General features: G+C 46.3%; 2 protein-coding genes across 8 annotated transcripts; both read left to right on the top strand.

Moving 5' to 3' along the window:
- Positions 1-16,277: 16,277 nt before the first annotated feature.
- On the top strand, positions 16,278-89,597 carry LOC117414017 (transcription factor Gibbin). 5 transcript variants are annotated; one of them, XM_058999480.1, is made up of 6 exons: positions 16,278-16,751; positions 67,161-67,332; positions 72,451-72,488; positions 75,887-80,547; positions 85,052-85,425; positions 87,603-89,597. In XM_058999480.1, the coding sequence occupies exons 1-4, from the start codon at positions 16,610-16,612 to the stop codon at positions 80,491-80,493; spliced, it is 4,959 nt and encodes a 1,652-aa protein (XP_058855463.1). In that variant the 5' UTR covers positions 16,278-16,609; the 3' UTR covers positions 80,494-80,547; positions 85,052-85,425; positions 87,603-89,597. The 5 variants fall into 5 exon arrangements, with proteins under 5 accessions (XP_058855463.1, XP_034762208.2, XP_058855464.1 ...); XM_034906317.2 differs by having other exon boundaries at positions 75,887-85,425; XM_058999481.1 differs by having other exon boundaries at positions 75,887-85,425; positions 86,038-89,597.
- A 9,649-nt stretch (positions 89,598-99,246) lies between these two features.
- On the top strand, positions 99,247-111,606 carry LOC117414251 (probable methyltransferase-like protein 24). 3 transcript variants are annotated; one of them, XM_034024079.3, is made up of 5 exons: positions 99,247-99,795; positions 106,909-107,007; positions 107,942-108,072; positions 109,681-109,900; positions 110,646-111,606. In XM_034024079.3, the coding sequence occupies exons 1-5, from the start codon at positions 99,463-99,465 to the stop codon at positions 110,955-110,957; spliced, it is 1,095 nt and encodes a 364-aa protein (XP_033879970.3). In that variant the 5' UTR covers positions 99,247-99,462; the 3' UTR covers positions 110,958-111,606. The 3 variants fall into 3 exon arrangements, with proteins under 3 accessions (XP_033879970.3, XP_058856226.1, XP_033879969.3); XM_034024078.3 differs by having other exon boundaries at positions 99,249-99,795; positions 106,906-107,007; XM_059000243.1 differs by lacking the exon at positions 106,909-107,007.
- The last annotated feature ends 2,545 nt before the right edge of the window (positions 111,607-114,151 follow it).

Raw genomic sequence — 114,151 nt, 5'->3', positions numbered from 1 at the left:
TACATCGTTCAATCAATACACAGACAGCATTCGAGAAACAATTTTCAGTACTAGAATGAGAGCTAGAATGAGACCCAAACCCCCCTCCTTCCCTTGAGGACTAAAGAGTTCAATATATAGAGAGATATATTATAAATAGAAATTACTAAAAGGTGATAAACAATGCACACGTTCTTCTAGTCAAAATAAACTTAAATAGAACAGAAAAGTTTCCTTGAGGTACATCAACACCTAATATGTATACAGTGCACAATATTAACCAATTGACCTCCACCCCATACAGTTAAGCAGAAATGCTGATTTGGTTGCTGGTCCAATGCCAAATCACAGTTTCCCTGGTTAGCCTTTAACTGGCAGGTCACCGGTGGTGTGCTCGTCCCGCTGCTCTCCCACCCGGTCCTCTTCCAGCGCCGTCCCCCTCCTGCGCGCCGCTCTGCTCGTTTGCGGCTCCTAATTTTCATTAATTCCTTCATTCCAGAATCATGTGCGCTGTCGTTGTTAAATATCGAAGTTGTGTCATTAACAGTTTCAATTCAAACTCAGCATCACAGTGTGACTGTACACAGGGAACGTCCGAAATAATGCCAGACAATATTTCAACATCAGATTGTTCAGAAACTGATAGGGAGATGGAATTTGTGGCTGAATACGACTTTCCCACTCAACGGTGTGTAGATGATTGTGCATGTGTTGTGTCAGGAAATGCAAATGAAAACCAAATACAAAGGATGAAAAAATGCAATATTTATATTTTTAGATCGGATCATCCTCCAAAGATGATTTCCATTACATAAGAGTAGATGTTAAAACTTCATGCTGATTTGAACTCGGCTCTCGCCAAGATAAGCACCAACTAAGACGTAGCTTTACAGTAAACTAATGTGATCCATCTGTGTCTCCATCCATTTGTGTTTCCTTCCATATGATGATGTAGATATCCTTCTGTCTGGTGTTAATGGCTGAAGTGTAATGCTGGCTCCAGGGATCAGCTTATTTTGCCTCCCGAGCGCATCAGCACACACAACGGCTGCGATGCTGGCTCCGGGGGATCAACCACAGTGCGGCCTCCCCAGCGCATCAGCATGACAACCGTCTGGATTAAGTTAAGTAGGGTACATCTCTGGGGTCTTCAAGTGGGCACCTTCTATCCTCTGTGTTTTGTCGACTAGTGTTATAGAAATGTTACAGAAAATAGAACTGACTCGACATAATGTACTGGCATTTTGTTCTCCCATAACCTTGCATGCCTTGCTAAAGATAAGGAACCGCAAGATGCCTACACTGCAGCTGCGGCTGTGAGAAAAAAGGATGAGCCAGACGTGTCTTTTTGCACGTATACCCAAACCACCCATCCTTTTTATCTGCTTGCTTAGTTTTATGCCAAGTATGCATAGTTATAAGTTTTCTCTTATATGCTAATACCTGAATCATCATTGGCTAACCCTCTGCCTTGCTGACAATTTTAAGGTATATAAGAAACTGATCCAACTCTGTATGTTGGAACACTGCTCGATGATTATCTAGCACCCTGTGTGCTGAGAGTGTTCTCAGTTTGCAAACTTAAGAAATAAAGGCCTGTGTGTTTGGAACTCGCAGTCTCTCTTCCTTTATTAGAATTTCCACGACACTAGCCCACGACACCTCAAGAGGGCTCGATGGTGATTCTGGTGTCCCAGCATCACCCCCCTCCGTCACCCACTCAACTCAGCCCAGCTTATTTATCCGTACATCAGCTTTTCTTTCTTTCTATTGTGCTTGAGATCCCCAGCCAGAGTCTTTCCGTCTCAACCACAGCCAGTTGCTGCTCCTCTGCTGCTTCAGATAAATTCTTCAGTGTCTCTGAGAAACCGGGTTGTAGAGTGTGCCACAAATCCTTGACAACCCACCTCCACTGGGTAAACCCGGACTCTCCATCCTCGCTGTTCTGCTTCAGCAGTTAGTTGAGCATACCGCAGTTTTTTCCTCTCATACGCCTCATCTACAGCATCCTCCCATGGCACTGTTAACCACAAGACAATATCTGGTCGAAGGTTAGTGGTGGCAATCTCCGGTGGAAAAATAAGCCGTTGACCAACATCTGCCAGCATTTTCCAGTTGTCCTGGGCAAGGCTTGGTTTTAACATCTTTTCTTGGTGGTTGCTCTCCTGGATGGAGGAATATTGTCTTTTGTGTGTAATGCTTTGATGGAACTGGTGGCAACTTATTGGTCATGTTATGCTTGTCTTCCAATGCTAAGGCTGAACATCGCAGCAACTGGTCATGGTGCCAAGTAAACTGCCCTCATTCCGAAAGGAAATACATTGTTTCCGAATCTCATTTGCTAGGTCCCTTCATTAGTTGTTTTTTTTTTGTTTAGTTTGTTTTTATTGAATGCAACATTAATCATAATAATACATCAAAATACAAAAAATGTGTACAATGTGAAAAATGTCTACTACACAAAACTAAGCAAGTTTTTTCCTTATGGAAAATTAGACGGCCCATGTTTGTCACACAGACTAGTGTGTTTCCACGTGGAGGTAATATAGCTTACACAGCGCTTCACTGGGCATGCGCCGGTACATTTCAGAGCGCATGTGAGGAGAGGGGAATCTCTGCAGCCTGACCCTCCCGCCCTGCAGTCATGCGTGTGCAGGCTGTAATAGACGTCATTATTGTACGCGACAATAAAGTTTGTTTGTGTTTTAATAGTTTTTTTTTCCCACTTTGAATTCAGTTGTTTTATTTCCCTGTTTGTTCGTCTGCTAAATGTCTGTAATAATAATGTTTTAAACAATCTACTAAATAATGATGGGTTAATCAAATCAAGGCATAATATTAGTGTTTTTTTCTAATACATTTCAAGATCTGCTCCTGGGGAGTTCCTACACATTGATTTAAGTAATCCTCATCATTATTGAACCCAGTCACATAGAAATGTTCCTCATATGCTTCTTTTTTAAGCTACTGCAATTCATTATTATTGGGGAAATGTCATTCCGTGTGATATGGATAACTGTAATAATATGTAATAATGCACACCGTGATATGCATATAACCATATAATCTGACATTCCCATTGCAATCATGTACTACAGTCATCTGTATTTAAATAATTATCTTCATCAACACTGTTTCAAAATGGCCCTTGTATGAACAAGACAGGGTCTCCCCTAAACTGAATAAATCAATGAAAGATAAAAAGTAAAATATCTATTTATGCAGTCAATGTCTTCGGCAGTGTGGAACTCGCTGTCTCTGTCTGTTTTACTCTTATCCCGAATGTTGTCTCCATCATAAAATCAAACACGTTTCTGCGGTTTTCAGACAGGTGGAATAGGTGCAATTTACGGCTCATTTTAATGTAATTTTCTAAATGTATGTTCCGTTATTAATAATAAGAAGAATAATAATAATAAATAATAATAATAATAATAATGTATTAATTAAATGATATGAACCCGGTTGCGCTTTATGAAAATGAATAACACTTGAGTGTATAATAGGATATCATATAAACAACCGTGGCAAAGGACAGGGCTGTGAGTGATACTGGCAATGCAGGACCCCTCACGGTGCTTACCTAAATCCTCTTTCATTTCATCACATAAATACAATATCGTCGCTTTATCCATTCGATACCTCTGTAGCACATATTTATGTGAGCAAATATCAAAGCTGCGTTCAAGAATGAGAGACGGTCGTCTCCATGCAGTGCATAGATAGGAGTTTCCAGTGGCAGCTAGACTAAGATTTAAGGTGGCCCAGGGCTGCCTTTTCTCCTATGTGAACGCTCCAAAAAAGAAAAAGCAGCCCAGGGTCGGCCCAGATTTAGGCCTGCAATCTGGGACCAGGGCCGGCCTTCGTGGTTACGTAGCTCAACAACAAAACAAACAAACACTAAACACTCCCGGTTGTATCACAGTCCTGCAGCTGCAACCATAACAAAAGAGCAGATTGCTCGGCCACATCCCCTTTGTATCTTCACTCACACCCCCTTGGTTAGTGAGTGCAACAGTTTCTCCTCCAATCCGCAGTTGCCACATCGCCTCCCGTCTGGGGCGATGACTTGGTGTACTGTGGCTCCGCCCCCTTTCTAGATGGCCGACTTCCACCTTTCCTTGGAATGAATTGCAGACCATCCAGTCCGGGGCACACTGTTCCCTTTACACATTGCCCTCACAGGTCGGGAGGGAGATTTATAACCAAGATTCATTCTTTCTCTGTCAAACTCCTTTCTGAGTGCGGGCTATCGTTCCAGAAATATGTGAGCGCACAAAGGTACCTTCAAAACGCAAATGTGAACCGAGTATATACCGATATATATTTTTTTTTAACCAGAACTTAGAATTTTGTAGCATTGTACTACTTTAAAAATAGGCTATGTATTTTTTTCAATGCAAGCGATCCTGAAACACAAATTTAGTAGCAGAATGAGACGGGTGTCTAAGCTGGCAGTGCACAGAAACCTCATCAGCTGAGTTTATGAGCGGGTGTTTATGAGTTCTCACGAGGAAAGAGACTGGTACATGAATTTAACTGCTTATTTTTTTTACAATCAAAGTATTTACAATCAAAATTAAATAAAACTATTGGTGATTATTGGGTGCGTAAATAGAATTTTCTGGGGGCTCGGGTTGCCAAGTAGCAGAGGTCCCGAAAATATTAAATATAAAAGGCAACATGGCGTGAGTGTAAGAGTGTGAATCACATTCTCTACCGTGATGTGCCGACTGCGATGCACTGCCAGTAGTGCTAATCCAGTCAGCCTTCTCTGTGTGTCAGAGGCTCTCAACCTGTCAGTGTCAGAGCCTCTCAACCTGTCAGTGTCAGAGCCTGCTCTGTGTGTCAGAGGCTCTCAACCTGTCAGTGTCAGAGCCTGCTCTGTGTGTCAGAGGCTCTCAACCTGTCAGTGTCAGAGCCTGCTCTGTGTGTCAGGCTCTCAACCTGTCAGTGTCAGAGCCTGCTCTGTGTGTCAGGCTCTCAACCTGTCAGTGTCAGAGCCTGCTCTGTGTGTCAGAGGCTCTCAACCTGTCAGTGTCAGAGCCTGCTCTGTGTGTCAGGCTCTCAACCTGTCAGTGTCAGAGCCTGCTCTGTGTGTCAGAGGCTCTCAACCTGTCAGTGTCAGAGCCTGCTCTGTGTGTCAGGCTTTCAACCTGTCAGTGTCAGAGCCTGCTCTATGTGTCAGGCTCTCAACCTGTCAGTGTCAGAGCCTGCTCTGTGTGTCAGAGGCTCTCAACCTGTCAGTGTCAGAGCCTGCTCTGTGTGTCAGAGGCTCTCAACCTGTCAGTGTCAGACTGTCTAGGGGCACAGCGAGCATTCTAATAATACAGACATTATTGAAATAAAAAAAATCCAAATTAGTTTTACACTCAGAGATGTGAATCTCACCGTTGGGCTCTTTCCTGCTCTTTTTTCTGTTGAAACGGTATTGGCTACAGTAACAGATGCTTGACTTAATATATTCAAATCATAACAGTGATGTTTCATTGCATTGACATGGAAAAGCTGAGATCTCTGTGTAACTGGTGGGACTGTGGATAACTGCTGAACTCTGTGTATTCAGCCTATTTGATAGCCTATCTGTTTATGTTGTGCTGTTGAAAGCAAACAATACATAGTTTATTGAGTAGCTTTTCCATATGCCTGATTTGTAGCACAGCACATCAGTTTATTGAGTAGCGTTTCCATGTCTGATTTGTAGCACAGCACATCAGTTTATTGAGTAGCTTTTCCATATGCCTGATTTGTAGCACAGCACATCAGTTTATTGAGTAGCGTTTCCATGTCTGATTTGTAGCACAGCACATCAGTTTATTGAGTAGCGTTTCCATGTCTGATTTGTAGCACAGCACATCAGTTTATTGAGTAGCGTTTCCATATGTCTGATTTGTAGCACAGCACATCAGTTTATTGAGTAGCGTTTCCATGTCTGATTTGTAGCACAGCACATCAGTTTATTGAGTAGCGTTTCCATGTCTGATTTGTAGCACAGCACATCAGTTTATTGAGTAGCGTTTCCATATGCCTGATTTGTAGCACAGCACATCAGTTTGTTGAGTAGCGTTTCCACATGTCTGATTTGTAGCACAGCACATCAGTTTATTGAGTAGCGTTTCCACATGCCTGATTTGTAGCACAGCACATCAGTTTATTGAGTAGCTTTTCCATATGCCTGATTTGTAGCACAGCACATCAGTTTATTGAGTAGCGTTTCCATATGTCTGATTTGTAGCACAGCACATCAGTTTATTGAGTAGCGTTTCCATATGTCTGATTTGTAGCACAGCACATCAGTTTATTGAGTAGCGTTTCCATGTCTGATTTGTAGCACAGCACATCAGTTTGTTGAGTAGCGTTTCCACATGTCTGATTTGTAGCACAGCACATCAGTTTATTGAGTAGCGTTTCCACATGCCTGATTTGTAGCACAGCACATCAGTTTATTGAGTAGCTTTTCCATATGCCTGATTTGTAGCACAGCACATCAGTTTATTGAGTAGCGTTTCCACATGCCTGATTTGTAGCACAGCACATCAGTTTATTGAGTAGCGTTTCCACATGTCTGATTTGTAGCACAGCACATCAGTTTATTGAGTAGCGTTTCCACATGTCTGATTTGTAGCACAGCACATCAGTTTATTGAGTAGCGTTTCCATGTCTGATTTGTAGCACAGCACATCAGTTTATTGAGTAGCGTTTCCATATGTCTGATTTGTAGCACAGCACATCAGTTTATTGAGTAGCGTTTCCATGTCTGATTTGTAGCACAGCACATCAGTTTATTGAGTAGCGTTTCCATGTCTGATTTGTAGCACAGCACATCAGTTTATTGAGTAGCGTTTCCATATGTCTGATTTGTAGCACAGCACATCAGTTGCAGGTGTTGCGCTCTTCTGCTGTGAACACACCGAGAATGATGTCATGAACTAGAGAAACATTTACAGGACAGCTTTCAAAACTTTTTGCTGCAGTGCAAAATTTGCTCCACTTTTTCTAAGTGCAAATAACCTCCAGCTAATTTTCTAGCAGTGCTTAACTGGAAACAAATGTTCATTCTTTCTTCCACACCTACGCTGTCTTTTGCTAGATTTGCAGCATTAAACTTTTTTGTTACTTTCAGAAAATCAGGAGCAAATTACTGTATTAGCTAAATTAATTTCACAATTAACAGGTCTATCAACGTTTTAATCAGTCAGATTAAAGGAGTGGGTAAGAAACAAATAAATATGAAAAAGAGAGAGGGGAGCCCAAAAAATATCTCTGTAGGGCCCTGTGACAGAGATCGAATGACTCTTGGTGTTAGATCTCCCTCTCGACCTGTGAGGGCACAGTGCAAGAGGAACAGAGTGCCCTTAATTAAATGGCACGACAATTTATTCCGTAGGGTAGGTGGAAGTCATTTAGGAAGGGGGCAGAGCTACGGCACCCAAGCTCATTGACCCGGACGGTAAGCGGCGTGGCATCCAAGGACTGGAGGAGCGGATGCGCTCGTTAACCTCGGGGTCAGGGGCGAGGGTATAAATAGGGGGCATGGCTTGAGTGATCTGTTCCTTTGTAGATGGTTAAATTACATAGCCGAGAAGGAGCCTATATTGTGGAAACTAACCGTGAGTGTGTCTTGTCTGTGTCTTAACACTGTGTGTCTTTTGTGTTATTTTCTCACTAAAAGAATACTGAGCACGATCTGGAGCTGCAGCCGCAGGGCAGCGAAAACCCGGACCTCAGCACTCACTTTTCCACTGCAGGAACTGTCTTTGTTTGCACCACTAACACCAAAATCACACACTGTCTAAATTGTGTCTGTGTTTTGTGTTTTATGTGGGTGACGAAACGGGACTTTTGGGTTACGGGTCAAACCCGTTGGATTATAAAACGGAGTGATACACGCCGCTGTACCACTTCCTACAGTGTTATTATTTGCAGGTTTGCCTTAAGGCTCTGGACATTTTCTAAATAAAATAAACACCCTTGCACCTGTACCAAACGTTGTTTGTGTAATTACTCTGCACTGCACTCACCTGCACGTATTCACCACTCTGCCACAGGCCCTCAATCAGCTAGCATCGCTACTGGGAGTTTCTAATCTCCAACCAGACATCGGAAAACTGGCCAGTGAGAGGGAAGCACAGGGGTCACACTAACACCGGCCTGCCCTACCGACCCCCAAAGAAAGGTGAGTCCATTTTTAAATATGGCCCTCCATTCAAAAAGGGTGGGGACCCTGCTATAGACCATGCTTGGCAGTATCTGAAACATTTTGCGAGTATATTTTAGTTTGAAATGTAATGCCTGTAAACTGTAAACATACAAGTATGTCTGGCTCGAGTTTGTGTTCCAACTTTATTTACTGTGAAATACTGTTAATGCACCGAGCAGTCTACAAAGCTTTATATATAAAACATGTACCTAAAAGTGCCATTAAAAAGAATGCTAGTTATTTCACGTTTCTGCCATTTCAGATGGGGATTGTTATGAAATAAGAAAATGAAACGCTGTTTGTGTGGTTTATTTGACCATCATAATTAAGACACAAGAACTACATTTCTGTGGGTTTTTTCATGGTTTGGTCGCAATTGAGCTTAATTATTTTAAATATTAACTCAAGAACTGTGTTTCGATGGGAAACTAAAAATAGCACCGAGGAAGCTTCCGCCGTCTCTGCGTCACTGTGTGATAAAGAAGTGGACCTACACACGATTTGATACACACATGGAAAAAATCATTTCTGCAAATAAACCCACATGACAGCTCCATTAAAGATGAAACAACTTCAAATTCAAACATTGAGTACTTCGCATGATTTAACTACACTATTGGCCATAGTGTTTTGTTTCCAAGAATTAAAATTAGATACTCACCAGTCTATAATATGAATCTGTTGCCACTGTAAACATGGGGATAAAAGATAAACTGCAGAAAGTAAACACAAAAGCACTTCCATGTTCATTAATCTTTTCCTCTTTTAATATTTGTTTTAGTAACAAAGGGAAGGTCGGGTGTGTTTGCAGGGATGTGGCTGGCGCTGGATTGATTGCTTGAATATATCCAAGTGGTGTGAGTCTCCGGTGATGCGTGAGTGTGACCTGGACCCCGGCTCTCACAGCCGGAGCGATCCCACACTCAGACAGCGTAAAAAAGCAGGTGACGCGATTCACTGGTAAACACAAATAGCAGCGGCACCCTGCAGCCACAATGCACCGTGCACAGGGAGCATCCAGAGACCGCTTCAGACGGTTAGTCAGCAGCACTGAGCGTACAAGCCGCTGAAGTCTTCACAGCTTTACTGCATTGCTTTCCTGCAGCTCTGTTCACACTATGATCTGTTAAGGATGGATAAAAACTGATGGGCCGCCTTGCACATGCTTTTATATGATTTTTTTAAATAAGTCAATCAATTATTAGTAGTGTTATTATTGGATCATGGTGGAGCTCTTGAGCAGGTGGGACTCATTTTTAGTTTTCCAAGGAATCTATTACCTGTTTATCTCCTTCGTCGGTATTCCCGGTAAGTGCCCTTTTCCATTCCGGCTTCAGGCCCCTGGGCAGTGACCTCCCCTTGAGGGTGTTCTTGTTTACCTTTTCGTTCTCACTGCAAGTTTTCACTTCACACTGAAGTCCTGTGTTTGTTCTACTCTTCCTGGGTTCCTTCGTGCTCTTTGCAGGAAATTATTAACTGGAAAGCAGACCTGGTTGATGGTCTACTTTATTTACGTTCCCCAACGGTAGTTTAAGGTGATGGGGCACAAGATTGCCAGGCTTGTTCATTTCCATCAGCAGCGGATCGAGATTAAATCGATTTCAGCTCGGACTCTGCCTGTGTCTGCCTGTCTGCCTGCCTGCCTGCCTGCCTGCCCCCCTGTCAGTCTGCCTATCTGTCTGTCTCCCTGTCTGTCTCTCAACCCCAGTCAGGATTGCAGGCTGATAGAACTCGGATCTCTCCAACTCAAGCTGATGTTGAAAGTTCCTAATGAGTGTCCAATGAGAGGGCGTGGGAGGCGGGTTTTAAATCACTGACTACAGAAAAAAACTGAACATGAAGCCTGTGAAGAATCTGAATAGAAGAAGGAAGGCAGTTTAGTCCCAGTCACTTAGGACTCTCCAGACAAGCGCAAAGCAGCTCAAAGCCAGGTAAAGGCCGATTTAAAATGAACTCAATACTGGAGGAGCAGCAGAACCCAGAACCACTCAGAACACTTGCAAACACCATCAAATAGTAAGGGGGATTTAAAACGAAAGAAATGGAATGAATGATAATACAGTGTCTTATTCCTGTCTTTCAGCCAACCTGCTGACCATCTTCGTGCTGAGCTGTCGCCCGTGCGGCATGTCCAAGACCACGATCACCTACCTGCTGTCGCTGTCGGTGGTGGACACTCTCTTCATGATCCTGGGGGGCCTGGTAGACGTGACGCTGAGCTGGAGTCACTCCTATCCCCTCCAGAGCTGCAGCGATGCCCTGCTGTGTGGAATCATCACCTTCAACGAGTACTGGACCCTGTCCAGTTCGCAGTGGATCGTGGCAGCCTTCACGCTGGAGTGCTACTTGGTCCTGCGCAACGGGAGCCTGCGTCGCCGCTTCTCCCGGCCACGCGTGGCGCTGTCCGTCGTGCTGGCTGTAGTCCTGGTCTGCCAGATCATCAGCATCCCCAGCTTCTGGCTCTACCAGGCCCAGCCTGCGTCCAGAGGCCACAGCAACCACAGCCTGCTCCCGGTGAGCTACCGCTGCCTCCACCACAGCGCCCCCCTGTCCAGAGTGGTGGTCTGGATCCACACCCTGGCGGCGGCCTGCCTCCCGATGGCTGTCAACATCTCCTTCAGCGTCCTGATCGCACTGCACTTCCAGAGCACGGCCAGGGTGTTCAGAGACAGCCAGAGCCGGGTGATCAGCAACACCAGGGCACGGCTCAGGCGATCCAGTCGGCTCCAGGCTTTGGTCACAGTCACCTCGGTGGTCTTGACTTTGCCGTGCTACGTCATCTACTGCCTCCTGGGCACCGACACGGCGATATCGGAGCAGGAGAGAGAGGACCCCCAGGACAGTCTTAACGTCGCCGCTCAGGTGGGCTTCATGCTGCAGTGGCTCAAGCTGGTCATTAATTTCTGCATGTACTGCTTTGTGTCGTCTGCGTTCCGTGCCGAGAGCATGGCCGTGCTGAGGTGCAGGGGCTGGCGTGGTCAGAGCAGAGGGAAGGGAAGGAGGCAGGGGCCTGCAGGGCATGGGCCAGGCAACAGGGTAGGTGTCTGGCATGTCACGGAGGCCAGCTGAACAACCTCCACTCAAACAAACAGTGAATGAGACTGGCTTTCAAATGTAGCCCCTCTAATCTGGCGCATGGAATTGTAGATCTAATTTCCAGAAAATAGGCATATAGATAAGGGCAGCAGTGTGGAGTAGTGGTTAGGGCTCTGGACTCTTGACCGGAGGGTCGTGGGTTCAATCCCAGGTGGGGGACACTGCTGCTGTACCCTTGAGCAAGGTACTTTACCTAGATTGTATGTAAAAATAATGTGTAAAAAATAATGTAATTGTATGTAAAAATAATGTGATATCTTGTAACAATTGTAAGTCACCCTGGATAAGGGCATCTGCTAAGAAATAAATAATAATAGATGAGAGAAGGGAGCCAGTATGTTTCTTTCATAAAAAAAGAGAGGATCTCTTTCATCTGCTTAAGAACCACTTAAAATATAAATACCTTGAATTATAGGAATATCTTCAAATCAATATAGAGCCTATAATTTGCCTTTTATATTTTTACATAAGGTAGGGAGAAGAAAACAGTTTGTGAAGATTTGGTGGTGGTGTGTTGCTTGCGCTCTGTTTCATTTAATAACAGTTGTTATGATTATCCCTCACAATGACAATTGAACTGTACAGTTTTCCTGTTTAATCGAATGCACCTCATTGCAGTTCCTCCACGCACTTTCAGTGATCCTGTAATATTGTTTCAGCCCCTTGATCCATACAGCTGGGGGCTCTCCTTACTGGTTTTCTTAGCTGGGGGGGGGGGGGGCTGGGGGGAGAGACCCCACAGTAACTGACAAAGGTTTCAAGGCTCTAGTTGTATTATTTCAGGAGATACAGTGCTCCATAAACAGCATGACATTAAGGATGGGGATAGCCCAACCACTCGCATTGCTGTTCAAACACAGCCCTGCTTCTCATTGTACCTGTCTTTAACAGTGTTCAAACACAGCCCTGCTTCTCATTGTACCTGTCTTTAACAGTGTTCAAACACAGCCCTGCTTCTCATTGTACCTGTCTTTAACAGCTGCGCATTTTAAACATTTTCCAGATGTTATCGTTTTTAATAAAGTTTTCAAATCTGTGTCCCGGTGTGAGGTGTCCCTTTAGATAGAATTTGTATAGTACTGTATAGCTTCCTGGATCTCTGCACATACTGCACTGTTGAGATGTGCTTGCGCAGGATAACTAATAAATGCATCAAAGTAAAACAGTTAAATAAATAAATTAAGAAAGGTGAGCTGGAGGTCTTGGCCGGTGTCTCTCCCAGTCTGCCATCGTTACCTTCTCAGTGGAGGCAGGTGCTGGTGTTTACAGACTGCTGGAATGAAATGAGCGAGTGATGTTCTGCTGTGCATGCTGGGAGAGCTGGTATAAGGTATTGCAGTGATCTGAATATAGTGTGTGTGGGAGGTCAGGTAATGAAGCGCTAATCACACAGCGCAGCGAGTGTACAGGAAATTCAATAAAAACATAAATACATATCAAAATAACAACAGACACATGAATGATCCCTTGTACTGGACAGAGCGATCGTTGATGCAGCTGGTGTCTCGTTAAAAACATTTTAAAGAAATCGTGCTGCTCTACTTCTTACCGGAAGCAAACTAAACCGTCTGCCAGGTTCCTAATGCAGTGTAACAGGTAGTGCGTCAATAAGGCAAACGATTGCTGTGTTTATTTGAAGTGATACAAATATGTGTATTTACAGTGCCTTGCATAAGTATTCACCCCCCCCCCCCCCCACCCCTTGGACTTTTACACATTTTGCAGTGTTACAACCTGGAATTAAAATTGATTTAATTAGGATTTTTTGGCACTGATCTACACAAAATAGTCCCTAATGTTGAAGTGGGGATAAAAATCTACATATTTTTCAAAATTATTTACAAATAAAAAACTGAAAAGTCTTGATTGCATAAGTATTCACCCTCTTTGCTGTGACATGCCTAAATAAGCTCTGGTGCAACCAATTGCCTTCTGAAGTCACATAATTAGTTGAATGGAGTCCATCTGTGTGCAATTAAAGTGTTACATGATCTCAGATTAAATACACCTGTTTCTGGAAGGCCCCAGAGTTTGTTAGAGAGCATATCTAAACAAACAGCATCATGAAGACCAAGGAGCTATCAAAACAAGTCTGGGATATAGTTCTGGAGAAGCACCAATTAAGGTTGGTAAAAAAATATCCCAAACTTTGAACATCCCCCGGAGCACCATTAAATCTATTATTAAAAAATGGAAAGAATATGGCACAACCGCAACTCTGCCTAGAGAAGGCCGTCCACCAAAACTCAGTGACCAGGTAAGGAGGGCATTAGTCAGAGAAGCAACCAAGAGGACAATGGTAACTCTGAAGGAGCTGGAGAGATCCACAGCTGAGATGGGAGAAACCGTCCATGGGACAACTATAACCCGGACGCTCCACAAAGCTGGGCTTTATGGAAGAGTGGCGAGAAGAAATCCATTGCTGAAAAAAACCCATATCAAATCCCATTTGGATTTTGCCAAAAGGCATGTGGGAGACACACCAAACATGTGGAAAAAGGTTCTCTGGTCTGATGAGACCAAAATTGAACTTTTTGGCCTTAGCGCAAAACGCTGTGTGGCGCACAGCCAACACTGCTCATCACCCTGAGAACACCATCCCCAGGGTGAAGCATGGTGGTGGCAGCATCATGTTATGGGGATGCTTTTCATCGGCAGGGACTGGGAAACTGGTCAGGATTGAGGGCAAGATGGATGGAGCCAAATACAGGGAAGTTCTAGAGGAAAACCTGTTTCAGTCTGCAAGAGACCTGGGACTGGGGCGGAGGTTCACCTTCCAGCAGGACAATGACCCTAAACACACAGCCAAAGCTATACTGGAGTGGTTTAAAAACAAGAACCTGAATGTCTTAGAATGGCCCAGTCAAAGCCCAGAACTCAATCCGATTGAGAATCTTTGGCAAGAAGTGAAAATTGCTGTTCACCAACGGTCCCTATCCAACTTGACAGAGCTTGTAAAATTTTGAATGGGCAAAAATTGCAGGATCCAGATGTGCAAAGCTGGTAGAGACTTACCCAAAAAGACTCACAGCTGTAATTGCTGCCAAACGTGCTTCTACCAAGTATTGACTCAGGGGGGTGAATACTTATGCAACCAACAAATGTCTTTTTTTTTGTTTAATTAACTTTTGTGTCACAATAAAAAATATTTTGCACCTTCAAAGTGTTAAGTATGTTGTGTAAATCAGATGGTAAAAATCCCAATTAAATCCATTTTAATTCCAGGTGCTCGCATACTTATGCAAGGCACTGTACACTATGCTTTCAGGAATGGGAGTTTTCACAAGGAAGTGCAGATTACACGGCAATGGGAACATTTCACTGAACTTGTGAAATCTGTGAAGAAAATACAGTCTTAGTGAATGGCAAGGAGATTTCTCATATAATATACTATTATGACCATGCCCCCCCCCCCCCCCATACTTTTAAAAGAATATTATTTCAGCTTTGCACTTTTTAGAATTACAATAAACTGTGCTGAGACTAGAAATTAAGAATGGAACAAATGGTGAATTTTCACTTGATATAAACCTCGGATTTCTTTGTATATGTTCTCCTCAATATTCCCTATGCAAATGACGTAGATTATTTATAGAAGTTTGGATGATCTTTTTTGCATATTAAAATAAGCACACAAGTGTACTATCAGTAACCATTAACACGTCCGCAGAGTGCAATCAGTACGTCCGTTGTCCTGCTAATGTACCCCATTGTACAACAAATGCATTGTGCACAACAGCAGAGTCCACTTCCATGTGAAATGACAGATAATATTTGGTTAAGTCCTGTCCATGTTAAAAATGAATACAGCGAAAAAGGGTAGATAAACAAACTATATAAAGAGAGTGAATTATATTTGCACTATAGCGCACAGAAAACGTTTCTTCACATCCTCTAGATCCTGCTCTGTAGGCTAGTTCCCATGATCAGTCTAACTTGGTTCACTTGATCAGATCAGCTAAACTAATGAACTGGATCTTGTGATCAGTGCATTGCAATCGGGAGCATGCTACACTCGCATACAGTAAGTAAGAGCAGCGTGGATCCTTCAATTCATACAAAACCAATTTCAGATTTTACCCCCATGGTACATTACATTCTTACAGCTCATACTGATGAATGCAAATCAAGCAGAAAAATAAATAAATGCACACATTTTCAGTTTAGACGTTACATGATAAAGACCACAGTGGCACTGTCTGCCAAGGCCAGTTTAAATGTTTTTATTAGGGGTATTACCACTAGTTACCAGAAGAGGGAGCTACACTGTAAAACTAAAACTCCCATTCGAAGTCGTGCTTGACTTGGATATTATAAATGGGAAAACCAACTAAAACACAGATATGTGCTGGTTTGCACACAAATCTGGGGCTGGACAACAAAGATATGCAGCACACACTTTTGTGTAACTTAACTGTCCTTCACAATGAACTGCTTTGCACATGGATTCTGTATTGTATAAAAGCTGCATATCCCTTTTGTCAGTTCCAGCAAGACCTCAGGACTTCAACAGAGGGCTAACAGGCGGTGCTCGGTTGGCAGGTGCTTCTATGTCAAAGACTGGTGTTTCCGAGGAACAGCTTACAAAGTAATGCCTCTCTCTATGCTACTGGATAATGGATTTCACTGCAGATTTACACCGAATGAATCAGACGCAGGACACATGTACGCCAGCAACATTAGTGCAGCTACCCCCTTAAAGGTGTTTTAATCAGTCTCCTTACATCTTCTAATTAGGACTAACAACATTATCACTGTCCCATTGAAATTCATTTTCTTGCTATTTGGACGTAAGCTAATTTACCTGACATTTGCAGTCAGCTGTGTTTAATCTCAGCCGTGTTGTGCCAAGTATAGACGTGGATGTATTTTAATGTTTCTGCATGCATGGACTCCGGGTTCTGCGTGAGTCCTTCGCGCTGGACTCAAAAAAACTCCAACTCCCAGAATGCACCCCTCAAAAACTACGGACTCCCGGATGCTGTTGACAGGCAAGCCCGTCCAGTGGTAGGTAAGCAGCTAGCATAGGCAAAGCAGTTGCGGTGGGCAGATACCAAAAGACTAGGAGGGCAGTATTCACTGGTGAAAACGTATTCCACTGCATCTCGCCCTTCTCCTTTCTTTCTTCCTCTCAATTCGCTACGGATCTATAACCGATAATCGTGCACCTTGAAGAGCGATCGGCTTTGCGTGTCGCGTTTCTTTTTTCTTGGCGTTTTTTGTTTCTTGTGTGTTGAGCCAAGCTGCGGTTTGCTTGATTTTTTTTTATTGAGACACGGACAAGAGGAGAGAAGAGCGAGGAGAGAGCGCTATGCACTCGGGCTGACATGTAAAATGCTGTCTGTTAAGGTCGTTCGTGCAGCAGATGGTTCGATGAATCCGAGTGGAAGAGAGGAGATTCGGAATATCGCTCGGACCGAGCCTCAGCAAGAAGGGCAGGTCGGCAGCGACGACGCCGTTAATTCACCGCAGCCCGGTAAGCAATGTGTTTTCTGTGTATACACCGAATATTTGCATAGTTTTCAATTGGATCCAGCTGTGATGGCGTGCATTATTAATATGGGCTGTAGTATTTCGTAGCCTGTTAACCGTATCCATACCGTACACTGTGCAGGAAAGGTCTGCTTAGTGAATCATTCAGTGCGTGTTGTTGTCTTTCCCATTGATGTAACTTACTGACCTCTGCACTAATTATTATAAATACAGTGATCACTGCATGACCAATGCTAGTATTTAGAAGTGTGTGTTTTTTTCAAATGGTAATTGAATGAATTTAATAATGTATTTATTTATTTATTGGTATGCATTTTAAACGCGACTCAGGGTTATATGTCACAGCAGTCGGTATTGTATAGCTCTTATTAAAATATTTACACAAATGCGCGTGCTTTTGACAGTGTCAATAAACTATTTACATATTCAGTCATTTATTCTGTTTTGAATACTGTCCCGATAATAGCCAACGCAGAATGGGGGCTACATTCTTTCACAATGCATTATTCTTACAAAATAATGTATACATTATACACGGTAGGCTCTCGCTAGCCCATTGAAAAATGCGCATAGTTTTGTATTTAATTTATTGAACATTGTCGTGTTGTGAAATACAACGAGGTCTTAATGAAATTATGTTTGAACACGCAAACAAAGGATGCTGTAAATAAAGACATGGAAGATGGGTCCCCCCCCCCCCCCCCCATTCATTCCGGTTTGAATGACAGCTGTCGTGACGGCTTGGCACTGTCCACTAGTCGACGGGCTAATTACAGCCCGATATTTAAAAGGCTACCTGTTGTTTTTAATCGGCAGCGGATCTCCGGTAAATTGTGGTCCTTGCTGGCTCAGTGAGCGCGCGGAGGAGGGGGCGTGTTTGTGGTGTGACGGAGCCACGCAGTTTATCAGTAGGCCAGTTTGAAGAGGAGAACATCCAGAAACGGGTGTACCCATGCCACCCTATAGAAAGAGTCCGGGAGAGTACGGGTTAAAACGAGAGATTGTATTAGCCTTTCAATGAGCACACTTGCATCTTGTATTATTATTATTATTATTATTATTATTATTAACATCAGGACAATTATTTTCAGTTCTTATTGATTTATTTAATAATACATGCATACATATAAATGAAGCACTACCATTAACATTTTATTTCCATTTAATATATGATATTACCGGCATACTATTCCTAAGTAACTTTTAAATAATTGTTTCCAAGTATACTGCTGCTTTTCATGTTCAAATAGCTGTTCTGTAAACATAGGTGTTTTCTCTTTGAAAGCAGAGGCAGATCCTGCTCTGGTAATAAGTCAGACCCTTAGCTATGACACTAGGGCTAATTTACGTAGACTGCACAGGGCCTGGAAGGTGTCTTCAGGGATCCGTTCAGTCATTATCATGTCGTGCACTTGCTGTAGCAAGGTACATCGCCATGACCAATGTGTTGAGCAAGTTCATCCCACACATGCTCAGTTGGATTGAGATCTGGAGAGCATGGTTAGCATGTCTGAAGACTCTGTCATGGATGGGTGCTTTACCATCTTGTTAGCTGCCATTGCTAGCAGGGTACCCGTGCAGCATTGTTGGGTGCATCTGCAACAGTGCTAAAGTGAACTACAGCCTTCCTTCTGTCTTCCAGAGTAATCAAGGCAGCCAGGGTATACCAGGAGGACACCCTAGGGCAATCCATTTGGTCCTAATAAAGTGGCCAGGCAGTGAATAATTATTTATAGGCCATATATAGTATGTACTGTATATTCTTAGCAAACGGAGCCTCTTTTAGGACAGAGCGTGTGAGCGTTAGGGTTAAAGTTTAATTTAGGTTTAAACATTCTTTCCTTTCCACACATTCTACATTGTTATATAAACACAATGCTCCTGCACATCCACAGAGTGCTGTGTTTATTCCACTCAGTAGGATAGCTGCAAACAACCTGTAGGGGCTTGTGGGTTATTTGGCCATCCTCTTTGTGAAATAACCACAGTGCTCCATGAACGTGCACGGTGCATCCTCTCCTCTCCTCTCTGCATGGTGCATTCTCTATCTCCTCTCTGCACGGTGCATTCTCGATCTCCTCTCTGCACGGTGCATTCTCTCCTTTCCTCTCTGCACGGTGCATCCTCTCCTCTCCTCTCTGCATGGTGCATTCTCTATCTCCTCTCTGCATGGTGCATCCTCTCCTCTCCTCTCTGCATGGTGCATCCTCTCCTCTCCTCTCTGCACGGTGCATTCTCTATCTCCTCTCTTCATGGTGCATTCTCGATCTCCTCTCTGCACGGTGCATTCTCTCCTCTCCTCTGCATGGTGCATTCTCTATCTCCTCTCTGCATGGTGCATTCTCTCCTCTCCTCTCTGCACGGTGCATTCTCTACTCTCCTCTCTGCACGGTGCATTATCTCCTCCTCTCTGCATGGTGCATTCTCTATCTCCTCTCTGCATGGTGCATTCTCTCCTCTCCTCTCTGCATGGTGCATTCTCTACTCTCCTCTCTGCACAGTGCATTATCTCCTCCTCTCTGCATGGTGCATTCTCTATCTCCTCTCTGCATGGTGCATTCTCTCCTCTCCTCTCTGCATGGTGCATTCTCTCCTCTCCTCTCTGCACGGTGCATTCTCTCCTCTCCTCTCTGCACGGTGCATTCTCTACTCTCCTCTCTGCACGGTGCATTATCTCCTCCTCTCTGCATGGTGCATTCTCCATCTCCTCTCTGCATGGTGCATTCTCTCCTCTCCTCTTTGCACGGTGCATTCTCTCCTCTCCTCTCTGCACGGTGCATCCTCTCCTCTCCTCTCTGCACGGTGCATTCTCTCCTCTCCTCTCTGCATGGTGCATTCTCTCCTCTCCTCTCTGCACGGTCCATCCTCTCCTCTCTGCACGGTCCATCCTCTCCTCTCCTCTCTGCATGGTGCATTCTCTCCTCTCTGCATGGTGCATTCTCTCCTCTCCTCTCTGCACGGTGCATCCTCTCCTCTCCTCTCTGCATGGTGCATTCTCTCCTCTCCTCTCTGCATGGTGCATTCTCTCCTCTCCTCTCTGCATGGTGCATCCTCTCCTCTCCTCTCTGCATGGTGCATTCTCTCCTCTCTGCATGGTGCATTCTCTCCTCTCCTCTCTGCACAGTGCATCCTCTCCTCTCCTCTCTGCATGGTGCATTCTCTCCTCTCCTCTCTGCATGGTGCATTCTCTCCTCTCCTCTCTGCATGGTGCATTCTCTCCTCTCCTCTCTGCATGGTGCATTCTCTCCTCTCCTCTCTGTCACCTCCTGCTTTCTTCTATCTCCTCTCTCACTTGTGGGCTGGGCAGGGTAACCTATGCGCTCTCACTCAGTGTATTAGAGACCAAAACAAGCAAAAAATGAAAAGCATTCTATGTATTTTAGTGTTTAAAGTTTGTATTCTCCGCTGGAGCCATGATGTAGTTTAGGAACATCACACCTCCAATCTGCTGTCTGTGAACAAGCCGGTATCCCCTTGTGATGAAACTTTCGGTACCACAGTTAACACTCTAGCTGAAAAGTCTGATGTTACTACGTACCGGTGACCCTGTCTCTTATGGTACAATAGTGTCTTCTTGTGAGCATTTTGATTGGGGAGGAGGACTGCAAAGTAAAACTGTGTGTTTCTGTCACCCACAGTGCTCACAAGACTATGAGAGGCAGGGTCACCTGTACGTACAAACTTATTATGAATCAGGTTTTAATTTAAAGGACTTGGTACATAATGAATGCCCTTATCCTTGTCTTTAGAGATGTTGTCAGCTGGCAGTTTGCCGTGCACAAGACAACACTTACAGCAAAATAGGTTGGAATTCTTTTTTTGATTGGATGCGGCTTCATAATATTGCAAGTTGTATTCATTAGGACTCGTATGTTGCTGTCATACTTGCCTTTCTCACCAAATCTAAAGATTATTGTTCTCCATTTTGTTGTTGTCTAGTTAGAAGTAAATGAATAGAGTCACTGACCTGGCTGAGAGTGTGGAGCTGGGAATGACAGAGTCACTGACCTGGCTGAGAGTCTGGAGCTGGGAATGACAGAGTCACTGACCTGGCTGAGAGTGTGGAGCTGGGAATGACAGAGTCACTGACCTGGCTGAGAGTCTGGAGCAGGGAATGACAGAGTCACTGACCTGGCTGAGAGTCTGGAGCTGGGAATGACAGAGTCACTGACCTGGCTGAGAGTCTGGAGCAGGGAATGACAGAGTCACTGACCTGGCTGAGAGTGTGGAGCTGGGAATGACAGAGTCACTGACCTGGCTGAGAGTGTGGAGCAGGGAATGACAGAGTCACTGACCTGGCTGAGAGTCTGGAGCAGGGAATGACAGAGTCACTGACCTGGCTGAGAGTCTGGAGCTGGGAATGACAGAGTTACTGACCTGGCTGAGAGTCTGGAGCTGGGAATGACAGAGTTACTGACTTGGCTGAGAGTGTGGAGCTGGGAATGACTGAGGCACTTTCCCTGGCTGAGAGTCTGGAGCTGGGAATGATAGTCACTGACCTGGCTGAGAGTCTGGAGCTGGGAATGACAGAGTCACTGACCTGGCTGAGAGTCTGGAGCTGGGAATGACAGTCACTGACCTGGCTGAGAGTCTGGAGCTGGGAATGATAGTCACTGACCTGGCTGAGAGTGTGGAGCTGGGAATGATAGTCACTGACCTGGCTGAGAGTGTGGAGCTGGGAATGATAGTTACTGACCTGGCTGAGAGTGTGGAGCTGGGAATGACAGAGTCACTGACCTGGCTGAGAGTGTGGAGCTGGGAATGACAGAGTCACTGACCTGGCTGAGAGTCTGGAGCTGGGAATGATAGTCACTGACCTGGCTGAGAGTGTGGAGCTGGGAATGATAGTCACTGACCTGGCTGAGAGTCTGGAGCTGGGAATGATAGTCACTGACCTGGCTGAGAGTCTGGAGCTGGGAATGATAGTCACTGACCTGGCTGAGAGTCTGGAGCTGGGAATGATAGTCACTGACCTGGCTGAGAGTGTGGAGCTGGGAATGATAGTCACTGACCTGGCTGAGAGTCTGGAGCTGGGAATGATAGTCACTGACCTGGCTGAGAGTCTGGAGCTGGGAATGATAGTCACTGACCTGGCTGAGAGTCTGGAGCTGGGAATGATAGTCACTGACCTGGCTGAGAGTGTGGAGCTGGGAATGATAGTCACTGACCTGGCTGAGAGTCTGGAGCTGGGAATGATAGTCACTGACCTGGCTGAGATGACAGGCACAGGACAGCAGCAGCCTCCTCAGGGGCCAGCAGGAATGCCTAGTGGGGGGGGAAAATGAAAATCTTTAAAAAAAAAAAAAAAAAAAAAATTAAGAGGCTGTAAATGTGCACCTGCTGTCTCTGTCTGCAGTACAGCCGCTTGATTCATATCTCCTCTTCTATAAGTTTACCATAGAAAATGAAGTAAGTCTTTCAATGACATACATCCTTTCAATTCAAAATTAGAGCAGCTGTATGAAGAGAACATTGATGTGTTCGACCAGCTTCGCTGTATCCACTGCCACCTGGGACTACATCCACTGTGGGCATAATAAAGCAAAGTGAAAGCATGGTAAAGCATAGGGAAGCATTGTATAGCACAGTGAGGTACGGTCAAGCATATTAAAAACATGGCAAACCATGATAAGCTATGGTAAATGGAAAAAGCATGCTGCTGTGATCCTGCAAACAGAGGTCCACGTTATTATAAGCGGGTTTACAGTGATTCGAGGAGCTGCGCAGCCTCTTGGGGCAGTGTGGTACGGGTGCATTCGCTCGGGAGTCGCTTGATATTCAGGGGGAGTGATGCGCTCACCACTGCGCATCCAAAAAAGATTGAAATGAAATATTTAAAGACAGCAGCAAACATGCAGTTGAAAAGCTGCCCTTGCAGAGGACTCAGCAGTCGGAACACCTCTTCACTTCTCTGCAGGCTTCCCACGGGCTGGCAGTTAGGATTTTGCAGTTGTTCCAGGTTCGCTTTGCACTTCCTCAGTGTGCTTGTGTGCTTTTTGATATTGTTCCATGTTTAAATAGTGTGAAACTGCTTTGAGTTCAGGAGCTGCTCTGTGTTCTAGTTGCCTGGGTTACATACCCAGGTTACATCAGCCAGTGATTTTATTGAAGTAAGCCAGTGTCATGGAGTGCACAGCTGTGTGTTATCAGCAAATGAAACTTGAACGTTTCAGAACACATTACTCTGGTCCTGAAGCGTTTGCATTGGCTTCCTATCCAGTCCTGTGTTTCCTTTAAAATATTGCTGTTGACCTACAAGGCTTTGCACGGTCAGGGTCCTAGTTATATAACGGACCTTCTTAGCCCTTAAATCCCTGGGAGGCAGCTGAGATCCTCTCACTCTGGATTGTTAAAATGCATGCTTCCAAAATGTGTTGTGCTGAGAGGGTGTCGTTTTAGCTGTGTTGCTCCTTTTCTTTGGAACTCACTACCAACTTTCATTAGAGAATCCACAACAGTAGCCACATTTACAATCACCCTTAAGACGCACTTATTCTCCGCTGTATTTTTTAACTCTTTGACCCTATTTTATTTATTTATGTATCTATAGAATTTTTGAACTGATTAATTGTTATTCATTATGTTTTGTTATGCTGATTTGTGTTTTTGTTTTGTACTGCAGATGTGAAAGGCGCTATAATAAATTAGTTGTTATTATTATTATTATTATTATTATTATTATTATTATTATTATTATTTTTATTTTCTCCTGACAAATTGATTGTCACGAGAATGTCAGCCTGTATTATTTCCATAGTGGAATATGATTGGCTGTAGGTGGGACTATATTGCATTCTGATTGGTTGCCACCATGCGGCAGAAGCCTCAGATTGGCTGAAGAAGCTAGACTGTGGGTTGAGTAGATTTTATCTGGGGGGATAGCCCTGATCCCTTAAAGGGTTAATCACTCCTCAGTCCTCCCTTGGTACAGGAGTTTCACTGTCGAAGCAGGCTGCAGAGGGGGCTTGACAGTGCCCTTAGTGTCGGACCGTGCATTGATTAGCGAAGCTTCATTGCTGCTAATAGCAGCAGCCTGCTGTCCGCACAGCCATGGCAGGGGGATGTCTTGTGTCACTGTGACATTCTATTTCCAGTCCCTTTAAAAGGAAGCAGTAGTCTGGCACTCTGGCACTTTGTTAATCATTAAGTTCCGGGAGGAAATCTGTAGGAGGCTGAGAGGGCTGAGCAGCAAGACGGCTTCTTCTTTTTTCATTCTTGTCCAGATGGGCAGTAGCCTGCAGTTTAAATGAATGACGAGGTTTAGCCCGGGGGATTGGGGGAGAACAGTGCACTGGATTATGTTGCCAGAATGTGAGGCTTTTGCGTTTTGTACTTTCTGTATTCTGTGTGTGTTTGTGAGAGAGAGAGAGAGAGAGAGAGAGAGAGAGAGAGAGAGGAGAGAGCGTGAGTGTGTGTGTGTGTGTGTGACTGTGTGTGACTGTGTGTGTGTGTGTAAATTCCTTGCTAACACATTTACTCATCTCTTCTGTATTGTGATGAATGAGGGAAGCCTTGTGAGGAATGAGTGTTTTGATTTCAATTTAAGTGAAAGCTTGTGTCTGAGTGCAGGGTGAGCCAGTCAAGCCTGAGTCTGATCCCACTCACACCAAGTGGGCGTTTAGGCTCCTGCAGGGTTAGGGAGGAAAACTGTCTGGGCAAGTTTGCCTTGCCACTGAGAGCAACTCACCTGTAAACCATGAAGCTCGGACTGAGAGCCACTTCCCTGTAATCCATGAAGCTCGGACTGAGAGCCACTCACCTGTAATCCATGAAGCTCGGACTGAGAGCCACTCCCCTGTAATCCATGAAGCTCAGACTGACAGCAACTCACCTGTAATCCATGAAGCTCGGACTGAGAGCAACTCACCTGTAATCCATGCTTTTAGAATGAAGCTTGGACTGAGAGCCTCTCACCTGTAATCCATGAAGCTCGGACTGAGAGCCACTCACCTGTAATCCATGAAGCTCGGACTGAGAGCCACTCCCCTGTAATCCATGAAGCTCGGACTGACAGCAACTCACCTGTAATCCATGAAGCTCGGACTGAGAGCAACTCACCTGTAATCCATGCTGTTAGAATGAAGCTTGGACTGAGAGCCTCTCACCTGTAATCCATGAAGCTCGGACTGAGAGCAACTCACCTGTAATCCATGCTGTTAGAATGAAGCTCGGACTGAGAGCCACTCCCCTGTAATCCATGAAGCTCGGACTGAGAGCAACTCACCTGTAATCCATGAAGCTCGGACTGAGAGCCACTCACCTGTAATCCATGAAGCTCGGACCGAGAGCCACTCACCTGTAATCCATGCTGTTAGAATGAAGCTCGGACTGAGAGCAACTGCAGTTCCGTCAGTATCACACAGCTACGTGGAAAACATTTGCACTCTGTGTATTTACATAGGTACTGACCTTTGATAAAATGAAAGTATCAGAAACAAAGACTGGACATTTTTAGCATGGTAAAGATGACAATCAGCACTAGGAACAGATCACTAAATTGAACAGGGTGAGGGAGGGCTAGCCAGAGCCAGCAACATCTGAACATACCATTCCTAACTATTAAACACTGAGTAGTGCAACATTTAGAAATACTACAAGAACCTCGGCAAATTAAATGGCAAGCGTTTCCACTAGAAGTCTTTCTCAAAGTCGTCAGTGTTAGAAAATTGATTCTAAGATGGATTTAATGACACCGAGCCTGTGTTTGTATGGTAAGCACCTGGGCTCATCTATTCAAAGCAGAATTTTACCCCTTCTGGATTTCTGCTGTTCTCAGATAAAGGGATCAGTGTTTGCCTGTGGCTTGAATTCAGCGCCCCCTAGCTTGCTCAGCTGCTGATGACCAGGGTGTAAAACTGCCGAGCAAGCAAGGTCACCTCTCTCCATGTGAAGTGATCCGTGTGCTGGCTGGCTCTCCCGGGGCTGGCTGTATTGTCGGGAACAAATCATTTGTATGCAGTGGGAGTCAGGGAGCCCAGTTCTGAACTGCGGGTGAAGCAGGGGAGAGATGAGCGAGCTGCCAGGGTGTGTGATGCTGGGCTGCAGATGGAGGCCGGAGTAGCCTCTGACCTCAGTTTGTCTTGCTGCAGCAGCGCAGGGCTCCAGGACGGGAGGGGTGGGCTCATTAGCGCAGGCAGAGGGAAGGCTGCAGGTGCTGGGTACGTGTCTAGCGACAGGAGCTTAACGAGCACACTGGCTTCCGGCTCTCTGCTTTTCTTCTGTTTGTTTAAATGTTTTTTTTTCTTTCTGTTTTCATCGGCTGCTGTGAGCTGCTTGTTGATTCTCATTGCTGGCTCCCGGTTTCTGATCTCTGAGCGAAATCATGAAACGACTTGGTTTTCCAAACCGCACTGCTAATTTAATGGCAAAAGAGCAAACTATGAAGTGACTGCACCTCACAGAACAATCCCATTCATCTTACCCATTAGCTACAGACATCTCAGATGTGCAGTTTTGAAAGAAACACATATTTTCATGTGATTTCACCTCAGCACTGTCTGGTTAAAAGCATGCCAGTCACTAGAGGAAGCAGCTGGCTGGTTAATGACAGGAAAGAAGCGGTCGACAGAGTGGGAACAATCTCACTCTCCAGATGACCTGGGATGTGCAGCACTATCTGAAAGCATGGCTTGCCAGCAGCGTTCTTTTTAAGCGGAGCAGCGTGTGGTTCTTTCAAAAGTGAGGAGCTGTAAACAAATGGACGTGCAAAACATGAATGGAATTGTTCTGTTTGCTATGATGATCTGCAATTGAGTACACAAGCAGACCTGGGCTCAAAGGGAAGTGAGATTGGGGTCTCAGAATTGCTTAGCCCTGCAGTGTAATCTGTTTCACCAGACAGTTCATTTCAAGCTTGTAGAGCTGTGAGGATGTGGTTTGCTGCTTAATGCTTTTCCTTTTTATAATGGTTGCTGTGGTAATGTTTCTGACTGTGGGCTTAGCGTGCAGGGCCACATGTAGATCTACACACTCACAGTACGGTCACACAGCATGATCATAGTGCTTCTTCTCAAGATCTGTGACAGCAATTTCAAATAGACCTTCTGCCTTCCACACTGCAGCCCAATGCTTTATTTCTCTGCTCTGAGCTCCTCGGGCAGTGTCATGAGCGATTCTGCAGTGAATGATCACAAACAGCAAAACCAGTAGGGGCTGTTTAGTGCTCCAGTGCCGGCTGGTGGCCAAAAATGGGGAGGCAGAAAAAAAGTCAGATGACTCGGGGTTCCCTTGAGCCCCCAGCAGCAGAAATATCTTCTTATTGTATTGTACACTTTTCATATCTTAACGCTGTACCCCAATTCGGCTGTTCAATGCATGTTCTCCACTAGCCAAAAGAGAAAAGAAAACAGAAGCCCATGGTAGTTTATTCTAATAAACATAACTGTTACACACTTCCAGCACATGTTTATTATTTGTTTATTTAGAGGCTGTGTGGTCCAGTGGTTAAAGAAACAGGCTTGTAACCAGGAGGTCCCCGGGTTCAAATCCCACCTCAGCCACTGACTCATTGTGTGACCCTGAGCAAGTCACTTAACCTCTTTGTGCTCCGTCTTTCGGGTGAGATGTAATTGTAAGTGACTCTGCAGCTGACGCATAGTTCACACATTTTACTCTCTGTAAGTCGCCTTGGATAAAGGCGTCTGCTAAATAAACAAATAATAATAATAAAGTGAATCCATCTCTAGCCATTCGCTACGTCCTTCTAAACAGAGCTTCGTTCTTTTCACTCTCGTCAATATCGGCATGCGAGGTCATCAGTGTGGAAGGGCACACGTCCGGTGATTGGCTAAAACAGACAAAAGGGGAGGGGGGGCATGCCACCCTTCAGTGTTCCATGACAGCTGAAGAAATGGAAGAATATGATTGGCTAAGAGACGTGCTTATCATGACTACAGCGCAGACAAGAGTGCGTCTGCCTCCTCTGAATGTACAGCGTGACTGAGTGGAGAGTTTGGATCGGACTGCTGTCTCTGCATTAAAGCTGTGTATTTATTGTTATATTACTTATGCATAAATGAATAAAATAGCTTGTATTTTTCAACATTTTTGAGTAGGCAGAGCCTCCTGTGACGAGCTGTAACTGAGTACAACTTTACTTGGCTGCTTTGTTTCAGTGCAGAGGAAGATCGAGGAAGCAAACCAGCAGAACAAATGAGTTCTTTCCATTTGGAAACAAACCACATGTCCGCCCGTATGTCCCACTTGCATTTTTTCATAGATCTGGAGAATTGCTTCTAGGTTTGCTCGTTGGTGTCCTGTAGTATTCTTACATGCTGTACATTGTGAGTTGACAGTCATGGCAACGGGGCTGGATGTCACTGACAGGCTGAACCCTGAGAGCAGCTAACCCATCTCCACATCCACACACACCTCCCCAGCAGCGCTGGCCAACATCTCAAATGGATCCGAGTTTAAATGTTAAAGGCTAATGCAGTCGAGCCCCCTCATGAAGCGTTGAGAGAAAGGGAAGTCCGCACAGTGCCTTCCATCGACAGACGTTGGCACACTAATTTCTTTCTTGAGCAGTGGGAAATGATGACTGCTTGGTAACCCATCATTAGGGAAGGTGTGCAAAGGGTTAATCTCTGCTGTCTTCCACTGAGGCAGAAACTGATTTTTTTTTCTGCTGCTGGAAGTGTTCAAAGAAGAATTGGCAGGGGATCTGGGAGAGAGAGGGGGGGGAGAGAGAGAGGGGGGGAGAGAGAGAGGGAGGGGGAGGGAGAGGGGGGGAGGGAGGGAGGCTGTCTTGGAGAGAGCAGCCAGCAGACTGACAGCAGCATGCAGCTTCCTGCCCTCTCCTTTGCCCTGCCTGTCTGTGTAGGATTACAGGCTGAGTCAGCCTGCCAATGTATTGAAAAATCTCACTGCCCTTTCACAGTGTGGGTTCATGTTTTTAGAAGCACAGGGCTGTTCTCTGCTTACATCTTCTACTCATTTCCATGGTCAGGCAGGGTCACCAATTTTTGGACCCCAGCGCTGCCCTGACTGTATGACTCGCCCTGCACACCACACGGCCGTGCCTTCACCAGAGGAGACCCTCGGGGGACCCCAGCGCTGCCCTGACTGTATGACTCGCCCTGCACACCACACGGCCGTGCCTTCACCAGGGGAGACCCTTGGGGGACCCCAGCGCTGCCCTGACTGTATGACTCGCACTGCACACCACGCGGCCGTGCCTTCACCAGGGGAGACCCTCGGGGGACCCCAGCGCTGCCCTGACTGTATGACTCGCCCTGCACACCACACGGCCGTGCCTTCACCAGGGGAGACCCTTGGGGGACCCCAGCGCTGCCCTGACTGTATGACTCACCCTGCACACCACGCGGCCGTGCCTTCACCAGGGGAGACCCTCGGGGGACCCCAGCGCTGCCCTGACTGTATGACTCGCCCTGCACACCACGCGGCTGTGCCATCACCAGGGGAGACCCTTGGGGGAATGAATCGATGGCTATTTGTGTAGTAGTCTTCAGTGAATTCTCAAGTGTGAATATTGAGAATCCATTTGATGGCAACTTGAATGTTTTTGCAAATTCCTAGTTTTTACAAAAACAATAAAGCAACTGTCCCCCTAAATTGATCTAAATCGGGTATGTGAAGATACGGGTTTATACCTGAAAGATCCGTGACTTTACATTCGGTGGATTAAATAATAAATGAGTTTCATTTCAATGCAAGTCTGTCAAGGGGCTGTTTTAGTCAGGATTGAGGTACGCTCTCTCTCTCCCTCTCTCTCCTCTCTCTTTCTCTCTTCCCCTCCCCCTCTCTCTCTCGCTCTTCTCCCCTCTCTCCCTCTGAGAGCTGTGAGTGGAAGATCTCATGTTGCTTCCTTGCCTGCACCAGTGTCATTGTCCCTCATCTTTCTTGAACAGCAGATAAATAAAAGGACAGTGCCTGAGCACTCCCAGGTGCTGCTCGCTCTGTACAGCGTTGGCATCTTGAAAGGGATTGAGCAGTACAGGTTAGGGCTCTCTGTCGCTGGCTGGCTCGCGATGGCTGCCTGTGTGCAGGTACCGAGGCACTCTCCCCCGCAGCAGGCTTGGAGACACTCCAACCACAGAGAGGGAAGAAGCCACAGAGAGGGAGGGAGGGAGCTTGGACACACTCCAGCCACAGAGAGGGAGGGAGGGGGGGGGGGCTTTCCACAGCAGCCTGGTCTAGTCAAGGGACTAGGAGGGAGCTTGGACACACTCCAACCACAGAGAGGGAGGGAGGGAGGGAGGGAGGGAGGTTTTCACAGCTGCCTGGTCTAGTCAAGGGGCTGAGAGTGAGGGAGGCAGTGTGACATGGTTAGAGTAGAGGAACTGGGAGGGAGGGAGGCAGTGTGACGTGGTTAGAGCTGAGGAACTGGGAGGGAGGGAGGCAGTGTGACGTGGTTAGAGCTGAGAGACTGGGAGGGAGGGAGGCAGCATGGCATATTGGTTAGAGTTGAGAGCCTTTGCAGTCCTGGCAGTCTTATCGGCACTGCTAAGGCATGTGTTTCTGTTGTTTTGCTCCAGATCAGAGGTGACAGTGAGTGCTGGATCTCAGGGGTCCACACTGCTCCAGATCAGAGGTGACAGTGAGTGCTGGATCTCAGGGGTCCACATTGCTCCAGATCAGAGGTGACGGTGAGTGCTGGATCTCAGGGGTCCACACTGCTCCAGATCAGAGGTGACAGTGAGTGCTGGATCTCAGGGGTCCACACTGCTCCAGATCAGAGGTGACAGTGAGTGCTGGATCTCAGGGGTCCACACTGCTCCAGATCAGAGGTGACAGTGAGTGCTGGATCTCAGGGGTCCACACTGCTCCAGATCAGAGGTGACAGTGAGTGCTGGATCTCAGGGGTCCACACTGCTCCAGATCAGAGGTGACAGTGAGTGCTGGATCTCAGGGGTCCACACTGCTCCAGATCAGAGGTGACCAGTGAGTGCTGGATCTCAGGGGTCCACACTGCTCCAGATCAGAGGTGACAGTGAGTGCTGGATCTAGGGGTCCACACTGCTCCAGATCAGAGGTGACAGTGAGTGCTGGATCTCAGGGGTCCACACTGCTCCAGATCAGAGGTGACAGTGAGTGCTGGATCTCAGGGGTCCACACTGCTCCAGATCAAAGGTGACAGTGAGTGCTGGATCTCAGGTTTTTTTTTATTTAACAGAATCCCCAGTATGTTAAAGTTGTTTAAACACTTAGGAAATGAAACAGAATCTGACCCCCCCCCCAGCTCGGGCCAGTATTTCTTGCATTAAAACGCAGATCTGCAGGGGCAGTTAGCCCTGCTTTGCATTTATCAGTGCAATGAACATGAAACCAGGATCGGATCCCATCCCATTTGGATAACATTTGAATGACCTGGGAGCTTCAGAGAGGACGGCCTCCCTTCAGAGGGACAGGGGGCAGGATGTCATCATTCTTAACCTTGAAGCACCATTCATTTCAGACTGCCATATTCTCTGCAATTCACTTTCATTGAGATTCCAAATCCTGTTGTTGTTGTTATTATTATTATTATTATTATTATTATTATTATTATTATTATTATTATTTATTTCTTAGCAGACGCCCTTATCCAGGGCGACTTACAATTGTTACAAGATATCACATTATACATTATTTCACATTATTTTTACATACTATTACCCATTTAAACAGTTTTTACTGGAGCAATCTAGGTAAAGTACCTTGCTCAAGGGTACAACAGCAGTGTCCCTCACTAGGGATTGAACCCACGACCCTCTGGTTAGGAGTCCAGAGCCCTAACCACTACTCCACACTGCTGCCATCTTGCAATAGCAAGACACAGTACAGTTTGGATAAACACACGTCACACAGGCTCCCATTGACAGCACAGCAACGGGTGACTGATTTTGTTGTATTCAGACTCTGGGTGGAAACAGCGCTTTACTGACCTTAAAACAAGGAAAGAGCACATGACAGCTATAACTAGAGGACACACTTGGACGGCAGTGTCCCTCACTAGTGTAACTAGAGGACACACTCGGACGGCAGTGTCCCTCGCTAGTGTAACTAGAGGACACACTCGGACGGCAGTGTCCCTCGCTAGTGTAACTAGAGGACACACTCGGACGGCAGTGTCCCTCGCTAGTGTAACTAGAGGACACACTCGGACGGCAGTGTCCCTCGCTAGTGTAACTAGAGGACACACTCGGACGGCAGTGTCCCTCGCTAGTGTAACTAGAGGACACACTCGGACGGCAGTGTCCCTCGCTAGTATAACTCCCTTGACATGTCTCACACTTGGTACACTCGAAGACTGTTCCCACTGGCCGTTATCAGTCCTGTAGTTTGCTTTGCTGTCTCCCTCTGTTCCCTGGTTCTATTAGGGCTGTGCAGGTATCAATTCAAACAGAAGCAGACCTGTTAAAAGCATGTGAATTGCACAAGAGCTGTGGAATCTGCACATCAGAGAGCCCCAGTCAATGGCAGTATGGCAGCGTCTTGTGACAGCCCTAATGTAATGTAATCCAGTCGTGAAACCACTGGGATTTTATCTGTGATGTGACTCCCCCTTCCTTCGTCTGTTTGATATAAAAATAATACAACTAGGCCCCGCCTCCTCTAATGGTACAGTAATACAACTAGGCTCCGCCTCCTTTAATGGTAGAGTAATACAACTAGGCTCCGCCTCCTCTAATGGAGCAGTAATACTAGGCCCCGCCCCGCTCGTCCCGAGGTCAAAATCTAAATTTTGACCTCGGATGCAGATATTTTAATAGAGTAATTTCAAAAAGACTTTACAAAACCCCTGTCTGAAGAATGCACCTCTTTACCCCCAGCCCAACTATTCATTTATTATAAATTCAGTCTCTGAAACATATAGTGAGAATCGTGCGGTGTGTGTTTATTCCTGCCAGCTCTCACTCTATGAATACATGTTCCAGTAGTTTTTATGTGGAAGTGGGGATCTGCTAAATAAGTTGTAATGTTATTTCTCGGTTCTGTACTGTAGCAAAGCTTGGACCCTGGAAAGGAGGGTGAGCGCTGTGGATTATTTTATATTTGGACATTATTTGGGTTGAATTGAACCTTTTGAAAATACAAACATACTCATGTTGACTGTGACCACTGCTGCAGAACCTTCAGATAGGTCAACATAATCCAGTGTAATTTCGCAGAAAACACACTGCAGGACGATATGCAATTGTAAAAAAAGAAATATATATTGCAATCTGTCATGATTTAACAGGGAGGAGGGGGCCCCACATACCAATCCTTCCCTATGGAGTCTCCAAGTGGCCCTGCCCATTGGAAGTACAGAGGCCTTTCAATACATCTAGTAGCACTGTTATTTATATCGAAATATTGTGCACGTTTGCTATATGAACTTGTCATTCTAATAAAGACCATTGGAACTGGAATTTGTGAGGGCTTGTTGCCGGTCTCTCTCTCTCTCTCTCTGTCTTTATTGGCATGAACCCCAGTTTCTCCTCATCCCCATTCACAATGAAGCTCCTTCTCTTCCTGACAGCCTGGGAGGGTGTTTGCCTCTGATGTCTCTGTGTTTTGTACAGTGGAGGATGCAATGTGTCTCTGATTCAATCTCTCCACTGTCACACTGCTTACAGAGTCAGGCCTCTCTGGGGCTCCAGTTCAATGTCATTTGTGTCTGCTGGTTTCAAGCTGCAGTTTGTGGTCACTGAGTCTGTATCTCCACCCTCCATGTCCTAGGGACTGGGTGTTGCAGGGGGACAGGCTAACACGCACTCGGTGTACCCTGATGTGATCGATGCTAGCAGTCTTAGCTGTCAGAGTCGAGATCTGTTCTGAGCTGACTGGAGATTTGACAGGATTTCTCCAACCTGCAATGAGCCTCATCTGTGTTTGTTGTATTACTAATTTGAGGCAGATAAAAATCCAGGTAACTATGGCCAGGCTTTACTAGGAGTTTGATTACTACTGTGTACAGGTAACAAGCTCAAGTGTGTCTTATTAAACTCCTAGTAAAACCAGGAATGGATCAAACTGCTGTTCAATGGGAGTCTTCTTTCCATCCCAGGGCAGGGTTTCCATACACCACGGCTGTGCCAGCAATCGGATCATTTCAGTAACACTGCTAGATAAGAGAGTTCTTCTAGAAGATGATGTCTTGTGTGTCGGGTGTCTTGCATGGTGTGTGTTTGGTGCAGTTTTGCACACAGCTTGATGAAGGTGTACTTGCACATGCTGTGGTTATACAGCATGTCCTGGTCTTCTTGTCACTCAATCCCTCCTGTGTCGTAATGTTTCACTTGTCCTTTCTGCTCCACAGTGTTTTTTGTGGAAGTGATGTAAATATATTTGCCTACATGTTAATTCTGGATAGCAAAGAATACCAGTCGCTTTGCATTTCAGTGGTCTACAGTAAGGTCAGACCCGATCACTGCCACCTTCTGCTATACTTCAGTAGGAGTTACTACAACGTGTATAAGGTGTGGGTGTTTTTAAAATGTCTATAGTAAGAGATGCCCTATAAGGAAATAAGAAAGTCTCCAAATGAGAGGAGGCCATTCAGCCCGTCTTGCTGCTTTGGTTGTTAGTAGCTTATTGATCCCAGAATCTCATCAAGCAGCTTCGTGAAGGGTCCCAGGGTGTCAGCTTCAACAACATTACTGGTTGCTGGTTCCAGACCCTCATAATTCTCTGTGTAAAAAAGTGCCTCCTATTTTCTGTTCTGAATGCCCCTTTATCTAATCTCCATTTGTGACCCCTGGTCCTTGTTTCTTTTTTCAAGTCGAAAAAGTCCCTTGGGTCGACATTGTCAATATAGAGAGACCCCCCATATTACTATCATTCACAAAAGCCCATGTTTACTCAGACCCCTTACTTACTAAATACTTAGGTATCCCAGAATACGTAATGTCTCCTCTTTAAAACTGTACAAAATATTTTAATGAGCCGTCTGTCACACAAGTGCATCGATATCCTAATAATGATCCACTTACTACCCATGCAGAATGGCTGGGTATGGCATTTTCTCTTATTTAAGTCTCTGTCTGACTGCCAAGGGCAACACTGCATTGACTGTTGTACTAGCCTTGGCAGTCCCTGCTCAGGAAACTCATTTTTTAGGTGAAATAGAGAACAGAAGCTGCACACAGTCATTCAGCATTGGTTGTAAGTGGATCCTATCTGCACTTGTGAGACGGATTGCTCATTCAGATCTTAAAGAGGAGGCGATGATCTTTTCAGGGATCCCAGGATATTTAATGGGTGAAGTCGGGGTACCAGGTTATCAGACAACAAACTGCTCATCCCCAGTTGTACTGCTTTCCTAGAAAAAGGAGAAAGTTTTGCAGTGCTAGTTAGGCTTGCTCACTAAAATCTTTTGCATATTTTTAGCACTAGAACCGCCAGCGGTAGTCATTTTGACGGACCAACAGCTTCGATATGAAAATGACACACAAACTCTCAGATAAACTTAAAACTTTTATTTACATCTTATCTAACATTTGCATAGCAGAAACACTGTATTTAAATGAAAAAATAAACATAAAAGGCTTTATTTTCAAAATTAGCACATATAATGCATGACATAAAAAAATGAAAAACTAATAAAATAAACATTTCAGAAGAAGATATTGTGTAAACAGGTGTAAACTACTAGATGTATATACGACATTGCAAAAACGAAGTAATTATTTACAAAAATGTTCACATTAGCCTACTGCATAGCACGACTTCAAAAAATGAAAAACTATAATAAAATAAACATTTCAAAAGAAAGTATTGTGTAACCAGGTGTAAACTGGCTATATGTAGGCCTACAACACAATTGTAAAATAATTATTTATAAAAAATAACATAAAAAAAGAAAATAACTCAGTTCCCACAGTGTAACGGGAATGCGCATTCAGGGAAACATACTTCAAAGTAGCCCCCATATTAGCACAATCCATACAGATGTAACGCTTATCAACTTGTCGTGTGCATTTACCACATACTGCTCTTTCAAACTGGGCACAGATATCAGAAGTTTTATTTTTATTGCATTTAGTTACCTGGCATTGTTTTCTCTTGCATGTGTCACTTGATGCGCACTGTATCCAGGTTGAGCTGCGTTTCCCTGCTGCTTTGCAGTTTTCTGATCGAAATGTTTCTGCCAAAGCTCCGTGATACTGATATTTTCCCCAGTGCATTCATTGTACAAAACTCAGGAATTGATGGCTGCCATGTCCAGCTCATTGTAAAATACAGCAACTGGACACCAGTGATTGCTTTCACTGAGTATTACGTTTTGTGCAGATGGTGGAAACTCTCTTCTTCTTTGTTTACTGTTCCAACCAGGCTGTTTTTTCTAATTACAGTGAAATACTAAATATATATTGGTAACATTCATGTCTTTTCTTAAGCACGGTTACATCAGCGTAACACATGGTCACCCAGTCTCTGACCAGCTGGGCCAGTTTCATCTTTGCACAGGAAGGGGTAGGGTCCGCTGCCAGCCAAAACTTAATCTTGAATTTGACAGGTTTGTTTGTCCAGCGACACCGTGCTTTTGTCTGAAACAGCTGCTTGTCCATGTAGTGTTTTATGTTTAGCTTGAAACAGGCAATGCTCTTTTCAATGAAGTAGTTCCAAATTTCTGATGCCAAGGCAAATATATCTGTAGTTGCTGTCAAATTGTGTTGGCTGTGTGGTCCAGTGGTTAAAGAAAAGGGCTTGTAACCAGGAGGTCCCCGGTTCAAATCCCACCTCAGCCACTGACTCATTGTGTGACCCTGAGCAAGTCACTTAACCTCCTTGTGCTCCGTCTTTCGGGTGAGATGTAATTGTAAGTGACTCTGCAGCTGATGCATAGTTCACACACCCGAGTCTCTGTAAGTCGCCTTGGATAAAGGCGTCTGCTAAATAAACAAATTCTGCTAAATAAACAAATTCAAATCAAAACACAAAAATATCAAGATTTCTCGAAAAATTCTTGTAATAGTAATATTATAAGACAGCAGACTATATATGCTCACGTAGACAGCCAGACAGCAGTTCTCCAAGGAATTGATAGGATTACAATAGATGTTTGGATAACACATATCTAGACGTCAAGAGCAATATTCTATTCAAATACACACTGCTGTAAACTCAGCGGAGGTACAGATAACAAACTGGCTTGTATACATATAAAATAAGCGTATTGTAGGTTATATTAACAATAAAAGCATGTATTGTAACAAGCCGTCAAAATGACTACTTTTGACGGTTCTAGGTAGAAGTGCTCATAACTTTTTTTTATTTTTGCGATTCTGACTTTCAAACGTCGTCAGTATATTTAATACATGTATTTAGGAAAAGTCAAGAACGGACAACCGCGGATCTTTAACACACGCAGAGTAATTTAAATTTTAAAAGTGAAAACCGTCAAAATGACTGCCGTGGTGGTTCTAGTGTTAAAGAGGTTCCATGGTCGTCGGCACTGTACCTGTATCAGTGTATCTTCTCGAGGATGGTAAGTCAGGCAGCTCTCTGGGACGGGACCTGAATCCTATTCAGTTTTGCATGGGGTTTGTTTCTTGAATCACTGAGCGTGTTGTCTATGCAAATTATGTTCACGACTGCCCTTTTGTTTGTGTTGTCATCCTACTCTGGGCACGTGCATGTGATTTTCATGGTCTGCTTTTATAAAAGTGGTTAGAAGATGCAAATACGTGTTAGCTGAGGGACTGCACATGGTTCTAACTTTGCATGTTGCAATCCAGGAGATCCAAACTGATATTAGACAGGAGCAGCTTTACTGAGCTCTTCAATCCAGGACATCCAAACTGATATTAGACAGGAGCAGCTTTACTGAGCTCTGCAATCCAGGACATCCAAACTGATATTAGACAGGAGCAGCTTTACTGAGCTCTGCTGCACTGCAAACATCCCAGCGCCTTGCTTTTCTTTTCAGTGAATCAATACATGGAATTGATCCTCCTATACCCTGATGAGCCACAGCTGGATTCTTAGAGCATTTTATAGCACATTGCAACCCCCGGATTGCATAAACCACCTACATTTAGGAGTGATTCTGGGATACAGTAACCACAGATAGATTGGTAGGAGTGATTCTGGGATACAGTAACCACAGATAGATTGGTGCAATCCAGTGTGATTCTGCAGTGCTGTAAAATGCTCCAGACTCTTTTTTTTCTTAATTCTGCCAGTGTAAGTCCTGATTAAGTGATAGGGGCTGCAAACTCTGAATGCATGCAACATGATGCAAGTCAATTGTACATTTTGAAAGATAATGAAATAAAGTTTTAGAAACTGAAACAGTAAAATCAGGACAGTTTACATAAAAGAAAATTAAAATTAATAATGGTTAAATAAAAATTCAATAAATTGGTTAAACTGAGACTGAGTGCGTGTGTTATCTGTGTGTTTAAACTGGACTGAGTGTGTGTGTGTTATCTGTGTGTTTAAACTGGACTGAGTGAGTGTGTGTGTTATCTGTGTGTTTAAACTGGAGCGGGTTTGTGTGTGTTATCTGTGTGTTTAAACTGGACTGAGTGTGTGTGTGTTATCTGTGTGTTTAAACTGGACTGGTGTGTGTGATCTGTGTGTTTAAACTGGACTGAGTGTGTGTGTGTTATCTGTGTGTTTAAACTGGACTGAGTGAGTGTGTGTGTGTTATCTGTGTGTTTAATAGTCTGCTCTTCATTCAGAATCAGTATGAGGTCCCAGTTATCAAGAGCAGTGAGAACGGCACACGAGCACAAAGTGAACATTTTTAGCACCAATCATTTTCACTGTTCTCTCGTAGATAACGCTGTGCAGGATCTCTTCAGGGCAGCCTCTCCCTCCTCTCTGCCTCCCTCCCTCCTCCCTGCCTCGCTTCTCTGCCTTGACCATCTCTGCCTCTTTCTCCTTCCTCTGCTTCTCCCTCATTCCTCCTCCCTCCCTCCCTCTCTCCCATATTCCTCCTCTACCTCTCTCTGTCTTTTCCCTCTCTCCCCTCTCGCATTCCCCCTCCCTTTCTCTCCCCTCTCTCGTATTTCCCCTCATTCCTCCTCTCACCCTCTTCCCCTCTCCTCTTCTCACTCCCCTCTCATTCCCTCTCACCCATTTCCCTCTCCCACTCTCATTCCTCATCTCACCCTCTTCCCCTCTCCTCTTCTCACTCCCCTCTCATTCCCTCTCACCCATTTCCCTCTCCCACTCTCATTCCTCATCTCACCCTCTTCCCCTCTCCTCTTCTCACTCCCCTCTCATTCCCTCTCACCCATTTCCCTCTCCCACTCTCATTCCTCATCTCACCCTCTTCCTCTCCTCTTCTCACTCCCCTCTCATTCCCTCTCGCCCATTTCCCTCTCCCACTCTCATTCCTCATCTCACCCTCTTCCCCTCTCCTCTTCTCACTCCCCTCTCATTCCCTCTCACCCATTTCCCTTTCCCCTTCTCATTCCTCCTCTCTCACCATCTTCCCCTCTCCTTACTCCCCTCTTATTCCCTCTCACCCATTTCCCTCTCCCACTCTCATTCATCCTCTCTTTAATCCTCTCTCATTCCTCCTCTCTCTTTAATCCTCTCTCATTCCTCCTCTCCCTCATTCCTCTCTCTCTCTCTCCTCTCTGCCTCACCTGGTTGTTCCTGGGAAGCTAAAAATAGCGTTCTCAGCTTCCAGCTGTCTGAGCTCATTTAAAAACAACCTCCAGGAGGAGAGCTGAGAAGCATCACCTCACAGCAGGGTCCAGAGCACCTCGGAGCTGTGTCAGGGAGCTCACAGCATCACCTCACAGCAGGGTCCAGAGCACCTCGGAGCTGTGTCATGGAGCTCACAGCAGGGTCCAGAGCACCTCGGAGCTGTGTCAGGGAGCTCACAGCATCACCTCACAGCAGGGTCCAGAGCACCTCGGAGCTGTTTCGGGGAGCTCACAGCAGGGTCCAGAGCACCTCAGAGCTGTGTCAGGGAGCTCACAGCAGGGTCCAGAGCACCTCGGAGCTGTGTCAGGGAGCTCACAGCATCACCTCACAGCAGGGTCCAGAGCACCTCGGAGCTGTGTCAGGGAGCTCACAGCAAGGTCCAGAGCATCTTGGAGCTGTGTCAGGGAGCTCACAGCAGGGTCCAGAGCACCTTGGAGCTGTGTCAGGGAGCTCACAGCAGGGTCCAGAGCACCTCGGAGCTGTGTCAGGGAGCTCACAGCAGGGTCCAGAGCACCTTGGAGCTGTGTCAGGGAGCTCACAGCATCACCTCACAGCAGGGTCCAGAGCACCTCGGAGCTGTGTCAGGTTGCTCACAGCATCACCTCACAGCAGGGTCCAGAGCACTTCAAAGCTGTGTCAGGGAGCTGTGTCAGGGAGCTCACAGCATCACCTCACAGCAGGGTCCAGAGCACCTCGGAGCTGTGTCAGGGAGCTCACAGCATCACCTCACAGCAGGGTCCAGAGCACCTTGGAGCTGTGTCAGGGAGCTCACAGCAGGGTCCGGAGCACCTCGGAGCTGTGTCAGGGAGCTCACAGCATCACCTCACAGCAGGGTCCAGAGCACCTCGGAGCTGTGTCAGGGAGCTCACAGCATCACCTCACAGCAGGGTCCAGAGCACTTCAAAGCTGTGTCAGGGAGCTCACAGCAGGGTCCGGAGCACCTCGGAGCTGTGTCAGGGAGCTCACAGCATCACCTCACAGCAGGGTCCAGAGCACCTTGGAGCTGTGTCAGGGAGCTCACAGCAGGGTCCAGAGCACCTCGGAGCTGTGTCAGGGAGCTCACAGCAGGGTCCGGAGCACCTCGGAGCTGTGTCAGGGAGCTCACAGCATCACCTCACAGCAGGGTCCAGAGCACCTCGGAGCTGTGTCAGGGAGCTCACAGCATCACCTCACAGCAGGGTCCAGAGCACTTCAAAGCTGTGTCAGGGAGCTCACAGCAGGGTCCGGAGCACCTCGGAGCTGTGTCAGGGAGCTCACAGCATCACCTCAAAGCAGGGTCCAGAGCACCTCGGAGCTGTGTCAGGGAGCTCACAGCAGGGTCCGGAGCACCTCGGAGCTGTGTCAGGGAGCTCACAGCATCACCTCACAGCAGGGTCCAGAGCACTTCAAAGCTGTGTCAGGGAGCTCACAGCAGGGTCCGGAGCACCTCGGAGCTGTGTCAGGGAGCTCACAGCATCACCTCACAGCAGGGTCCAGAGCACCTTGGAGCTGTGTCAGGGAGCTCACAGCAGGGTCCAGAGCACCTCGGAGCTGTGTCAGGGAGCTCACAGCAGGGTCCGGAGCACCTCGGAGCTGTGTCAGGGAGCTCACAGCATCACCTCACAGCAGGGTCCAGAGCACCTTGGAGCTGTGTCAGGGAGCTCACAGCAGGGTCCAGAGCACCTCGGAGCTGTGTCAGGGAGCTCACAGCAGGGTCCGGAGCACCTCGGAGCTGTGTCAGGGAGCTCACAGCATCACCTCACAGCAGGGTCCAGAGCACTTCAAAGCTGTGTCAGGGAGCTCACAGCAGGGTCCGGAGCACCTCGGAGCTGTGTCAGGGAGCTCACAGCATCACCTCACAGCAGGGTCCAGAGCACCTTGGAGCTGTGTCAGGGAGCTCACAGCAGGGTCCAGAGCACCTCGGAGCTGTGTCAGGGAGCTCACAGCAGGGTCCGGAGCACCTCGGAGCTGTGTCAGGGAGCTCACAGCATCACCTCACAGCAGGGTCCAGAGCACCTCGGAGCTGTGTCAGGGAGCTCACAGCATCACCTCACAGCAGGGTCCAGAGCACTTCAAAGCTGTGTCAGGGAGCTCACAGCAGGGTCCGGAGCACCTCGGAGCTGTGTCAGGGAGCTCACAGCATCACCTCAAAGCAGGGTCCAGAGCACCTCGGAGCTGTGTCAGGGAGCTCACAGCAGGGTCCGGAGCACCTCGGAGCTGTGTCAGGGAGCTCACAGCATCACCTCACAGCAGGGTCCAGAGCACTTCAAAGCTGTGTCAGGGAGCTCACAGCAGGGTCCGGAGCACCTCGGAGCTGTGTCAGGGAGCTCACAGCATCACCTCACAGCAGGGTCCAGAGCACCTTGGAGCTGTGTCAGGGAGCTCACAGCAGGGTCCAGAGCACCTCGGAGCTGTGTCAGGGAGCTCACAGCAGGGTCCGGAGCACCTCGGAGCTGTGTCAGGGAGCTCACAGCATCACCTCACAGCAGGGTCCAGAGCACCTCGGAGCTGTGTCAGGGAGCTCACAGCATCACCTCACAGCAGGGTCCAGAGCACTTCAAAGCTGTGTCAGGGAGCTCACAGCAGGGTCCGGAGCACCTCGGAGCTGTGTCAGGGAGCTCACAGCATCACCTCAAAGCAGGGTCCAGAGCACCTTGGAGCTGTGTCAGGGAGCTCACAGCAGGGTCCGGAGCACCTCGGAGCTGTGTCAGGGAGCTCACAGCATCACCTCACAGCAGGGTCCAGAGCACCTCGGAGCTGTGTCAGGGAGCTCACAGCATCACCTCACAGCAGGGTCCAGAGCACTTCAAAGCTGTGTCAGGGAGCTCACAGCAGGGTCCGGAGCACCTCGGAGCTGTGTCAGGGAGCTCACAGCATCACCTCACAGCAGGGTCCAGAGCACCTTGGAGCTGTGTCAGGGAGCTCACAGCAGGGTCCAGAGCACCTCGGAGCTGTGTCAGGGAGCTCACAGCAGGGTCCGGAGCACCTCGGAGCTGTGTCAGGGAGCTCACAGCATCACCTCAAAGCAGGGTCCAGAGCACCTCGGAGCTGTGTCAGGGAGCTCACAGCATCACCTCACAGCAGGGTCCAGAGCACTTCAAAGCTGTGTCAGGGAGCTCACAGCAGGGTCCGGAGCACCTCGGAGCTGTGTCAGGGAGCTCACAGCATCACCTCACAGCAGGGTCCAGAGCACCTCTGAGCTGTGTCAGGGAGCTCACAGCAGGGTCCGGAGCACCTCGGAGCTGTGTCAGGGAGCTCACAGCAGGGTCCAGAGCACCTCGGAGCTGTGTCAGGGAGCTCACAGCAGGGTCCGGAGCACCTTGGAGCTGTGTCAGGGAGCTCACAGCATCACCTCACAGCAGGGTCCAGAGCACCTCGGAGCTGTGTCAGGGAGCTCACAGCAGGGTCCAGAGCACCTCGGAGCTGTGTCAGGGAGCTCACAGCATCACCTCACAGCAGGGTCCAGAGCACCTCAGAGCTGTGTCAGGGAGCTCACAGCAGGGTCCAGAGCATCTCAGAGCTGTGTCAGGGAGCTCACAGCATCACCTCACAGCAGGGTCCAGAGCACCTCGGAGCTGTGTCGGGGAGCTCATAGCAGGGTCCGGAGCACCTCGGAGCTGTGTCAGGGAGCTCACAGCATCACCTCACAGCACAGGTCCGGCAGGCAGAGTCTGTGTGCCTGGTAGATTGAGCCCAGGCAGTGCTTGAAATGGAGTCGCAAAAATGACACTGTTCATATTCATTGAGATCAGAATTTAGAAATGACTATTACAAGGTTACCCATGATGTCTGAAATGCATAACACACCCTTATAAAACATGAACACAGTGATTCTGCACTGCACGTTTGTTCCATCCCTGTATCCAGCAATCAGCATCTCCCGTTCCCTGCACCCGGTCCTGGTTTTCAGAAGGCCCTGTGAATGTGCTCTGAGCTGAGTACACTGCCTGCAGGAGTCATACTACCGACCTGGTCAGCTGATTACTGCAAAGCAGTCCTCACGCAGACTCTGGGCAAGTGAAATCCATTGCTGGAGGAGTCACCCCGAACGCACGTCCACTCCACGTGAAAGACACGCTCTCAATAATGAACACCTCGTCCACTCCACGTGAAAGACACGCTCTCAATAATGAACACCTCGTCCACTCCACGTGAAAGACACGCTCTCAATAATGAACACCTCGTCCACACCACGTGAAAGACACGCTCTCAATAATGAACACCTCGTCCACACCATGTGAAAGACACGCTCTCAGTAATGAACACCTCGTCCACTCCACGTGAAAGACACGCTCTCAGTAATGAACACCTTGTCCACTCCACGTGAAAGACACGCTCTCAGTAATGAACACCTCGTCCACTCCGCGTGAAAGACACGCTCTCAATAATGAACACCTTGTCCACTCCACGTGAAAGACACGCTCTCAGTAATGAACACCTCGTCCACTCCGCGTGAAAGACACGCTCTCAATAATGAACACCTCGTCCACACCATGTGAAAGACACGCTCTCAGTAATGAACACCTCATCCACACCATGTGAAAGACACGCTCTCAGTAATGAACACCTCGTCCACTCCACGTGAGACACGCTCTCAATAATGAACACCTCGTCCACTCCGCGTGAAAGACACGCTCTCAGTAATGAACACCTCATCCACACCATGTGAAAGACACGCTCTCAGTAATGAACACCTTGTCCACACCATGTGAAAGACACGCTCTCAGTAATGAACACCTCGTCCACTCCACGTGAGACACGCTCTCAGTAATGAACACCTCGTCCACTCCACGTGAGACACGCTCTCAATAATGAACACCTCGTCCACTCCACGTGAAAGACACGCTCTCAGTAATGAACACCTTGTCCACTCCACGTGAAAGACACGCTCTCAGTAATGAACACCTCGTCCACTCCGCGTGAAAGACACGCTCTCAATAATGAACACCTCGTCCACACCATGTGAAAGACACGCTCTCAGTAATGAACACCTCATCCACACCATGTGAAAGACACGCTCTCAGTAATGAACACCTCATCCACACCATGTGAAAGACACGCTCTCAGTAATGAACACCTCGTCCACTCCACGTGAGACACGCTCTCAATAATGAACACCTCGTCCACTCCGCGTGAAAGACACGCTCTCAGTAATGAACACCTCGTCCACACCATGTGAAAGACACGCTCTCAGTAATGATGTTTGTTTGTTTGTTTGTTTGTTTGTTTGTTTGTTTTATTGCGTGTGTTGCAATCTCCGGTCTCAGCTGGCGGAGATGGTGCTGTAAAGGGTTGTGTCGCTGTCCGCAGCGCTGGCTGTACAAGTAGTCATCCTCCCCCTGGTGATCTGCTAACCATTTCACTGCTCTCGGGACGGATTGAAAGAGACTCCTCTTTGAATTCAGCAGCTCAGGGATTTTCTTTCCTCTTGATTGATTCCTGTATTGTACATTTAGAGATTGCTTTTGTGATTAATTAAGCCTTTAATTGTTGACTGCACAGTTTTACATACTGTAGCATCCCAAGAGCTTATAAATCCACTGCCACTGAAAACCCATTACAGATGATGACTTCACATTTTCATATAACTCCTCAGGCAGAACAATATTTGGTACCTTTGACCTGTGCCTGCCGTCTGTGAGTGTGTTCATATGCATCATTATAGTACAGAGCGGTGGTATTTAGATGATTAAAATACAGCAGACCCCAGCCTCTTAACCTTCGGAGCACAGCTTCTTTGGTTTCTCTCTCACCCTTAGTCAGCACCATTGTCCTGCCATAGTTCAGAAACCGTTATCTATACAAACCACATTGCTACGTTTCCACTTTACAGTGTGCACGCGTTTCTCTTCCACTGCACCCGGGAATGCTTTGCTTTTGTTCTACAAACCACCCCATTCTAAATGACTTTCTGTGTGACTTGAATATAGTTTTTAAACACCCAATCAGCCGCTCTTTCTTTGTTTGTCTGTTTCAAAGTGAGAGAGCAATAACTACATGAAAAGAACAACTGAGAATCTGTCGCAGTCTCCGTTGAGAGGGTCCCCTCCTTTTCAAAGTGCTTCCATTGAATTCCTTCCCTTCTTGTCTGCGATGTGATCAAAGCTTGTCGGGGTTCATGTGGGCCTTACTCAGGAGGCTTGGTGGTGTGCCAGGTGGTTTTTTGTTTCTTTTTAGGTGTAAGATGCTGCAAGCGTGATGAGAGTTCAGTGAACAGGCTTTTGTATGAAGTTTTAAAACAATATTTTGTAGCACTGACAAGCGGAGGCGGCTGTCCTAATGTACATACACGCATGTATGTCCCAATGTACATACAGAACGCATGGCACATACTAGAGTGTTACTCATGGACTTGAGAACCAGTTGTGCAACTGTGATGAAACTTGCGAAGGACATCCTTTTAGGGCGTCATTTTAGTGTTTTGCATATATCAAGGGAAGCACTTGTCTAAGTGTGATGAAACTATCTAAGGATCTTCTTTAGCACAAGTTATGTCATAATCTGGGTGTGTGTGGAGGCCTTCTTGTCTGCCTGTCTGTCTCTCTGCCACAGGAAGTTGTTATGTATATCTAGTGAAGCGCGTATTCAGGTAGGATGACACAGAGAAGCACACGCTGTTGAGAGTATCAGGATGGACGGGGTGCAGTAAATGGTGCAGCATTTTTACAGGTGCATACATTAGATTAAGGCCGTGGTGGGCTACAGTATAACAGAACTCTGTTAGAATGCCATAGATTTCATACTAAACTTCAATGACAAAACAGTTTTTTTCAGTGTATTGAATTAGTGCTTTCAGTACAGACAGAGAGAAGGAGATGTGATCCCTTTGGCTGCTTTCAGTAGGAAACAGTGAATCCCCATCTACAGCAGGTTTATTAGAGCACCCCATTGCTTCTGCACTATCAATGTGTTGTGCGTATGAAATCAAACCACTGGAACCGAAAAATTTGGGAAAACAGGCAAATTGATTACTTTAATTGATGACTTTAATATGCCACACATGCAATTCATTTAAAATAGTAAAAGAAAAGGAACACATATATATTTATATATATATATGTCAATTAATAAAGTTTCCCACAGTAAAAGCATAGCACAGTGTAATAAAGCACAGTGAAAGCATAGGGAAGCATTGTAAAGCCTAGAGATATGATAAAGCATATTACTAAACATGGTAAAAGCACAGTATATGTTCTGTGTGCAGTGGTAGTTTCACAGTGTTTCAGGAGCTAGTCGCTCTGGTGAGAGCACAGACTCCTTGTGTGCTCCCAGTAGACAGGACTGAGCGTCACATGATCTTTACAGCTGGGGGGGGGGGGGCACTGCTGACAAACCTATGGCCCTCAGCCAGGAAAACCACGAAAAAACACAGAACACAGACCTTGCAGAACCTTCCTAAAATAACTCAAACGAGCGTGTAGATTCCTGCAGAAATTACATTGCCAAGAAAACAGAGAGAGAGAGAGAGAGAACGAGACAGGGGGAGAGAGCAGGTGAGAGAGAGAAAGAGAGAGAGAGGAGCACTGTGAAGAGGTGGTACTTGGGATTTGATACGGTGCAGACAGGATGCGTTTGGGTTGTGATGAGTGGTTGTGTGAGTGTATCTGTGCGAGTGTGTGTGTTATGTTCTGTGTGTCTGTGCGAGTGTGTGTATTATGTTCTGTGTGTCTGTGCGAGTGTGTGTGTTATGTTCTGTGTGTCTGTGCGAGTGTGTGTATTATGTTCTGTGTGTCTGTGCGAGTGTGTGTGTTATGTTGTGTGTGTCTGTGCGAGTGTGTGTGTTGTTCTGTGTGTCTGTGCGAGTGTGTGTGTTATGTTGTGAGTGTATCTGTGCGAGTGTGTGTATTATGTTGTGTGTGTCTGTGCGAGTGTGTGTGTTATGTTGTGAGTGTATCTGTGCGAGTGTGTGTATTATGTTGTGTGTGTCTGTGCACCATCATTTTTGAAAACAGAATTTAAGACAACTGGTTCATTTAAGGACTCGGAAGGTATGACGAAATTGTTTGTTACCATTTGGAAGCATTAACAATTAGATTTTTCTTTCCCATGTGCTGCAAAGACTTGGATAAATCAGCTGAGTGTGTGTGAGAGAGAGAGAGAGAGAGAGAGAGAGAGAGAGAGAGAGAGAGTGTCACTGTATGTGTAGAGTGGGAGAGTGTGTGTGTGTGTGTGTGTAGGGTGGGAGAGCGCGTGTGTGCAAAGTGAAACAAGGAAATAGAGGACTGTTCGTGTGTGAGAGTGGCAGGGGTGCAGTGTGTGTGTGAGAGAGAGTGGCGGGGGGCTGTGTGTGTGAGAGAGAGAGAGTGGCAGGGGGGCTGTGTGTGTGTGTGTGAGTGAGAGAGTGGCGGGGGTGTGTGTCTGTGTCTGTGTGTGTCTGTGTGAGGGGGGGCGCAGAGGCAGTCTTGGCAGGGAAGCAGCTTTGAACAGAAAGCACATGATGAAGATCATTAGGAATTTCCTGCAGCTGGGGAGCAGAGCTATGCGGAGAGGAGAACTGAGAGCCAGAGGGAGAGAAGGGGGTGAGAAGGAGGAGGGGGGTGTTCTAGTCCAATGCAGCACCCCACCCCCAAGCCTGCCGACAGATTCTTCCTCCCTCCTGTCTCTAATTCAGAGATGTACCGGCTCACTGCCTGCCTGCCTGCCTGCCTGTCTCCTCATTCTGACCGTATGGATTCTGCCAGAAGAGACAGTAAAATGCAAACCCTTCCTCCATCTCCCAGTGCATGTCCATGCTGGTTAGCCCTTAACTACCAGTGTAGACACAGCCGCTTTCAGAGCAATCCAGGGGGATTCCACAGAGCTGTAAAATGCTCAAAAAACCAGCCATGGCTTATCCTGGCGAGGTAGAGAGCTAATGGAATTTTCTCATCCAGAGTAACGTACTGCCTCTGTCCAGGTTCGAGTGAAGGCTGGTGAAAGCTGCTGTGACTCCTCCCTGTACCGGACTGGACTGGACTCCAGAGCAGATCAAGGGTCTTGCCAGAACTGTTCTAGTTGTTGGAGTGAACTAAACTGGACTCTCCAACATCACAGATATTTGTACTGTTTCAGGCACTGTGCAGTTATTACAGGATTATGAGGATCCTCTATACCCTTATATAAAGTTTACTATGATATTTTACCTTTCTGTTCCCATGTTTATTAATATTCTTTACCGTACCTCACTGTTCTTTGCAATGCTTCCCTATGCTTTACCAGACCTCTCTGTGCTTTACAATGCTCCTCTATGCTTTACCAGACCTCTCTGTGCTTTACAATGCTTTCCTATGCTTTACCATATCTTTCTGTGCTTTACAATGTATCCCTATGCTTTACCAGACCTCTCTGTGCTTTACAATGCTTCCCTGTGCTTTACCACACCTCTCTGTGCTTTACAATGCTTCCCTATGCTTTACCATACCTTTCTGTGCTTTACAATGCTTCCCTATGCTTTACCATACCTCTCCTTGCTTTACAATGCTTCCCTATGCTTTACCATACCTCTCTGTGCTTTACAATGCCTCCTTATGCTTTATCATGCTTTCACTGTGCTTTACAATGCCTCCTTATGCTTTATCATGCTTTCACTGTGCTTTACAATGCCTCCTTATGCTTCATCATGCTTTCACTGTGCTTTACAATGCTTCTCTGTGCTTCACCATGCTTCCCCGTGCTTCATTACACTTTGCTATGGTTTTATTATGATACACTTTTATAAGGGCATGTGTGGGCTCTGGATAATGTTGGTTCAGAACAGCTCCCAAACGAGCTGCAGAGACTGGCCCCGATGTTCAAAGCAACGGACAATCTCCTCGCAAAATTTGTGTCTTGCAATAATGAGTGCGTTTGCACAAAAACTGATATTTTCCAACATGGCACAAAGCAGCTGCGCAAAGCTGGAAAATAGCAGTTTTTTGGTCAATTGGCAAATGTGCTTGTGCCTCGCAAAACCACCTGCGCATTCAATACCAATATAGCAGAAATGCACAAGAGCTACGCGTGAATGCGCAGAATTGGAATACTACACGACAACGGACTGTTAACAATACCCTGCCAAGCAGCTATCATAGGTGTACAGTACATACCAATATTCCTCACCCACCTGTCAGCCAGTGTTCTGAGCAGCTCCGACCCATGCTCCTTACACTATACATAAACATATTACAGAAGTGTGGACTGGAAAACAAACCCACAATGCTGAAAACACTACTCTATTCAGATGCCCCAAGACGGGAATCTCAGCATGGAGCCGGCCAGGAACGCTGCCTGTGGATGCAGTCTGCACATGTGAATCCCTTACTCATACTCCTGCTGAAAGCCCCTTCCAACTGCCCCCCCTCACCACGCACCCTGCTCCTACCACACCTGTATGGCATAGTCAATAGCATGGAATGCAGATCGTGGGTGTCACAGTATGCTTCTGATATCAATGAGAAATAAATAACAATACTTAAAAAAATAAATAAATAAAGTCAGCTGTGTCCTTATACCTGAGTGTGGAATTACCGGTTGAGTGGCATGAAAAGGAAAGGGGGCCTCTGGAGAATGCAACTACAGGGATATTTTACAGATTGAGCCCTTGGGCACTGCGCTCCTTTGCCAGTGTTGCTGAGGATAGGGCACTTAGCTCAATGCATGTAATGGAAACATTCTGCACATTGCAAGCCTGTCACGCTTGGTGCAAAACTTAGCCATTTTCATTCAAATTTGGCCATCAGAGCAATTCAAATAATTTTGTGCTTAAGCATATGAAATTTGCGCACATGCATACATTTGTATCTAATGTTTACCATTATCGCAGGCTTTAGCATGGCTAATAAGCTAAATATTTAAAGGGCCATCACAGATTCTACAGAATTCAAACAGATGGATCTATGCTGTGCTGTTTGCTGGGAAGTGAGTTTATAATTTTGACAGGTGTCACACAAATATGAGCACATGTTACCTTTTCTAATACATTTACATTTTTTTGAATTTCTTGTTTTCTATTACAGTGGCATCTGTTTTTTTTTATTTTTTCCTCTCTCAGTATTAGCTGTGATCCCGCTTATCAAACTGCTATTGCTCCGTGTCTGGACTGATCTGATTTTTGTAATGTGTTTTTTTGTAAGAGCTGTAAGTCACCCTGGATAAGAGCATCTGTTATAAGAAAATACACACATACATTAACAAAACCAAATAATAATATTAATAATCCAGCTGGAATCACCTGTTTTTTTGTAGCATAGATAGATAGATAGACAGATAACTTGCTTGACAAACCTGGGGGGCAATTAATTCAACTTAAATAAAACGGACAGTGGAATAAAGGAGCACCTTTCGTACATTAACTTTACATTCAGAACGCCGACAAAATTTACCAATACAGTAATCAGTAGGCTAGCCTACTACTGTGTAAGCAGTGTCTTTGATATTGAAATCCATGTGAATGCAAGGTAAGCAGGTGCAAACTGTTGCTTGATCGATCTAGGGTTGATATACTGCTGCATGTGTCTATTAAAGTAAAGCTTTCCTGCATTATACAGGTAGTTGTTTAGTATCTGCTGGCTCGGTCTATGTTACACACCGACGGTATGTACTGTGATACCGTGCTGTACTCTGGATTCTGTTTTGGGAGTTATTCTTTCAGGGAAAGTGATTCGTTTTCTTTGGGTCGGAAAGAACGATCATGATTGCAGCTTCCCTGTTTATTTTTTAAGCATGTATTAACACTAGGGCTGCTGCTCTCACAGTCGTTCCTTTGAATATAATCATTATATAGATGTGGATGGAACCTTGTGTGATCGCTGGGTGTTTCCATTGTTGTAGTACCTCAGAATGCGCCTGCATTTCACTTCAGTGATTGGGTGAGTGAGTGCTGGAGTGATGTGTGCAGAGTTAAGGCTTGCTTTGTAAAAGTGTTATTTTGTGACTCGCAGCACTGGTTTTGCGCTTGGCGCATGCTTTAGGAAATGGCAGGATGACGCATACATTGCACTTTGCATACATTATATTTGTGCACAGCACAGAACAGATTGCAGTGCGCAAAAAGACGTTTGGAATATGGTAAATTATGTGCATTCGAGCATAATGGTCATTTGAGATCACTCTGCGCAGTACACAAACCTTTTGAATATCGGGGCCATAGTCTTTATAAATGACCTGGTTCAGTTTGTCCAGTAATTTAACAGTATCTTTTCTGTGCTTATTATACAGTGCATACTGCTGCACATAGCCTTGCCCATGCTTTAGCATTCTTCTCTGTTCTATACCTAGCTTGCCAGTCCTTTGCTTTGCCATGCATTTGGGATCCTTCAAGAAGCTGCTTGATGAGATTCTGGGGTCAATAAGTTACTAACAACCAAACGAGCAAGATGGGCTGAATGGCCTCCTCTCGTTTGGAAACTTTCTTATGTTCTTTCTTATGTTCTTTCTTGTGTTCTTTCTTATGTTCTTTCTTGTGTTCTTATGTTCATAGCAAAGTGTAAAGCATAGGTAAGCATTGTAAAGCCCAGAGAGGTATGGTAAAGCATATGAGAACCATGGTAAAGTATGGTAAAGGCATTGTATAACCATAGGGAAAGCAAGGGGGAAAACTGCAAAATTACAGTGCAAATTTACTGCGGCAAACATTTATAATGGTGCTGTGTATTCCGCAATATACTAAAGGACTGTTTGAGCATGCTGCCCCCTGGAGTGTGGGAGGTGTCAGTGCGCCTCACTCAGCACTGCAGAGGCACACAGACTGGCAGCACAGGCTCAGCCATCATGATGTGTACTGAAGGGGAGGGAGGCTGGCTGCGTGTCACACTGTTCCTCTATAGGTTTGTTGACCCACTTCCATGTGCCTCACTCCCTCACTCTCGCTGCTGCTGCTCCTGTATCTTAGCAACTGCGCTTCCCACTGAACAGGCGTATTGCCTTCCATTAGAGAGCGCCTTGGCTCCTGTGTGAAGGGTAGTGCAGCTGGGAGATGGAGAGACACGGAGACATGGATAGATTTCACAATGCTTACAGTGACACACACACTCATACATGAATACAGACACGCACACACAAGCATACCTACACACACACCTAGAAACACACATTATTATTATGTATTTCTTAGCAGACGCCCTTATCCAGGGCGACTTACAGTCGTAAACAAAAATACATTTCAAGAATCACAGTACAAGTATTAATACAATTAAGAGCAAGATCAAATACAATGACTTCAGTTCTAGCAAGTACAAGTATATGACAAAATATGATTCAATAACGGAGCAGATAAGTGTCAGTGATAGTTACATCAGGATATAATTAAATACAAAATACTACAGATTAAATAACACTTATTATAACACAGGATTAAATGCAGTAAAATAGGGAGCAGATAAGAGCAAGTAAAGCGTATTAAGGAAGAGTGATAAGTGTCCAGAGGGAAAAGAGGAGTTCTGCAGGTGCTGTTTGAAGAGGTGAGTCTTGAGGAGGCACCGGAAGGTGGTCAGGGACTGGGCAGTCCTGACATCTGTAGGAAGGTCATTCCACCACTGTGGGGCGAGGGTGGAAAAGGAGCGGGCTCTGGAGGCAGGGGAGCATAGAGGAGGTACAGCCAGTCTTCTAGTGCAGGAGGAGCGGAGAGATGAGAGTCTGGAGGTAGCTGGGTGCAGTCTGGTCAAGGCATCTGTAGGCTAGTACAAGAGTCTTGAACTGGATGCAAGCGGTGATCGGGAGCCAGTGGAGTGAGCGGAGTAGTGGAGTTGCGTGGGAGAAGCGTGGCAGAGAGAACACCAGGCGAGCAGCGGCGTTCTGGATGAGCTGGAGAGGACGGGTGGCAGACGCAGGGAGGCCAGCCAGGAGGGAGTTGCAATAGTCTAGGCGGGAGAGTACCAGGGTCTGGACCAGGAGCTGGGTGCCGTAGTTGGTGAGGAAGGGTCGGATTCTTCGTATGTTGCTCAGGAAGAATCGGCAAGAGCGTGTGCTGGGAATAAGAGAGGGAGGGGTCCAGGGTGACTCTGAGGTTCTTAGGGGAGGAAGAGGGAGAGTGTGGCAGATTCCAGAGTAACAGAGATAGAGAGATAAGAGGGGGAGGAGGGAAAGAAAAGGAGGTCAGATTTAGAGACGTTGAGTTTGAGGTGATGCGAGTGCATCCAGGAGGAAATAACAGACAGGTAAATACAGGAGGGGATGGTGGAGTCAGAGGTGGGGAAGGAGAGGAAAATCTGAGCATCAGCAGCATAGAAATGGTATGAGAAACCATAGGATGCGATGAGGGGGCCCAGGGAGCGGGTGTAGAGAGAGAACAGGAGAGAACCCAAGACTGACCCTTGGGGGACTCCTGTTGAGAGAGGGCAAGGTGTGGAGGTTGCTCCAAGCCAGGTTACCTGGTAAGTGCGGTTGGAGAGGTAGGAGGAGAACCAGGCCAGAGCAGTGCCAGAGATTCCCAGGTCAGCGAGAGAGGATAGTAGAATAGAGTGATCAACAGTGTCAAAGGCAGCAGAGAGGTCGAGGAGAATTAGGACAGGAGAGAGAGGCAGCTCGGGCAGAGTTTAGTGAGTTAGTGACAGACAGGAGGGCGGTTTCAGTGGAGTGAGCAGAGCGGAAACCAGATTGGAGAGGGTCGAGCAGAGAGTGGTTGGACAGGAAAGCAGAGAGCTGGCGGTGTACAGCCCGCTCGAGGGTTTTGGAGAGGAAGGGTAGGAGGGAGACAGGACGGTAGCTCTGGAGGGAGGTGGGGTCGGTTTTTTGAGGAGGGGAGTGATAGAGGCTTGTTTGAAGGCAGAGGGAAAGATACTAGAAAGGAGAGAGGTGTTGAGAAGGGAGGAGATGAAAGGAAGTAGAGCAGGAGCAGCAGCTTGAAAGAGGTGAGTGGGGAAGGGGTCCAGGGCACACGTGGTGGGTTTGTGACCCTGGAGCAGGGAGTTAATGAACAGTGTTAATGAAGGCTATAGTGCAGTCAGTCTCTTCAGTGTTAATGAAGGCTATAGTGCAGTCAGTCTCTTCGGTGTTAATGAAGGCTACAGTGCAGTCAGTCTCTTCAGTGTTAATGAAGGCTATAGTGCAGTCAGTCTCTTCAGTGTGAACAGTGTTAATGAAGGCTATGATTTTTTCACATGGTAGATAAAAAGAAAACGCCCCCAGTAAAGTTCCCAACCCAGAAACAGAGGCATTTCATTGAGGGGCTTGTGATTAGTCTAGTCTAACTTTTTTTTTTTTTTAGAGAATGCACATTATGTTTTTTTTTTCTTTCAGAAAGAAAATTGTGCTAATGAAGGTTTGGAGTAAGTAGCTTTGAGAATCCAGCCCTGGTTGTTTAATATTTAATACTGAGGCTAACACTCACAGTGACAGGATGTGATGAATACAGAGACAGGAACAGACAACACTGGAGCACTCTGGTACTCAGTTACTCTCTCTCTCTCTCTGTGTCTGTGCCTATCGCCCTCTGTCCCTCTGTGTCTTTCTCTGTCTGTCTCTCTCTCTGTCTCTCTCTCTGTCTCTGTCTCTGTCTCTATTTATTTGTACACACGTGTGATGGAAGGGAGTTTTTGTTAGGTTTTACTGGTCATGTCTCACTTCATGACACTGTCTGATATTATTATTATTATTATTATTATTTATTTCTTAGCAGACGCCCTTATCCAGGGCGACTTACAATTGTTACAAGGTATCACATTATACATTATTTCACATTATACAGATATCACATTATTTTTACATACAATTACCCATTTATACAGTTGGGTTTTTACTGGAGCAATCTAGGTAAAGTACCTTGCTCAAGGGTACAACAGCAGTGTCCCCCACTGGGGATTGAACCCACGACCCTCCGGTCAAGAGTCCAGAGCCCTAACCACTACTCCACACTGCTGCATTCAGCAGCTGTGAGTGCCGTGTCTCTGTTCTCACCCAGAATAATTACCATCGTGTCCTCTATCCTCAGTGTCCTAACGTTAGAGATCTTTGTAAAGAGCTGGTCTCTTATCTCGGTATGTTTTGAGCAGTAGAGAAGGAAATGCGCCTCGTCTTCGATTCATGTCACACTGACTCTGTCTCTCTCTTTCCCTCAGTGTCTTTCTCTCTGTCTGTGCCTGTCGCTCGGTGTCTCTCTCTGTCTGTCTGTCCTTTTGTCTCTTTGTCTCTCATCCTCAAATGTCTTCATAGTTTTCAAACTTAAAGTACGTAGAGCTAACACAGTAATTGCAGTAATTTTACCTAGTCTGTATCCCGTCATTTCACAGTGCTCACTTTCATATATAATACATGCACCCGTTTGCAATGTTTCCACCATATCTGACATTCATTAGAAAAAATACCACAAAAAAACATTGATATAAAAAAGACGAGGCCTCTGAAATGACGGTAATTAAGTACAGGATAAACATCGAGAAGTGTTGAATCGGTAAGAGTAATTCACTGATTTCAAGTGCCGTTAGACACGAGAAACCGTGGATTACTTTCTTACCGATTCAACACTCTGAGTTGTTAATGCCACTTAAAACATGTCTTCCTAATTGACACTTGTTCCATAACGAGATTCAATTGATTGTTAATTTGGTAATTGGATTTGGTTTTCGCTCCTTTGTTACGCTTCCTTCAAGGAGTTAAAATGTTTATCTCTCTCATTGCGGGGATGTTGTCATGAGTTTGAGTTTGAAATCCCACTTACACAGACACAGGTGTCTGTAAGTGAAGATAGTAGCGAGGACTGTGTTTTAGATGCAGAACATGACAGTGACATTAGAAAAATAAAAAAGCAAAAAACAAAGGAATGTGAGAGAAAAAAAGAATGCACCGCCACCTCTGGCCCGATCACTTAGGGGTGCAGAGCATGGCTTTCTGTACCAGGTTTATTACAAACCATTTGAAGAGAGATGCCAGTCCCTTACATTACACTCCCGGGATGCTTGCTTTCTGTTATCAAGCTCAGACAGAATTGTGCTGCTTTGTGATGTCCACTGGAGGCTTCACTGAGATTAACCGGCCTGCTAACGATACAGACTCTGTGCAATGCGTTCTTGGCCGAGTCACATTGTGAGTGAGAGCTTGTTCTCAGTTGGGTTTTTTACTTGTAAATAAATAAATTGATTGATTGATGAATTGGCCTGTTAAACATATAACAAGTGTTTTCCTTTGTGTTTGAATAGTTTGGTTTGTGACTGTGCAAGGCAGTGAGGACTCAGCTTGGTCAAGGCTGGTTATTTGCAGTTCTGATCCCCCCTGCCCTTTTCACCTGCTGTTCCTATAGCAACAGTTGCTGAGTTGTTGAAGGCCTGGGGTCACACTTTGTGAAACAAAACAAGAACTGTAGCAGAGTGGGGTCTGGCAGCCAGCATTTGAGCTGCGACTAAGAGGATTAAAAGATAAACTCCCTGAGTTTCAAAAGCCTGCTCTGCTGCTTGTCCAGTTGTCTTGTAGCTGACCCTCAAAGTTAGGCACCCCATCTTTTAAAAAAGTGACCTGTCAGCTGACCACAGCGCTTCAACCTGGAAACATGCTCTCCAGGCTACCCTAAAAGAGGCATATGGAATATTCCTGGTTAACCGTTTGAGTGCCTGTCATATTGCGATCACTAACACGTATGTATGGAAGAGATTACATGCTTTCTGATGTGTGTTTTCATGCATGTAGGGTTCTGGGTGTTGGTATTTTCAGTCTGGGATCTGTATTTAAGCATGTATGAGTTGCCACATCTTTCCTGTTGCAGTATATCAGAGCGAGAGGGAGGTCTGCTTTACATTCACTGTCCCTCCAGTTCAGTCAGGTTCATCTTCATACTTTGCACCCAGTGTTTACCTGATGATGTTAAGTTTGTAGACTCTTTGACATCATTTAAGATGAAGCTTTTTGCTTTTTCAAGATGTTAATTGTCACTGTATTGATTTGTATGGTGTTGCTAGAGGTATTTCCTGTTTGTGTATGGTTGTGCAGTGCTTGTGGTTGTGTAGGGTTGTGTGGTGTGTGGTTGGATGGTGTGTGTTTGTGTGGTTGTGTGGTTGGATGGTGTGTATCGTGTGTGTGGTTGTGTGGTTGGATGGTGTGTATAGTGTGTGGTTGTGTGGTTGGATGGTGTGTATAGTGTGTGGTTGTGTGTTTGGATGGTGTGTGTGGTTGTGTGGTTGGATGGTGTGTATCGTGTGTGTGTGTGTGGTTGGATGGTGTGTATCGTGTGTGTGTGGTTGTGTGGTTGGAGTGTTTGTGTGGTTGTGTGGTTGGATGGTGTGTATCGTGTGTGTGTGTGTGGTTGTGTGGTTGGATGGTGTGTATAGTGTGTGTGGTTGGATGGTGTGTATCTTGTGTGTGGGGTGTGCGTGGATGGTGTGTATCGTGTGTGTGTGGTTGTGTGGTTGGATGGTGTGTGTGTGGTTATGTGGTTGGATGGTGTGTATCGTGTGTGTGTGTGGTTGTATGGTTGGATGGTGTGTGTGTGTGGTTGTGTGGTTGGATGGTGTGTGTGTGTGGTTGTGTGGTTGGATGGTGTGTATAGTGTGTGGTTGGATGGTGTGTATCGTGTGTGGGGTGTGGGTGGATGGTGTGTATAGTGTGTGTGGTTGGAAGGTGTGTATAGTGTGTGTGGTTGGATGGTGTGTATCGTGTGTGTGGGGTGTGGGTGGATGGTGTGTATAGTGTGTGTGGTTGTGTTGGATGGTGTTTATAGTGTGTGTGGTTGGAAGGTGTGTATAGTGTGTGTTCCAGCCTCCCTCCCTCCAGCTCAGAGCAGCGTGGCTGTGACAGTGTGGCTAGCAGCCTCCCTCCCTCCCTCCAGCTCAGAGCAGCGTGGCTGTGACAGTGTGGCTAGCAGCCTCAGATATTTAAATTACAATTCATGAGATAATTCAGTAAAAAGGTACACTTCTGTTTGCTGTAGATCTCACATACATATAAAAAAGCAAACATGTATATTCAATTTAAATGAATGCATGTCTCGTACCAAACTATGGGCACTTTTACACCTAGTTCACTTGCAAGTGATTTGAATCGTGGCTTACTTGCAAACTATTTTTTGTTTCAGTTCGTTTTACACCAGAGAAATTCAAGCAAACTTCAGTTTCTTTAAAAGTGCATTCAGATGTGTTTGTTTGGTTCACATGCAGCTTCATCCAGACTAGAGTGCTATTGGTTTCACATTGCACTTTCCAAACACGCTCTCTTGCTGATTACTAGAGCGGAAGTTCTTTCTGGAAAAACTGTTTCCATCATGCCCAACATGGAAAGTACTTTAGGTGCTGTGGCTGTGCTGTTGTCCGTGTTCTTTTGGTTTATTTGGTGCTAACAACATCAATCATTGCAGAAGAAACGGAACATGGCGAAAGAATTTCACGTGTTTGTCGGAAAAAACACTGTCTTTCAGAGGAAATGCGTGAGCGACCTCTGGTGTTTGGAAGATGTTTCAAGAGAAGGCAGATATTACATCGTCAAGCTTTTTATCAAGCTTTATTCACCACATGTCTTTCTACCAGAGACAAGCTTATCTTACCAGATGATAATGAAAAAGACTTGAATTCAACAGACTGCAATTTAGCTGTTATTGATGGTGATGATAAGAAAAGTTTCTTGTATATAGTGATCTGTCCACACTTCTAGTTAAGCCTCAGTTTCAGCACTACCCCAACTCATTTCTCGTGAAGGCATGTTTTTGACAAGCCTTGCGTTGCGTATGAGCGACAGTGGCGAGACACTTTGTTTGGTGCTTGCTGAAGTACGTCACTTCCATAGTGTGCTTTTCTGTTTGGAGTGCTTCGTTTCCAAGTGAACTGGAGTACGTTTGGCTGCACATTGCAAAACGTTGAAACGGAGCAAAGTGGCAAACATACCGAGTCCCCTTCTAAGCGAAGCGAGACGACCATTTCAAGTTATCTGGGTTCACTTGGTTTGATGCGCACCCTGGCGCGAGTCCTTGGATCTCAGAGGCTTCACAGATCACTCCAAAAGAACCGAACCCCACTTCAATCTACATCAAAGGGTCAAATAGGTGTGACAGTGCCCTATGTTAGAGTGGTTTCAAATGACATCTTCTTATTGTTAAAGAACTTTAAAGAAGGCAAATGCCTCACCCCTAAAAGATGCTTTTAACCACAGCACTAGCAATAGCAGATCACATGATCTAAGCACAGGTTCTAATAGGAGGAGTCCAGAGAGTTTTTTTTCCTCAGAGGAGGCAAGCCTCTGTTATGAACTCCTATCTGCTATTATCGACAGCACTAGCAGTGCAGATGACATAGTCTGATCCCTGGTTTTAAATGGAGGAGCCACTCACACCCTACCGCTGTTCAATCATGGAAATTGCATCATTTGGTTTTGCATCCAATTTTCTGAAGGGGATTTTAAAAAGTGACCAGAAAAACTAAGAAATCTAACGGTAGGAAAATTGAAAAAGGCAATGTATTTAAACCCAGCTGTTTTATCTCTTATTGGCCCTTGGGGCTTGTCTTGTGCAGCATTTTTAAAGGCAGAATGGAGGATAACACTGTTGATTGGCTGATGAAGACTCTGTTTGCCATGCTAGATTACACAGAAAAACTGTATAAATTCTGAAGGGAGGCCACTACCAAAAATTGAAAATCCGAGCAAGAACAGGTCATTTCAGAGTGGCTGGTATGAGAGAGTGGACTGGCTGACCGGAGGGGTAGCCCTCTTTACTTTTCAGTAACGGTGGTAGTTGTGATTTTAGTGATTTTACACATCTGGATACACATCTATTAAACATCAGTGGATCCAGCTCTGCAGGAACAAACATTCCATGGTCACGATGAAACACCAGATTCACTTAACATGGGAAACTACAGGGAACTTACAGAAAGAATTACTCCCTGTGACGGGTTACTTGCTGCTCGCATTGAACAAGCAAACGTATTTACTAGGATGTGAAAACCCATCCAGAATGACTGGATTTCATCCATTTCCTGTACTGTGCTAGAAGCGATCAAGAAAGAAATGAAGAAGCTCCTTTTTTTGCATGGCAGATTGATGAAACAATGTGTTTGTAATTGTGCCTCTTCTGACTTAGAAGCCAGCACCCGTCACTGATCGGGACCCAGATGCAGCTCACTCAGAAACTGTACCACAGTCCAGCCATAACACTGGGCCATCGGGTCTGTTCCAGACAAAGGGCAAAGACAAGAAAACGGGCCTGCTATTCTGAGGTCCTGTGGTGTTTGTGTGGGGAGGGGAGGGGCGGGGGTCCTGTGTTCTCACTGTGTCACCCCTGCCAGGCTGTTCTGAGCTGGGGTTCAGGTTTCAAACACACAGCTCTTTTCAGCTCCGCTCTGCAGGGCGGCACGCTCCATTAGGAGCAGGAATGCAAAGGTGGCAGCCAGCGCTCCCTCAGTCGCTCCAGCACTCCTTCCCTCCAGCTCTCTCTCTCTCTTTCTCTCTCTCTCTCTGTCTCTTTCTCTTTCTCCCATCTCTTTTCTCTCCTACATGTATACACATCTCTCGCTCTTTCTCTCTCTCTCTCTCGTTCTCGTTCTGCCACTTTACTCACTCTGCTAAACCTCTCTTGCCCTCCATTCTCCCCTCCCTATTCCTGAGACACACATAGAGCAAAGGTCAGTGCAGAGTTGTTAATGAGGAACATGTGTGTGAGTGCTCAGTGCAGCAGTGTGTGTCTGTAGGGGGGTGGGGGGTGGTGTGTGTGTGAGGGGAGGGGGGAGTGTGGCTGTGTGGGGGGGGGCGCAGTGTGTGTGTGTGTGAGAGGGGAGGGGTGTGGGTGTGTGTGTGTGTCTCTTGGGTCTTTGAAGGATGGTAATTGGTAAGATACATGATTTATGGATCTCAGAGTGTGGTCCCAGGTAGTGCTGTGAGCTGCAAACATCTGCCATCTGAAGCAGCTGTAGTGAACACTTTAGTGTGGCTGGGCTGCTCCTCACAGCACTGCTCTTCATCTGAAGCAGCTGTAGTGAACACTTTAGTGTGGCTGGGCTGCTCCTCACAGGACTGCTCTTCATTTTTTTTGAAAATCCTGATGTGCATTCAGTAATGCATCTCTGTTACAAGTCCGTTTCAGACACGGCCGTAGACTTTGATCGATAGTCAGAGCTCAGCAGGCAGGTGCCTCCGGTAGACTGCATACAATCCTGCAGTGATGTGCAGTGAGGGGTAACTGCATACAATACTGCAGTGATGTGCAGTGAGCATCGAGGGGTAACTGCATACAATACTGCAGTGATGTGCAGTGAGCATCGAGGGGTAACTGCATACAATACTGCAGTGATGTGCAGTGAGGGGTAACTGCATACAATACTGCAGTGATGTGCAGTGAACATTGAGGGGTAACTGCATACAATACTGCAGTGATGTGCAGTGAGCATCGAGGGGTAACTGCATACAATACTGCAGTGATGTGCAGTGAGCATCGAGGGGTAACTGCATACAATACTGCAGTGATGTGCAGTGAGCATTGAGGGGTAACTGCATACAATACTGCAGTGATGTGCAGTGAGGGGTAACTGCATACAGTACTGCAGTGATGTGCAGTGAGCATTGAGGGGTAACTGCATACAATACTGCAGTGATGTGCAGTGAGCATTAAGGGGTAACTGCATACAATACTGAAGTGATGTGCAGTGAGGGGTAACTGCATACAGTACTGCAGTGAGCATTGAGGGGTAACTGCATACAATACTGCAGTGATGTGCAGTGAACGTCGAGGGAAGGCCACAGTCCCTCCAGAACACTTCTATTGACAGTGTTATGGCAGGTGTGTGTGTGTCTATGTGGTGTGGTTCCTCTGAGAAAAATCTCACTTCCACACAAGATCCAGCTAGCCAGTCCCAGAGCCAGTGATGCCCCTCTGCCCCACTCCTCCTGCCCAGCCTGTTTCTGGGGGTCAGGAGGGTCTGCCCTGGGTATCAGCTGGGGTTCTTACTCCGCTGTACCCTTACACATGGCTGAACTGTCCCTTTTGTTTCCTCATTTTAACGTGTCTGCTTGGCTTGTTAACAGCAGGATTTTCCAATATTTGCATTTCTTTTGAGAATCGCTCAAGGCTGGCGACCCTTCTTGCTTTCCGTATTGACTCTTGTGGATAGAGGTCATCTCAAGACTGTATCCCACGTTGCTTTGGTTCCTACCGTAAACATGTGTGATGCTAACCCTAACTCACAGTGCAGACTTCACAGTGCTGGGAAGCTACACTTTCACAAGCGTACACGGATGTGCCTTCCACTGTCCAGCGTGTATCACGCATACTGTATCCACAAAACCACTTCCCCAATGAGGATGAAACCAGGTTATCAAGAGCATCACAATCTGGGGGGTATGGAGGACTCGCTGTGTCCATATGTATTCATGTCTCACTTAATCACCTAGTGTATACTCAGAGCTCTAATATCGCTTCAAGTTGTTTCAGCCAATCAGAGATCGCCATTCATTTATTAGGCAGCAACAGCACACATCCGACCCATGCAGTCAGCCCCTTTCACACTGGCACTTTGACCCGGGTCCCAGCGATCTACCTCAGGATGTCACCCAGGTCAGCCCTTCTTTATCAGCAGTGTGAAATGGCATAGCCGACCCACATGATCCGGGTAGGTTCCGACCCGGGTAGAGCATGCCAGTGTGAAAGGGGCTATACTGCTACACATGTGATTCTAATGCTGGAGTCGGGAGACACAGTTATAATGACAGTGCTAGTGGAAGGGGATTAGGGTGCAGTGGGAGCCACGCCCATGCCGTCTTATAACAGACCTGTGGTAGCAAGGACTGTACATCCCTGCAGCTGCACAGATAGGAGGAGCTGGAGGATCCAAAGCGTTGCATGGTAACCTCAGGAGTGATTCAGTGCTCAGTGTTTACCAATGCTGGTGTCAATATCCCCTCTGTAACCAAGCGCTGCTCCCTGACTGCTCTGTATATCTCCAGCCTGTGTGTCTTGGATGTAGAACATCTTATAATGAGCACATGCTGCAACCCACAGCTGCTTCTGTTCCTGGACAGTGTAATCCTGCCTTACACCCAGCGGTCCAGATAAGCTGCATGCCTGCCATTTCTATACATTAAAAGATCCGAAATACGCACTCAGTTTAAATTGAATCCTTAAATACGCATAGCAATTTTGATGCACAGCTTGTCTGCCTCCCCTAAAACTTCCACTAACAATTACATCTCCCAAAATACAACATCTGCAGTTACTAGGAAATGGTACACAAGAAAAACCAACCCAACACACATTATCCAATCTCTGTCTAGCCCTGTTGTCCTTGCAGCCAATCACAGTAAGAATAAGATCAATTGGAATCTACACAGGTTGAAGTGTAAACACCAGAGTCCAGCTACAAATCCAGGTGGAACCATCATCAGAGGCAACCGCTAAAAAAAGGTGTCTATAATATTCAACAAACTGTTTTATAACTTATTAAAGCATTTCCTTATTTTTTTTTATCTGTACGGCTTTATATTGAAGTTTTAACATGTAATTAATTTGCAGTCAGTGTGATACCTCGAAAAAATTTGCTTAGCCAATAAAGACCCTTGTAGAACACACGTGTGACTGTACAGCAGTTATTATTATTATTATTATTATTATTACATTGCAATTAAAATGGAAGGCTCTGTTTTAATGCCTACCCCATTACCATTAAAGATTGTACAGTATTTATCGAGGCTACTCATGACCTCAAGGTAATGTTGCATTTTACCCCCTGAAAATACATTTTGCTCTCAGTGTTGAAATCAGAGGGTTACTCCCAGACCCTAACACCCTTATCTGGAGCGCGGCTTTCACCTCTTTATATATATAGAGCATTGGTCATGCAACCTCACTGCTTGAGTCAAGCGCCCAAACAGGAGCTGGCATTGCGAAGGACAGACTGTATCAACGCAGCAGGGTTTATGAGCCCCGGGAGGAGGAGGTTTGAACATCTAAGGTTCGGTTCTTCGTGTTTATTGGGTGTCTGGTGTCACTATTTCCACATCATATTTGGCAAGCCTAATAATATGAAGTTATCTTAACTTATGGCTGCTGATCAGTTGTCACTTGGTGCGATGACATCATCGTCATGTGATACCTCTCAATACAGAATTAAAGATTATACAAAAAATATAATGCTGGATCCACTAAAAGAAAATCAGCAACAGCACATTGTATTATATAAAAGCTGATTCCAGAGGTTTGTAAGCATGAAATAAGTCGCCATGTTCATGCAAACAGCCTCAGGAGAGCAGACTGTGTGATTGACATAGAGGGCGCCCAATAGAAATCCAGTATTTTCATGATCAACGGTAGTCCGGCCTGCCAAATTGAACCATTATTAATACTATCCATAGAGGTGATATTTCACAAATAGATATACAATAAAAATCAACACTATTTTTACAGTCTTTAACCACAAATGTTCTGTTTTTAATGTTGTATAAAGATGACTATATAGTGAATTAACTCTGCTTTTTCATTCAATATGTGTTTGACAGTTTGAACGGTAAACGACAGCTAACACAGCATATTGAATCATTGTCAGATTGAAAGCCCTCTCTCTGCCTGTGTCTTCTATTTTCACAGGTTAAAACATTTCTGTGACGTCACCCTTTGAACTTTTCATTGATTCATTCTGCGAATCGCCTAACTAAAAGTAGCTTTGAAGAGAAGGGGAGAGAGCAGGGCAGCTTGATGATTTAACAAAACCACAGTGAATCGCAACAATTGAACAGAAAAGAGAATAAGTGTGTGTTTATATTTCCGCGGATCCCTTTTCCAGTGAGAACACGGCTTATTTTAACAAACAATACAAGAACAAACCCGAGCTCATGATTTGGAGCGCTAACTAAATTTAACAGGATCCCGTCTTTAATCATATTTAGGTCTGAATCTGTTCCGGTTCACATTCCTTTGTTTTTTGCTTTTTTATTTTTCTAATGTCACTGTCATGTTCTGCATCTTAAACACAGTCCTCGCTACTATCTTCACTTACAGACACTTGTGTCTGTAAGTGGGATTTCAAACTCAAACTCATGACAACATCCCCGCAATGAGAGAGATAAACATTTTAACTGTTTGAACGAAACGTAACAAAGGAGCAAAAACCAAATCCAATTACCAAATGAACAATCAATTGAATCTCGTTATGGAACAAGATGTCAATTAGGAAGACATGTTTTAAGAGGCATTAACAACTCAAAGTGTTGAATTGTTTTTAACCATACAGATCTTTTTCACGTTAGCCGTTGTTCTGCCTTTTTACAAAATGTTTATTGCAGATGAGATTCCTTTACATTATCAGGTTCGTTTCAGTTGATTCAGTTCATGCAATCGAGAGATCAATGCGTTTAAAAGAAAAATCTAAAATCCAAGGTCCCCCTGACTGGCCTCTGAGTGTGTTTGGATGGCTGGTGTGTGTGCGTGTGCTCGAGGCTCGACTGTGCTGTGCTGGGAATGGAGTGCATGCAGACACAGCCAGTACTAGAGCTGCTGGAGTAGAGTCACTCAGGGTAATTGTGATCTCATGGGAAATGGGAGCTGTACATTAAACAGTACTTGATGCCAATTGGAATACAGAGGAGGGTGGGTCTGTCTGTGACAGTGTCTGTCCCCTCCACTAATAATCACTGCATTGAAGAACGTAATGGGAGTCAATGAGGACGAGCTCTGGATAATCTCACTCCAGTTAATATCACTTCAGAAAAGCATGCAAAGATAACATGCAAGTGAGTTGCTGTACAGCATTGCTATGTTCCAGATATACAGTAGCACAGTGCAGCATGCAGCACAATGTGATTTTAGACATTACAGCGTGCTGTACGTGTGAAGCGAAATCGCACCGTTCAACACTATTGAAATGCAATACCTCTGACATAGCTGTTGTCAGCACTGCTGTAACCCTTGTGTTGCTGAGTTATAAGAAACATCAGGGCCATGTTTTCAAAGGGTTTACTCGGGTTCATTTGTAAACACAAATGCGGCGGATCTCATCGTTACGGAAGAGGGAGAGCATGTTTGTTTCTGATGTGCTGCAGCTCCTGTATGTGCTTCACGGTCCCCTCTGCTTGTGGGTTTCGTGCTGCATTGTTGGTGTTGGTAGCTGCATGCCGGCGTGTTAGAACTTCATCTTCAGGTCTGAACAATACCAGCAGCGGGCCGGCTAATCTACTGACCAGAGCCACGACACTGCTGCTGCTGTTCAGAGCCTATATAGAGTTATTTTAATCTACTGACCAGAGCCACGACACTGCTGCTGCTGTTCAGAGCCTATATAGAGTTATTTTTTGCTGCAAAAACTAAAACCCTGGATCTACTCCATGATATAAAACTGAGAAGCAAACAGCTTCACTGCATAGAAAAAAATCATTAATCAAAGCTCTTGTGTGGTTTGGTTCTAGTTTTATTAAACCAGTAGCTTTTTTTGTTCCAAAAAATATATATAGGCGTTCATTAAAGACTGGAGGAAATGCTTTGAAAATATTGCCATAGTTTACGAATGAGAGGAGGCCAGTTGGCCCATCAGTGTTGTCTGGATCTTAAAGGATCCCTGTGATTCTGCATGAACAGCATGGCTAGCTAACCCAGTCCATACCTAACGCTCATCAGAGTGCTAGTCTAACTCAGTATGGGTTCCTCTGTGCTTTAACCGGGTTCTCTATATAATCTCAAAAGCACTGCCTGGTGTACAGGACACACCGGTCTGATGCTGTACTTTGACTCAGTCTCTGTTTGAGAGAGGCCCAGGACTAAGTGGCAGGCAGGGGGTGTTCAGGTTAGGATTAAGGTGCACTCTCCTCTCTCTCCCCTCTCTCTCCCTCTCTCCTCTCCCCTCTCTAACCCCCCTCTCCTCTCCCTCCCCCCCCTACACTCTCACCCTCTCTCCTCTCTCTCCCCTCTCTAACCCCTCTCTCCTCTCTCCTCTCTCTCCCCTCTCTAACCCCTCTCTCCTCTCTCTTCTCTTCTCAGATGCTGGCTGCAGGCCGGTCCCAGGTGGGGGGGTGTTGAATGGGGGATTCCCGGCAGAGCAGCCCACTTCCCCCTGTGTGATTCTGAGAGAGGAGGAGGAGGAGGAGGAGGAGGAGGAGGTGGAGAAGGGGTCCGGGACTGGATATCAGCGCAGAGAGCTCGCCCGAGTCCGGTGAATACAGAGACACACACACACACTGTGACATGCACACACACACTGAGGCACGCACTGATACACACACACATGTGCACACATACTGGGATACACACACATACAGATACACACATGATGGTGACACACTCACAGAGACCACAGTCAGACACACACACACACACACACACACACACATAGCCACCCCATCCCAGTAGAGTGAGGTGACAGACACACTGAGACACTCACACATAAGACACTTGCACACAAACATTGAGACACTCACACACCGAGACACTCGCACACTGAGACCCTGAGACTCTCACACACCGAGACTCTGAGACACTCACACACCGAGACACTGTGACACACACATACTGAGACACTGTGACACTCACACACTGAGACACTGTGACACTCACACACTGAGACCCTGAGACACTCACACACTGAGACCCTGAGACACTCACACACCGAAACACTGAGACACTCATACACCGAGACCCTGAGACACTCACACACCGAGACCCTGAGACACTCACACACCGAGACCCTGAGACACTCACACACTGAGACACTGTGACACATACACACTGAGACACTGTGACACACACACTGAGACACTGTGACACTCACACACCGAGACCCTGAGACACTCGCACACTGAGGCACTGTGACACACACACTGAGACACTGTGACACACACACACCGAGACCCTGAGACACACACACACTGTGACACACACACTGAGACACTGTGACACACACACCGAGACCCTGAGACACTCACACACCGAGGCACTGATACACTCGCACACTGAGGCACTGTGACACACACACTGAGACACTGTGACACACACACACCGAGACCCTGAGACACTCACACACTGAGGCACTGTGACACACACACTGAGACACTGTGACACTCACACACTGAGGCACTGTGACACACACACTGAGACACTGTGACACATACACACGAGACCCCGAGACACTCTCACACTGAGGCACTGTGACACACACACACCGAGACACACACACACTGAGGCACTGTGACACACACACACCGAGACACACACACACTGAGGCACTGTGACACACACACACCGAGACCCTGAGACACACACACACTGTGACACACACACTGAGACACTGTGACACACACACACCGAGACCCTGAGACACTCACACACTGAGGCACTGTGACACTCACACACTGAGACAATGAGACACTCACACACCGAGACCCTGAGACACTCACACACTGAGGCACTGTGACACTCACACACTGAGACCCTGAGACACTCACAAACCGAGACCCTGAGACACTCACACACTGAGACTCTGTGACACACACACACTGAGACACTGTGACACACACACACACCGAGACCCCGAGACACTCACACACTGAGACACTGTGACATTCGTACACTGAGACGCTCGCACACTGAGACACACTCGGTGTGTGACAGTATGAGAGCGTGTTCAGTGTTCAGTGTGTGTGTGAGAGTGTGTTCAGTGCTTGGTGTGTGTGTGTGAGTGTTTAGTGCTTTGTGTGTGTCAGAGAGTGAGAGTGCTCAGTGTGAGGGTGGGTGAGTGAGTGAGTGTGTGTGTGTGAGTGCTGCAGTGTGAGGGTGTGTGAGTGTGTGTGTCTTCTGCTCTCCTGCAGTGCCAGACCTCTGTTAAGCTGCCAAGCCACTGAGCTCACTTCCTGAACAGCAGCGCGCAACAGCCGGGGGAGAGGAGGGGAAGAGGAGGAGGGGTGAGGAAAGGAGGGGGGAGGAGAGGAGGAGTAGCAGAGAAGAGAGGGGGAGGAGAGGAGGAGTAGTAGAGAAGAGAGGGATTGGAGAGGAGGAGCAGAGAAGAGAGGGAGAGGAGAGGAGGAAGAAAAGAGAGGGAGAGGAGAGGAGGAAGAAAAGAGAGGGAGAGGAGAGGGGGAAGAGAAGAGAGGAGGAGGAGGAGGAGAGGAGAGGAGAGGAGGATGTCTATAACACGAATGTGTAGAAGGTAGAGAAGCTTTGCTGTGCTTTCACAGAGCTCTCTGCTTCAGTGACACACACTATTGAACAAAAACAAACCCAATGGCCAGAAATCCAGCAGCACAGCAGTCCGCCCTGTGCACAGCTCCAACTGTCACAAAAGAGACTTCTTTCTAATTCAATCTGTAATGACTGCACGCTGGATTCCAATTCGTGTTTTATAAAATCCCCCCCAGTTTGAATTATTCTTCTTCTTTGATTCTCAGCTCCCTGATGCAACATTGATAGAAATATGCTAATAGTGCAATTAGCATCACACCACATTTGACAGCGTTTGACAGTGACCTTTCGAAAAGCAGGCCTTATATTATATAACCTGACAGACAAGCCATGCTTCATCACTGTCTGAGAGAGAAAGAGGCTGAGGCTCAGTTTACACAGTGGAGCTCAGCATTTCCACCTGGGGGAGCTGAACAGAATGAGCCACCAGTGACTCTTATCAAACCTGCTCTAACTAGACCACACAGCCTCCCTCCCTCCCAGTCCCACAGCTCTGACCACTGGACCGCACTGCCTCCCTCCCTCCCAGTCCCACAGCTCTGACCACTGGACCGCACTGCCTCCCTCCCTCCCAGTCCCACAGCTCTGACCACTGGACCGCACTGCCTCCCTCCCTCCCAGTCCCACAGCTCTGACCACTGGACCGCACTGCCTCCCTCCCTCCCAGTCCCACAGCTCTGACCACTGGACCGCACTGCCTCCCTCCCTCCCAGTCCCACAGCTCTGACCACTGGACCGCACTGCCTCCCTCCCTCCCAGTATCTCAGCAAACAGGTTTTACACAAAATACTTCCGCAGTCGATCCAGTATTATTTTCCCCACACGTTCATGAAGTAGTTTGTGAAAATGATGTGTTTGATACGCTGTGACTTGAGTTCATGTAGGTTGTTCTGGGCTGTCTGCCCTTCCTAATGTGTGACAGTTGAGAGGCAGACTCCCCAATTCAGCTGCTGTACTGTACAGCAGCCCAGCAAGGGGAGGGAGAGGGCGGGGGGTCATGTGACTGGTGCCCTGGCAGGGTTCTGTCTTCACTGCCCAGGAAATAGTGTGAGAGAGGGAGGGGGGGTATGCAGACAAGGAGAGGGAGATGGAGGGGGCAGAGTGAGGAGAGAGAGGGAGGGAGAGGGCAGTTTTCCAGTCAATTCCAATAGTAACTCGATCCTGACAAACAAATGAAATGCAAGCAGCAGTCTGTGTGTGTGTGTGTGTGTGTGTGCGCGCTTGTATTCCTGTGTTAGTGAGAGTATTACTGCCCTCCAGTGGTAGGACCCTGCAATCACAGCTGGTTGTGTGTACAATCCTCACTGTTGATCTGGGAACCTGCAGCTGAGGTTTACAGCCGCGTTTATATTTAAACTGTCGAGGTGGCAATGTTTATGAGGTCCCTGGGGCCCTGGAAGTCAGGATTTCCTTTAGCTGAGATATTTTAAAACTGAGGCAGGCGAGTCAAGCCTTCCACTAGTGTCAGTGCTTTAACCTGTTCACTGCCAAGCAGGCCCATCGTAGACGAGGTAGCTGCACAGCGTGTGGCTCACGTCTTTGTTTCAGCTTTTTACAACTTCTCGTGCATATGGACCAGTGTGGCTTATTTCAAAGGACTGGACGTGGGGATTCAGTCTGATGCGTGTGGATTATGAATGTTAAACACTGTATATGAAGCAGAGAGAGACATATTTTGAAAGCAATCACTCCCGTCTTGAATGAACTCCTATTTTAAGAGGTAAAACACGTGTTCATTTGAAAAAAACTAGAAACAAACCTCTAAATAGAACCCCGAGCACTCTTCAAATAGAACCCCGAGCACTCTTCAAATAGAACCCCGAGCACTCTTCAAATAGAACCCCGAGCACTCTTCAAATAGAACCCCGAGCACTCTTCAAATAGAACCCCGAGCACTCTTCAAATAGAACCCCGAGCACTCTTCAAATAGAACCCCGAGCACTCTTCAAATAGAACCCAGAGCACTCTTCAAATAGAACCCCGAGCACTCTTCAGCCCCGTCGGGGTGTTAGTTTCTCATTGTGTAACATTAAAAGGATTTTTTATCCTTTCAGAAAACAGGAATTAAGTGAAGAAGGGAGGAAACGCTTTGAAAATATAGCCCGATATGCGTAGACCCTGTACTTTCACTCCAGTATAATTTCTCTCTCCTTGCTTGTGAGTGTGTCTGCCGTCGGCCTCTAACTTCAGCTCTGCCGATTCCATCAGTCTGTGCTTTCATTCCCTACGCTGGTCTGGGAGTCTTTTAAGCTCAGCGTGACAGATTTCTATGTTGAAAACGCTGGTTCTGTACTACACTACACTGCACTGCACTGCAGTAAGCAAAGCGTTCAGGTAGTCTGTTATGCTTGTGTACATTAACCTTGCTTAAAGGCCATCTCAGTATTCACTGCATGTATATAAACTAGACCCTCAAATGTTCAGTCACCTCCTGCAAACACAGAAATGAAAAGCACAGCTCCCTACCTGTTAGCTGCTGTGTTGCTAAACTAGCGAATGCTCTCCTGTAGTAGAAGCTGCTCTCTTCAGTGAGCAGCTATGCAGGCCAATGCAAAAAGAGGCTTTCTACAGAACCGGCCTCATAACCCTGGGACCCTGGGATTGGTCAAGCCGCTCTTCTGAAGGATATCACTCCGTGGGGATGGAAATAAGACTCCCATTGCATAGCACTTTGATCCATTGCTGGTTTTTACTATAAGTTTAGACACACCTGAGCTTGTTGCCCAAGCACATGTGAACCCCGAAGCTATGCAAGGAATTGAGCGCTTGTACGGGCTCTTTTTAAAATGCATTGAGAGCGACTCAAGCATCACGAGGAGGAAACTGACCATTTGGATGACCAGATCCAGATTAAACCCGGTTTTGTGCACCTCATTGCAAAAATAAGGAAGTTAGCATCTTTTGTGGGACACATATGTCCCTGGTACCTTTGTTAAACCTGGAATGGGTGAGGCTGCTATGCAGTAGGAGTCTTTATTTCCACCCCTGCACCATGTAAACAGTTGCTTTGTCCACTGGGCTGTGCTGCAGTGTGTTGCAGTGTTACTGCCAGCATGTTTGCAAGGGACTGATCCGTACTGTTTCTGTCTGTTTTCAGGGACATCAGGTGCAATGGGAGGACAGGCACAGGGGAAGGTAAGCGAGGGGCGGATCTGGAAACGCTGGGAGGGGGCAGGACTCAGGATCCCTTGCGGAGGCCTGGGATTGAACCCAGCTTCCTGGCTGTATAAAGAAACGAGAGGGGTCCTGTCAATCAACAGTGGTGGAATCACACATGTCATCATCATTTCACCTGGGGGGTACACAGAATGAATAGGGTGCTGTACAATGAAGCGGATCCACCTGGGGGGTACACAGAATGAATAGGGTGCTGTACAATGAAGCGGTACCACCTGGGGGGTACACAGAATGAATAGGGTGCTGTACAATGAAGCGGATCCACCTGGGGGGTACACAGAATGAATAGGGTGCTGTACAATGAAGCGGATCCACCTGGGGGGTACACAGAATGAATAGGGTGCTGTACAATGAAGCGGATCCACCTGGGGGGTACACAGAATGAATAGGGTGCTGTACAATGAAGCGGATCCACCTGGGGGGTACACAGAATGAATAGGGTGCTGTACAATGAAGCGGATCCACCTGGGGGGTACACAGAATGAATAGGGTGCTGTACAATGAAGCGGATCCACCTGGGGGGTACACAGAATGAATAGGGTGCTGTACAATGAAGCGGATCCACCTGGGGGGTACACAGAATGAATAGGGTGCTGTACAAAGAAGCGGATCCACCTGGGGGGTACACAGAATGAATAGGGTGCTGTACAATGAAGCGGATCCACCTGGGGGGTACACAGAATGAATAGGGTGCTGTACAATGAAGCGGATCCACCTGGGGGGTACACAGAATGAATAGGGTGCTGTACAATGAAGCGGATCCACCTGGGGGGTACACAGAATGAATAGGGTGCTGTACAATGAAGCGGATCCACCTGGGGGGTACACAGAATGAATAGGGTGCTGTACAATGAAGCGGATCCACTCTGACCTTGAGTGGGGTGGAGTTCAGCTTGTATCTCACACGCTACCCTAGATGAGATAATTTACTATATACAGTGCCTTGCGAAAGTATTCGGCCCCCTTGAACTTTGCGACCTTTTGCCACATTTCAGGCTTCAAACATAAAGATATGAAACTGTAATTTTTTGTGAAGAATCAACAACAAGTGGGACACAATCATGAAGTGGAACGAAATTTATTGGATATTTCAAACTTTTTTAACAAATAAAAAACTGAAAAATTGGGCGTGCAAAATTATTCAGCCCCTTTACTTTCAGTGCAGCAAACTCTCTCCAGAAGTTCAGTGAGGATCTCTGAATGATCCAATGTTGACCTAAATGACTAATGATGATAAATAGAATCCACCTGTGTGTAATCAAGTCTCCGTATAAATGCACCTGCACTGTGATAGTCTCAGAGGTCCGTTTAAAGCGCAGAGAGCATCATGAAGAACAAGGAACACACCAGGCAGGTCCGAGATACTGTTGTGGAGAAGTTTAAAGCCGGATTTGGATACAAAAAGATTTCCCAAGCTTTAAACATCCCAAGGAGCACTGTGCAAGCGATAATATTGAAATGGAAGGAGTATCAGACCACTGCAAATCTACCAAGACCTGGCCGTCCCTCTAAACTTTCAGCTCATACAAGGAGAAGACTGATCAGAGATGCAGCCAAGAGGCCCATGATCACTCTGGATGAACTGCAGAGATCTACAGCTGAGGTGGGAGACTCTGTCCATAGGACAACAATCAGTCGTATACTGCACAAATCTGGCCTTTATGGAAGAGTGGCAAGAAGAAAGCCATTTCTTAAAGATATCCATAAAAAGTGTCGTTTACAGTTTGCCACAAGCCACCTGGGAGACACACCAAACATGTGGAAGAAGGTGCTCTGGTCAGATGAAACCAAAATCGAACTTTTTGGCAACAATGCAAAACGTTATGTTTGGCGTAAAAGCAACACAGCTCATCACCCTGAACACACCATCCCCACTGTCAAACATGGTGGTGGCAGCATCATGGTTTGGGCCTGCTTTTCTTCAGCAGGGACAGGGAAGATGGTTAAAATTGATGGGAAGATGGATGGAGCCAAATACAGGACCATTCTGGAAGAAAACCTGATGGAGTCTGCAAAAGACCTGAGACTGGGACGGAGATTTGTCTTCCAACAAGACAATGATCCAAAACATAAAGCAAAATCTACAATGGAATGGTTCACAAATAAACATATCCAGGTGTTAGAATGGCCAAGTCAAAGTCCAGACCTGAATCCAATCGAGAATCTGTGGAAAGAACTGAAAACTGCTGTTCACAAATGCTCTCCATCCAACCTCACTGAGCTCGAGCTGTTTTGCAAGGAGGAATGGTCAAAAATTTCAGTCTCTCGATGTGCAAAACTGATAGAGACATACCCCAAGCGACTTACAGCTGTAATCGCAGCAAAAGGTGGCGCTACAAAGTATTAACTTAAGGGGGCTGAATAATTTTGCACGCCCAATTTTTCAGTTTTTTATTTGTTAAAAAAGTTTGAAATATCCAATAAATTTCGTTCCACTTCATGATTGTGTCCCACTTGTTGTTGATTCTTCACAAAAAATTACAGTTTCATATCTTTATGTTTGAAGCCTGAAATGTGGCAAAAGGTCGCAAAGTTCAAGGGGGCCGAATACTTTCGCAAGGCACTGTAGTTACATTACAAAAACTAGACAGTATAGCTGCATTGTGATGCCATTTCCATCTGATACAAGCCCTCTAATGCAAAGACATTTCAAAGGGCTGGATCGCATCAATATCAGGGTCTGCTATATATTATAAAGACATTTCAGATGGCTGCATCACATTAATATCAGGGTCTGCTATATATTTTAAAGACATTTCAGATGGCTGTATCAATATCAGGTTCTGCTGTATATTATAAAGACATTTCAGAGGGCTGGATCGCATCAATATCAGGGTCTAGTGCTATATATTATAAAGACATTTCAGAGGGCTGTATCACATCAATATCGGGGTCTAGGCTATATATTATAAAGACATTTCAGAGGGCTGGATCGCATCAATATCAGGGTCTGCTATATATTATAAAGACATTTCAGATGGCTGTATCAATATCAGGTTCTGCTGTATATTATAAAGACATTTCAGAGGGCTGTGTCACATCAATATCAGGGTCTGCTATATATTATAAAGACATTTCAGAGGGCTGTATCAATATCAGGGTCTGCTATATATTATAAAGTCTCCTATACATAGTGAAAGCTTGTTAATACATTACTTTGCTCAATTGTAAATCAATTGTTAATTATTATTAACTACAGTTCTGCTGTCAAATCTCATGAGGTCTGTACTGAACTCTCATAAGATCGTTACACCCTGTAGTTTATAGGAAAAGGAATAGTTAACCATGTATTGCAGTAATGATAATACTACTAATAATAATAATAGTTTTTATTTCTCTCTTTTTTTATTACCTAGATCCCTGCATCAGCTTTCTGGACTCCCAAGCCATGAAGAAGGACAGAAAGCCAAAAACCAGGGCGTGCACCCCCCTCCCCAGGGCATGCACCCCCCTCCCCAGCCTGGAGCGGAGCCCCGAGGGGGGCTGCAACTCCCTCAACCCACCAAAGAGTCCCGAGCTGGCCTGCCAGGGAAGCTGGACCGACCAGCAGTCTCTGCTCCCTCCAGAGGGGTTCAACGGAGACCCTTGCCCTTTACCCTTGCCCTCTAGCCCCCCGGGAATGCCTGACAGCCCCGACCCCTGCCTGTTGTACGGGATTAAACAACCCCCAGCTAGGGGGCACCCCTCTTCTTTAGATCAGCTAGAAGCATTTGTGGAAACCCAGGAGACAGTGGAGGTGCTAGAAGAGAAGCAGGACAGAGAGCTAAAGAGCTTCCCCACCTCGGCTCTGCTGTCCTCGGGCAGGAGCAGCATGGACAGCATCCTGACACTGCTGCAGAGGAAGTGCGGGAACGGGAGAATCAACCTGTGCCCTGTGGTGCAGCTCATAGACATCACCAAGGACCTGGGCAGGCTCTCCAGGGGCCTGCAGACCAGCAGCGTGAGACTGGACTGCGGGAGCTGGAGTGAGGGGGGCAGCGGTGGGGAGGAGCTGCTGGGAGAGAGTGGAGGGGAGAGCACAGAACTGCTCTACAGCTTCCACTCCACACCCTCGCTGGCCAACGGCATCCGCAGCCCTGGGGAGAGGCTGCACAAGAGACCCAGGATCGGGCCCAAAGGACGGAGGCAGCACCTGCTTCAATGGCAGCTTGAACTCCAGAAGCCAACTGAGATAGAACGACCCCCGCAGAGCGAGGGACCCAAGACATCCCCAGAACCAGAACCAGAACCAGAGCCAGAAGCAGAGCCAGCAAGGGTAGCACAGGATCCTTCCCCAGTCCGTTTAGAAGTGCCCAGTGAGATCCAAGCCCCTCCTGAGCCTCTCCCGTACAAGTTGCCCCTTTCCCCAGCCACCAGCCAGCAGGTCACCCCAGAATGCCATCCCAATACTGCTGTTACCACCACACCTAGCACTGCTGCCCCTGCAGAAACAGTCAGCACCCCCCCAGAGAGCCAGCAGAGCTCCACAGAGAGGGGGCAGAATCCCTCCGCCTCGACCCCCGACCGAGAGAGGAAGTACGCGCTCAGGAGCTCAGACAGGCCAAAGATCCCGTGCCATCTGAGGAAATCCTCACGGCTGAGACGGGCATTGGAAGAGGTTCACAAGGACATTAAGGAGACAACCCCCAAAGAGGAGTCTGTAGAAACCCCGGAAAAGACTCCCAAACCCAAGGAGGTTGAAGCAGCAGGAGAAAAGGAGGAGGTGTGCGAGGAGAAGCCCCCGGGATTGGAAAGCTTTGAGGCTCTCCCCAGGTTTCCTACGCCGAGTGAAGGGGCTGTGAGGGAAGGGTCCTCGACTGCCCGAGGCAGGCGGAAAGGAAAGTGCGTGGGCATCCGGAAGATTGTGGTGAAGGTCGCCCGCATCCCAGTGAACATGAGCCGGCGCCACAAGAGCTACAAGATCTCGTCCATGGAGACCCCCGCGCAGCAGGACAGGGCTGGGGAAACAGAGGGCGGGGAGGGACCCCAGCGGGAGCCCACAGCGTTACTGAAAATGAAAAACAATGGCAAGAATGTGATGGTGATGTTCCCCCCGGGGAAGCTGCCAGTGATCCTGAAGAGGCGGCGTGGGCGTCCACCCAAACAGGTCCCGCCCGAGCAGTCAGACCCCAAAGAGGTCAAGACCGAGGAGGGGAAGAAGCCACGGCGTCGCCGCAGGGTCAAGCTGCCCTCTCCTCAGCCCTCCTATGCAAATGACACCAACGACGCCAAGACCGACTACGGAGACGTCCTCTCCAAACTGGCCTTCCTCAACCGGGAGCCGCCCACCACCGGCCGCTGCTCCCCTCCTCGCTGCTCCACCCCCAGCGAGCCGGAGACCCTTCAGCAGCCCCTCGACACCCCCAACATCTCCTCCCTGCTGCAGAGGCTGCAAGGCTTCCGTCGGCGAGGAGGCAGGGCGGGCTGCATGGGAGGAAGAGGGGGGCTGGCTGGGTCTGCCGAGTCCTTCAAGAGATCTTTCAGTGACTTCTTCGAGACTATTGGGAAAAAGCGGAAAACGCCGACCTCCGACCCTGATCACCCCCGCAAGAGGGGCAAGGCTGCGATGGGGGACCCCAGCAGCATTCCTTCAGCAGAGAAAGTGTTTCGCAAGAGGCGCCCTCGAAAGAACGGATTCCTGAAGGAGCCTGGAGCACACCAGGATTCGGAGTGGGCCAGCGGGAATGGCTGGGCTTCCAGAGCAGATGGGCGGGCAAGCCAAGCGGACTTCGGATACCAAAAAGTGGCTTTGCCTCGGGGCTTTGCGCCATGCGATCCTGGGAAAGTAGGCTACTACCCGTCTCAAGCTCAAGGCAACCCCGAATCTCAAGGGCTGTGCGCAGGGTATTTCCGCTCCCTCCTGGACTCCGATGACTCTTCCGACTTGCTGGATTGCTCTTTGTCTTCATCGTCAGGAGCATCGGGACGCGCTGAATCCCGCAAGGTTCCCGGGTGTTATGAAACTGGGAACCCCACACAGAGCCAGCGGTGGTGTCCTGGCTACCCCAAGAGGGGCCCCAAAGCCAGCCCATCAAACTGTGAAGGCCCATCCCAGACCTCCAACCCGCCAAGGCCTCCCTATTCACATGGTGGCAACTACAATCTCTCTCAAACCTCGCCTACGTCCTTCCAGAAGCTCGTTCCACCACTCTCCCTCTCCAGGTCCCCCAGCTCCCCACACCCCTCTGGAAGTTTCCCCCAGTACAGTGGCTATGGCTCTGGGTCCCAGTCTAATCTCCAGCCATTGAAGCAGTATGAGGGCCAGAGGACAGCTGACTGCAGCTTCCCATACGCTGGCAGTGGCAACAGCAAGGCTCTCCAGGCATCCCCAAGCAGCTCTTCTCATGTCGGCTACTCCGGCCACCAAGGCACCAATCCTTTGGGCAAGTCCTTGTATGGTGGCTTCCCAAGCCCTGGGGCAGCATCTCCTGGTAGCTTCATGCTGACGAAGAACACGGCCAACTCCTTCCCCTTGTCTCCCGAAAGTTGCAGGCAGTACTCCCAGTGGGGGCACCGGCCCAGCTACCCAGGGAGTGGGAACACGGAGGCTTTCGGGCTGCAGTACCTCAGTTCTTTCGACTACAGCGCCTGCACCGAGCCCAAGGACATCCTGGATATCTCCAACTACACGCCTCAGAAGGCCAAGCAGCGCTCCTTCTCAGAGACCTTCTCAGAGTCCTCTTCGGACAGCTCTCACTTTGGGCAGCCGGGGGCGGCTGGGTCTTGCAAGCTGCAGGACCACCCTGCCTCTGGCGAGGGACAGTCCAGCCTGTCCAGCCTGGAGAAGCTGATGATGGACTGGAATGAGAGCTCCTCAGGCCCCTCCTACAGCTGGAACCAGAGCGTCCTCTTCCAGGGGGGTTCCAAACCTGGGCGGGGGAGGCGGAAAAGGACTGATGCCCAGGGAGAGAGCTGCCTTCTGGGCTTCCCACCAGTCTCCACTCCCTCCAGCTCATCTTCTCCCATTCCCGGTACCAAAAGGAGCGCCACTGGGGCCAGGCAGCCCAGGGGGTCTCGTGGAGCCTTCCCTTCCTGCAGACGGGACCGTGCCGCTCTGGTGAAGCCCAAGGCTCAGAAACCAGCCGCCCAGGCTTCAGCAATGCCCCTCTACCAGGACAGCCCAAACCTCGTGGTGGACTATTACAGTGGAGACAGCAGTAGCATGTCCCCTCTGTCTTCGCAGTCCCAAAGCATGGCCCTGGGGGAGAGGGAGCAGTGCGGATACTCCAGCCCCTACTCCGTCAACCCCCCCACCCCCTCCTCCTCAGAGGACAAGTTTCTGCAGATGTTCCACAGCGAGGCCGCCTGTCTCTCCCCGGTCGTGGGCTTACAGCCCGACCCCAAGCCCTTCCATGCAGCCCCTACCAAACCTCTGCACCCGTACGCAGGGCCTCCAAAGGCCTTTTCCCCCAGCTGCTCCCTAACCCTAGCCTTCAACAAGGACAACCCCCTGCCCTGTGACTTCCGAAGGCTCCTGCCTTGCGCTGCTCAGAGTCCCCACCGAGCCAGCAAGGACCTCCCTGGATCCCAGTATGACTCCCCCACCTACAGCAGCTCCTCTTACTGGTACCAGCAGCCAGGCGGCTCCTTGTCTGGCAGCCCACACCACTACGACAAGCGGGAGGAGTTTGTGGAACGGACCGGTGCAGCAGGTAGTCCGCAGATCCTCAATCCCATCTCCCTGGGCAGGACAGAGAAAGAGAAGGAGGTTGAGAACGAGGCCCTGGAGATGGTAAAGCTACAGAGGCCAGCTGCTGCTGCTACCACCCACTCCTCCTCCTCTTATCCCCCCGCTCTGGAACTGAACTCCCATCCGTCTGCTAGTGAGCCCGGCTTCCACCTGCCGCCGGAGAGTTTCCAGCACCGCTACCCCCCTCTCCAGAGCCAGGGGCAGACCAGTCTGTGGCCCCCTCCTCACAGAGGGGTCCTCAGCCACCTGCTGGACCAGCACACGGAGGACTTGTTCACCGTCACCAGCCTATAGGGACTGGGGAGGGAGGGTGGCACCGCTGCAGGGAAGCCAAGGCTTTGTTTATAGGTATGAGAATCACCTGGCCGTGCGCGCGAGAGCTGCACTGCTGAGCTTTCACTGTCCAGGTCTCAGAAAGATGAACTATAGAAAGGGTCTATTCAATGGATCTGTAAAGTGACGGATCTAAATGACCACCTTTAAATCATTACAAGGGGGCTTTGTGAGAATCTCCAACAGTGTGCGTGTGTCTCTAGTGTTTTTTTTTATTGTATTTAAAAGTTATTGAAATGTGAGGTTCGTTTAAATGTAATATATAAACGGTGGCATTTCTTTTAGACCCCTCACTGGTAAGATCACTTGTATAGACCCCAAACTGTTTAACTATACAGGAAGAAAGATAACCTGTAAGATCATGTGCTAGCGAGTTAAGAAGCACGATGATGTTTGCTGTTGAATTATTCAGGGTGTTTTTGGTGCTGTGTTGTTTCTTGCCTGTAGGATAAATACATAAAGGATAGAACGGTATCCTTGTAATCCACAGCCCTGGACCTGGGACGCTGCTGGAGTGCAGTGCAGATATTGGTGAATCTAAATCCAGGTTCCTGTAACTCTATAGTAAAGTCATCGTAGCAAACAGAACCATTCCACGACTCTTCATAATTTTGCACTTCTGTAAGCGACTGTACACACAGCTTTAAAAGACCCACATATTGTAGCAAACGTGTATTTTAATTTTAAAACATGATCTCTGGTTACTTTAGCTGAAGGAAGCTGTGTTTCTGGCTCTTTTTCTTGGGTATCTGTTTGCCCTCCCCAGGTCATTTCCTCTTAGCAGTGTCTCCTGGGTCATGTTACTGGCTGCCATGTCAGTCAATAGGGGAAGCAGCTGATTCTTACACAGCTCTAGCCAAACGTTTTGCATCACCCGAAGAATGAACTCATTTTGCTTTATAAAGTCGAATGAAACCTGCTGAATAATGTTACCTTAACATATTGAATTACACACCGCTTTGTGGTTTTCCATATACTTCAAGATAAACTGGCAAAAAAATAAAAATCTAACATGAAATACTGTACTACTATTATGGCTTCCGGTAGACTTTTGCAATACATTCTGTAGTTTCTTTGATTACATTCTGTTAAATAAAAGATCTAAATTATGGTCATATAGTTTTTTTTAATTATTTGTTTATTTAGTAGACTATGCATCAGCTGCAGAGTCACTTACAATTACATCTCACCTGAAAGACAGAGCACAAGGAGGTTAAGTGACTTGCTCAGGGTCACACAATGAGTCAGTGGCTGAGGTGGGATTTGAACCGGGGACCTCCTAGTTACAAGCCTGTTTCTTTAACCACTGGACCACACAGCCTGAAATTACATCTCAATCCATAAGTTGTAGGTGATGCAAACTGTTTGTCCACAGCTGTAGACAGGAACGATGGCAGTGAAGAGGCGGGGACAGTTTCACTCTGCAGGTGAAAGTACAAGACAGTCAAAAAGCATGGCTTCCACCAAGAGTTTATCCCAAACATCATGTCTGAAATGGAAACCCATGCTTGTGTGACAGGTGTTTCTTTCAGAACTGCACGTTTGAGACCTATTTAATAATTCCTTCGCCGTGCAGATCTATTTTTCTGAACTATGTTGTGAGCTGCAGGGGGTGATTCACTGCCCCCCTTGTTAACAATGTCACGTTTAGTACGAATCAGATCTCATGGTAATAAACAGCAGACTGAAGACAACAGGCTGAAGTGGGTTCAGATTGATGCAAAGTAGGGAAATGACCAGTTGCAAATATTTGCATTTAAGCAGCCGTGCAGAATGGAAGCCCAGTGTTCAACAAGCGCTTCGATAAAGGTTGTTATAAAAGGGTTTGCTGCACAGTGTAATAATCAGGTGTTTGGATTAAACTATAAGGTCATTAATTCATGAAATAAAAATAAAGTGAATATAAAGACCAGACAGCACAGCAGGAAGAACCCGCTGCAACTTCAACTAAAAGCAAAACCAAGTTACAAACCGAAAATGTCACTGTGCTCGAAACAGATCCTTGTATAATCTACATATTACTAATATTCAATTCCGTACCCGTTTCAAATTCTCTGTCATTCTTTACCATTCCTTTCAATCACTGTTCGCCCTGCTTTCTAACGACTGTAGCAAGCAGATCTTCTCAAAAGATTGTGAGGTGGGGAAGCATAATAGTGCTGCCCTGAAGCCCATACGTGAAGCATTGAGCACTGACGCGTGTGCAGCACGGACATGCATCCCCAACATCAGCTTGAGGAGTCTTTTCAGAAGCAACCAATAGTAAGCCTGGTAGACAAAGAGACGATAGAGAATCATACAGCAAACACACAGTACAGTATTGAACGGGTAACATCTTAGGGAAGGTGCATGTGCAGTAGAATATAATTCTGTTTTTTCGGTTTTTATTCATTTCATTTTACAGTGATTATTTTTAGCTATTTTTTTAGTTTTATGTAAGTCGTTTATTTTTCAGGGCTTTCACTTTTGATATACTGTATGAAATTATTGTTTTCGGTTACTTTCCAAAATGCTTGGGCACTTTTTCTTCTGTCACAATATGTATAGTACCTGGACAGTACTTGCACACTTAAGCTGTACCTTCTTTCCTTTGCTGTCTTCCACAATGAAATCCCTACGGTCACGGGCACATTCTTCTGGGGTTTTTTGTTCGTAGGCATTTTTTTACATTTTGCTACAACTTGCAATTCTGTTTTAAATCTTCCGTATTTTAACTAATACAACTTTAAATCCTGTAAACAAGCCTTCATTCTCGTCTCCAATAGAGATGTAGGAATGTGCTGTCACTCAGTAGATGAGTTGGGTTTAAAGCAGGGGTCTCCAATCCTGCTCCTGGAGGGCCGCTGTCCCTCCTGGTTTTTGTTCCAACTATACCCTAAATTAATTAATTGGACCGATTAAGCTTCTAATAAGTAATTTAGGGGGCAGTTGGAACAAAACCCAGGAGGGACAGCGGCCCTCCAGGACCAGGATTGGAGACCCCTGGTTTGAAGTATTCAGAATTGACTGTACACCAATTTAATTTTTTTTGTATGGGGGGTGTTTTATTGTTTTTTATCGGTTAAAAACGAAAGTCAGAAGCCCTAAATATAATGAAGTGCTTTAAACCTGAAAGAGCGTCCTCTGATTAGTAACTGAGGGTACTGGTGGAATAAGACCATCCTTGTTCCTAATAAAGTGGCCACCCGGCGAAGATCATGCAGATTGAAATACAGGTGCTCCTGTCTACTGGGTCCCTAGAATGGAATCTGACATGGGATACATTTTCTTTATCAGTTCAGTGGGATCACATGAGTGGGATGACATGCTTACTGGGACTGGTCTCCAATGTGTCGTCACTTCCAGTCCAATCCAGTGGTGTGCTGCTGAAATTCAGCACGGAGCTGCGTGTTGGGAGTTCAGACAATACTGCCATCTGTACGTGTTTTAAAACCATTTAAAATGTCTGAAATCATTTCACATTTCTATTGTTGTTTTGATTTAGACTCCAAAAAAGAATCATTGAATTAATGGATTTAATATAAAACCTGTACAAATGTTATTGCTATTTATTGTACAAGTATACTTGTGGTATTAGAGAATACTGAATGATCGTTAAGCTCTAAAGTGATAATATCGCTGATGATTGGTTAACACTGTAAAACCACATGAATGCAGTGACAAATAAACAATTACTAGCAATTACTAAAAAAAAAAAGCTGCTCCCCAAGTTTGCATTTTTACAATGCCATCTGGAGATGGAAGCTGCATGGCTGCCCACCAGACTGATTCCTGGTCCCAGGTTACAGCGAGTGTTTCAAAGACATTCGTGACGAGCTCTAGAGATAATGAGTGAAACACTCCTGGGGTTCAGTCCCTCCCCAGCCATGAAGACCAAGCTCCCTTCTAAACACATGAAGAGCCCTCAGTGTACCCTCGCTCTCATGCGCTGCTTGCATGGAAGGAGGGTTTGTTACTGGAGGAAGGAATCATGAGTAACGCACTGAAAGCATGACCCGAAACACCAAAAACAACACAGTTTCAATGTTGCCGTTTATGTTCTGATTTGTAAATGTTGTATCTCTTATCGGCACTAGTGTCATTGTCACTGAAGAAGTGCAGTCCAAGACTTCTCTTGTCACGGCTGCTTCTGTGTGCTCAACACATTTTGTTTACAGGGTATGCAGGTTTAGTACAGAGTTATAGCTATGTAATGACTTCCTTTGCTGTAGGTCACATGGTATGAGTGGAGTCAGTCTGCACAGGAAGTGACTGGGTAGCGTGAAACAAGATCTTTAAAAAATATATATATATGTTGTGTTATATTTACAGTAAAATAACAAGCAACACATCAATAGATAATGTTGCTAGTGCAAATAAGAGGTAAGAAATTGATTTTAAAGCCCAATAATAAAACAAGCTAGGACTGCTTTTTGAAATATGTGTAACATTTTGGACTTCTTTAAAGCTGTAGCCCACAATTAAACACGGCACAGACAGCAGACTCCAATGCATTTCTGTATCTCTCTCTCTCTTGCAGGTGTAATTTATCAGAGACTTCTGCAGAACACTTTTTTTTTTTACCTGTTTTTTTTTTTTTTTTTTAATTTAAGCCTGACGAAGGTTATTACATTTGTGGGAGTTTTTTTGTTTCTGTTTTTTTTAATAACGAAAGGAAACTTGAACTTTGTCAAAGAACACGCATCTCGGACGGTCCCTAGCAGAGACAATCAAACAGAAAACAAAACAAGAAGTGACGGGGTGGACTGGAACGCAGTGCAGGCAGCTAAAGTACCTTGGATTGGATCGCAGTGGAAAGACAAGAGGTTCAGGGAATTTCAAAACCACAATCCTCTGGGCTCTCTTCTTCTCTCCTGAGTGATTCAGCAAAGCAGGTCCACCATTCACAGGGAGGTCAGTACCAGACACCAGCCAGAACTTCAAAACGCTCAATCACAGTACAACTATAAGAGACTGAAGCCCAATTCGCACAGGACTGAAAATCACCTCACCAGGTGGATTCTGAATTTGTACATTATGACATCGGTGAAATTGAGTCTTCTGCTAACCACCCATTTCTTTTTATCCCAGACAGTTTTCTCAGAGGTCCTCCGATTTGTGTTTTACAGGATATCGGGACCTGTCAAATTACAAACTCAGGCGTCCTGTGTCTTTTTACTCCTGTGCGAGTTGACCATGTCAGTGTTATGTTAGGACTGATATAAGCATATTAAAATTGATACGATCTGTCCTGAAATTCTACAGTTCAGTAAAACACTTTGATTGGGCATAACCAAATTGGGGTTGGGCACAAAAATACAAAACATAATTGTCGATGCTTTGAATGATGCATTTGAATATATATATGAAAATGCAGATCACTCAAGCGATGAAATGGTTATTCTAGCCTTTGAAAAAGAAAGTACAACGTTTTGTAAAATGATCAAAGGGGAGACGCACTGAACCTGTGTTTTACTAGACAACAGTTAGAAAATGAACCCTGCTTTTCTCGCCTCACCGCTACAGCCCATTTCCACGCCCCCAGGACTCTCCCTGTACGAGTGTGATTGGAGCCACGCCCCCAGGACTCTCCCTGTAGGAGTGTGATTGGAGCCACGCCCCCAGGACTCTTCCTGTATGAGTGTGATTGGAGCCACGCCCCCAGGACTCTACCTGTATGAGTGTGATTGGAGCCACGCCCTCAGGACTCTCCCTGTAGGAGTGTGATTGGAGCCACGCCCCCAGGACTCTCCCTGTAGGAGTGTGATTGGAGCCACGCCCCCAGGACTCTCCCTGTAGGATTGTGATTGGAGCCACGCCCCCAGGACTCTCCCTGTATGAGTGTGATTGGAGCCACGCCCCCAGGACTCTCCCTGTATGAGTGTGATTGGAGCCACGCCCCCAGGACTCTCCCTGTATGAGTGTGATTGGAGCCACGCCCCCAGGACTCTCCCTATATGAGTGTGATTGGAGCCACGCCCCCAGGACTCTCCCTGCGCTCCTCAGCTGCCTCTAATTTTCTCAGGGTCGCTGTCTTGTATTGGGGATGGCAGTCTGCACTGCAATATGTCTCCCATAACGGTTGATAGAGAGCCATCTCCTCTGAGCCTGTTCCTCGTCAGATATCCCTCATTGTAGTCCTCTTGAATACAGACGTACCTACCGCTGTCAGCCCCTGTCAGACTGACTGTCTCGCAGTTCACTTGGGACTGACAGTGGCTAGCAGCAGGGTTTCACACGGGTCTCAGGTTTATTCTTACTCTGGGTAATAGGAGAGGCTATACTCTAGTGTTATGTTTTTACATTTCTAATCGACTTTATTTGAAATGATGTCTAATAGTGTAATTTGTAATTGTAATCTGAGACGTGTCCAGTTCATTGACTACACCAATTTAATTTACAGTAATAAACAGCTACATCTGAAATATGTACAAAGTGGAACAATGGGATTGCCACCCTCTGCGTTTATTACGTTTCCAAATTGAGTGTTAAATACATTAGTTATAATTATCACTTAAATAAAACAATACGTGTTCTGGGATGGAGACAAGAGTGGTGGGTGAAAACTAACTTGAAATATTGCAAATCATAAGCTCCATTCTGGAAGGAGCGACTTTATGGACAGAGTGAGATATTTCCAATTGTTGATGCAGCTGGTGTCTGTTTCGTTGAAGTTGTGCAGCTCTATGCAGTGTGTGTTCAATCATTTACCGGAAGCAAACTAAACCGTCTGCCAGGTTCCTGATGCAGTGTAACAGGCAGTGCGTCAATAAGGCAAACGATTGCTGTGTTTATATTGATGGGGGAAGAAAAACACAAAACTATTTTGAAATATTGGAAGCCTAATGAGGCTCAGTTCTGGAAAGAGTTCCTTTTATTGTGCATCAGCCTGTGCTGGGAAATAGAAACGCATGTGGGTTACAGAACATAGTGTGCAAAGCTGGAAGGGTAACATAAGAATAACAACATGTAATAACAAGAGAGAATACAAATGCATGGGAAGAATAAGGTGGGCAACCCTGTGTGGAAACGCACACGCACTGTTAATATACAGGCCCCTGGCTTGAGCTTTTGTTTCTTTTGTATTTCAGCTGTGCAGCACTCACTGTCTCCTCTGAAGAGTCGGAACACCGCGGAGCAGCGGCCCTGCAGCCCCTTCCTCCTCCTCCTCCTCCTCCTCCTCCTCCTCCTCCTCTGTCTGTATGCCCTGTGACAGCGGATGCTGCTGTTGTACACATACAGAGTTGTGGACTACGGTTCATGTCATACCAGCATATGTAAATATACTTTAAAAAATGACAAGAAATGGTTATTATAAATATGCACTGAAATGTTTATTTACGTGACAAAAGCAAATCTATGGAAAGGGTTATTCTTGACGTATTTATTGTACAGCTGGTTTTCTTTGAGACTGTGTATTGCACATTGCATTCTATTCATCAGGTGGACTTTTGTGATGTGATTTTTATGGCATGATTTGTTTTTATTTTTTATTTTTCAAACAAACGAAAAGAAGAAAAAAAAACGAATGCCGTGCGCAGCCCAAAGAAATGGATTTCTGTGTTTGTTTTGTTCTTGTTTTGAGATGGATTTCACTTGCAGAGTGGCCCCTTTCCTCTCCTGCGGTCTCTGTTTCATGGTCTGAACAGCGCTGGCTCTCCATACAGCAGCCCCTTGAACTCTGTGTCAAACCTGCTCATTTACTGACTATGTGGCACGGGCTTCAGATATCAAGGGTGTGTTAACTATTCCGGCTGTTTGGATTCACTTTGTACCATTTTCTGTTTCCGTTGTCAAATCCTGCTAACATTTGTGAAGTCCCCTGTGGTTTCTATAGAGCTCTCCGAATCCAGTCTAACCTCCAAGTGCAGCCACGAGCCTGGCCCTGCAACACGCTGATGTAAGGAATACAGCAGTAAGAAATATCACAGAACAGATGTGATGTTTCTTCCATCCTCTAGGGAAGGGTGTTGCAGGGGGGCAGGTTAAAGGTTACACTTCGTGTACCAGATGTACTTGGAGATTAGACATGATTCTGAGAGATGGGCTTTAATTAAACTGCTTCGTTTTAAAAATGTACCAGAAAATGCTCCAAAGGGAATGAACAGGAATGCATTAGTGACGGTAACTGTATCTCTTACCCATATTGAGTCACTCTTTAAAAGTACAAACCAGGGCTCCTGAGTGGCGCATCCGGTAAAGGCGCTCCGCATGGAGTGCAGGATGTGCCCTATAGTCTGGATGTCGCCGGTTCGAGTCCAGGTTATTCTTTTGCCGACCAAGGACGGGAGCTCCCAGGGGGCGGCGCTCAATTGGCCGAGCGCCACCCGGGGGGGGGGGGCGGGGTTATGTCGGCCAGGGCATCCTCAGTTCACCATGCACCAGCGACCACTGTGGTCTGGCCAGGGGTGGTAGCGGTGAGCTGAGCCTAAAAATAATTGGCTATTCTAAATTGGGAGAAAATTATAAAAAAATAAATAAAATTGGCGACTACTAAATTTAAAAATAAATAAATAAAAGTACAAACCAAGATAGTCACTTTGGAAAGCTTGAAAAGTCCTTGTTTGTACCCCACTCGATGGAACCTGATTTAGGGTTAGGGTTACAAGCTGAGGAGTGTTTTTTCAAGGTAGTGTTTAACCTTCAAAGGGTCCTTAACAAAAAACCCTTAATAAAGTCCTTAAAGAGTTTTATGAAAAGGGCCCATCCATTCATTACAGCCCCTCAAATGCCCAATGTGTTGAACTCTGCTGCATCTTTCGAAGCGTTCTTCTGGGTGTAATGATTTCAACACAAACCCAGTGGAAATGCTCTGCCATGGAGCAGGTCATTAGTTTGAGTGCGTCGTCGTGGAGATCCCTCGCTGTTTTGAGCATTGTCACAGCGCCCCCTGTCTGTTGTATGAAGCAGTTCTTTGCTTTCTCAGTAGAGTTGAAAAGCTCAGGGTCAGATTTTGGTCGACCTTCTCTTTCTTTCTGAACTCTCAATGTATCGTACAGTGATTTGTGTGATGGGATATTGTATTGTCTGTTACATATCATAACCTGTCGTGCATATATTTAAATACACATCCAATTCAGACCATTGCTAAACTACTGTCTTTGTGTTTGTTTGTTTTATTGGGGTTAGGGGCACTATTCTTTTCTATTACCTACATCTTAAAGAGAAATATATGGGTGTGAGCTATCAGATTTAACTAAGCAGTAGTATTCTTTTTGATTCCAAATGTATCATTTTTTATAACTTTTTAAAAATCAGAAGTTTAAGCTCCCTGTAGCTTCGACAGAGCTCCCAGAATCATGTCTAACCTCCAAGTACAGCAGCAAGAAGTACCAAACAGGACAAGTGTGGGTCTTACATCCCATCGGGGGTAGAGTGTTTCAGGGGGACGGGTTCATGGCTACACTCCGGTGTACCTGATGCAGTTTAGACATGATTCTGAAAGCTCTATCCACCATGTTCCACACCTATATCAAGGGCTGCAGGAAGACACTGATTCATTGTGACAACGAGTCTTTCCATTGTGACCCCTGCCTCTGAATGCTGCAGAGAAGCTGCACTGTCTGCAGGGAGGAAATCTGCAGCAAAGTCTGTTCTCCAGAAGAGAGAGTTTAGAAATCCTTAAAGAAACTTCATCAATTCAATGAGAAAGGTTTCGACTTTGTCTTTCAGTGTTGAAATGAATTGTGATTCCCATACTGGAATCACCGAGGAAATGCTGCTAGAGAGAAAGACAAGGGAGCAACAATTAATCAGCAGCACAGCTAACAACAGGGAGCCCATCCAGAATCGGCAAAACACCAGCACCATTCAGATCTCTCCCAACCTACAATCCTCTCCGATCCTCTCGTCCTTCTCTTTACCTGCTAAAACAGCTCCTTAGCTTCACTTTTCACTTTTGAGTTATTTCCTTGCCTACATGAGCTGCTGTAAGTAACGCCATTCACACCCCTGCAAGGTCTGTGTCAATACAAAACCAGCACACACACACACACATTCCTCTTAATGGCACAGTGTGAGGGAGTCTCTAGTGGTGAGCAGTGGAATGACCCGTAGTGTGAGGGAGTCTCTAGTGGTGAGCAGTGGAATGACCCGCAGTGTGAGGGAGTCTCTAGTGGTTATAAGTGGAATGACCCGCAGTGTGAGGGAGTCTCTAGTGGTGAGCAGTGGAATGACCCACAGTGTGAGGGAGTCTCTAGTGGTAAGCAGTGGAATGACCCGCAGTGTGAGGGAGTCTCTAGTGGTAAGCAGTGGAATGACCCGCAGTGTGAGGGAGTCTCTAGTGGTAAGCAGTGGAATGACCTGCAGTGTGAGGGAGTCTAGTGGTGAGCAGTGGAATGACCTGCAGTGTGAGGGAGTCTCTAGTGGTAAGCAGTGGAATGACCCGCAGTGTGAGGGAGTCTCTAGTGGTAAGCAGTGGAATGACCCGCAGTGTGAGGGAGTCTCTAGTGGTAAGCAGTGGAATGACCCGCAGTGTGAGGGAGTCTCTAGTGGTGAGCAGTGGAATGACCCGCAGTGTGAGGGAGTCTCTAGTGGTAAGCAGTGGAATGACCCGCAGTGTGAGGGAGTCTCTAGTGGTGAGCAGTGGAATGACCCGCAGTGTGAGGGAGTCTCTAGTGGTAAGCAGTGGAATGACCTGCAGTGTGAGGGAGTCTAGTGGTGAGTAGTGGAATGACCTGCAGTGTGAGGGAGTCTAGTGGTAAGCAGTGGAATGACCCGCAGTGTGAGGGAGTCTAGTGGTGAGCAGTGGAATGACCCGCAGTGTGAGGGAGTCTCTAGTGGTAAGCAGTGGAATGACCCGCAGTGTGAGGGAGTCTCTAGTGGTAAGCAGTGGAATGACCCGCAGTGTGAGGGAGTCTCTAGTGGTAAGCAGTGGAATGACCCGCAGTGTGAGGGAGTCTCTAGTGGTAAGCAGTGGAATGACCTGCAGTGTGAGGGAGTCTAGTGGTGAGCAGTGGAATGACCTGCAGTGTGAGGGAGTCTCTAGTGGTAAGCAGTGGAATGACCCGCAGTGTGAGGGAGTCTCTAGTGGTAAGCAGTGGAATGACCCGCAGTGTGAGGGAGTCTCTAGTGGTAAGCAGTGGAATGACCCGCAGTGTGAGGGAGTCTCTAGTGGTGAGCAGTGGAATGACCCGCAGTGTGAGGGAGTCTCTAGTGGTAAGCAGTGGAATGACCCGCAGTGTGAGGGAGTCTCTAGTGGTGAGCAGTGGAATGACCCGCAGTGTGAGGGAGTCTCTAGTGGTAAGCAGTGGAATGACCTGCAGTGTGAGGGAGTCTAGTGGTGAGTAGTGGAATGACCTGCAGTGTGAGGGAGTCTAGTGGTGAGTAGTGGAATGACCCGCAGTGTGAGGGAGTCTAGTGGTGAGCAGTGGAATGACCCGCAGTGTGAGGGAGTCTCTAGTGGTAAGCAGTGGAATGACCCGCAGTGTGAGGGAGTCTCTAGTGGTGAGCAGTGGAATGACCCGCAGTGTGAGGGAGTCTCTAGTGGTAAGCAGTGGAATGACCTGCAGTGTGAGGGAGTCTCTAGTGGTAAGCAGTGGAATGACCCACAGTGTGAGGGAGTCTCTAGTGGTAAGCAGTGGAATGACCCGCAGTGTGAGGGAGTCTCTAGTGGTAAGCAGTGGAATGACCCGCAGTGTGAGGGAGTCTCTAGTGGTAAGCAGTGGAATGACCCGCAGTGTGAGGGAGTCTCTAGTGGTTATAAGTGGAATGACCCGTAGTGTGAGGGAGTCTCTAGTGGTTATAAGTGGAATGACCCGCAGTGTGAGGGAGTCTCTAGTGGAGAGCAGTGGAATGACCTGCAGTGTGAGGGAGTCTCTAGTGGTAAGCAGTGGAATGACCCGCAGTGTGAGGGATTCTGTAGTGGTGAGCAGTGGAATGACCAGCAGTGTGAGGGAGTCTAGTGTGAGCAGTGGAATGACCCGCAGTGTGAGGGAGTCTCTAGTGGTAAGCAGTGGAATGACCCGCAGTGTGAGGGAGTCTCTAGTGGTAAGCAGTGGAATGACCCGCAGTGTGAGGGAGTCTCTAGTGGTAAGCAGTGGAATGACCCGCAGTGTGAGGGAGTCTCTAGTGGTGAGCAGTGGAATGACCCGCAGTGTGAGGGATTCTGTAGTGGTGAGCAGTGGAATGACCCACAGTGTGAGGAAGTCTCTAGTGGTTATAAGTGGAATGACCCGCAGTGTGAGGGAGTCTCTAGTGGTAAGCAGTGGAATGACCCGCAGTGTGAGGGATTCTGTAGTGGTGAGCAGTGGAATGACCCGCAGTGTGAGGGAGTCTCTAGTGGTAAGCAGTGGAATGACCCGCAGTGTGAGGGAGTCTCTAGTGGTAAGCAGTGGAATGACCCACAGTGTGAGGGAGTCTCTAGTGGTGAGCAGTGGAATGACCCGCAGTGTGAGGGAGTCTCTAGTGGTTATAAGTGGAATGACCCGCAGTGTGAGGGATTCTCTAGTGGTGAGCAGTGGAATGACCAGCAGTGTGCTCTATGGCCGAATGCTCTACCACCTGTCCTTTGCTTTAAAATCCTTGGGACAGATAGCAGCCCTGCATCTTGGGATCGGAGTGGCCGGCCAGGGGCATATGGGACTAAAAGATCCTTCAAACAGGCTGGAGCCAAACCGTTTAGGGCTTTATAGGCGATAAGAAGGACCTTAAAGTCAATCCTGGACAGCACTGGGAGCCAGTGGAGGGCTGCTAACACTGGCTCCATTACCCCAGTGGAGGGCTGCTAACACTGGGGTAATGGAGCCAGTGCATGGCTGCTAACACTGGGGTAATGGAGCCAGTGCAGGGCTGCTAACACTGGGGTAATGTGATCACTTTTTTTGTTTTGGTTAGCACCCTGGCTGTGCATTTTGTACAAGCTGCAATCGTGACAGAACCCAGTTTGGAATTCCAGAGAACAGGGCATTGCAGTAGTCAATCCTAGAAGATATGAAGGCATGCATCAGTCTCTCAGCATCGTGCTGTGAAGGAAAGCGCCTCACCTTGGCAATATTTCAAAGGTGAAAGAAAGATACTTTAATTATATTCTCAATATGTGGCTCAAAGGAGAGGTCAGGTTCAAAAATTACACCCAGATTCCTCATTTCATTTTTCTGAGAGCATGGGAAACTATCCTCTGTGAAGGCGGACAGATCTGTTTTTTGTTTTTTTTCATCTTTTGATCCCAAAATCATTATCTCTGTTTTATCTGAATTTAACATAGGAAATTATTAGACATCCATACCTTGATATCAGCAAGACAGCTTATCACATTTTTTATAGAAGAGACACCTGCTGGTTTTAGAGACAGATCTAGCTGGGTGTCATCAGCATAGCAGTGAAAGTTGACCCCATGTCTACGGACAATGTCACCCAAGGGCAGCATATATAATGAAAATAAAATTGGCTCTTGAGGAACGCCACAAATAACCTCATATAGTAAGGAGAGGTCATCCACAATTTTAACATATTGTTGCCAGTTTGAGAGATATGATTTAAACCAGGACAATACAGTGCCTGACAGTCCCTTGAGTCGGTCAATCAGGGTGGCATGGTCAATGGGGTCAAAAGCTGCACTTATATCTAAGAGAACAAGGACTGTAGGTGAATCCGTGTCCGCGGACATAAGGACATCGTTCACCACTCTTTCTAGAGCAGTTTCAGGAAACCCGGCTGGAATTTCTCACAGATGTCATGGGCTGCTAAAAAGGAATTTAATTGATTACCTACCGAGGGGAGATTTGAAATAGCCCTAAAAATGTTCAGTGTTTGTGGATCAAGGGTAGGTTTTTTTTAAGCAGTGGTCATACTACGGCAATCTTGAAAGACTCAGGACCAGTGCCAGATGAAACAGAGCTATTAATTATATTTAAGACAGTGTTATTTATCTTTAAGCAATTTAGCAAGAATGGGGTCCAAATCACATGTGGTGGTTTTAGTCTCACCAATTAGGTCAATAAGATCTGGTTGATTGATTAAAAGGAAAGAATCAAAGGTGTGCTCTGATAAAGCAGGACCCAGGCAAATCACTGTGTCTTTATTGCTGAGCGGCCTGTTTAAGATGTCAGTAGTATTAGAAATCTGATTTCTTATATCATTCATTTTTTTTGTTGAAATGGTTAATAAAATCATTGCATATTTGAGCATACTGGGAATGTTTGTAACTAAACATGATACGAAGCCCTCCATCATTGTCTTATGAATGACTACAGCATTCATCTGTGTGCAAGACTGTATGTGTAGAGTGTTTCATTTTATATGGAAAAGACTGAAGAAATACTGAATATGAAATAAATTGCTGAGCATGTACACTTACTACTATAGAAACACAAAGCCTGACATCTATACTCGGCCTGCATGTTTCTGATAAAGGTGAGATATTTACACTCTCACACACTTTCAAAATATTTCAGCAATAAAAACAACGTTATTGGTAACTGAAAAATAAATAGCCATGAAAAAGGGAAACACCATTTGTGGTCCTCACCCCTCCAGAAGGCTCCCAGCTCCAGTGAGTTCTCCAGGTGCTCCAGTCTGCTCCACACCTCAGTTTTTGATCCAGTTCCTCTTCCAGCAGGTAGCCTTCTGACTGAGGCCCCAGGCCTAACCCCTTGCTTTGTAATGGCTTGAATTGTTTTTTGAATTACCACAGATCCGTACAGACACGCTCCCCACGCTTACCAGAAGCACACAAATAAACTCAATCCAAGCCCACTGTCCTCTCAGCTCACCTTAATGAATGCACCTGGACAACCTGTTGAGATTCTCTTAAAGGAACAGAGCCCTTAATTAAACCAGGGCTGGTGATGTCACGGGCCATTTAGCCGCTCGGCTACCGAAGCGTGTCCTAAACGCTGTGAAAGGTGTTCTGCTGCTCGATCATGCTCATAAATATGCCAGGAATGCTTTGTTAGATTTCATTCGTTTTGTTTGCAACGAGTATCCACTGCAGAGGGTTCATGAGCCGACACGATGATGTCATTAATCCTACCTGTTGTGTAATTCTATTTGCTACACGGGGCTCAAACACGTGTTATAGTCAACTTGATTTTTATTTTAAAACATGACACGGTACCACACGTGGTTAGGGTTGCATTCGCCTGGAGGGTGAAACTGTCCCCATTCTTTCAATGGCTTCTTTCCTGTCAATAAGCAGTCGGCCAGTAACATGCTTTGACCCCAAAGACACTGCTGAGGTGAAATGACCCAGGAAGTACAAGTGTAACTGATTTCCTGATAGTAAGCACAGAAACATGTTTTACCCTGATGTGGTATCAGGTATTATGTTTCAAGATTAAAATCCATGTGTTGCTTTCAAAACTGCACATTGAGACCTGTGCAGCTGATGGGAGTGCACAGCAGGCAGGATGTGTGGAATCATGCTGTCAGCTACAATTAGGTCAAATAACCTGTCAGGGCATGTGCAGAAAGATGAGCCAGGCTTCTCAGGGACAGAATTCAAATACTGAGCTTAAGATTTAAATAAGCCCTAACCCTAACCCAAGCCCTACTTTTAATTAAAGTGAGGGTGAGGACGAGGGTGGGGGTGAGGGCGGGGATGAGGGCGGGGGTGAGGGCGAGGGTGGGGGTGAGGGTGAGGGGGAGGTGAGGGTGAGGGTGAGGGTGGGGATGAGGGCGAGGGTGGGGATGAGGGCGAGGGCGGGGGTGAGGGTGAGGGCGAGGGGGAGGGCGAGTCTTAAGGCAACGGATCAAAGAGATTGTTTCATATGTTGTAAAGAATCTATTACCGTTTTACATTGACTCGTCTTTCTGCACCAGGTAAAGAACGTGGCTCGTAAGTGATATTAACCAGGTTTTACCATACTGTGACAGGATGGCAGAGGATACCCCCCCCCCCAGCACTTCAGTGTTTTTCCTTTGTTCTCCATTTTTCCCCCCGTGCTGCAGCATGGCCCGCTTTATATTGGCCAGCTGGGCCAATTAAACAATTAATGATATAATCCCCCAATTTGGTGATTGGGATCATGTGTTTAATTGGCGGCCATTCCAGCTCTGGTCTGTAGCTCCACTCCAGAGCCAGAATGGTCACCAATCACGTGACCCCTTCCATTAAAGGGGCAGGACAACTTTGCCCTGCCACGCATACATACATACATACATACATACATACATGGGAAATGCCTTTAAAATGTCTAGCTGTTTATTTGTAACGGGTTGTGGGTTTGTGACAATGCCACCGCTGACTCATGGTTTGCAATAACAGGATTTCTGCTCAGCACTCATGACAGCTGCTGTCTGGACACTGTGTTGTGATTGAGATCTTACTGGAAAAGTAAAGCAGGACAGCGGCATGCCTAGAATGTGTATCATACACTGTATACTATATAGCTTGAATGTGAGAGAATGAGTGTGAGTGTGTGTGAGTGTGAGTGTGAGTGTGAGTGTGTGTGAGTGTGAGTGTGTGTGAGTGTGAGTGTGAGGGTGAGTGTGAGTGTGAGGGTTTGAGGGATGAGCAGAGCTGTGGAGCCATGGTGAGCTGTGCTCCTGGCTGCTTCTGCCCTCACTGACAATTTGAGTGTAGCCTTGGGCTGTTTCCATGGTGATGACACTGCAGTGCACATCATTTAAGCAACTGTGAAAAAAAAAGAAAGCGACAAAAATCTACAGATGAGCTGTGAGGTGTGGAGCTCTGCTGTGATCACAGGACATCAAAACCTGAGGAGGCACTGGCTTCTATTCACACAGGTAAAGTTACTGCGGTCAGCATTTCAAATATTCATGTTTTATTTACTCTGTTGCAAATCTGTTTTGAAAGATCCCACTTGCTGAAGGAACAGAGAGTGTTAGATATTACCAGCCCCCAATTCAGACCAAAAGAAACTGAATAAATCCAGGGACACATCTTTTGACTAGAAGTCATGTTTTGAAGCTTTTGAAGACATTCTAGTTGAAACATCTCATTGAACTTTCTTTCAGTATTTCTAACCCCAATGTATATACCATACAATACATACAGAGCCTCATATAGAGTGATGTGCAATACAAGCTCATCCCCACTCCACAAGAGTGAGTTCACTGGCCAGCTGAGCTGGAGTGGGTGCAGATCAGCATGTATCTTACACAGCACCCTGGACTAGAGCGCTCTATAATATAATATAGTACAGTTAAATAAGAACAGCAAACAGGATCATTAACCCTAGTGTGCTGACATTTCCATCTCATAACAACTGTCAGACAGAAAGACATTTCAGATAGCTTTATCAATATCAGGGTCTAATAGTAACCCTCCAGCTAAACCCTAATGCCTTTGTCTGGCAGGCCCTCTGAATGGTAATCATGTGATTCAGGTGTGTTTGCATTATTTAGGTAGTGTGGCTGAGGTATGAGTGTCATGAACAGACCTCTCTTGTGTCAATACAGAATAACCCCAGGACCCCTACCCCTATAACACCATGGAAATGCTGCTTTACCGCTGCTCTTTGCTATAGTGCTACCCTGGTATAACGATTTCTCATGCGTGATTTATTATAATAAATACTACTGGCAATGCCTCAATATGGAATAAACTCCAGTATCTATAGCACTAGCAGAGTTCTGCCACAAGGGGGCACCGCAGAACGCAAGCCATGTTTGGAATGCATATTATCAATCTAGCGCAGATACTGTAGGCTGCAGCTCACACAAAACCTTCCAGAATTAAGAGGAATTCATTAACCACATTTCAAACAGACCATAATGGCTGAAATGAATCGTTGCAGAGGATCGTAATCTGTACAGTGCCATATTAAAAAATATCTAGTCCTGGTTTTATGTTTTTCATACTTAAATGCAATCAAACATAAGTAATACCCATGTGAATAAAACATACAGAAAGAGAGAAAGACATGCTTCCATTGGTTTCCACGGCTGCTACCAGCGTGCACGTCTTGTTAGCACGGTCCGATTGTTGGCCAATCCAGATTATCGGGGCTCGGATTAACAAGACTACCGCGGCACATTGCAAAGAGATCTCACTGCGGTTAGTATCAGCAAGCACATGTATTAGTCATACCATTGAATTCAACTCCACTTAACATCAACCTGGAAGTAAAGGCTGCTTTTTTGTTGTATTAATATATTTAATATAATATTTATTTTTATATAGCGCCTTTCATAGTGGATCACCATCACAGAGCGCTTTACAGAGGTAGGCTGCGAACTGTGCATTATATGCAGAGTCACTTACAATAGGACATTGATTTAACATCTCATCCGCAGGATGGAGCACAAGGAGGTTAAGTGACTTGCTCATGGTCACACAGTTAGTCAATCAGGGGCTTTAACCACTGATCCACTCTGCCCCCTCATGTGTTTTAGGTTACCGATGATAAAGTCGTCTCTGCGCGTTGTCATCATTTTGCTCAGTCTCTCTCAAGTCATATTAATATGGACGGATTGTACTTTAACTTCTGCTAATTATTAAGGCTTTGAATACATTGATTTCGCGCGTTAACTTTAATCAATTTATATGATTTTCTTTGAATCAAATATGACGGATTTAAAACAAACACAATGAAGTAAAACAAGAGTTTCATCTGAACTGAGGAGCAGTTTTTGTTCCTGTGTGCAAATTATTGGAGTAATTAACCTCTCAGAATCAGAGCAGAGGTGTTAAAAAAAACCAAGGAGACGATTTTAAGCTATTTACTGTTAACTGACGATTCCATTTCATACGGTAGGTGATCAATCGATCAATCGACCACACCCATGCACTGGTAAATCGGCAGTTGTGTTTTTTTGTTGTGATCACATTTTATCCAACCAATCACACGCGTTGGAGGCGTGGCTGGCGGTTACAGTCATGAATGTGAAAGAATGCTGGTGTTTACCGGTCAGCGTGAATGAAGTAGTGCCGGGAGATCAATCTGGGTTGAGCCTGAATAAGGACTACCTCCTTCAGCTTTAGCAGCATCGGAGGCACCGGGACGAGATGATGTGCAGCAGTAAAGTTGGGTATCAATAGCTGGAAGGATGGGGTCTAGCGGCAGGCTGTACTGTGCGTTTATAAGCGCTTGCCTAGTGGTTTTGGGAATGTTATCAATGCTGCAGGTTTTTGTGGGGTTCCGAGTCCCAGGGCCGCGCTGGGTCACAAAGGACGGGGTTACCTTCACGATAATCAGCATTGACAACAGCCGAGATGGGGCTCAGCCGGGCGGTGGTGCGCGGGGAAACCAGCCGGAGAGAAGCGGCAGCCCTCAGGGATTTGAGACCAGGGGAGCCGTGTTCTTGGAGAGCGAAGCCGGCGTACTCTGGGACTACATGCCGCAGTTCTACCAAGATGAGAACGAAAACTTCACGCAAAAGGTGAGATCACGTTTGTTTTTATGTTAAAGAAAATCACTTGAACGTGTTAGTCCACTCACTGGAAACTGCAAGTTGTGCAAAGTTCACAGGAACATTCTGGAAATGACAAAACATAAAATTCGAATGCAGATTAATCTACTCACATTCGAATGTAAATTCGAATAATGATACCAAAGTACCGTACGCTGCTTTGTCGACTTTAATTTCCTACTAAAATGTAATCTTTGAACTGTCTAGTGATTTATCTGTCGTCGCATTGAGGTGTAGCTATTCATATTATTATGTGCAACACGTTGTTATATTTTCGAGATAGTGCGCGATGTGAGAGGCAGTGTATACTTTGGGGTTAATTGTGGGAGTGCTTGGTCGTTTACATGTTATTAAAGTTTGTAAGTATCCGAGCGGCATCTGTATTACAGGGTTGAACACTTTTACTAAATTACACACTGTCAATTCACCCTTTATTTAACTGCGTTTAGCAGCGGTATAATGTATCGACCTTTTCGCTTTGGAGACGTGCGTGCGCCAACCAACTGAACAGACGCTGTGGGCTGCTGTTTACAGGCAACCCGCACAACTTGGAGTTACCAAATTGGTAAGATTATAACCTGATGCCGTGTGATTATCTCTTGTGACCCCCTGGGGTTTGGAAGCAGTGAGGCGTGTCCCTCTGTGTTGAGGCCGCCGGCGGTGGGCTGGACGCTGTGTCAACAGCCGCACCGATTCCGTGAGTGAGTGACATGGCGAAATAGCTCAAGGAAGGATTGGCACATTTTGTAAGGAGCTTCTGTTGAAAAAGTTGTCAATAATCAGTCACATTTATTAATGGATCTGTTCTAACTGAGTTGTATTAAATCGCAATTGCACGTGAGAACACACAAAATTGCACGTGAAAGTAAATGCAAGTTGAGCAGTCTCCTGGCATTTCTTCAGACACATTTAGCTGCAGTAGTTGCACCCCCTCTCCTCCAGGCTGTGTAAGGTCAGCTCAAGCTGTCATCACCTGTAGGCAAGAGCATTCTTAGTCACTGTTTCAATTGCATTTGGAGCTGTTGGCTCTTGTAATTCAGCAGGCTAAGGGAAGTACAGTATGTGAAGGTTACACTTCTCCCTTAGTGCCGTCCAGAAGATTCTTCTGTTGTACTGCAGCACGTTCGATTCTAGGGCACTACAGTATATTTGTATCTGGGAATATGTGCTGTTTTGTGTAGTTGTGCAAATGAAACCCCTCCCACTGCAGTGCAGGAGTCTCTGTAGTGCAGTCCTGTCTGAACATGAAGCACATCAGGGAGGGTCCCATTGTTAATGATTTAGACAAATGCTTTATTAGATCTATTGAATAAAGGGAAACATGCCATATGAAGCACACACATGTATCCCTGATGCTCCCCCTGTATTGTGTACCATATCAAAGCTGCATTCCCCTAGATCACGGCTTCTCAAAGCCAGTCCTGGGACCCCCTGTGTCTTCTGGTTTTCATTTCAGCTGAGCTCTCAATCACTTAACTAAACCCTTAATTGAACTGATCATTTACTTAATTATTATTTATTTCTTGGCAGACGTCCTTATCCAGGGCGACTTATGATTATTACAAGATATCACATTATTTTTACATACAATTACCCATTTATACAGTTGGGTTTTTACTGGAGCAATCTAGGTAAAGTACCTTGCTCAAGGGTACAGCAGCAGTGTCCCCCACCTGGGATTGAACCCACGACCCTCCGGTCAAGAGTCCAGAGCCCTAACCACTACTCCACACTGCTGCCCTAATTAGACTTTTTTTTTACTTGTTTTCAGCTCTTAAACAGTTACAGATTTCAAGTTAGCTGTAACATTTTAAATCTGTATCTTTTTCAGAGCCGAGCACAATTAAAAAGGTCTAATTAAGCAAATTATTAGTTCAGTTAAAGGGTTTAGTTAAGTGATTGAGAGCTCAGTTGGAATGAAAACCAGCAGACACAGGACCGGGTTTGAGAAGCCCTGCCCTAGATCAATAAAACCCCCAGGTTCTTACGAGTCTGAATATATGACTGCGTGTTGATTTGTTTCGTTTGTGAAGTCTCCATGCTGAAAAGCAGTCAAACCTAAGACTGCTGTTTGCAGATGATCTCTGTTTACAGTGCATGGCAACAGGACGATGAAGACTCTCTGGGTGTCTAGGGGCATTCCAGACATGACTAGCATAGCAATAGAAAGGGTTTTGAGGCTGCATGAAGTACTGGAACAGGTTCTGTAAACACTGTTATATTACAGCTGTAAGAACCCTTTTCTCCATGCGTTTACACTCGTTCATTTAACAACCCTAGAACCCCACAGCTCAGGGCAGTGTTTTTCAGGCTTGGTCCTCAAGTACCCCCAGTGATCCAGGTTTTAGTTTAAGTATTCATTTTAAAGGTGCATTGCTTTCCAGTGCACATTATCTCTTACTGACGGACAGGCAATGAGGACTCTGGAGAATTAGCTCTGCGGTGTGAATACAATCGAGCATTGTTTGTCTGCCTCTCTAGCCAGACACCGGATGCTGAGTCTGTGTTTTGAGTTAGCCCAGACTCCGAGGCTCGGCTTACTAATCCTTGGCTGAGTTGGCATGACGATGCTGGGAGTGTCTGTGTGTGTGCTGGCCTGGCAGTTTGGCTGCTTACCTCTACCCCCTCCTGATCCAGGTGTGTGGGCGCTCCCCACCTGGTTTGTGCTGCCATGGCAAAGGCAGCCATCATGAAAGCAGGTTTTGTCTGGCAGGAGGCCCAGGGTGTTCATCACAGCTTTCCCTGGATGTGAATCAAGCAGAGCTCTGCTCCAGGTGGTGGAGCTCTTCCCTCCCCTGTCTCTGATCACAGAACTGGGATACACATTTTTTTTTTCACTCTTCTTGTCTAACAAAGGAAGGTTAAAGGGGATGTGTGGCAATGTGCCCCGCCCCTGTGTGCATATTATGTGTTGTATGTTGCGTGCGTGTGTTAATGTTGGTGTATAGTCATTGGTACACGGGATATAAACGGGTCTGTGTTTCACGTGTGATTTAAAAAGGTAGATTTATATTTAGGCACGAGGAGAGCACAAATCACTTCACGTGCTGGTTAAATGTAATATGTGAGCAAGGGGTTGCACAGAATTAATTCACGTGCTGGGATTCAAGTGAATAATTAATTAGTAATTGAATCCCAGCACAACAGTATATATAGATGCACATTTCATTCAGTCGGGGTTGGGTGTTCGAGAGTGGAGAACGGGTGAGGAGAAGGAGAACGTAAAGTGAAGTAAAATAATAATCTATAAGTGTTGTACTCACCGTGTTTGTTTGTCTCTCCGTGCACCGTTTGTTAAGTGTTTAGTACGTTTTGTTTGTCTATTTATTTTGGCGTGTAGTGCCGTGTCCTGTTTTGTGTTTAAAACCTTTTATTTTCTGTTCTGTTTATTAAATGCTGAGCGAAAGCATTCGCTCAGCTTCACCAAACCACACCTCTCTGTCTGTTTATTTCCTGCTTCTGGTCTGACGCCACCCACTCCGGCCGTCTTTGTGACAGGATGCCATTATTAACCTGCTGTCTGCATATCCCCAATGGCAGGGATCTGGTGGAGACATATGTGCGTACCTGTGCCAGTTTAACATCTGGAGCACACATCCTCAACCTTCTGTTTGGTCTCTTTAAATCAAATGGGTACCCCCAACTGAAAACGGAGGCGAAATCGCAAACAAGAAGGATGCATTATACACTATACAGGGATGGAAGAAGACTCCTATTGCATCGTTTCCCGCAGTCCATAGTTTACTATGAGCCTGATTAGCCCACTGTATCTGTAACAATCTCAGGTGTGTTTTATTAAACTCCTAGTAAAACCAGGACTGGATCAAACTGCTGTGCTATGGGAGTCGTATTTCCATCCCCGTGCTACAGTGAATGTTTGTCTGTAGGTATCAAAAGGCCCGTCTCTCACCACAACAGTGAAACGGCGTGTTTTGTCTGTTAGATATGTATAGTGTTGTATTAAAGAGATGTTTCCAGAATCTCCTGGGTAATGGTATGAGAAGCACTTGTCCTGTGCTGTGTATCACACCTCCATTGTGTGTGTGTGAACAGTGCGTGTAGGTCATGGTCATACAGTTGCCATGTTACTGATGGCTCTAATGTTGCGTTTACACCTTGCCTTGTAATAGCTGCTTAAAGCTGAGGGAACACAAAAACACACTGTGGCTTGGAACTTATTTTCAGGGCACACCAGGGGAGACTTTGATACGGCAACTTTGCCTCAAACTAGGTCTCCCGGTTCTCCTGGAACCAGGTTTCAAGCTGCTGTTCCTGAAAAAATGACTTTGTGTTCCCTCAGCTTTATCAAGGGAGCAAGGCTATTCAACCAGAGGAATGTATTGAAACCTGTTTCAGATTTACTATGAGCTTAATTAGTAACAAGCCAGCCCTTGATCTATAGCGGAGGAGCGGAATCCAGTCCTGGAGGGCCATTCTTCTCCAACTTTAACTGGTGTGATGAAATAATGACCTTCAGGACCTGGGAGGAGGGTTCAGTGGTTCATTAAACAGTTTAGACAGGATTGGAACAAAGATCTGGGCTTAATGATCTTCTAAAGAGAAGTCTCAACCCCAGCCCCTCTGATGTTGACATAATGGACTGGGGCTCAATAAATCAAATGGACTTCCTCGACTGGGGTCAGCTTTGTTCACCTCTGACCTAAAGGTAGGCTTGTCAACGTTTATTTCTCAGGGGCTCAAATACTGTAATAAATCACTCGCTTTAACAGTACATACTTGACCGTGGTTTTTCACTGGAACACAGTGAGTCCTGATCATTACAGGACTTTCCGTTTAGGAGTCGTTTCTGACCAGCTGAGCGGACGACGCGCTGTGACTGAGTGGGGAGGAGACACTGATATCCAATGAGAGCAATAGGAAAGCGCAGGTGTGATTGACACACAGCTCATTTGCTGTGATTTTCCTCAGCTTGAATATCTCCGACCCGGACAGGTTCAGAAACAACGGCAATTTCATAATCGCTTCCTTTTTGTTTTAACCATTGTTCAAACAAGCTTACAGCCCACATACATTTTGCCTGACTACTACTCGAAAACCAATCGCTGGCAATCGGATTTTGGTCTTCATCTGTTTTAGGTTTAAGTGTAGACTTAAAACAGTGAAAGCAACTCGATCAAAAAGGTGTTCATCAACTAAAATCTGAAATATCTGGGACGCCTTGCTTCGGCAGCTGCTAGAACCCATTCCTCGTGTGTCAGGGGTGTGGTGCTGGTTACCTGTTAAGCATGTTATTGACTGGTGGTCTTCATTGACAAAGGAGGCTGGGTGTTATAATAGAGGTTTAATGGTTAACAAATGGGTTACACGTAATAAAACCAGAACATGTCCTTTGTTTGTTCGTCTGCTTGGGGGGCACCACGAAGCTAATGAAACAAAGTTACTGTTTAATCTGCCCCTGAGCCCTGAGAGGGAGAGAGGGAGAGAGAGGAGGCAGGGGGGAGAGAGAGTGAGAGAGGGAGCGGAGGCAGGGAGAGGAGGCAGGGGGGAGAGAGAGAGAGAGGGAGAGAGAAGAGGCAGGGGAGAGAGAGAGAGCGAGAAGGGTTCCAGCCATCACTGCAACAACAAAGACACATTCTTCACATTTCTTAGCTGGAGTTGAAAGCTGTGTGTCGGCTTTGTGTCTGGCTGAGTGGTTGCATGAATCTGACCTCGCAGCCCTAAGTAAGGGCTGAGTTGCTCATGGAGAATGTCTGCCGTTGTGGAAACTTGTACTGGGGAGGAAGGCCAGGCCCAGTTGTCTGCTTCCCTGCCCCCCCCCCCCCCCCCCCAATACACACAAACTACACAAACACACTCAAACCCATTCACACACACACACTCAAACACATTCACACACACTCAAACCCATTCACACACACAGACACACACACACACAAACCCATTCACACACACAGACACAGACAAACACACAAACTCCCAAATCCATTCACATACACACACAAACCCATTCACACACACATACACACAAACCCATTCATACACACATAGAGCTTTGATTGCTTCAATTAAACAATGAAGACGCAGACTGGAAGGGCCATCTTCAGCCCAGCCCTTCTTTATCCAAACCCGTGTGGGGGCTCACCAACTAGCATCATTACTATCATTATGTTCTCTTTTTGTTTCCAATACAAAAGATATTTCATTACAGTAAGTGGGAAGGCATTTTTTCATTGGGCTTCATCCAGAGCGTGTGAGCTCTCGTCAAACTGAGAGGAATTCCAACCATACCTCACAGAGCTGCTGTCTTCTATCAGCAGGAAAAGAAAAGTGCTCCCAGAGATTATAAAACATGAACTTCCTCTGAATCCCTGCACTCTACTTGAAGAGCTGACAGGAGGGAATGCAGAAACACTGAAAGCTCAGGAGTCGTTGGGACCAAGTTTTACAAGAACTCAAACTTCTAAAAACCTCTCGCTTGGGCTCACCTCACTAACCAATCAGTAACTTGCATGTTTCTGTGTTCCTTCCTGGAGGAAGTACAGCTTCGAAATATCCGAGATGAGCGATCAGCTAATTCATTCTTTCATATAGGAAAATGTGAGAGTTAAAGAAGGATGGCCATACATGTTGGATTCTGGGATCTGCTCAGATATCAGGAATCCAACAGCACACTTCCTACTGGACTATGAGACCAGTGCGTATGTCTCCTCCTTTCTATCTGCAGTCTACAATCCAATCTGCAGCCGGACATTACATAAGTCAAAGATCAAGTGTACATGTCACGTTTTTGTATGATTTCACATCCTTCACGTTCAGCCTACATTTTTCTTTCGGGCTCTCGTGTCCTTTGTATTGGACATTCATTAGGTAACTTCCCCCATCAGTGTGGAGAGATGGAGTTCTGCCAGCCCGCAGTCCTAACTGGGGCTGACAGACAGACAGAGAGTTGCAATTGAAATGGATGTGATCACGATCTGCTGCTGATGGAAATAAACAAGTCTGATTTCCAGACCTGGGCAGTATCATGAGGTTCCCCTGTGTTTCTCTAAGGAGCTCTGGTGTTTGTGAATCAGTGTAACTGACTCTCAGACTGACTGAGTGCTTTGTGTTCCTCCTCAGCAGAGTGATCGCAGCCAGATAGACCTGCAGCCCTGGGCAGGTGGACAGCCCTCCTTCACAGCTGAGGTGCAGCGCTTCATTGAGTACATCAGCACCACGCAGGTCAGTGTGCGACAGAGAGAGGCCGTGCGCGACAGAGAGAGGCCGTCATTGATAGAGGCTGAGTGGCAGAGATGCTGTGATACACAGATGCTGTGGCACTGACAGAGACTGTGTGACAGAGAGGGGCTGTGACACAGAGAGGTTGAGAGATGCTGTGACACAGAGTTTTGAGAGAGGCTGTGACAGAGGCTGTGACACTGAGAGAGGCAGTGTGACTGAGATGCTGTCACTCTACAGGACAGCGGGGGATTCTTCATGAGTGTTCACCAGTGCAGGAGCACAGCCTCTCAACTTACCAGAGAGACTGCTAACTCTGATAAAGGTGTTAACTGAAGTTTGTGTCTACTTGACTGGTTTCTTACATGATTGTTATTAAAACAGCAGCAGTTAAATTAAAGCGCTTCCAATGACATTTTCGTAGTTTTTCTTTTTATTGCTTGCTACCTTACCCTTTTATGATTTTTGCAATCCTTCTACGTGGTGCTTAAGTCTGTATGAAGGTGCTTTGACTCCATGGTAGTTGCCTGTCGTAGAATGTTGTAATGTAGGATTTAGTATTTGAGAAATTGCAAAAAGGACCTTTCAGAATGACAAGAACAATAAAGATATGAAGCTGTATTGGAAGCTAGTTATTCTTTAACTATTGGACAGTAAGGGCCGAGTTCACTAGAGAGTGCAGGGATGCTTGATGCTGCCCCCTAGTGAGAGCTGAGGGAAGCACTTTGACACGGCTGTGTGCAATAAGTATCAAGCCATCCGTGCTAGAACGTGTGCCTCAAGAAGTCTTTGGTAATTTATTAAAAAGTAAACATAGAACTACGTTTCAGGGTAAGAAAGCCCTGGGGGCACTGTTGAAGTCCATATAATATAGTTCAGAGGTGTAGCTGAAATCTCTTTTTGGCGGAGCTCAGGCAGTGTTTGTGTCCCCCTGCAGGTGCACTGTGCCCGGGAGCTGACGGCAGGCGAGCCCCAGGAGGAGAAGGTCTTGGCTGGCTCCTGGACTGTCTGCCTGGAGGGCTGGTTTCTGAACAGGGAAGTGGGGCCTTGTGTGGCCTACTCCTTCAGGTAGGAAGTGTGACACTATATACCGCACTCCGGAATGAGGGATCCCTGCTTTACTGTTCCTGCATTAAGGTTGTTTATCCTGGGTTCAGGAGCTGCTCTTCAGTTCTAGTGTGCCATTAATATTTGTAACTGTCTTTAGCAAAGTAAGAAGCAGCGCCATCTGGTGATCGGCCACTTTGAATCAAGTTTCTTAATGTAGCTGGCAATGCACAGCTGTCTTTATGTTATTAAGACCACCTAGTGGACAGCAGCGTATTGCAGGACAAACAAAAGGAAAGTTGTTTATATATACCTCTATGAAGACAGTTTCTTGATCTAGCCAAAGTTACATGTATCTGTGACAGGCAACTAAAGAGCAGCTCCTGAACTCAAGTGAACTCTGTCTTCTTACACTAGCAGTGTTTTCACTGGACCCTCCCTCTTACACTAGCAGTGTTTTCACTGGACCCTCCCTCTTACACTAGCAGTGTTTTCACTGGACCCTCCCTCTTACACTAGCAGTGTTTTCACTGGACCCTCCCTCTTACACTAGCAGTGTTTTCACTGGACCCTCCCTCTTACACTAGCAGTGTTTTCACTGGACCCCCCCTCTTACACTAGCAGTGTTTTCACTGGACCCTCCCTCTTACACTAGCAGTGTTTTCACTGGACCCTCCCTCTTACACTAGCAGTGTTTTCACTGGACCCTCCCTCTTACACTAGCAGTGTTTTCACTGGACCCCCCCTCTTACACTAGCAGTGTTTTCACTGGACCCTCCCTCTTACACTAGCAGTGTTTTCACTGGACCCCCCCTCTTACACTAGCAGTGTTTTCACTGGACCCCCCCTCTTACACTAGCAGTGTTTTCACTGGACCCTCCCTCTTACACTAGCAGTGTTTTCACTGGACCCTCCCTCTTACACTAGCAGTGTTTTCACTGGACCCTCCCTCTTACACTAGCAGTGTTTTCACTGGCACACTTTTCCGGTGTTGAAGATCTTCTTTGGTTATTTTATATTAGGTTGTGAATTTAAAGACTGATGGAAAGTTGCAGTTCAGTCTCACTCGATTGGTCTGACCAGCAGGACAGGAGCCAGGTGGCAGCAGTTTGTCGGATTCTATGTGAAATGTACATCTCAACACTATAGGAGTCAAGATTTTCAACACAGCCTCACACTGTGCCATCTGTTGAATGGCTGATTGTGTTAATATAAAGTTTAACCTGTGGGAAATGGTGCATAACAAAAACAAGGTTCTTAAAGCCATCAGTAATGTTGTAGCTTTACTATGCTTTTCCAATGGTTATTCATTTACCATAGTTTTCAAAGTTTTGAATTGCTTTACTATACCTCGCTGTTCTTTATAATGCTTCCCTGTGCTTTACCATGCTTTCACTGTGCTTTATTACACTCTGCTATGCTTTTACTATGGGGAACTGGTACATGGGTGGACTCTGATAACAACGGAAAGTGCCATACCCGCCAGACAAAGTCACAGTGACCCTGTCTCTTCAGAAAGGAGGGTGTTGTGAACTGGCTTGTCTTGTAATGGATTATTCCGTGCATGTGAAGGGGGGATAGCCCCCATGCTGTGTTCTTTGCTGAGGTGTGATATCCAGCCTCTTCCAGTCTAGATCAGAAGGACGCTGGCTTCGTGTCTCGCATGGCGTCGCTGGCGGGCTGCGAGGTGCACCAGTTTGACCCCGGTGCCAGGCCCGTCCCGGGACGAGACGAGAGAGAGGTGAAGCGCCATCAGACCTGGCTGGACTGGCGGGAGCCTAAACACGGGAGCCGCAGGAACACCCCCAAAAAACTGGGGCTCATCATGGAGAGCCTGGGACACCACAAGGTAATGACATACACAAGCCTGGACTCTCCTTTCAGCAGCACAGCCCTGAGCATCAGTGGTGGGTCTCATTGCGTGTGCTGCACCCTCTGGTGAGTCTGGGGGCGTCAGCGCCCTCTGGTGAGAGTTGGGTGGTGCTGCACCCTCTGGAGAGTCTGGGGGTGTCAGCGCCCTCTGGTGAGAGTCGGGTGGTGCTGCATCCTCTGGTGAGTCTGGGGGTGTCAGCGCCCTCTGGTGAGAGTTGGGTGGTGCTGCACCCTCTGGAGAGTCTGGGGGTGTCAGCGCCCTCTGGTGAGAGCCGGGTGGTGCTGCATCCTCTGGTGAGTCTGGGGGTGTCAGCGCCCTCTGGTGAGAGTCGGGTGGTGCTGCACCCTCTGGAGAGTCTGGAGGTGTCGGCGCCCTCTGGTGGGAGAACTGCAATTTTGTTGCCTGCTGTTTGGTGCCTGCCAAATTTCAGCTGTACAAAGTGACTAAATGGCTTTATAACCACACTTGGACAGTGATGTGCTGTTGATATCCTGGGCAGGTATATTTGTTACTGATAGAGCTTTTTGTGTGCAAAATACATCTCTTTTTAGGGTTGTAAATTCAACAATTGGACAAATGAAACTGGCATCCTTTAAGAGGCGTTGTAGCACCAGTCTCTCTGGCCTGTGGATATCCTTCGATGGTCCCTTTTATTATAATTCTATAAATATGATTATTATTGTATAATAATAATCTCCCCCTGTCTCTCTCCCACTCCCAGGTGGAGTTTGTGCAGGCAGACCTGGAGAGTGCAGAGTGGAAGGTTCTGGAAAACCTGGTTCTGGATGGGACGCTAGGCCGGATCCAGCAGCTGGTAGTGACAGTGCACCTGCACTGGGCTGGGTTCGAGGTGGGAGGCAGCGAGGCAGGGGTGGTGCGTTTCTGGTACAGCCTGCTGAAGGAGCTCCAGGGCGCAGGGTACCGGCTGCTGCACAGCGCCAGGGGGCCTGGCCACACCATCCTGAGACACCGCCTGGCTGGAGTCAGCAGCACTTACACACTGAGCTGGGTCAACACCAGGTGGAACTACTGAGCTGAGTGACGTTCTACACCAGGGAAAAGTAACTGAGCGCACGAGGTCTCTTCTGTACCTGGGATAAGTGACCTCAAGGTGGAGCCAGTGAGCAGAGAGCACGGACTGCATGCAGAGCAAAAGAGGGATAAATAATGCCACGTTTCCATCTGCCACTGGGACCGTGTTTAAAGTGGATTTGAACTCGATTTTGTCTGAGGCCCAGGACTGAGTGTGAGACGGGTTAATAATAATGAAACGTATAGTAAATGTATTTTGCGTGTTGACAGTCTGTACTGTAGCAAACTCTCCTAACGCTGGCACTGACTTGCCCTGCTGAATATCCCTCGGCTGCCAGGAGGGTGCAGAGCTGTGCAGACGTGTCTTGGATGTGTCAGGAGTAATGGGGGTTAACTAGCATGCTAAATAACAGAGGCACCGGACTCTGTGGCACGCATGTTATAGAATGAACTGTGGAGCTAGGCTGTGTCTCTGGACTCTATACTGTCTCCTCACCTGCATTAACATCACAGCAGCCTGACCAGCGTTATAAGGACTCGCTTTGTTTCCAGGAGTCTTTTTCACAGTGGATTTCTGCTTTTGTATTTTGTTTGTTTTATATTTATTGAGTTTTTTTGGAAAATGAATAAAAATTTTGAAAATTAAAGAATGCAGCAAAACTGGTGAGATATTTCCTTGGAATGCCCTCATTAGGGTTATTATTGAGGTAGAACTTTAAGAAACAAAATCAAACCGACATTGGTGTCCCGGATTCAGTTCTATATACAGGGGCAGTAACTACATGTAGTTTCACTGGGGTCTGAACTGAGGAGGGAACTCCATACATTTGCATGTCATAAAGTTTCCCTTCATAAAGTTTGGTTGTAAGTATGTGCATTCAATAATGTATAAAACAGAAGGACAGTGGTGTTAATGTGTGTGTAGTTTAAGGAAGAACCATTATTATTGAGGTAAAACTACATCAAGTGGCCAAAAAGTACATTTAAAAATTGTCAACATTTGGGATTAACGAGAGGGAAATCAACTGCCTTGTGCCATTAATAATGCTAACATCTGCCATGAATGAATGCTAAGGGAGGGGCACAACAATAACACTATGTAACACCATTTTTGTTCCTGGGTAGTAAGTGTTATTTCCTAATTGCTTATGCCTCAAAAGTATAGAAAATGGCTATTATTCCCCACAAACTTTGCTTTTGTGACCAGGACAGTGATATTTTGAAATTTACCTATTTCCAATGAGAAAACAGGAGAATTTGTGTCTTTTTGTTCACATAAAGTCAGAAAAAAACAACATATGAATCCAAATTAACATGTATTTACACTATAGTAATACAAAAATGACTACAAAAGATTTAGAAGTGAGTAGTTTTTCGAGATTTACGATTATACTGTAAATCACTTTCACAAATCAGCCCCCAAATGTAGTCTCCCATCATGTTCTCGTTATACTGTCCTTGGTAGCAGCGTTCAAAGTCCAGTATATCCTGGTGGAAGCGCTCGCCTTGCTCCTCTGAGTACGCTCCCATGTTCTCCTTGAATTTATCAAGATGAGCATCAAGGATATGGACTTTGAGGGACATCCTACAGCCCACTGTGCTGTAGTTCTTCACCAGAGTCTCAACCAGCTCCACATAGTTTTCGGCCTTGTGATTGCCCAGGAAGCCCCGAACCACTGCGACAAAGCTGTTCCAAGCCGCTTTCTCCTTACTAGTGAGCTTCTTGGGGAATTCATTGCACTCCAGGATCTTCTTTATCTGTGGTCCGACGAAGACACCGGCTTTGGCCTTTGCCTCAGACAGCTTAGGGAAGAAGTCTTGAAGGTACTTGAAGGCTGCCGACTCCTTATCTAGAGCTCTGACAAATTGTTTCATAAGGCCCAATTTGATGTGCAGTGGTGGCATCAGCACCTTCCGGGGGTCCACCAGTGGCTCCCACTTGACGTTGTTCCTCCCCACAGAGAACTCGGTCCGCTGTGGCCAGTCCCGCCTGTGGTAGTGCGCCTTGGTGTCCCTGCTGTCCCAAAGGCAAAGATAGCAGGGAAACTTGGTAAAACCGCCTTGGAGACCCATCAGGAATGCCACCATTTTGATGTCTCCTATGACCTTGATGCCATCTCAGAAAAATGCAGATATGTATCCACTTAGGCAGCTGGAACTAAACTGAACTGGTGGGCTTAAGGCCCCTGTATTTATACTACTATTTATATTACTGGAAAGTTCTAGAAAGTTCTAGAAGTTACTCCAAGTTTACTCAGCACTGAAATGTTCTGGAAAATAGGTAAATTTCAAAATATCACTGTCCTGGTCACAAAAGCAAAGTTTGTGGGGAATAATAGCCATTTTCTATACTTTTGAGGCATAAGCAATTAGGAAATAACACTTACTACCCAGGAACAAAAAAAAAAAAAAAAAATTGTTACACAGTGTAATAACTCTATCCTGTATTTGAGCAAGGTTTCAAGTTTAAATGTGCGCTGTACTCGTCTGCTTTTTATTTTAAGTTTGTTTTAGTATTTTCTGTATTCCCCATAAATAAATTGGGAGCACTATTTAGCAATGTAGTTATACAATTCGGTATGTCACGCCACGTTCGCAGATTTTAATTTATAACCCGAGAACCCCCAGCCATCACTGACGACTTCCTTTTTTTTTTTTTTTTTTTTTTTAGAATGATGACATACAATCGTAAATACAATGAATGATGACATACAGACGTAAATACAATGTTCTCTGTATTAGTGGTTGAGCAACTGCACACTGATTTGCTGTCGTTGCAATTTGCACTTGCTGTAGCTGCTGGAATGTAAAATAACACACCCCTGATTGCAATCTAAAATAGATTACAGATGTCAGGACTGCCCAGTCCCTGACCACATTCCGGCGCCTCCTTAAGACTCACCTCTTCAAAGAGCACATGTAGAACCCCTCTGTTTGTATCCTGGGACACTATCACCCTTCATGTAAATGTGCTTTATTTTGCTCTTATCAGCCCCTATTTTACTGCATTTAATCCTGTACTTCAGAATACTGTAATCTGCCAATCTTTTAACCTGTAGTACTTTGTATTTAATCACATCCTGATGTAACTATCACTATTTAATCATATCCTGATGTAACTATCACTATTACCTGCTGTATTATTGAATTGTGGTTTGTCAAACTTGTACTTTACTTAAAGTTATTGTATTTCTT

This window comes from Acipenser ruthenus, chromosome 25 (assembly GCF_902713425.1).
Source record: "Acipenser ruthenus chromosome 25, fAciRut3.2 maternal haplotype, whole genome shotgun sequence".
Taxonomy (NCBI): Eukaryota; Metazoa; Chordata; class Actinopteri; order Acipenseriformes; family Acipenseridae; genus Acipenser; species Acipenser ruthenus.
The sequence above is the reverse complement of the archived record's forward strand: the minus strand, read 5'-3'. Positions and strand labels throughout refer to the sequence as shown.

Excerpts from the sequence above, each read along its gene's own strand:
- LOC117414017 (XM_058999480.1), top strand. The coding sequence starts at position 16,610 with ATGCTGTCTGTTAAGGTCGTTCGTGCAGCAGATGGTTCGATGAATCCG. Across the intron at positions 67,333-72,450 it reads AGAGAGCTCGCCCGAGTCCG|GGACATCAGGTGCAATGGGA; the intron begins GTGAATACAGAG and ends GTCTGTTTTCAG. Across the intron at positions 72,489-75,886 it reads GAGGACAGGCACAGGGGAAG|ATCCCTGCATCAGCTTTCTG; the intron begins GTAAGCGAGGGG and ends TTTATTACCTAG.
- LOC117414251 (XM_034024078.3), top strand. The coding sequence starts at position 99,463 with ATGGGGTCTAGCGGCAGGCTGTACTGTGCGTTTATAAGCGCTTGCCTA. Across the intron at positions 107,008-107,941 it reads AGTACATCAGCACCACGCAG|GTGCACTGTGCCCGGGAGCT; the intron begins GTCAGTGTGCGA and ends GTCCCCCTGCAG. Across the intron at positions 108,073-109,680 it reads TGTGTGGCCTACTCCTTCAG|TCTAGATCAGAAGGACGCTG; the intron begins GTAGGAAGTGTG and ends AGCCTCTTCCAG.